The 142,998-nt window shown below is 50.0% G+C and overlaps 2 protein-coding genes and 1 pseudogene across 2 annotated transcripts; all 3 read right to left on the bottom strand.

Moving 5' to 3' along the window:
* Nucleotides 1-21,172: 21,172 nt before the first annotated feature.
* On the bottom strand, nucleotides 21,173-21,910 carry LOC135460720 (olfactory receptor 14J1-like; the record flags this gene model as incomplete). The annotated part of the gene is made up of 1 exon (XM_064737637.1): nucleotides 21,173-21,910. A coding segment is annotated over exon 1 (738 nt), but the record flags the coding sequence as incomplete, so codon positions are not given.
* Nucleotides 21,911-78,009: 56,099 nt separating this feature from the next.
* On the bottom strand, nucleotides 78,010-134,578 carry LOC135460719 (zinc finger protein ZFP2-like; annotated as a pseudogene).
* LOC135460717 (olfactory receptor 14A16-like) lies at nucleotides 100,196-101,128 on the bottom strand. The gene has a single exon (XM_064737635.1). It carries the CDS (start codon nucleotides 101,126-101,128, stop codon nucleotides 100,196-100,198), a length of 933 nt encoding a protein of 310 aa, XP_064593705.1.
* Nucleotides 134,579-142,998: the final 8,420 nt, after the last annotated feature.

Genomic DNA, 142,998 nt, shown 5'->3' with positions numbered 1-142,998 from the left:
AGGGGCATACTTTAGCCCATTTGACAGAAGAACAGCTTTCGCTGGGACCCTTCACAGACTCCCCCAATAAAGCCATCTCTGTGGAACCGCCAGCACCTCTCCGTCTCTCTCACCGTCTGCTGCAGCCTCAGCCAAAGGTAACCTACCTAGCAAGCAAGAGCTGGAATCCTAAGAGAGCCTGCAATCACTATAAAAGCTGATAATGACCAAGCTTGCTATGGGGGTTGGCCTGCGGCATCGGCCTCAAGCTAGCCTAGCTTTGGGCACCCTGTCTCCCTGAGGGATTGAGCTCCCGGGCTAACTTGCACTGCTTGATAATAAGGCCAGATAAGAGGCTTAGCCAAGGCCAAAGGAGGCTCCCTGGCTGCCCTGCTTCCTTCTGCCTGAGGTGCTGAGAGCTCTGCAGCCCCTGCTGCCATCCCATCTGCCCAGGGCAGCACAAGAGCCGCGGCCTTGGGGCCCTCAAGAGCTGCTCCGGCTCCAGGCCCAGGGCCCATGCCAAAGCTGGGGCAGCCACAAAGCTGTGTCCATTTCTGTTCATTGCTGCTCTGATGGGGATGAATCCTCAGTCACTTGGAGATTGCTGATGAATTTAAATCCTCAAGAGGCCTCTTCTTTCTTGAGCTCTTCAGTTAAGGAATTCAGTGAGAAAAGCTCGTAAAAATTTTTTCAAAACACCTGAACAAAAAAAGACCCAGGGAGTAATCTAAGTTTTCAGTTCTTCTGTGGTTAATCAGACATATTTCAGAAGTGCCTTCATAGTGAATCTGCTATATTGAAAAAAAAAAAGCAGAGAGAACTGTTTTGTCCAGTACCCATCTCCTCTTTATATTTGGTATCAGCAATATCCAATTGTTACTGACCCTCAGCACCTTCTAATGCAGTCTGAACAGATGGGAAAAAAAAGACCCTTCACCACTGACAATCAGTAACACTTTGTCCCTCATCTAGCCCCTGGCACTCCTGTGGATCAGGAATGGTGTTGCCAGCAGGAGCAGGGCAGTGATTCCTCCCCTGTGCACTGGTTGGGCAGCACCTCGAGTGCTGTTTGCAGTTATGGATCCCCAATTTAGGAAGGACATGGAGGGGCTGGAGTGTGTCCAGAGAAGGGCAACAAGGCTGGGGAGAGGTCTGGAGCACAAGTCCTGTGAGGAGTGGCTGAGGGAGCTGGGGTTGTTTATTTTGGGGAAGAGGAGGTCCAGGGAGACAAGGCAGTGTCAGGGCACAGGTTGGACTTGATGATCTCCATGGCCTGTTCCATCCTTGCTGATTCTGGGATTCTCTGAAACCACCCTTGGAGCAGTTACACAATGAGCCCTGGGCCTCCTCTTGAGAAGCTCCAGCAGCCCAGGTCCCTCAGCTTCTCCTGCCAGCCCCAAAGCCCATCCTGTCAGTCCTGCAGAGCCTCTGCAGCCCCTCCTCACTGCCCAGAACAGGGAGCCCCAGAGCCAGACACAGCAGCCCAGATGTGCCCCCCTGGCCTGGGGTGCCTCTGGCAAGGGAGCAGCACAGGGCACTGCAGGAGCCTGAAGACAATTCCTACAGCACTTGTAGGATGATCCTGCTGCCCAAGGGACGTTCCCATGGTGCCAAGTCAGGAACTGCAATGGGGAGTGGGGCCAGAGAGGAAAGGGCAAACAGGAATGGGCTGTTTGCAGGGGAGGGGATAGAGGTGGGCAATGGGAAGAAGTTTGTAGCAGAAAGAGGAAAGAAAGCAAAGGAGAAGCTAAGGAAATGCTCAGGGCAGATTGGGGGTGGCTGCCAGGCAGGCCTGGCTCTGAGCAACAGCATCTGCAGTGGGCCAGGAAACTCCCAGCTGATGGGAACAAACTTTCTGGCTGACTGCAGAGGCCAGGACAAAGCTGAGTGGTTTCCCTGGTGTCCCCCAGCCCTTGCTGGCCCCAGGGGCTGATGGCATTTTTGCTCCCTCAGGTTCATGTCCCCACACCAACAGCATGGGGGTGCTCCCCCTGCTGTGTGCAATGCAAACAGGGGCTGCTGAGGCAGTGCTGCCGTGTCTGTGCCTGCAAGGATGGGGCACCTGTGTGAGCTGGGGCAGAGGTCAGGGCTGCAGAGGGGGGATGTTGTTGGCAGCTCCATGAGGACGCTTTGGGACGCTGCCCTGGGCTGTCCAGCACACTGGGGATGGATCAGCCCCTGCTCTGCTGCTCTTTCCCGTCTGCCCCAGGGCCCTTGCAGAGCACCAGCCATGCTGTTTGCCCCCAGCCTGCCCATGGCCAGCCTGGGGCTGCTCACGGGGCTTTTCTGTGCTGAGCATTGGCCTGGGTGTGTTCTTGAGAGAGCCTGGGCAAGGAGTCTGGAGCCTCCAGGCCCTGAGCTGAGGCGTCAGCGCTGCCCCAGCAGTGCCCATGGCCTGACCCTGCTGCAGCCCTGGCACTGCCACCCCCAGGGCTGTGCCCGGCCCCGAGAGCACTCAGGCCCTGCAGCAACACCAGGGCCACCAGGGCAGCGGGGCTGGGCCACGGCAGCAGCACTGGCAACACCAAGTGCTGCTGCTGCTGGGCACAGCTGCTGTGCCAGCACTGATCTGCCCCAGCTCTGCACACAGACATTGCTGCTGCAGCTCCAGAGAAAGCAACAAAAGGGCATCTCTGCAGAAAACTTTGCTGGGAGATCCTTTAGTTCCTTTAAAGCCATCAAGAGCGCAGCCCCTCATTGACGCAGTCTGTGGCCACATGGAAGGCAGAGAGAAACAAAATGAGAAATGGTACAAACAGCTGCTGTTTTTCTGGACAATAAGAGGAACTAATACAAAGGAAAAAATTCCACTACAACCAAACCATAAAGAAAAATCAAAGATAACTTTTTTTATAAGTTATTTGCAGAAACTGACCAGCATTTTAATGTCCCTGAAAGCATCCCGTCATCAGTCTCCTAACTGCAGCCTTGAGCTCCTTGTTCCTCAGGCTGTAGATGAGGGGGTTCAGGGCTGGAGGCACCACCGAGTACAGCACTGACAGGGCCAGATCCAGGGATGGGGAGGACATGGAAGGGGGCTTCAATTGAGCAAATATACCAGGGCTGACAAACAGGGAGACCACGGCCAGGTGAGGGAGGCTGGTGGAAAAGGCTTTGTGCCGTCCCTGCTCAGAGGGGATTCTCAGCACAGCCCTGAAGATCTGCACATAGGAGAAAACAATGAACACAAAACAACCAAATACCAACGAGGCACTAACTGTGATGAGTCCAACTTCCCTGAGAGTGTTTGAGTGTGAGCAGGAGAGCTTGAGGATCTGTGGAACCTCACAGAAGAACTGGCCAAGGGCATTGCCATGGCACAGGGTCAGGGAAAATGTATTGGCTGTGTGCAGCAGAGCATTGAGACGGGCACTGGCCCAGGCAGCTGCTGCCATGTGGGCACAAGCTCTGCTGCCCAGGAGGGTCCCGTAGTGCAGGGGTTTGCAGATGGACACGTAGCGGTCGTAGCACATGACGGTCAAGAGTGAATACCCTGCTGTGATAAAGAACAGAAAGAAAAAGACCTGTGCAGCACATCCTGTGTAGGAGATGTTCCTGGTGTCCCAGAGGGAATTGTGCATGGCTTTGGGGACAGTGGTGCAGATCATGCCCAGGTCGCTGAGGGCCAGGTTGAGCAGGAAGAAGAACATGGGCGTGTGCAGGTGGTGGCCGCAGGCTACGGCGCTGATGATGAGGCCGTTGCCCAGGAGGGCAGCCAGGGAGATGCCCAGCAAGAGGCAGAAGTGCAGGAGCTGCAGCTGCCGCGTGTCTGCCAATGCCAGGAGGAGGAAATGCCTGATGGAGCTGCTGTTGGACATTTGCTGTGGTGCCTTGGCATGGGGATCTGAAAAAAAGTAATCATGGAATAGTTGTGTTTGGAGAGGACTTGAGGTATCCCAGCACAGCCTGGGGTCACTTTTCCCCCACTGCCTGCCCAGGGCTCTGCTGCCTGGAGCTGTCCCTGCCAGCAGCTGCTTCCCTGTGCCCAGGGCTGGCCCTGCCAGTGCTGCCAGAGCCCAGACCAGCCTTGGGGGCTCAGCTCTGCCCTGCAGACCCCTCCCAGCTCTGGCACTGCCCAGGGGCAGCTCAGGCTCTGCAGCGTCTGATGGCAACAGAGCAACTCTGAGGAGGCTGGAAAAGCAAAACTGATGCAGCTTCTAGAGGGCCCTGTGCTGATTTCTGTCACTTCCTGGTTTATTAATACCTGAGAGAAATTTCTTTTTAATTTTCTCGACCTGAATTGAGAGATAAATATGTATGTGCAATTTCTTATCCAGGCAACCCAGATCAATAGATTAAAAAGACAGAATTTTCCAGGAATTTCCCTTTTATGCAGCCCCTGCCTTCCTGTGCTCCCTGTATAATCAACCTGGAAATGATGTGGATTTAAATGTCCTGCTGGGACCAGTCCTGAACAATGCAGCATCCTCACCACAGAAGGAGAACACTTCCAAGCCTTACCAGCTGTCTCCTCCCACCCAGACCTTGTCCCCCAGTGCTGGGAGCAGCTGCCAGGGCTGGCTGAGAGCTGTCCCTGGCAGGCAGCAGAGTCCCTGCCCCAGCACAGCGCCCTGGGCTGCAGGACCCTGCTCTGCACGACAGCCCTGGGCACCCCTGGCTGCTCTGCACAAGAGACAATCAGAGAATGTACTCACAGGGTCTGTAGGCATTGGGATGTTCCAGCTTGAGGAGATGGCTCCAGGAGCTGCAGCTGCATTGTCCTGCAGCCAGAGGTTCCTGTGCCAAGGGCTGGCAGTGATTCTGCCCCAGGCACTTCTCAGCACCTTCCCAGCCCTGACTGATTGAAGCTCTCTGTGCCTCTGTGCTGTGCCCGGGGTGGCTGCAGGCAGTGCCCCAGCCCTGCTGGGCTGGCAGAAGAGCTGCTCATCAAGAGAAATGTGCTTTTGAAGCTCTTCTTGGTTACCAGGAGCTTCCTCTGTGCCAGGAGCCCAGCCCAGCCCAGCAGCACAGACGCAGCACAAGGACTTTAATGAGCCTCTGGGGCTTTGTGCTCAGGCTCTGACCACACTCCTTGAGAGGGAACTGAACAAACCTCTCCAGAACTCCAAGTCAGAATCCAACTCCAGAGTTTCTTGAAGTTTTAATGGGTCCCAGAGAGGGACACGACTGAGAAAGTTTCCCCACACCCCAGGCAGAGCACAGAACTGGAGGCAGTGATGACAGGTGGGGACAAAGAGAAGCCAAGTCTTGGTGCCCTGGGGCACAGCAGGGTCTGTGCCACCAAAGGCTGTGAGGAGACACCTTGTCCTGAGGCACTGGGGCCTCCTGTCACAGCCCCAGCCAGGCTGGGCACTGTCAGCCCCTTGTCCTGCCCTCAGCATTCCCCCTAGCCCACATCCCAGTGTCCTCAAGAATCTGCTGGAAGGAGTCCCTGGGGAGTCTTTGTCAGGAATGGCCCTGGAGGCTCCATAATGCCCCCAAGGGACTGCAGGTTTTTCAAAGGACTTTGGGTTTGGCTTTTGCCTTGGAGTCTCTGAGAGGTTTGTGCAATCATGGCCTCCAATTATCTGCTTTAATTAGTCCCTGGAGAGGCTTTCTCTCCCTTTGAGAGCTCAGTGGGCTCATTAATACTTCAGGGTACTTCAGTTATTTTAGGGTACCCTGTGTTTCCCTTTTGATACAGATTCTGTGAGAAGTTTGTGCAATCATGGCCCCAATTATCTGCTTTAATGAATCCCTTGAGAGCTTTGCGCTGACACTCGGTAGGGCTCATTAACGCCTTGAGAGACTCAAGGTTTTTAAGGTACTTTTTAGATTTCAGAATACTTTTAGGTACTTTTAAAGTTTTTCCTTCCCACACTTAGTCTCTGAGAGGTTTTCATGCCATCCTGGCCTCTAGTTCTCTTGTCCAAGGAGTCCATGAGGAGTCTGTGTTGGTTATCTTCCACGTTTCTGTTTTACAACAAAGATGGAACTGAAAGAATTTTAAAAGACTTTCTAAAAGCATCCAAACAAACATGGAACAATGAACAATTGAACAACAACAACCACTAAGAGAAATAATAGTCCTGTTTTAGCTAGACATCATCCAACCCTTTAGTCCTCAGGATTGGAAGAGTTTATTGATCCAGTCTTTGTTTTCCACTTGAAGCTTCTTGAACCCTTCCTTCAGTACCTGAGTGCTCTTGTGGATTGACTCACTGTGGCTGGAAAGGTTCATGCAACACATGCCCTCAGAGTCTACACAGCCATGCCCATGTGCCCAGAGTAAAACCTCTATTGCTGTTCTGCAAGGTGGGCTGTGTGATGGTCTCTATGTCTGAGAGCAAGCCACTCAATATGTGGGAGGTAGCATTGGTTTGCTTACTTAACAGGCACCCAAGATAGTCTAATTGTCCTAAAGCTTTAGCTGCAGCCACCCAAGGTTGTCCAAATTGGGGGTGCTACCATTCGATACCTGGATTAAAGTTTTCAAAGCCATCTCTTTGATATCATCCAATACTTCTCTGGGGATATCTGCTGCTTGAGCATCTGGCAGGCTGTGTTGTCCTTCTCCAGCTAGATGGTTGATTGTCAATTCTGCCCTTGCCTCATTAGTAGCATAGTCTGCTATTAATTGATTTAGTAAACACTTGCATCCCCCTTCCCACAGGGTGTATTCTGTAGGTGACAACAACATGGTCATAATATATTTTAAATCCTAGCAGGTTAGGACATATGCTGTAAACATGGGCCTCATTAGGCCATTAAAACAAGGTAAGTCCTTCCTATGGTCTTTAGGTCCTTGTTGGAGAATTTAGCTCAGACAAGGCTTGAAGGAAAGAGGCCGTGAAAATATACAGCTGATGGAAAAGTAAAAGGCAGCTGTAAGCAGTAATTCTCAAGACTGTTTCCCAGACATGTTTCTGTAAACAGCAAGAGTTCTCAAGCCTGTCTTCAATAACAAGTAAATACCTTGTCCTTGGATAAAGTATGGGAAAGCAAAGTGACAAACATAGAGGCCTTGAGAATCTTTCATATCAGGGTGAGAACACAAATCTTGGTTTCAATAACAAACCACAGGTATTGAAAACAAAAGGAGGGGTTAATGTTTAATCTGTGACCTATGATGAGCTCGGATTTTGCAATATTTATGAGCCTAATTAACACTATTATAAAAGGTGCCTGGTGAATCAATAAATTGGAGTTCAATGCTGATTAAAGGATGAGTCGTCTCCCTTCACTTCTATAGGTGCTCTACAGAGCTCCTTGATGTCCTCGTACACCAATGGCTGATACCTGGGATTCTGCCCTCTTCTTTCATAACGTACCCAGGGCCATGAGGAGTTTCAAGGCTATTTGTAGTCTCCTTCCTTAACTGTAGGCATGGTCCAGGGTGGAGAGGATGATTGACAGTGGGGGCATGTCCCAGTCGTGGGCGTGGAGTCTGGAGGTTCATTCAGGGCAAAAGAGAAGGTTGTGGTAGCAGGAAGTGGAGGACCCAAGATAGAGGGAGGATGTTTGGGCTCCCAAGCCACATTCGGACTCCTTCTATCTTGAGTCTCCAGAGCATGATGCTCCAAGACCATGTGGCCATTGCCATCTTGGACCATCATGGAAGGTCTGAGAAAGGCAGGTTTGGGTTGAGGTCCTAAGCTGGGAGTGACCAACGGATTGAGTTTTCAACACGCTGCTTGCTGGTCAAAGGTCGTGTGGAAGATGGGGAGCATGTGGGGTCCCTTTTGATCAAAAGTTGTACAGATTAAAAGTCACTGAGTCCTAAAATTAAGTGGTATGGATTTCATCAGCAAAGGCCTCTGGAAAGCTTGTAATGATCCACCTCATGATTGATTTTAATTCATCCTTTGAAAATATTATATCTTGGTCAGTGAGAATTAAAGCATCCATATATGTTCCTTTCTACTTTGGACATCTGGCTGCCCATTTTTCTCTTTCTCTTCCTTACAGAGAAGAGCCACCGGAACACCCCAAATCAATTATGGGATGTGCATGCATATTGTGAAAAAAACACAGTGGCAAAATGGGCAATAAACGTCTTGCATTTCCCCAAACCCACCTGCAATCCTGTGCAGTTGAAACCATCATCATCCCTGCCGATCCTGGGCAAGAACCCTTGAAGCAACAATGAATCTGCCAGGCCCGGACCAGTCCAAAATCCCAGGGAGTACTGGCCTATCCAACAGCTAACTCCAGCTGACGTGACTGACACAGGCAGCCCTGAATGTCATGGTCCCTCTTTGGGCACCAGAAGTCACAATGAAGGTGGCTGTGACAAACCTCTCTGGTTCTCTGACTTCAAGGCGAGGGTGGCGAAAATGAAAAGGAGCAGGATCAATGGAGTTGCTTAAAAGGAACTTTAATAACAGGGTGAGAAACAATAAACATGGAGAAGCTGAGCACAGTATGAGGGGCAGGATCCAAATACCCATGACAAAGGGGAAGCAACAACATGTACACTTGGGGGTAGAACACTCTAGAACAATACCCATATAGGGTAAACAAGTAACCAATAGGGTAGTAGAACTTGGACAAGTCAGTATAGCAACACTAAAGGCTTATGGGGGAACTCTCAAGCTCACCCTATGTTAAATGAATGATTCCTAGGACTTGAAATTCACACTCAGTTCTTTTGGGATAAAATCTGACTGACTGAGTTACAGCTGGACTAAATACCGCACCACTGCCTTTGCACTGGCCCCTTGGGACCATGTGGACCAACAGAGCCACAATGATGTCCTTGGTTCCATGAGGCTCCACAGTGTCACAATGGTCCCTTCATTTCACAAGGCTCCCAAATGTCACATTGCTCTCCATAGGAATGAAACCATGGAGCCCCCATGTTTCAGGAGCTGATGAAGGGCAGCCACTAGAGGTCAAGGAAAGTCTGACCTGTCTGTCCTGCCAGGTTTGCTTGAAGCAACCCTTGGATATTCAAAATTATGGAAGTGGAGTCCTAATTTCAGACATTTGTGCCTGGAGAAGGATGATTTTTTTCTATATGAAGCAAAGCAGAGTCCTTTCCAGTGTTTGGTAAACAGGTGAGTTCTTGCACTCAGAAGTCACAGACCTGCCAGACCTGTCTGTCCTGGCAGCTTTTGTCTGAAATCAATCCTTGGATACACAGAAATTTGGAGGTGGAATCCTAATTTTGGCCATGCATACCTGGAAAAGACAGACAGTTCTTTTTTATACAAAGGAAAACCCAGAGCCCCAGTGTTTCAGGGGCAGATGGGAGTGGCCTTCCAAATCCCAAGGTCAGCCAGACCTGTCACGTGACCCTGGGAGACCAAGGCAGCCACACCTATTTTGTGTTCCCTTGGTTCCACAGGGCCCTGCAGTGTCGCAATGGTTCTCTTACTTCCATGATTGTCACAGACTTCTTTTCATAAAAATGTTTTCTTTAGGATTTTCCCTTCTGGGAAGCTGAGGCCCCAGAAAAAGAATGTAAACAATGGTTATCTGCTGCTGTGGAATGCAACAGGTGCACCTGTGATTGGCCCATATTGGATGTGTATAATTAATGGCTAACCAATGGACCGATCTCTCTCTGGGACAGAGTCGGAGAGAGCTCTTTTGTTATTAATTCTTTTCTATTCTTAGCTTAGCTAGCCTTCTGAGAACTTTTCCTTCTATTTCTTTTAGTATACTTATAATGTAGTATATATCTCATAAAATAATAAATCAAGCCTTCTGAACATGAGGTAGACATTCTCGTCTTCTCTCTTCACCTGCAGCCCTTGTGACCACCGTCACACATGATGCCCTAAGGTGTCATAATGGCCCCTTGGTTACACAAGTCCTTAAGGATCTTAATGGTCTCCACAGTTCCACAAGGCGCCACAGTGTCCTAATGATCAATGGGTTCCAGGAAGCCCCTCTGTGTCACCATGGCCTCTTGGTTCCATGGGCTCCAGTAGCGCAACAGTGACCCCCTTGTGTGGGAACTCAGCACATCACTTTGGATATTCAGAGTTACCAAGAGAACCCTTGGTGGGCTCGGAGGTCCTGGAATGTTGCCAAAAGCACCTGGTGGCTTGACTTTGACCCTTCTAGGGATGTGCCACCTGTGTGTGGGGACATGGGAATCGCTCGGGTTTGAATGATGCAGAAATGACATATTTACAGGGTGAAATGTAAATTTTAGGGTTTTGGTACAGGGGGTAATGGAGACAAGATGGAGGAATCAGGGCCTGCCTCATGGTTCTTCTTTCTTCTTCTTGTCATCCATCTTCTGTGGCGATGTTGGCACTTGTGGATTGGTTCATGGTGAAGATGCACTTACTAACAAGGGTGAAAGGTATTGGGGATAAAAGGTAAATATGCTGTACGTAGGTTTTACTATAAAAAGACACTACCTCCCCGTGGGTGGGCAGAGTGCCTTTGGCTGCCTTGCTGGTCAGATCCCAGCTGGGCAGAGAGAAAAACTCTGTAGATAAGAAATCATAAAAAATTCCGAAGACCGAATAACTGAAGAGTCCACTCTCGTCCTTGAAGCACGGGCTGCCCCAGAACCATCCTACACGTGTCTGGCAGAGACAGAAAGCCGACCAGCCACACCCTTGTTTCTACAACTTCCCACAGTGTCACAATGACCCCTTCCTTCCATGAGGCCCTGCAGGGTCACAATGTTCCTTTGGTTGCATGAGGCCCCACAGTGTCGCAATACTCTCCATGATTCCATGGGGCCTTGAAATGCCACAATACTCTCCATGGATCCATGGTGCTCTTCAGGATCACAACGGCCCTTTGGCTCCATGAGGCACTGAAATGCAACAATGACCTCTTGGTTCCACAAAGCCCTGCTGCTTCACACTGGCCCCTTGGAACCATGCAGCCCAACAGAGCCACAAAGCCCCACAGTGTTACAGTGGCCCCTTGGATCCATGGTACCCTGAAGGGTCACAATGTTCTCCTTGGTTCCACAAGTTCCTACAGTGTAACAGGTTCCACAAGGGCCTGCATGGTCACCATGGCCCTTTGGGTCCACAACGCCCTGCAGTGTCACAATGGTCTCCATAGGAAGGAAACAAGTGAGCCCCAGTGGTGCAGGGGCAGATGAGAGGCAGTCACCAGAGGCCAAGTCTAGCCAGACTTGACTGTACGGGCAGATTTTGTCTGGGAGTAATCCTTGGATATAGAGAATTTTAGACGCAGAAGCCCAATTTTGGCCATGGGTGCCTAGACAAGAAAGACAGTTCTTTCTCATAGGAATAAAAGCACGGAGCCCCAGTGCATCACCATCAGATGGGAAGTGGCCCTTGACATGTCAAATTCAGTGGGACATGTCAGACAGCCCCCAGGAGGCCAAACCAGGCAGACCTGTTCCATGTTCCATTGACTTCATGGGTCCTAAGACTGTCACAATGCTCTCGTTGATTCCATGAGGTCTGGCAATGTCACAATGGCTTCTTGGTTTCATGAGCCCCAACAGAGTCACAAGGGTCCATTGGCCCTACGCAGCCCTGCTGTGAAAAAATTGCTCCTTGTTTCTATTTTAAATCAATTACAATCAAACCACAGTTTGATTGTTGATCCTTGCTTCCATAGGGCCCATGATTTGCACAATGGTCTCCTTGATTCCATGATTCCTGTATTCCACAGTCTCACCATTGTTTCCTTGGATCTCCATTGCCACAACTGACCCATGGTTCCATGAGATTCTGTAGTGTGAGACAAAGTGGAAATTTTCCAGCGTAGAAATTCATTTTGATTTAGGTGAAATTACATCTTTGAGTTGAGTCTGTAGTTTGAAACAAAGCTATGTAGCCTGACTGCAGAACCTAGGCTCAGTGAAGTTGCTAAGTGAAGGACCGAGATAAGGGGGGGCAACAGGGGATGATAGAGAGAGATAGAGACTGCTGTGAGAGCCAGTCAACCTGACCTAGCAATTCTTTCTGATAAAGAAGAACTAGCAGCAAATGTCACGTGAAATTTGTAAAAATGAATATGTATGAACCTATTGCAAAATTGTGTGCATATGTATCTGAGAGGGGGATAAAAAGGGACCTGAAGTTCCCAGAGGTACACATGGCTTTTAAGGAGAGTTATCTCCGTATGCGTCTGGCGCTGTAATAAAACATACCGGCTTTACAATTTTCACAAAGTTATGGAGTTCTTTTTCTCTTTCTCCGCAAAACATTATGGCAAGCCAGCCAGTAGGGACTTCTCGGTCTCTGCACGGGCAGAGGGGATAGACGGACCTCCAAGGCGGGCCCAGGATTTTCCTGGAGGAGCTCTGCTTGTCTCAGCTTGCCTCCTGCGAGGACAGACAAGGACCTGCTGGCCTGCTGAGGATACGGTATGTACTGAGGGCCCCCTGGGGAAAAAGAGAGATAGAACAGCTGAGTAAGTCACTCAGAGATGTCTGAGTGCTCGGCCTGTGGATGCAGCTGATAAAGTACCTGGACTAGAGGCAGGGGTTCACTGTCTGGTAGAGCAGACCACTAGTGACCCTGGGGGTGGGTCGAGTGAACCTGTGTGTGCGTGTGTGTGTGTGGTGTCCAGACACTGTATCATTGTATGGATAATGCATTGTGCGGTTAATGTGTTTGTAATCGTGCAAGTGTGTGGTGCAAGTGTGTGGCATATGACAGAGAAAGTGAACAAGTGAGTTCACCTGTGGTGCAGGGGTGTGAGTTCTACCCGTGTTTGAAGTGGCTGGGTGAGGCTTGAGGCGCCAGCTGAGGCAGGCTGTGGAGGCAAGGAGTGCTCTGCAGAGAAGTGGAACAAGTGGAGAAACATCAGTGACAGTATTTATTGTGTAGATTTGGTACATTTTAACCGTGAGTACGAGCTCAGAGAGTTCCTTTGCCCTGGATGTTTGGACTTGATTTTTGGAATTTTACTGTGTGCTGTTATTTTGATTGTGTCCAGGAAAAACTGATGTGAGTAAATGCTGAATTATGGTATGCTGTATTGTGTTGGGAAAAGTGAGCACTTTGAGAGTTATGCCCTTTCCCAGTGATTTTGTGTGGTGATTTTCTTCCACTGCATTGTGGTAATTTGATTCTCAGAGTGTATAGTAGTGTTTGTGGAGATTTTAGGATTTTGTTTGCAACAAGAGCAGCATTTTACACAGAAGAACTATGGTATGGTGATTTATGTTTAACTGTGGTAAAACAAATTAAAGGAATTCCAAGAATTCCCCCCCACAGCAACTCAAGCCCTGGCTCTAATGAATTTGAGATAAGGGGGGAGTGTGTAAGTGTCTGTGTTTTTAGGCATATCAGAGTTTTGCTGTAACAAGCACAGTCTTTTGCAAGGCAGTGAAGTGGGTGTCAGTAGAAACAATATTTTAATTAGATTGTGCAAGAAGAGAACTAGAGAAGACTGACATTTTGTAAAACAGAGTTTAGATAGAAGAGATGAATGAGTTTATGAGACTTCAGCTGGTACTATAGTAAGTCTAGACTGAGAAACACCTGCCGTAGAGGATTAAGAGCTCCCTGTAATAAACAGAATAGCCTGCCATTGTGGGCAATTCCTGAGAGACTTTGGTGCATCAAGAGGCTGGCATGGTGCGTGGGTATTATTGCGATGTGGAGTTTCTGAGAGACGCTGGTATTGCTATTCTAATAAGCGTCAGGGCACAGGCCCTGAGTGTAATTAAAGTTTTCTGATCAAGCTGATTCAGAACCTCAATCTTAAAGACTGTGTGCGAGAAATCACATCTGATACCTGCCACCTAGAGCTGTGTGTGGGAGAAAGACTGGGAAACTACTGTGAAGCTCTGTGAAGAGAAGTTTGGGTAGAAACAAGATAGCATAAGGGGAAGGAGATAATGAGAACTAACCAGAGCAAAAAGGTTCCTGAACTAGCCCCTTTTGGGAGGGGCTCACTGGAACAAGGATGCCAGTAAGGGCAGCTCAGAAAATAAAAAGATTTATAATACCTCATTGCAGTTAATGCTGTTTTAAAATGGGAAAGTAAATGAGATGAGGTTTTGTATGCTGATATGTTTTTTTTTTAAGAAATCACCAAGAATAGCAAAGGGACTGTGGGACCAGACCGCTCTCAGACCCACTGGTCTTGGCCCTTGAAAAAGAAAACAATGCAAAGAGAAGGCAAATCAAGCATGTTGTTCAGCATGCGGCATAAGATAACACTGTATGAAGTCAAACAAGGATTATCATGCTGAAATATAAAGCGATTATAGTTTGCAAAATGAGTACATATGATTTGTTAAAAGTAAGGGAAGAAAGATAAGGATGACCTCCCCAAAAGGGAAGAAGACTCAGGCTCCAGAAGTATACCCACTCGAACCCATCCCCCTCCTGGCAGTCCAATTTCATCCAGAACTAGGATGTAACAGACCCCTCTGCGAGAGGCAGTGAGATCAGAACAAAGAAAAGGGTGGAATTTTAGATGATACAGGGGCTATATATTCAGTTTTAAATAAAGCTTTAGTATTTGTGAAGAATGCTTATATTGTAGTGTGGGGAACAACTGGCCAGTCTGAGAAGGCATACTTTTGCAAACCTCTAAAGTAACATGTGTACTTAAAAGCTTTTGTACAATTGGCTCAATTTGCTAAACATTCTCAAATGAGAAAGGTTACTCTGGAGGCAAATGATATAAAGATGTTAGGCTTAACATTAACAGCCATTGAAATTAAGAAAGACATTAGTAAAGAGATATTAGAATAAGTAAATAAGTGTTTTCAAGAGTATGGGCCTCTGCTGTACCAGGGAGAGTAAAAAATGCCCTCCCCATGGTAATCAAGCTTAAGGAAAGAGCACAACCAGTGAGAACTGAGCAGTACCCTCAAAAGCAAGATAGAGAAGGAATCAGCCCAATAATTGATAGTACTAGATTGAGGGCTGTCAATAAGATAACACAGAATTTATACTCTGTGGTAGCAAATCCATATACTTTACTAACTTGTTTCACACCTGAGCTAACCTGGTTTACTGTTTTAGGCCTAAGAGATGCCTTCTTTTACCTCCCCATCCACGAAGCCAGCCAGAAAATTTTTGCATTCAAACACAAGCACACATAGTCCATGTGCCTGAAGGCTTCAAAAATTCCCCACTCCGATTGGAGAACAGCTTACAAAGACCCAGAGCCCCGGGAAGCTCCACAAGAGGAAAGGAGGCTGTTGCAGTACATAGATGATCTTCTAGTAGCCGCTCGGATGAGGGAAGCCTGGATGGTAAGCCTTTTGAATTTCCTAAGACTCCAAGGATACAGAGTAATACAGAGTCTCAAAGAAAAAGGCACAGGTAGTGAAACAGAAGGTAATCTACCTGGGGTAAGAAGTGAGTGCTGAGCAGCAGACTTTAGGGCAGGGAAGCCCTATGCCAAACCACGAAACCCCAGACAACGAAGGAACTCAGAACCCTTTTAGGCATGGCAGGGTAGTGCCAGCTGTGGGTTTATAATTATGGACTGTTCGCCAGACCCCTCTATGCTCTTATTGCCAATGGAAACAGAGATCTCCAGTGGACAAAAGACACCACACGGGCCTTTCACCACCTAAAGAGTGCTCTCATGTCAGCAGCAGCTTTGAGACTTCCAGATGTAAGTAAACCATTCTTTCTATTTTTCCATGCAATGAATTGCCCTCGGAATATTGGCTCAAGACTTGGGTCCATACCGGAGGGCAGTTGCTTACTTCTCTAAGCAACTAGATGCAACAGCCAAAGGATGGCCAGGTTGCCTCAGAGCTGTAGCAGCAGTTGTGCTGAACATTCAAGAGGCACACAAGTTTACCCTGGGACATAAATGACTGTGCTAGTGCCCCACACAGTGTCTGCAGTACTGGAAGTAAAGGGTGGCCACTGGCTTTTCACCGGAGAAGTTTCCGAAATACCAGCCCATCATGGTAGAGCAAGATGATGTAGAGATAGTGGTGACTAATATTGTCAATCCAGCTTCATTTCTCAGTGGAATCAAGGAGAAGCAGTACACCATAGTTGCTTAGAGACCATTGAAGCTACCTACTCCAGCCGCCCAGACTTAAAGGACACTCCTCCGGACGATGCAGAGACCTGGTTCACTGACAAGAAAGCGACATTGCAACGTTCACAGTGACTACCTGCAGAGAGGTAATAGAGTCTGGACCCTTACCAACAGGTACCTCTGCACAGGATGCTGAGATAAATGCATGGACCCATGCCTTAGAAACAGCAAAAGGCATTCAGAGTTGTGCATGGAGCCATCTGGAAGGAGAGGGGACTGCTGACCTCACAGGGAAAGAAGAGACAATCCGGCTGCTGGAAGCAGTTCAGCTACCTGAAAAGGCATAATAAGGCACACCAGAGAGTGAGCTTAAAATTGGAAGAAAGAAATGAGCTGGCGGATGGAGAGGCAAAGAAAGCAGCAAAGGGTGAGGTACAGATTTTCCTCGAAGGTAAGCCATAATACAATAATACTAATCAAAAGAGACGTGCAACTGCAAGAGGTGGGCTACCATTGAAAGAGAGCTAGTAATCCCTTCCCATTTTCGTGGTTACTAGTGAAGGAAGGGCACTAGAAAACACACTAGGGCCTAACTGCTTAAAAGCCTTTTATAGAGTGTGGCTCCTTTCTCGAAATGACCAAGGCTGCGAGTGATACAGACTGCATTGGAATGAAGTGTTGACTTTGAAGTAGTAATTCCCACAGGCTTTCTAGAACACACATCTGATTGAAACAATCATTGTATTGTTATCAGGAATTTATATACCACTATCACTCAGGTGAGCTGATAATGTGATCCTTGCCTCCAGACTAACCTCAAAATAACCCCCGGGCCAAAACTCAGTCGGACTGGGAGAGGCCATGAGCCTGTACAGCAGTGGCAAATCAACTTTTCAGAACTCCCAAGGAAAGGGGGGTATCAGTATTTACTGGTATTAATAAATACCTTTTCAGAGTGGCCAGAAACATTCCCCACCAGAACCGTCAAAGCTCAAGAGATGACCAGATCATTTTTACAAGAGATAATACCATGCTTCAGAGTTCCAGCCACAATATCCTCAGATAAAGAATCACCTTTCATTTCCAAAATAGTGCAACAGATTAGTAGCCATCTGGGCATAGATTAGGAACTTCACACCCCATACCGCCCCCAATCAAGTGGCCAGGTGGAGAGAATGAATCATTTGATTAAGCAGCAAATCATAAGACTGGGGCAAGAAGTTAATCTACCCTAGCCCAAGCTCTTCCACTAACACTATTGCAAATTCAAACTAAACCTTTTGAGCTAAAGGAATGCTGAATCCTTTTGGAATGCCTTATAGAAGACCATATAGAATACAAGGGGAATGTCCAGAATGTCCACCTACATGGTGGCATTAAGCAAACAGCTCAGAGTAATTGAGAAACGTGTGGCTGGAACTCGGAGCAGGGAGTTGGATAGCCTGGGGATCATGTATATGTTAAGTCTCTTACAGAGAAGACTTCGGAACCATAGTGGGAGAGACCACTGCAAGTACCTCTCACCACCTTCACTGCAATCAAAATCAAGGAGCAGAATGCCTGGATCCATCACTCTCGGGTGAAGAAGGCCCAGAAGCCCCTTCAGGAGTGACACCAGGAGACAATGAACTGAGACTAAAACTTACTCGGGCAAAATGAGTATATTGCGGTCGGGAGTAGTTCATACTTTAGTTTACAGGATTGTTTTGTATGGAATTATAACTGAAGTTTTAGAACTAGAGAGTACCTCTACCCAAAGCAATGCTGAATGGCCTTGGTCCCTGGCATTTAATCAATATACTGGATCCATGGGAAAACCTTCTGAGATAAAAGATTTAAACATATCTACTGTAGTAATCCACGAGAATCAGGTATGTGAGGAGCAAAAATAGCAGGAACAGGAACTGTGAACACTTCAAGGAATCTGAGGAGAAGAAATCAAAGTAAAGTGCTGGGTCATCAATAGGATGGCTTATGAGAGACCAGATGTAATTAGTGTCTGAACCTCCCCTGGTGTATATGAACACCAGGAAGTCTGTGATAGCCTAAGTGAATCAGACTGTTGGTGTAATTTCACCCTGATACAGCCTGTAGAAGTGACCTGCCTTTGAGATCGAGTTACTATCAGACTTTCCTTTGAATTCAAAGTGGACACTGCACTTTTTACCACAGCAGGGCCTTATACACCCCATACTAGTTCAGACTCTACCCAAACTCCAAACTTGAATGTGACTGAACAACAACTATTATTCAATCCAGAATGGTCTCTCAAACGTGTGGAGTTGATAATGCAAATTAACATCTCAAAAATCCAACTAGCCTGCTCCTCCTTCCTAAAAACTTCCTTTGAGGGCTGGACAACATGGTCACAAAAACAGGCATATCTCAGGAGCAGAACAAGAAAGGAAGGAGCCAGCTCTCCTGGTGCCTAAAACCAGGAACACCAAGAAATCAGTTTCCTTAGGTCATTTTCCAAGCTGGTTGGCTGAACCCCCAGGCAATGGCTGGAAGAGGGTGCTGAACTGCAGGTGGTAAATTAACCCAAGCAAGGAAGGTGATTTTCCTTATTTATAGCTATCCCTTTTCCTACTGAGATTTGGATAAGTGATTGTCCCAGTCTGAGGCAGTTGGATTCTGCTTAAAAGAAGTAGAGAGAGAGACCCTCTCAGAGCTCAGCAGCAGGCTGTAGGATTTTGAGCATCACTTTTGTGCTGAGTGTTTCAAGTAGCAGAAACCTGATCCCAGTTTCTTCTGAGGCACTGCAATGAATTTAGGCTTTTCTCTCAAGATTTCCCCTCCATTATCTTCTGCCCTGAACACAGTCCACAGCTTGATCTTAGCTAGGGGCAAGGTGGGTGAGGTTTTGTAGACCAGGAGAGACATTCCTGCTTGCCACACATCTGAGAAATCAGGTGCTTTGGAGGGAGAGGGAGAGATTAGATTCCCTGAGGTCTCTACATTTCAGAACAAACATCTGCCTCAAGTATGACCTAAACCTCTGTCAGATACACTTGTGAAGTGTGTCTGAATTTGTAGTATGAGCCCAGCACATCCCTTTGGCAGGGAGGGATGATCATGGACAGAAAGCAGTTCCTGTTCCCCATAACAAACATCTAACTGGCATATTAGGGACAAGATTAGGAGTTTTAAATGGAATTGATTCAGAAATACTGATGAATAAACTGGCCACTGCAGCAGGTAGCCTAACAAAATTGAAGCAGCCTTTATAGTAATCTCTATTGGCATTAGGAACTAGTCAGTGACAGATTTCAAAAGTACTGCCAAAGTAGGGAAGTATGAAGAGGCCGGGGACCAAGACCACAAATTGACAGTAGAAGCACTTAGTATAGTTCAAGATAATGTGTCTTTAGCTTTCAGTTGTATACAAGCACAGTTATGGATACAAGCAACAGCAGCTCTGATCATATAGGAAAGGGGTGAAGGTAATTTTCCAGCTGAAATTTGGAAAATTGAGTGAGATAATGCAATTGATTTCGAAAGGAAGTTTCAATCCTGGTGGACTATGGTGAATTTCACCCATGATCCTGTTTCTAATGTGGCCACTGCCTTTGTGCTTACCATATGTAATGCCACTGTTTATGGTATCCATCCCATCATTGCCCTAAGATTAAACCATGAAGAAACAACACTCTATCCTTCAGAACATAGAGTGTGGGCACGAAAAGATGAATGAAAAGTGGCAGACAGTAAACTTAGAATCCTGCATTACTAGAGAACAAATGAGATTCATTTGTGAAAGCAATACTGCTAATGCCCAGGATGTGTTTGGACACTGAACAGGGTATTTGCCACTTTGAAATTCATCCAGTCACTGACCAGAAAACTGTGCTCGTATATACTGGAAAAGGGTGTATGTTTGAGAACTGCTTGTGCTGCTGTACAAATTGATAGCAATGATGTTATTCTGTTTAGTAGAAACCATTCTAATCTCTGTATTTGTAATTTTGTTAAGATTATTGGGTGCGATTTTTCGTATTTGGTACCAGTAACATCCCACCAGCTGATTACAGCCAATTACACAGTGTATCACAGACTACCACCTACCCCTATTGGGGCGAACCTTACATTGGTAAAGCAATTAATTAAGCACCAAGACCTATTAGAAGTCTTGAAAGGAATCCAAGAAAGTGGAAAGAAAACCTTAATTACTGTCCAACATGATACAAAGGAGATAACCAGAGTTCTACAAAGAATAAAATAAAATATAGATCATCACTGGTGAGATTTGATCTTTGGGTGGTCCCCAACTGCAAATGGAATCTTTAATAAGTTGTGCCACCCTATTGTAGTTTTACTAATATTAGTTGGGATAAGCTTAGGATTATCTATTACATTGTTAATTTGGAACTGGAGAATACTACAACGAATGGCTGTACTAACCTCTTTATCAAACGTACATAATGAAGCATTAAAAGACACTTATTGTCGTGAGAGTTTTCATTAAGTAAAAGAATTTACTTATTTCCTAGGAAAGGGGGGAATGAGACAGAGTAGGGATCTGTCCTGAATTAGGTGAAGTGTCTGACAACGGTGAAAAGTCAAAAGGCCAAAGCTGAAGGAAAAACTCGCATGCCGAGACAGCAAGGAGACAGAGAAAGAAAAACAGAAAAGACCACGAGGTCAATTTGCCCCGACCTAGAAATTCCTTTGATAAAGAAGAACTGGTGCTAAGTGTCATGCAAGATGAATATGTATGAACTTATTTTGAAAATGTATGCATATGCATTTGGAAGAGGGATAAAAGGAGGTCTGAAGTCTTCAGGGGTACGCATGCCTTTTGAAGAGAATTTTTCTCTGTGTGCGTCCGGCACTGTAAATAAACATACCGAGCTTTACAACTTTTATAAAGTTGTGAGGTTTCTTCTTTTCCCGCAAAACAGTTTTCTATAGCAAAAGGGGAAGTTCTTACATGCACCAGCAATGAGGAAAAACCCCAATAATTTTAATCTCTTCTTCTGTCAGCAAGTGATGTTCAGCCACTTCCTAGGAAGCAGAACTTCAGCAGTTGGCGTGGTTTATCAAAAAGACAAACACTGTAAAGAGGAAATGCCCCCTATTCTTCCTCCTTCCTTAGCTTTTATACCAGAACTGGGGCCATACAGTCTGGAATATCCCTTTGGTTAATTTGGGTCTCTGGCCTGCTGTCCCTTCCCAGGACCTGACCCACTGGCAGCCCCTTGACAGAGGGAGAATGCTGAGAGACAGCAGGAGCCAAAGCAGGGGTGTGTTTCCAGCTCCTTTGTGGCTCCCAATGCAAAGCGCTGTGAGGGCTCTTATAGGACAATGAAAAGGCTAAAAAGCATCCAGTCACAGCTTTCCTGAGAGATTCCTTGAGCTGCTGGTTCCTCAGGCTGTAGATGAGGGGGTTCAGGGCTGGAGACACCACCGAATACAGAACTGACAGGGCCAGATCTAGGGATGGGGAGGAGATGGAGGAGGGCTTCAGGTGAGCAAATGTGTCAGTGCAGAGAAACAGGGAGAGCACGGCCAGGTGAGGGAGGCAGGTAGAAAAGGCTTTGTGCCGTCCCTGCTCAGAGGGGATCCTCAGCACAGCCCTAAAGATCTGCACATAGGAGAAAACAATGAACACAAAACAGCCAAAAGCTAAACAGAAAGTGACCGCAAGAAGCCAAACTTCCCTGAGTTTGGAGTGTGAGCAGGAGAGCTTGAGGATCTTGGGAATTTCACAGAAGAACTGGCCCAGGGCATTGCCATGGCACAGGGGCAGGGAAAATGTATTGGCTGTGTGCAGCAAAGCATTGAGAAAGCCACTGGTCCAGGCAGCTGCTGCCATGTGGGCACAAGCTTTGCTGCCCAGGAGGGTCCCGTAGTGCAGGGGTTTGCAGATGGACACGTAGCGGTCGTAGCACATGACGGTGAGAAATGCAAATTCTGATGCAATGAAAAAGGCAAAGAAAAATACCTGTGCAGCACATCCTGAGTAGGAGATGTTCCTGGTGTCCCAGAGGGAATTGTGCATGGCTTTGGGGACAGTGGTGCAGATCATGCCCATGTCGCTGAGGGCCAGGTTGAGCAGGAAGAAGAACATGGGCGTGTGCAGGTGGTGGCCGCAGGCTACGGCGCTGATGATGAGGCCATTGCCCAGGAGGGCAGCCAGGGAGATGCCCAGCAAGAGGCAGAAGTGCAGGAGCTGCAGCTGCCGCGTGTCTGCCAATGCCAGCAGGAGGAAGTGCCTGGTGGAGCTGCTGTTGAACATTCCTTCACTCTGGGCATCATGGACTGTTGAAAGAAGACATTGAAAAGCTGAGACCAAGCTCTTGGAATCAACCCTATAGGGTTGTTTTAGGAATTCCCTCAAAACTACTTCTCTACCTGTGTGGAAACTTCACTCAATATGTTTATTCTTGAGCTTGGGTTTATGCTCCTGAGTTACTGATTCATCTTCAGCACTGCTCTCAGCCTGCACCCTGGGGAAGCCCACAGGGAAAACAGGGCTCCCTCTGCCCCATTGCAGTCAGACCTGCTGGTCTCCACACAGGTGCCCTTTGCCCATTCCACCTCCCTCTAGTTCAGGGTGATCCAACATAAACTGAGCTTGAAAAATTAAGTCGAGTTTTTTAAAAACTCCAGTTTAAAAGTCAATTTCTCGAAGCCCTTCTCTCTCTCCCTCCCTGTGCAGCTGGACCGGATGAGATACTAAGGGTTGTTCTGTCTCTCTGCTTCCTCAAGTTGTGCCTACTGGGAGCTGTTTCTCTCTATCCAAGTGCTGTCCCTGCCAGTGCTGCCCCAGCCCAGCCCAGCCTGGGGGACTCAGCTCTGCCCTGCAGACCCCTCCCAGCACAGGGCACTGCCCAGGGACATCTCCCTGGCACCAGAGCCTTAAGGGCAGGCCAGACAAACAGAGATGCTGCAAGCCAAGGTGCTGCTGCTGCTGTCTGTAGGGAGAGGAGGCTGAGGAGGCACTTTCTGAGGGAGAGCTGAGGCCCATCTGCTGATGCTTAGGCTGACAGTGCAGGAGTCACAGTGACACAGCCAAAGCTGACAGCCCCTTTCCCTTCCCTTGAGGAGAAAGCTGAGAGCACCCCTGGCCATGCAGCACCATCTCCACAACAGGAGGAATATGCCCTGGTGGGGGTGGCTCCTTCCATCTCCAACTTCTTTCCTGCAGCGTCCATGGGGAGCTGCCAGGCAGGCTGAGAGCTGCCCCTGACAGGTGGGACATGCCCTGGGCTGGCCAAGAGCCCTGAGGGCTGCAGGAGCTGCTCTGCAGGACAGCCCTGGGCAGCCCCTGCTGCAGCCCAGGCTTCAGCCCCTGCAGCCGTCCCTGGCAGCAGGAGCCATCCTGCCCTGTGCCTCTGATGGTGCCCAGGGCAGCCCCGCTCTGCAGCACATCCTCATCCTCCTGCTGCTCCTGTGTCACAGAGAACCTGGGAGAGTCCTCCTGACACATCCCCCAGGCTGTGAGTTGTGCTGGCTTCAGGAGATCCCTCCAGGAGCACAGGGGACATTGCCCTGCACCCACACACTCACCATGCACAGGGCTGTGAAGAGGTTTCCCCAAGTGAAGTCTCAGCTCAATGTCTTCCCAATCCTGATTGCCTTCAGCCTGTCTCTGCCTGGCTCCTGTCCCCTCAGTGCCTGCAGGCAGAGCCCTCAGCCCTGCTGGGCCGGGAGAGGAGCTGGGCCGGGGAAGAGCTGTTCCTTTAAAGCTCAGCAGCACAGACACAGCAGAACGATTTTAATGAGCCTCTTGGGGCATTGATGTTGTTTACATCAAATTCAGTCCCTGAGAGAGTGATCAAAGAACTTTTCAAGAACTCAAAGTTTAATTTAAATTTTGAAGTTTCTTAAAGTTTTAATTTAACCTCTTAAGTTTCTTAAAGTTTTAATGTGTGCCACAGAGAGACACGACTCACAAAGTGTCCCAAAGTTCCAGTTAGAACAGAACACTGGAGGCAGTGATGACAGCTGGGGACAAACAAGGCAAATGTGTCTCTGGTGCTGAGCAAAGTTGGTTGTGTTTGAGGAATGCAAAGGGCCAAGGCCTGAGCCCAAGCCCCTGGCCAGGCAGATGCTGTCCCTCCCTCCTTGCTCAGGGCTTTTGCCGGGATGGGCACTGGCATGTGGGGATGTGCAATGGCAAGGGCAGGAGCATGGGGCGGCCCCTGCCAGGCTGCTGAGCAGGGACAAGGAGGCAATGAGGCCCCAGGCCTGCAAGGGTCACTTGTCTCCTGCTCCTGCCTCAGGCCCAGGCCCAGCAGCCATGGCCAAAGTGCTGCCCAGGTTGGCTCTGGCAGGGCTGTCTTGCAGCTGCTGCACATGCCTGTGCCCTGTGCAGCCCAGGCTGTCTCACGGTGTCCCTGCCCTGCGCCTCTGTCCCTGCAGGCTCTGGGAACAGGTCCCCCTGTACCTTTTTGACACATACCTTGGCATATTGGAATGTTGTCCACATGGATGGCTGCAGAGCACCAAAACATAAATTCTCATCCCTTTTTTCTGAAAATAAAGGATCATAAGTCCCTATACTATCCTTTGGTGGTTTTCATTATAATAAAACTGACTGTTTTGAATAGAAGGGTGTTCATCTTTGTGTGTACTAGCCTATACCCTGGTTAAAATAATTAGGAATCATTTTAGGCATTGGCATTCATGACCATAGCACCCCAGGTAGGGGCAAGTTAGAATCCATGTATTTTTCAATACAACTGTTTTTTCTGGAAGCTTGAAACATAACTGAAGAGGACAAGTGAGAAGTGACTATTTTCTTCAGCCTTATGGTGCTTCTTTTTTAAGAAATTCATGTGTAAAATATAACTAACCTGATGTCACTTTTTTTTTAGCAGAAAAAAACGGGTGATTAAGGGTAACTAAAGTCTATCCATAAGACATTCTATAAATCTTTAAATTACTGAGCCCCAAAGGGTAAGTTATCATGGTATACCGTAAAAAGGGTACCTTTATCAACACCATATGGACTACACTGTATCTGGCCTTTGGACACTCAACTTTTCAGCTACCTCATACAGACATGTTCATACACACAGACAAGTGTGCAAAAAGGTTCCTCATCTGACTTCACCATATCCCAGTGGCTTTGCAGAGCAGTCAGAAAATACACATTGATTCAAATGAGGAAACAGGGGGCTGTGGAACAATGCAGGGACCAGATGCAAGGCAGGGTCTTACAAGCACACTGATCAGCATTTGTCAGCATCTGTCAGCATGACTGACCTCACTTATGGTATTATTCCTTTATTTTCCGATGTCTATTTCTCTCCAAACCACCTCGATCCCTCCCTTTTCCTTCTTTGGTTCTTCCTCTAACATTACATATTAAGTCTAGTGAAATTCAAAAATGCTGCTTCCTTGCACCCCAATATTAACCCTGTAACACTAGGCAGTAATACCAGTCATTTTGAAAGCCATCTGGAGAGCCTGGCTGGCCCTTTCCTTTACTGGCAGCTTTGCCTCCTGCCTGCCTCTATCTGCCCACACAAAGCCTTGGGCTGATCTAGACTCCTTCTGGTGTTGGACCAGAGCCCTGCCCTGCGAGGGAAATTTCGTTCTCCTGCTGTCCAGTCTGGACTTCCCAGCTGCCATTTTTATTAATTCTTTCTTTTTCTATCTATTTTCTATTATGTCAAAAGGCTCCACCATCTCTGAAACCACCGTTCAGTCCCTCCCAGGGCTCTCCTCTGCTCTCCCCAGTCGCCACCCCACTAAACACAGAGCTCCTCTGTCCCTGTACAGTGCTCATGTGCTTGAGGCCATGGGTGCCTGGATGGGAAGGACAGTTCTTTTCTACAGGAAGGAACCCACAGAGCCCCAGGGTTTTGAAGGCAGATCAGAGGCAGTCGCCAGAGGGCAAGGCCAGCCAGACCTGTCTGTCCTTGCAGCTTTTGTCTGAAAGCACCCCTTGGTTATTTGAGGAGTTTTGGAGGTGGAATTCCATTTCAGCCACACGTGCCTGCACCAGAATGACAGTTCTTCTCCACAGGAAGGAAAAGGTAGAGCCCCAGTGTTTCAAAGGCTGATTAGAGGCACCCCCAAGGAGGCTAAGGCCAGCCAGACCTGTTTCCCTTGGGAATATTTGTCTGAGAGCAATCCTTGGGTAGACAGAATTTGAGAGGCCAAATCCCAGTTTTGTCAATGGGCATCTGGGCAAAAGGAGGACAGTTCTTTTCCATAGGAAGGAAAGTACAGAGCCCCTGTGTTTCACAGGCAGATGAGAGCTGGCCCTCAGGAAGCTAAGGGAACCTAGACAGTCCTGGCAGCTTTTGTCTGGGAGCTGTCCTTGGATAGAAGGAATTTTGAAGGCAGATTCCCAATTTTGGCTATGGACATCTGGACATGAAAGATGTTTTTTGCATGGAAAGAAGAGCTTGGCTGCTCAGTGTTTTGAAGGCAGATGAGAGGTGGCCCCCAAGATGTCAAGGCCATCCAGAGCTGTCTGTTTTGGCAGGTTTCCTGTGGGAAAATCTTTGAATATAATCAAATATGGAGATAGAATCCCAATTTCAGTCATGAACCCCTGGAGGAGGAGAGTTCTTTCCCACAGGAGAGAAAGCACAGAACTTCAGGGCTAGATGAGAAACAACTCTCAATATTCCAAGGTCAGCTGGACCAGTCAGGCCAAACCAACCAGAACTTTTCCATGTTCTTGGATCTCTGGGGCCCTGCAGCATCACAATTGCCCTTTAGAGGCCCCGTAGTATCACAACAGATCTTTGTTTCCATAACACACAGCAATACCACAATGGTCACCTTGGCTCTGCAGTGGCACAATGGCCCCTTTCTTCCATGAGGCCTTGCAGTGTCAAAATCGTTTATTTCGTTCCATGGAATAGTGCAATGGTACAATGGTTCCTTGGTTTTATTTGGCTCCCCAGGATCACAATGGACCCTTGGTTCCTCAGGGCATGGCTGTGGCACACAGGCCCCTTGGTGCCATGAGGCTCTGCAGTATCACAAAGAGCTCCCTGGTTCCACAAGGCCCTGCAGAGCCCATGCACTCAACAAGGCCTCAAAGTGCCATAATGGTCTCCAGGATTCCAAGAGGCCCTGCATTGTTACAAGGGCACTTTGGCTCCACGAAGTCCTGAAGTACCGAATGGCCTCTTGATTCCACTGGGGTCCTCACTGTTACATCAGTTCTTAGTTCCACCAAGCCCTGCAGTGTCACAATGGTCTCCTTGGTTCCCCAGAGTCAGAATGTCCCCGTGGTCTCATGGACTGTTGCGGTGTGTTGTAATGTCCTGTTTTAGATTTCCAGGTCACCTCCCAGGTGTGGCAATACCCGTCTCCCTTTCCCCCTCGCCCCCTTGCTGAGTGTGCCCTGTCAATCAGGCTTACCATTCCAACAAGGCGTCGTGTGGTTAGTCGAGTTCAAAGGATGCCCCTCAGGCCTGGGGGTCATTGGCCTGTCCAGGTGTCCCTCGTCCCTTGAGACCCCGCCCCCCCCACCTGGTTGGTGGCTCACCTGTCCCCTCCCCTTCCCCTGTCCCTGAGCTTAAAAGGTTAATCAGACCATGCGGTCGGGATTCTGTTGGAGCAGTTGCCCCGGTTCAGACCTCTGTAACTATGGAATAAACATCTGGAAACCCTCCAGCGGAATCCTCTCCTTTCTCTCTTCACCATCACCAGAAGCTCTCTCTCCTGAGGTAAACGGAGTCCCTGACAAGCCTGGACTTGTTCAGAGCCCTGCTGCAATCTCCAGCAGCCAAGGTATCTCTGGGGTGATTTACACCACAGTGCCGCCTTTGGCCCAGCAGCGAGGGTTAGAGTGGCCCAGGCACCATCTAACTGGTAATATTGGGATTCACATTCCAATATATTGGCATCCCTGAGGTGGGCAGAGCGACTCCGCAGCCCGAGAACAGACTTGCAGTACCTCGGAGAAGCTTTTGGCAGCCGTGCATCCAGCTTGAAGGGCTTTGGTTGCATCGCCCTCAGCTAGAGACTTCGGGAATATTCCCAGAAAAAGTTTCGTGGACTGTTCGGCGCCTCTGGAAAGCCCAGCTCCCTTGTGGTGAGCAGACTTTCCAGAGGGAGAGGAGGACAGCCTCTCTTGCACACAGAGAGGTCCTTTTCCGGTGAAGAGACCTACCTGCCTGCCTGTACCCAGCCACCTACAGCTTCCATTTCACGTGAGTATCTCTGCTTTCGGTAGAGCAGAAGCTCACAAACAGACTCTGCCGTGAGTTCTGTTCCTTTTTACCTTTGCATTTTTGGCTGCGCAGCCCCACAGACGGGAGCGTTCGAGCTTTAGCTTTCTGCCGCGTGTTTCACTGTCTTTTGGAATTCACGCCGGAGCGGGATCGCTCTCTGCCCTTCCCCCCCGGCTCGGCAGCATGCTCGGCTCTCTACACGTGGTCAGGAGACTCTCTCTCTTCCACGGCGGGGGAGGGGGAGCTCTCGGCTCTCTGCTCCGCGGAGGACTCTCTCTCTTTCTCTGTGCGGGGGAGGGGGGGCTCTCTTTCCACGTGGCCGGGGGATCTCTCTCGGTGCGGGGTGGTGAGTGCTCTTTGCACACGCGGCGCGGGGGCCCGGTTTTGGCTTGCCACGTGGAGTGGCTGCTCTCTCTGCTCCGCGGGAGGGCTGCACTCCACGGCGGCGGAGGCTTTGTTTCTGCCTCGGTTCGGCAGGGCGTGCCCTGGTGCTGCTGCCCGGGAATTTTAAAAGCGGTATATACAGCTGCATTGTGAAGCTTTTGTCTGCTCGTTATCGCTTTCTATCTGTGGTTTTTTTTAGAAATTGGTAGCTGATTTTAGCTTTGCTTTTGGTCAGGCGGGATTAAGTACTTTGCTTTTTACATCTAACATGGGTTCCAAACATAGCATTGTACAAAAAGGAGTGTATTTTAATATTGTTAGCATTTTAGTCAATGGTAATGTGAAATTCTCTAAAGGAAAATTGAAACAGTTTATAAGATGGCTTTTTCTGCAGTTCCCAAACATTTCCCCTGAAGAAATCCACAATATTCAATTCTGGGATAAAGTTGGGAATGAATTGATTACCTTAGGACAATCTGGCAAATCACCCTCAGCTAAATTTGTGTTCTGGAGTTTACAAATTCGAACAGCATTGCTCAAACAAAAGGAAATGGAGAAAAAGCCAAATGTAAAGCCATGTACCTCTGCTCTCCCTGTTTCTCCCTCTCCTAGCTCTAAAACCCCGAAACCTCTTTCCCCAAAACTTGGCATTTTAAAGAGTGCACACTCATTGGGAAGTCGGCTCCCAGAGTGTGCAAGAATAACTGAGTTGTTTTGTTCACAAAGCTATGGCCAGGCTGCGTGGAAAAATTCCCAACCCCCTGTATCCCCTCCTCTAAAACCCAGAGCAAGTGTCAGCTTTCCAGAGAGCAGTGATGCCCAAAATGGCCCCCAGTCCCTAAGGGGTCCACAAGATGGTGGATGCCATGTGGCATCTTCCCAAACCTGGTCTTCTTCTTCCCAAAATCCTCTTAAGCATTCCAAAATTCCATCCCCATCCCCCTCTCCTCCTGTTCCTTGTGACATCTTCCCCCCTCCCCCCGCCTTTCCTGCAGTACCCTCGGCTCTGCCCCTCTACTCCTCCCAGGGGGCGTCTGCTGACGTGATGTCACCAGGCGTCCCCGCCCCCTGCCAGCCCCTTGACCCCGCCCCTTGTTCCCACAGTTTCCCTGCCCCTTGCTGGCTCCCTGTCCCTGCCCCCTCCCCGGGTTCCCGCAGTGGGGACACACCCACTGCCTGCCCCCAAACCTGTAGCTGTGATCCCAATGCTTCTGATTCCAGGGATACAGAGCAGGGGACAGCAGACCCAATGCATAGTCCCATGTTGTCACTAGCTCCTGTTACGTTTCAGCCTGCAGCTCAAGCCAGGGCAGCTCCAACTGCTAATTGGAGTTCTTTTGGACGACAATTGATTAAAGAGATCTGTAAATCTCATAAGGAATATGGTCCACACAGTCCGTATTTCCGTGGCCTTTTAAATTCTGAATTGATTAGGACTGTGGTAATCCCACATCATTTAAAACAGCTTTTTTCCTGCCTCATGACCTCCACGGAATTCAAATTATGGGAATCAGCATTGAAACAACTGCTAAAAGATGCTCTCCCAGGCTTACAGGCTGATCCAAACACAGCGAAAGACAACAGTGGTAACCCTATCACCATTGAGCACCTCTGTGGTGAGGGTCAATGGTCTTCACCCTCTATCCAAGATACTGCAATTCCTGCAGAAACACTCGAGAAAGTAAAAGAAGCAGCTGAAAAAGCATTCTTTTCCCTCCAACCTGAGGGGCCTTTGGAGCCCTATAGTAAAATTAAACAGCTACCATCAGAGCCTTTTTTGAAATTTGTAGAAAGGTTAACTAGAGCCATTGAAATACAAGTTAAAAAAGTGAATCCTAGAGATGAGATTTTAGAGGAAATAGCGTTTACAAATGCAAATGAACAGTGTCAAGCGGCAATCCTGAGCCTTCCTATGGAACCTCCCCCTACACTAAAAGATATGCTTTTAGTCTGTAACAGGAAAGTGCCTCTGATGACTGTGGCTGAAGACACCAGACCAAGGCTGCTGCCAAGACCACCTCAGCGTGTCGCTGTTGCCAGCCCTGCACCTTTTCCCTCAGCTCAGCAGTACCCTGGGCAGCAGCGGAGACCAGCAATGCTTGAGCCCACTAAACCATGCCTGCTTTGTAATAACCTAGGACACTGGAGTAACCAGTGCCCCCTGAAAAGGGAATTTGATGAATTTAGAAATGGCAGGGGAGGAGAACTACAAGCCCTCCCTGGGGGTCAACAACAAAAAAACGAAAAATAAAGCGCCAGCCTGCCAGGCGTGCAGACATAAAAAGAGCAGGCCAAGAGAATAAGGCTAGCAAAACAAATCAAGCGTGCGATAATATTAACATTTGTGTAAGTGAAGCAGGTGCTTCAAAGACCAAGTCTGCTAGCCCACTGCTGAAGGTGAAACAAAATAACCTTTGTTATGATTTAAGTGATCCTGTATTAACCACATCTTCTGTCAATGAGCCTTACAGGTTGCAGTTGACAGAGCCACTCCACCTGAAGGACACTGACTGGCATTTTGTCTCTGTAAATCCTGAACAGAAGGGTACTTGGAACCAAATTCGTTGTAAGTACATCGTCATTGGGGACACAAAACACACACCACAAGAGATCGAAATTGCTCCGGGAATGACAACATCAGATCCCAAGCAATTTGTTCTCAGCCTGCACTGTTTCCACCCACCCCTGTTTCTTCCCAAGGGACAAATTGTTGCTCAAGCTATCCCTGTGCCATCTTTACCTGAAAATATCGAAAAACAAGGGCCCACAGTCACCCGGGTCCAAGTTATTGGGAAAGATAAACCCAAATTGTGGTGCAATGTCAGTGGGGGTGGGGAGTCTAAACGCATTGAGATGCTTGTAGACACAGGTGCAGATTGCACAGTGATTCCAGTACAAGACTGGCCAGCACATTGGCCTTTGCAAAATGTTGCTGGTCACCTTCGAGGTGTAGGAGGTCTGCAATTGGCAAGACAATCCAAAAGCATTATTCAATTCGAGGGTCCAAACGGACAATTGGCAAATATCCGTCCATTTGTGTTAGATTATTCAGAACCTTTGTTAGGGAGAGATTTAATGGCCCAGTGGGGTGTCACAATTGATATTCCAGACTCTCCACAGCATTTTTGTGCAGCAGTCATTGAACAACAGCGCCCTACCCAAAAACTGAAGTGGAAAACAGACAAACCAGTTGATGTGAAACAGTGGCCACTCAGTAAACAAAAAATAAAGGTGCTTGAGGAACTAGTAGAAGAGCAACTAAAAAAGGGCCACATTGTGGAGACCATGTCCCCATGGAACTCTCCAGTGTTTGTCATCTAGTGCCTTCTGATACAAGGCAGGCGGCCTGGTTTCAGGAGACAGCACGGCGACCCCCTTCCCCAGGGTCGCTCCGGCCTAAGAAACACGCGGACACCAATATGGTGGAGGATCAAAGGCCTTTATTCTCTCTTCTCGTGGGGTTTTATAGTCTAGGGGGCTTCTACGTCAGGTGAGGGTCTGTCTTTACCATCTATGGTTAGTAGGGAAGTAAAGTTACCGGGCAAGTGCAAAGTTACTGGCATCTGGTTCAGGGGGCTACATTCCTATGTTAATTTTTTTATCTAAGGGGGCAGGGGCCCTGTCTTCCCGTAACACCACGAGATCTTCCAAACGCCAGGCCCTACCTGCTACATCTCCCCCCCTTTTTCACAAATGAATGAGGTAGTCATATACTGAAATGAGGTATAAGGTTGCAGTTCGATAGGGAAAAGGGGGTTTGGTAAATCTGAATAAGTTTTCGCCAGTCAAGGTTAGGACTTGTGGCTGGCAGTGTTCCCTGGTTGGATTCGCTGGCCGATGAACAGGATGTTGGCCCGTTCCAGGCGGGCCTGAACGAATGAGACCAACTTGTTCAGCAGGCAAGGTCTGAAGGTAACCGCTAGAAGCAGCAATGCCAATGGACCTATTAGGGTAGAAATCAGAGTGGTTAGCCATGGTGATTGATTGAACCAGGACTCGAACCAGCCCTGCTGGGCTTCCCTGTCCTTCTGCCTCTGAGCCAGTCTGTTTCTGAGTTCTGCCATGGAGTCTCTTACGACTCCTGTGTGGTCTGCATAGAAGCAGCACTCCTCTCTCAAGGCGGCACACAGGCCTCCTTGCTGCATGAACAGGAGGTCCAGACCTCGCCTGTTCTGCAAGACCACTTCCGAGAGAGAGGAGACTGACTTCTCTAGGAAGGAGATGGATTTCTCGATCCTTTGCAGGTCCTCATCGATGGTCATTTGCAGCTGGGACAGTCCTTGGTGCTGTGTCGCTAGGGCTGAGACACCTGTTGCCGTTCCTGCTGCTCCTAAACCGAGCAACATTGCGATAGTTACACCTGTTAGTATTTCTCTTTTGTGGAGCCGGCTGGGTTCCTCAAAAAGGTGGTACACTTCTTCGTCTGAGTGGTACAGGACCCTAGGAACAATCAGAACTCTGACACAAAAGTCGTTAGAGTCATCAAATTTGGCAAGGGACACACAGGGACTCACTCCAGATCGCTGGCAAACCCACATCCCAGGTGCGGATGGGACTACCCACTTATTGTTTTTCCTGTTAGGCTTGACAGCTTTGGTGCAGACGTTGCCTCTCCGCCTAGCTAGGGTTGCATTGCCAAAGCATCTGCCCTGGCCTGTGACTTGACTCAGGGTGATTCCTTTGTGAGGGGTTTCCCATCTGCACTGGTGAGGGGCATCGGCTGTGGAGTAACTGAAGGGAGTGTTTAAAGCAATTCCTTCATAAAAGGGAGGTTTGACATCGTAGCAAAGCCAGCAGGATTCGGTTAGGTTAGGGTTGGATTCATTCAGGGATATAAAGGTAGCTTCTAACATACGAAGGATTGGCTCTGAGTCCGACCTGGCCGCGCGGTCTGTCTGAAAGAATTCCGCATGGCCGGTTGGGACTTTGCTAACTCTAGTGGGTAGGGTTTTAGGGTAGGTTGCGTTTTTCCTTTCGACACGCTTTTAATCACTTTGTTTGGTCCGACCGCTCGGCCACTGCACCGTAAGCGGGGATGCAAAATTGACTGCTCCCTGTGAGGGCACAGGGCACGACGGTCTCCTGCCCCCCTGGGGGTCACCGTGGCTGGGCCGCTGCATCAGGGTGTCTTCCCGCAGCTCCTACAGATCCCTCTAGGGCATGCTCGGAGCAAGGATGCTGCCAGGGAAAGTTGTGCCGGCTGGGGACAGCTCGCTGAGTTGGTGCCTTTCCCCAGAAGCCTGGGCTAACGCGGTCGTCCCGCCACCCCTGTTTAAATAGAATCCGCCCCGCCCCATCAAAAAGCATGCGGCTTTTTTGCGTAATATCAAAAGTGAACAGATCATTATTATTAGAAAGGTCGTCCACGAGAGTGGGTACTACGGCTGAATTGACCCCTCTTTCTGAAATCGCTTTGACTTCCCTTAGGTTAACTGGGGTATATGCCCCCCGCTGGTTTCCCTGTGCTCCGGCAACCCCCACCGGGAAAGCGTTCATGGAGGCTGCCGGTGCTCGGTCCCTACAAGCTGTCTTTGTTTTTCCCCAATCGGTGAGTTTGTGTTGCGACCGTTTCCCGATATTGTTTAAAGCTTTATTCGGTTTCGCTTGAAACCGTATTAATTCTGCTCTCTCGGTTTCCGAGTCCCAGCCGGGCTCGGTCAGCTCTCCCGAGCTGTCTGAGCAGCTGTTACTTGACTCTGAGGCGGAAGCTGAATGCCGGCACATTTCCGGCGCTCCGTGCCGTTTTGTGCGGCTCCGACCCTGCTCCTCCCTTCGGGGGTGGTGCCGTTCCCTCCCCCTGGGCTCCCCCCGCCTGCTGCAGGGGGAGGTCCTTGCCCTATAAGGACCTAATTTGAATAGAGCGCTCTGATTGGTCTCCCGCTCCACTGCGGGGGCTGCCCCTTCTCCCCCCTCGCCCGTGCATGCGTTGTCAAGCAGACTGACTGCATCTCCGCCCCCCGCCTCTTCCCTTCCACCCTTGCCATGCGGTTCGGCGCTATTTTCAAACGCAAACGGCGGCGGTGAGTCCCCGCCGGTCCCGGCGGGGTCCGACAATTTGGCCGCACTCCGCGCCCCCTCTGCCTGTCCCCGGCAGAAGAATTGCGCGTGCCGCTCTGCCTGCCGCGCTGGGCTGGCGGCCGGCGGGGAAGGGACGGATAGAGAAACCGCGGATTTTTTGGAAGGTTCCGCGGGGGGGCTGGGACTCGGCGGGCTCCGCGAGAGGGTCGGGGGGTCCCATGGGGGCTCCGGGGGGTCTCCTGGGGGCTCCGGGGGGTCTGGGCTCGGGCTCGGGAAGGGGTGGAACGCTCCCGGCCCTGGCATATTCCCGCATTCAATCCGATCGCTCTCAGACACTGTGTGCGTCGCGGCCCCTGCCCCCCGCTTTACTGCAACAAATAAACGTATATGCGCGACTTTCCATGTCTCCTGTTCTTCTAATGCCTTGCGTAGGGCCTCTTCTACTTTCCCCCACACTTTCAGGCTTTTACCACTGCCTGAGGACTTAGTATCCTCTGCTAAGGCGGCAGTGCGCTTCTCCCACACCTCCCAATATAAAATATTTACTGGACGTTCGATCGTCCCCAGCTCTAGGAGCCTTGCAATAGCAAGATTAGAATTCCTGAGCTCACATTTAATTCCCCATTGCTCATGAGCCTGACTTACGACCTTCGCTGCGGATCCCATGGTCCGTGCTGGTCCAGGGGCGTCCCCCTCGCTGTGGTCGGACCGGACAGGCCGCCACAGTCGCTGCTTCCTGTCCAGGTGAATCCCCATTCCCAGGCGCTGATCGGCTTCCCGGGTTTTCGGCACCAGATGTTGCCTTCTGATAGAAGGCAGGCGACCTGGTTTCAGGAGACAGCACGGCGACCCCCTTTCCCAGGGTCGCTCGGGCCTAAGAAACACGCTAACACCAACATGGTGGACGGTCAAAGGCCTTTATTCTCTCTTCTCGTGGGGTTTTATAGTCTAAGGGGCTTCTACGTCAGGCAAGGGTCTGTCTTTACCATCTATGGTTAGTAGGGATGGAAAGTTACTGGGCAAGTGGAAAGTTACTGGCATCTGGTTCAGGGGGCTAAATTCCTACGTTAATTTTCTTATCTAAGGGGGCAGGGGCCCTGTCTTCCCGTAACATCACGAGATCTTCCGAATGCCAGGCCCTGCCTGCTACATCAGACACACAAACCTACAGCACTGCATCCTAAGCTTCTTGTTTACCATTGTAACTACTTTTATTTTTTCTAGATCTTCAGCCCTAAAACTCTAAACTTTCCTCCGCTTCAACCTTCCTCCCCGTCTCTCTGCTATAATAAACTAGAAATCCACATTCTCCCTTCCAGCACCTAAGTTTGGAAGCCCTGTCCAAGGTCTCCGATCAAATCCTGTGTTTAATTCTAAGCTTTGCTGACAAGACCAAAGGTCTGAGATTTCCCTGCATTTCGGTTTCCAACAACACTGATGCTGTTAGTTCCACAGTGCCCGGGATCCCTCTTGTAAGTCTACTCTGGCAGGAACAGGGCGGCTGCCGCGGGGCTGCTTGTGGCCTCTGACAGCCCATTGCTCAGGGCTTGCCAGCGCCCCAGCCCCTCAGGCTCTGCCCCAGCCCGGCCAAGCTGCCCGGCAGCAGCGCCGCAGCCCCACAGCAGCTCCAGAGCAGCCCCATCCAGAGGCACCTGGGAGCCCTCAGCAATCCAGCCAGCAGCACACGGGCAGGAGGATACAGAGGGTGGTTCCTTCCTGGCACAGGGCTTGTGGCCATCTCCAGCACCGCTCTCACAGGGATCCCTGCAGCCCCGGCCCCTGCCCACCCGCTCTGTCACCAGCACAAAGGCTTCAGCAGTACCACCACAGGACAAGGGGCTTCTGGCCCTTTTCCCTTGCCCACTGCATGCCTGGGCAGCTTGCTGAGCCAGGGTACACTTCTCATCCTCTTCCCCTATCACCTGCAGACCCTAGGTAGCAAAAGAAAGCTCTTGGGAGTCTGTGTATTATAACACACACTATATTCATATACTAAAGGAAAAAAAAAAAAAAAAGAAGAAAAGGACAATCTTAAAGAAATGGAAAGTTCCAGCTGGCTCAGGTGGCCCCAGCAGAAAGAGCCTCTGACATCAGGTCTCTGCAGAGCTGCAGCAGCGCAGCCAGCCGAGCCCCAACAGACGAGGTCGTGTCCTCCATGCCCTGCGGAGCTGATCTTGCAGCCTCTGGAAGAGGGAATATCGCTCACTCTGCAGTGCCTGGAGGACATACAGTGTTTCTAGTGCCACATCCGACACTGCACTGCTGATGTCCTCTGTCAGGGGTTCAAGGGCTGCAAGAGAGGGACAGAGCCATGGTCAGATCCCAGATCTGCGGGGAGCCCAGGAGAGCCCCCTGCCAGGGCCATCCCAGCCGGCTCTAGCCACGGCCAGGAGGGAGCAGGGACCAAGGGCACCGGCCTGAAGCTGCTGGCCACGAATCCCCAAGGTGCCCCTGAAATCTCTGTGTGCTCTGCCCACGCCGCCCCTGGTCCGCACAAGGAGCAGAGCCCTCTGCTACCGGGGCAGGGCTTGCAACTCCCCCAGCAGCCCCCACTGTCAGCCCGCTGCCCTCACTCACCAGTGCAGATCAGCCGGAGCTCTTCCTTCTTCCCCCTCAGGTGCCGCCCGGCCATGCCTGTGAACACAGAGCCTGTCACGGCCCCAGCGGCACAGCTCCCTGCCAGCGGCGCTGCCGGCGCTGTGGCCGCACGGGCTGCTGGCCCGGCAGGGCTCAGCCCGGCCCTTGCCGCACACTGCCGCCCCAGGGCACGGCTGCCAGAGGGCGGCAGCAGCAATGCCCGGGCCAGGCAGGGCTCCAAGGCGCCCCAGGGCCCGGCTGGCGGGGCCGGGGCAGCAGGCGGGGCCGGGGCCGAGCTGCGGCGGGCCGGGCAGGAGAAGGGCAGCCCGGGCTCGTGGCTCACCCATGAACCTGAAGGCCGCCTCTCGCAGTGATTCCTGTGGGCTCCGCAGGTAGGGCAGGGCCCGGCGCAGGTGCTCGGCCGCTTGGCTCCTGTCCTGTGCCAGCTGCAGAGAGCGGAAGGAGGGAAGGGTTGGCGCGGCCTCAGCCCCTGGGCCGGGCGCTGCCTGCGCTCAGCCCCGGCCTCCCCTGCCCGTACAGCCCTGAGGTGCGGCCAGCAGCCGCTGGCCAGGAGCTCCCGATGGGAGGGGGCAGAGGGCCGGCTGCTGCCTAGGGAGCCGCGGAGCTGCCCCGCAGCCCTGCCAGGCCGGGGCTCCATGGGCACCCGGCTCGGGCCCACGGGAGCCTGGAGAAGAGCCCACGCGGCCTCTGCGTGCAGCACCGGGCAGGGCCATAGCGGCCAGGCCTGCACACTGAGCACCGCGCTCAGGGGGCTTCTCCGGGCTGAGGCTGGGGCCGGCAGGCTGTCCTTACCAGGCACTCGCTAAACATCCACAGATTCTGCCTCTTCTCCAGTCTTTCAAGATCCCTTCTCTTCAGGAACTCGGCCACACCAAGCAGCGTTTCCTGAGAAGCCTGGAGAGCAGCAGAGACGTGGAGATGGCCCCACAGCGCAGGGCGCAGCACCCGCGTCCCTGTGCCAAGGCCTGGAGGAGGCTGCAGTACAGCAGGCACCAGGGCACGAGACAGCCCAGCCCCCTGCCAGGGGGACAGCAGCCGCCCACGAGTCCTCACCTGTGCCACAAGCCGCTTCTCATCATGGCAGTGGAAGAAGAGGGGCAGCAGGCTCTGGCGCAGGGGTGTCTTCAGGGCCTTTTTTTCCTTTTCCTGTGGAAGAGTCAGCAATGTTCGGAAGAGCAGTATGGAGATCAGCTGAATCTGCCAATTGTTCTGTATGGAAGGAAGAACAAAAGACCTCAGCATTGGCTGCACGGGGCTCAGCCTGGCACAGGCCTGCAAATCCACAGGGCACAAAGTGTCCGGACAGCACCCAGTGGCCGTGGCTGGGAGCAGTGAGCCTTACGTGGTCAAAGAGTGGCAGGAGCGCCTCAAGAAGCTGCAGTGTGATGGGGCCAGGCATCAGCATGTCATTGTCCAAGATGATAAAGCTGAGGAGCATGACTGTCATGAAAACTATCTCTCCATCTGCATCCCACAGGAATTCCACAAGGCTTTCAGTCAGGCTCCACATTTTTTTGGTCTGTGAGGAGCACAAGTTTGTGAAATTCCATCCTGCTGCCTCAAGGCCCAGAGGCCAAAGGCCTGTCCCAAAGCACTCGGGCAGCTGAACTGGGAGGCAGAAGAGCTGAGAGCAGCTGCCCCAGCACCCAAAGCCCTGTCAAGCCCAAGTGACTGCATTGCCCAGCTCAGCCTCAGCCGCTGCCACCTTCTCACCATTGAGGGCTCCTCAATGAGCTCTAGAAGGGCCCTGAGCGCCAGGCGACGCCTCTCCCTGCACTCGCTCTGCAGCTGCCTTGACAAGATTTTCAGGACTCTGTTAGCAGCACGTTCACTCAAGTGCAGGCACTCGAGGACCTGAAAGGCACAGGGCAGTGACAGGGACCCGGCCAGCAGGAGCCCGGGGCCGCACGGGGCCGGGCCCAGGCAGCAGCACAGGGCGCGGGCACCGTGCCAGGCAGCTGCGGCTCCGAGAGGGCAGAGAGTTGGGAGGCAGCTCAGCCAGGCAGCGCTGGCCATCAGGCTCACCTCCACAAGGAACGCCAGGGTGGGCAGCTCCCAGCGTGGCTCCTGTGTGGTGAGCAGCCGCAGCAGGTAGCGAGCGATCCGGGAACACAAGGGGATGGAGACACAGCACATCTCCCTGGCAGGAGGAAAAGGAAGCAAGACTGTGGGCCAGGGGGACAAACCTCTGCCAGGAGTGACACACAGAGGTCTGGTCTTTCCCCTGCATCCTGCAAGCGGCCCTGGGCTATTTGGGAGGCAGCTCCTCGTGGGCACCCTCCTCTCCCAGCCTTTTCCAGTCTGCTTGGCCATCCCTCGGTGACAAGGCCTTCTGGGCCATGACCTCGGGGACAGTGTGGAGCTCCCTAGGCACAGAGCACAACTGTCAGAGGTAGTGGGGAGAAGGGGGTCTCACCTGGCCAGCAGACCCACGGCACAGTGGTGGGTGTCAGCACACAGCAGCGTGTCCCAGCCACACCTGCGTTCCATTGCCACCACCACATCCTCGTGCTGCATTCGGCAGAGCAGGGACTTCAGGGTCTGCACTGCAAACCTGCATGCACAGCAAAGCCCAGGTCACGCTGTGAACACTGGCTCCTGCCCGGGGACGTGGCAGGGGCAGGAGGAGTGGGGTGGAGCACCTGTTGGGGCTGGTGGCAAGGCCGTATTCTTCCTGGCATCCCTTCCAGAATGCATCGACCTCCTCTGGCGTATCCAGAGTGCTGAAGAGCACTTGGGAGAGCAGATGCAGAAAGAGGCGGGGCAAATACACCGTCACCATATGTGGGACGCAGGGCATCTGGAGGATCTTCCAGATCACCAGAGTTGCCTGCAAAGGACAGAGCCCCCCGAGACAGGGCTCAGTGCCGAGGTGTGCGTGTGGCAGGGCCCGAGCAGGGGAGGGAGAGACTCAGAGAGACGCAGGGGGAGCACGGGGCCTGGTGGGGCTGAAGCTGCCCCTGGGCCGGGTTTCAACCCAGCGCCTGAGGCAGGGAGATGCAGTGGGGGAAGGAGGATGGAGAGCTGCTGGAGAGGCAGCCTTGGGACAGCAAAGGCCAGTTACAGAAACTCACAGCCAGGACAAAGACACCCGTTTTGTCCCCATCCGAGGTGCACATGCTGTGCTCTGGCCAGCTCCCCAGCACATCCAGGAGTATCAGCAGCGCTGGCTCTGCAGTCCTGGGCGAGCACATGATGCTCTTCCACATGGTCAAAGCAGCTCTGTCGGGTTAGAGCTCTGTCTCAGGAGGGTCTCAGACACAGCACCGTGGCCTGGGCAGCAGTGGGGACCTGAGCTGGCTGCCAGCTCTGCCTGCGCCCATTGCCACTCGCCAGCAGCACACAGGCAGCCCAGGTCGCTGGGGACAGGCCCCTGAGGGGCAGCGAGGGAGCACCGCAGCAGGCTCGGGGGCTGACGTGCCAGGGCTGGCCAAGGGAGCAGCCAGAGGGCCCTGGAACTCTCTGTTGGTCACACACCTGGGCCAGGCTCTACAGGCTGATGGGCTGGCAAGCCCTGAGCCCTCTGGGCAGGTGGGGCCCATACCTGTCACAGGACGGGGCCACACGCAGGAGCGTCATGACTACGTCAGCGGGCTGTGCTTCGCTGAGATCCAGCAGGGTCCTGTTCAGCCTGTGCTCAGCAAACTGATTGGCCAGGAGCCACTGGTGGCTGTACCTGACCAGGGCAGGAACCTGGAGAAGGAACTGGGAGACTTGGAAAGCTGCCGGAGGGAGGAATGTCCCCAGCTTCCCCACAGAAGTGCTTCCCTTCCCAGCACACTGCCATGGCCTCAAAGTGTTATAGTGATCAGCAGGCGTGGCTTGGGAGACCAAGCAATTCCTGGGAGGATCAAAGCCTGGCCACAGGCTGCTTACTTGCTTAGGATTGGAAAAGCCCTCCTCTACGAGCATATCCAGCAGGGCAGCACTGGTCTTGGTTTTGAAGATGTGCGAATATGCTCTGAGCCCAATGCCCATGGTGCTGGTCTCTTCCGCCCGAATTTTCTTGATGAATTTGCAAACCAGCTGTAGGAGAAGGGCAAGAAGCCAGGGATGTTGCAGGGAATGCTCCAAGCGCGGTGCCAGCAGGCCCAACCCAGGTGGGGATGGCTGCAGGTACCTGGGCTGTGCTGCGGAAGAGGCCACGGGCGGGGTCCTGCTCCTGCATGCGCTGCAGGGCTGCACCTGGCAAAGAGCGAGCTCAGCCAGAGCTGAGGGGCTGCGAGAGAGGCCAGAGAACACAGCCCAGCCCTGCGCTGCCCAGGCAGGGAGAGCCCCAGGATGCCCCAGGGGATGGAGCACGGCCCCTGTGGGGTGTCTGCCCGGCCTCTCTTCCGTCCTGTCCGTGGGAATGGGATGGGATTGGGTGGGACGGGATAAAATGGGATAGGATGGGATGGAATGGCGCCAAGTTGGCTGCGGGCACCGGCCCTGTGGCCCAGCTCTGCCACTCACCCTCCTGCGGCAGCTCAAACGGCACCACCGCTTTGGTTTCATGTGCTGGGGCAGCTCCAGGGCCTTCTTCCTCCTCTTTCCTCCAGGCCACCTTGGGCGCTTTCAGAGGTCTCTGCTTCATGACAATGACTGGATTTGTGAGGACACCTGCAGAGGGGAAGCCTTGCAAGGCCACAGGTCACCAAGTCCTGTGGTCTGGCCTCGAGCTCAGCTGCAGGAAGAACGCCTTGGAAAGGCTCCGGGTCAGAGAGGAACGAGTGCGCTGTGCGGGGGCTCCTCACGGCACCACTCTGTCCCGTTCTGCCCCGTTGTGCGTTCCCAGCAGCCGGGCAAGCTTCTATTTCCCACGTGTCACAAAGGGCCCTTGGTCACCGGGTTCCGTTCCATGTCACAGAGACCGTGCTGCAGCGTGCCACCCAGGGCCCTTGCACACACTGCCTTCTGCCCTGGGACTGCCCCCAGCCCAGCCCAAGTGGCCCAGCTTGGAAGGAATGCCTGGCCCCAGGTGTCTAAGGCAGCCCGACAGGATCTTTAGGAAGGGCTCAGAGCATCAGCAAACGCTGCCCGGCTCTGCGGGCTCAGTCCTGTCCCCATATCTTTCCCTGAGAGCATTTGAATTTCTAAATGAGAAGCATTTGAAGGGAGGGGATTTACATTTTCCATTTCAGAGCAGCCTTCTGCCTTCATTAGCAGACACGTCTCTCTTCAAACCAAGACAATTGTTTATCATCTTGCAGATGTGCAGTTGCTGGGGAGCCCCGTTTTACACCTGGGAATGGAGAACCATTCCCAGCAATTGGGAAAATCCTAGGTGGTCCGTCCACCACAGATGAGGTCTCCAAACGTGCCCCGAAATTGGGTCCAGGTCTTAGAGGCCTAAAAGAGCAAGTCCAAGTGACTTGATGATATTTTTAGCCCAGAAAGCCCTGCAGCTGATGGCACACTTCACAATCAGCAGGGGACACAGCTAGGCCGAAGCCCAGACCTCTGCTGGGAGCCTTTCCCCTCAAATACCCTTCAAACAAACCTCCATGCAAGTCAGTTGGGAAAGTTTCTTCAAATGATCCATTTCTGGCACATGACTACACAGGCTTATGTGAAAGATTCTAAAGCAGCTGCTGTGGAGTCAAAGAGCCAGCACTAAGAGTCCTTGTCATCTCTTGGTAGCTAAATCCCACTTTGGGGGATTTGAGGGAGTTTGGAATGAGCTAGAGAGCAGACCTCTGAGTTTTTTAGATGATGCCATTGCTTTTTCTTCTCTTCTACATAGACAGGAAGGGTGAGTTTGGCTCACATCTGGACTGCATGGCTCACGAGGCCCGCAAGACTTGTAGTTACAAGAGCTTTGAAGGATTTCTTGGCCAAGAAGACACTGCCAACAAGAATATTTATGGTTGGCAGCCAATCCTTCAATATTTCGTCTTAGGGACTCATGCTACAGTGTAAACTTCCTTAGCCAATCATGTTATGACACACAAACTCACAGCACTGCATCCTAAGCTTCTTGTTTACCATTGTAACTACTTCTATTTTTTCTAGATCTTCAGCACTAAAACTCTAAACTTTCCTCCACTTCAACATTGCTCCCCGTGTCTCTGCTATAATAAACTAGAAATTCACATTCTCGCTTCTAGCACCTAACTTTGCAAGCCCTTTGTGGCGTCTCCGATCAAATCCTGTGTTTAATTCTAAGCTTTGCTGACAAGACCAAAGGTCTTAGATTTCCCTGCATTTGGGTTTCCAACAACACCGATGCTGTTAGTTCCACAGTGCCCAGGGTCCCTCTGGCAAGTCAGCTCTGGCAGAAACAAGGCGGGCAGCTGCCGGGGGGTGGCTTGTGGCCTCTGACAGCCCATTGCTCAGGGCTTGCCAGCGCCCCAGCCCCTCAGGCTCTGCCCCAGCCCGGCCAAGCTGCCCGGCAGCAGTGCCGCAGACCCACAGCAGCCCCGTCCAGGGGCACCTGGGAGCCCTCAGCAAGGCAGCCAGCAGCACACAGGCAGGAGGACACGGATGGCGCTTCCTGCCTGGCACAGGGCTTGTGACCGTCTTTGGGCACCGCTCTCACAGGGGTCCCCGCAGCTCCGGCCCCTGCCCACCCGCTCTGTCACCAGCACAAAGGCTTCTGCAGAACCACCACAGGCCAAGGGGCTTCTGGCCATTTCCCCTGCAACACTGCACACCTGGGCAGGTTGCTGAGCCAGGGTACCCTTTTCCCCCTCTTCCCCTATGCCCTGCGCAGCAAAAGAAAGCTCCTGGGAGTCTGTGTATTATAACACACTCTATATTCATATACTAATGAAGAAACAAAAAAAGAAAAGAACAATCTGAAAGAAAAGGAAAATTCCCGGTGACTCGAGTGGCCTCAGCAGAAAGAGGCATCAGCTCTCTGCAGAGCTCCAGCAGCGCAGCCAGCCAAGCGGCGACAGACGAGGCCATGTCCTCCATGCACAGCAGAGATGTTCTTGCACCCTCTGGAAGACAGAATATCGCTCCCTCTGCAGGGCCTGGAGGACATACATTGTTTGACGTGCCAGGTCCAACACGGCACTGCTGATGTCTTCTGTCAGGTGTTCAAGGGCTGAAAGTGAAAGGAACAGAGCCACGGTCAAATCCTGGATCTGCGGGTAGCCGAGGAGAGCCCCCGGCCAGGGCCATCCCAGCCAGCTCTAGCCATGGCCAGGAGGGAGCAGGGACCAACGGGAGCAGCCCGAAGCTGCTGGCCATGAATTACCCAGGTTGCCCTGAAATCTCTGTGTGCTCTGCCCACGCTGGCCCTTGTCTGCACAGGGAGCAGAGCCCTCCACAGCCAGGCCAGGGCTTGCAGCTGCCCCGGCAGCCCCCGCTGCCAGCCCGCTGCCCTCACTCACCGTTGCAGATGAGCCAGAGCTCTTCCTTCTTCCCCCTCAGGTGCCGCGCGGCCATGCCTGTGAACACAGAGCCTGTCAGGGCCCCAGCGGCACAGCTCCCTGCCAGCGGCGCTGCCGGCGCTGTGGCCACAGGGGCTGCTGGCCCGGCAGGGCTCAGCCCGGCCCTTGCCGCACGCTGCCGCTCCAGGGCACGGCTGCCAGAGGGCGGCAGCAGCAATGCCCGGGCCAGGCAGGGCTCCACGGCACCGGGCCCGTCTGGCGCTGCCGGGGCAGCGGGCCGGGCTGGGGCCGAGCTGCGGCGGGCCGGGGAGGGAGCGCGGGCTCATGGCTCACCCATGAACCTGATGGCCGCCGCTCGCAGGGGCTCCTGTGGGCTCTGCACGTAGGGAAGGGCCCGGCGCAGGTGCTCGGCCGCTCGGCTCCTGTCCTCTGCCAGCTGGAGAGAGCGGCAGGAGGGAAGGGTTGGCGTGGGCTCAGCCCCGGCCTCCCCTGCCCGCACAGCCCTGAGGCGCGGCCGGCAGCCGCCGGCGCCGGGCTCCTGAGGGGAGTTGGCAGAGGGCCGGCTGCTGCCTGGGGAGCCGCCGTGTCGCCCCTTCAGCCCCGCCGGGCCGGGGCTCCCCCGGCAGCCTGGAGAAGAGCCCGCGCAGCCTCTGGGTGCAGCAGCGGGCAGGGCCACAGCTGCCCGCCCCGCACACTGAGCGCCAGGCTCAGGGAGCTTCTCCGGGCTGAGGCTAGGGCTTGCAGGCTGTCCTTACCAGGCACTTGCTGAACTTCCACAGATTCTGGTTCTTCACCAGTCTTTCAAGATCTGTCCTCTTCAGGAACTCGGCCACACCAAGCAGCGTTTCCTGAGAAGCCTGGAGAGCAGCAGACACGGAGATGGCCCCACAGCCCAGGGCGCAGCACCCGCGTCCCTGTGCCAAGGCCTGGAGGAGGCTGCAGCCCAGCAGGTGCCAGGGCAGGAGGCAGCCGAGCCCCCTGCCAGGGGGACAGCAGCAGCCCACGAGTCCTCACCTGTGCCACAAGCCGCTTCTCATCATGGCAGTGGAGGACAAGGGGCAGCAGGCTCTTGTGCAGGGGTGTCTTCAGGGCCTTGTTTTCCTTTTCCTGTGGAAGAGTCACCAACGTTCGGAAGAGCAGTATGGAGATGAGCTGAACCTGCCAATTGTTCTGTATGGAAGGAAGAAAAAAAAGACCTCAGCATCGGCTGCACGGGGCTCAGCCTGGCACAGGCCTGCAAATTCACAGCGCACAAAGTGTCCGGACTGTTATTAACAAAAATTCGGTTAACATTTTTTTGTGAGCAAAAGGTATAAAAAGGCAGCCAGATCTCTGTCCCTGCCAGCGTTCTGCATGCTTTGTTATTGTAATCATGGGTCATTGTAGCTTATCACCCCTTTTGTATTAGTAAAGGCCCTGGCTGGGGTGGGGTGATGGCCCTTCCTGGAGGCTAAGGTGTTCTTTTTTCCTACCATAGTGAAGACAGCTGAGAGGGTGGGAGGGGATATGCAAAGTGACTCCAGGACCAGCATGCTTTTTTGGGACCCCGACTCCAAATGCAATGAGAAAACCCTGAAAACAAGGAGCCACCTAAGAGTTGAGAGACTAAAGTGATGTCCGGACGTGAGGAGCCAAGTGCTGAGCCTGCAGAGATGTGGAGTCCCTCTCGCCCTGACCATGAGAGTCGTCCCTGGTGGAGAGACCAAGCCGAATAAGCGAGGAGGGGCAAGATCTGACAGGGACACCATGCCCTAAAGGCTCCCATGAGGACGGGATCCCCCGGCTCTGCCCCCATTGGACAGAGCTGCGCATATCCTCCTACTCTGGGTCACCCTGACAGACACGATGGGGACTGCAGCCCTGCCGAACCGCCCAATCCTGAGCTGATCACTTTTAATAAAGGCATTAAAAAGGAGAAGAAGTCTCCTGGCCCTGTTTATTTCAGCTGGGGCCTCGTCCGGGATAGCGATAGCCACGTCTCAAGAAGATTCTAGACTGGCCATCTTGGAACTTCAGGACAGCTGGCTACCAGGACCAGAGGGATCGGCTCAGGACCAGCAACACAGAGGATCACCGGAGCACCGGAGTGGTGAGAAAGGTGGTGGCGGGAGCGGGAGACGTGCACATATGTGAGTGAATGAGACGAAGGCCGGTAGCCAGACCTTCGAAGTGAGAGTGGACCCCTCAGTACCGCGTTTCCGGACTCCTGTGAAGGGGCCGGCCGGAAACAGGGGAAAGCAATTGGAATTAGCATGACTGAGCCATCTCTCAAGGGGGAATAAAGGGCCCCCCCCCTCCAGGCGTGCGGAGGGAATATTTCTTTGAGTGGCACGCACCCAAAATAGGTCCTAAAAGAGGGAAATCAGGCAGATTTGTCAGTTCCGAGAAGGATTCGGGTAGCATTTGTAAGTCTCGAGAAGGATTCGCGTAAGATTTTTCAGTCCCGAGAAGGATTCGGGTAGCTCACAATCCCTGCAGGCAAAAATAAGTCCTGGCACAGGAGCCAGGCACAAACCCCAGCGAAGGAGGCTGTGGTTTGCTTTTAAGTCCTGATACAATGAAGCCTAAAAATTGGCGGGTTAGGCAAACTAAAAATCAGGCAGTTGTTTTTCCTGACTGAGGGAGTCAGGCACGACCCGGATTCTTAAGCTGAGGCTTCGTGTGTTCAAGTCCCGATAGATGTAAGACCTGACGTGGGGAAAGTTGGGCAATCAAGAGATCGGGCAGTTGTTTCATTATAAAGTCCTGAGCATCAGGCAGAAATTTGAAGTTTCAGTGGAGGAGGCTGAAGCTCCTCAAAGTAGGTTCTTTTTGAAATTACCAGTCAGTAAAGGCACCTTTGGGATTTTTTACTGTTGAGACCTGTAAAATGGGAGGGTGTAATAGTAAAAAGACCGGTAAGAGACTGAGGTATATACATCCCAATAGTCCCTTAGGAGAACTGTTAGTAAAATGGGATTCTATAGAGGCCACGGAGGGATTAGATAAAGTGAAAATGTTCCATTATTGTTTGGAAGTTTGGCCAGAATTAGAGTTGCAAGGAGGATGGCCTTGGTGTGGGACAAAGGATAAGTGGATGTGCCAACAATTAAATAATTATCTGACAGCTCGAGGGGATACTGATCCTGAGCATTTATTCTGTGTAGCCTGCTGGTTAAAGAGCGCTGTTGGGGATGAAGGGGTGCAAATTTGTAAGTTACAGAGGAAGAAAGAGGGGAATGAAGGAGGGGATGATAGGACTAGTAAAAGATGGGATTCCCTGGATTATTTGCCTCCTTCTGCCCCTCCACCTTATAATCCTCTTCTTCAAGCACCTCAAATGGCAGGTCCGGTTCTTCCCCTGGCTGCCAGCTCACTACCACCTGTTCAAACTCCTCCTTCTACCTCTTCAGCTTCCGCTATGATAAACCCAGTATCCCCTCCAGCTCCTTCTGCACCACCACAAGTGCCTACTCCACCTGCTGCATTCCCAACCCCTTCTCCAGCTGCACTTAATATCCACTCAGGCTCTTCTCCCCCTCCTATTGCTGTCCCTTTACCTCCTCCTAGTTGTGGCACAAATGCCTCCTTGCCCGATAAACAGCTATCAGCAAATACACCTGCTGATAGGCAGAAAGTTCAGGGTAACCCAGATATCCCTCAAAGTAGTTTGGCATCTGAAGATGGGCCGTACTGTATCACCAGATCCAAGACCTCCAAGGCAGAGAGACTCTTTCCCATAAGAGAGGTTCCTATGGGAGGAGTAGCGGGAGGTGTTGGCTTTGTGAATGCTCCCCTAACTGCTTCTGAGGTGAGAGGATTCAAGAAAGAGTTGGGACATTTAGTTGAGCAACCAGTGGGCATAGCCAACCAAGTGGATCAATTTCTAGGTCCAAATAACTACACTTGGGGGGAGATGAATTCCATCCTGAGAATATTATTTTCCCCAGAAGAGGTTCAGATGATTAGGGTGGCTGGCATAAGAATTTGGGAGAAAGATAACCATCCAGGACCCCAGGTGCCATCAGGTGAACAGAAATTGCCACTAACTGATCCCAGCTGGAACCCTAACCAGGAGGAGGGGAGGAAGCCCATGATGGAATATAGGTCTTTGATAATACGGGGGATCAAAGAGTCAGTTCCCAAAGGAACCAACACCCAATTGGCATTTGAGAGTACACAGGAGAAAGATGAAGCTCCTGCTGCCTGGCTTAACCGCCTAAAGCGGAACTTCCAGTTGTACTCTAGAATAGACCCAGACACCCCAGAAGGTCAAATGCTACTAAAAGTCCAATTTGTTGCCAAATCTTGGCCTGATATTGGAGAAAACTGGAAAAGATGGAAGATTGGCAAGAGAAGAACATTAATGAGTTATTAAGAGAGGCATTGAAGGTGTATTTAAGGAGGGAAGAAGAAAAAGCAAAGGCCAAGGCTAAGATCATGGTTGCTGTAGCTAGAGAAAGTGCAGGGTGGGCGGGTCCACCACCAGGAGGAGGCAAGGATAGGCCTCTTGTACTGTCAGATGCACAAAGGATAGAGACACCTCAAGTCCCTTTGAGAGAACGACATTGCTATTACTGTGGAGAGCCAGGACACACCAGGAGGTTTTGTAGAAAGCTCAGTCTCGATGCGGCAATAGCCAGGGAACAAGATAATTTAGGGAAGATCCTTAGAAGTGACGATTAGAGGGTCAGGGGCTTTAAACTTTAGGGGACCTGATGCAACATCTAGAAGAGCCCTTGGCAAACTTTGAAGTGGGACCCCTAAATGAGGAATTTGAATTTTTGGTTGATACAGGAGCAGATAAGTCCTGTCTCAACAAAGTAACATCTGAAGTCAGACAAAAACAGCTAGGTAGAAAGGATATCCAATACCACCAAAACTGGCCAGTAATACTTAACTTGTAATAGGTAGTGTGAAAGTAAAAGGTACCTTATTTTTGTCTTGTTGTGTGTGTGAGAGTGAGTCACAAGCAAAGTCAGCCTCAACTTCCCGGGCAGGTGGGAAGGGGGCAGTGGAAGTGTGTGTGTGACCTGCAAACCAGGCTTGTGGCCCCCGGGTGGATGGGGGCTGTGACCAAAGTGTGTGTGTGTGACCTGCAAACCAGACTAGTGCTCCCCAGATGTGTGAGGGAGCTGTAGCTGTAAGAGCGTGAGTGACACGCAGGCAGCCTCACAGGTGAATGTGCACCAGAGGCAACCAGTCTGGGCCCTTCCAAGAGGCCCAGAGATACTGAGACCTGTGGGCCAACCCCAAGGTGAGGGGGGCTATAGGGACCCGTGATTTTCTAGCAATAAGTTTGTGTCTAAAAGGTGTGGAGGAGTGTGTGAAAGTGAATGAGAAATGAGAGAGTGAATATAGATGAGTTAGAATAGAGGTAATGTAGATTGTGCATTACAAGTTTTACCACATCTCCTTAGAAGGAAGTGTATTGTGTAAAAGAATGGTGTAAGAAAAAAAAAAAGGGAAAAAAAGAGATAAAGTGTAAGGGGTTGAAAGAAGTATTTAAACTGTAAGTAAAAGTAAGAAACAGAAGCAAGAGATAAATAAATAAGATCTTGAAAATAGAACAGAAAACCAGTGAATTAAATACACAGAAAAAATAGGAGAATAAAAGTACTTTGAGAGTTGAGCTAGCTGAGAAATACAACTCCTTGCAAAATACAGAGTATGTAGAAGTTGATGAGAGAAACATACAAGCTATGGAAAAAGAGAAATTACTGATAACATTAAACAGAGAAGCTGAGTTTTGATAAAATCATTAACAGTAGACCATTATTGCCTGTGTTTGAAAGCCCGTTTCAGGTGTTCTTCATTACTAAGACGGTTGGACTCACATCACTCTCACCCCTGGTATTGGACCAGGATTCAACACCAAGTTTTACCCTCTGGCATTCTGGTATTGGACCGGACTGCACCCCTTTCTCCCTGGTATTGGACCAGACTCCACCCCTGTCTCCGTCTGGCATTGGGCCAGACTCCCAGTTTCTCCTTGTGGCATTGGACCGGACTACACCCCTGTCTACTTCTGGCATTGGGCCAGACTCCCAGTTTTCCCCTCTGGCATTGAGCCAGAGTCCACATCACTCACCTCCGGGCACTGGACAAGGATTCATCCACATCACAAGTTAATTCACCTGGGTATACTGTGATTTGGAGTTGACTCTCAGGAGAGAGAGTCAAAAAGACTGAACTGTATGGGAAAAATTGGTATCAGAGTTCTAATATTGCTTAAAATGTTTCAAAACTGTTTTGTGTAAATTATGTTGGTAAAAAGTTTAAGGCTGTAAATAAGTAATTCTAGTTTAAGTTCCCCAATATACTTCTAAAGATTCCAGGTTAACCCTCTACAGAACACTCCCCTGGGGGGGGAACTAAAATTTGTAGGGAACAGACCAAGAGAGGCTTAGCCAGAGAAGCGTGCAGAAGGGACTCTAAAGAGCTTGGAAGCTTCTCCTCAGAAAAAATTCCCCAAGAGGCAAGGCCGGGTGGGCAGGCTGTGCAAGATGACCCATACCGGACTCTTGGGAAGGGTGGTACTGATGGCTCTAATTGCTGGTGGTGCTCAGGGGAGCCCAGCTGAGCTGTGCAGAGAGTGCTACCAACCCCGCTATGAAGAGGAAGTGAGCTCCTTGTCGAGAGTCCACATCAGTTCTAACCCTGATGGTGTTAACCTCTCCCAATTGGTCCTTTATCAGAAAAATAAGAGAATGTATTGGATAGCCCAGAATACTGCCACTTTTAGGCAGCCACTCCTAGGAGAGTGCCCTATAGAGGAAGCCTGGCTGTGCTTTGAATGTGATGCTGCTGGAACAAGCTCAGCAGATCTAGTAAAAAGCAAAGAAATGGTGAAAATAGTATGAAAAATTGTTTGTTACAAGTATTTAGATGAGTGTACTGGAAAAGAGATAAATCCCTTTTGGAACACATTTCAGGGGAACTCTAAACCCCTAAGTTTGATCTCATCTGGCAACTGCATTGCTAGGGTGATAACACTAATTTTCTTATTACCCAGAGAAACTGGATCAAGTTTAGGAGTTCCTATATATAATGATTTGGGAGAAATTAAACAAAACCGGGAAAGTGAAATAGAAATTGAGAAAATCCAAAATGGTAAAAGCCAAGTTCGGACCCCAATATCTGTGTTGAACAAAGTCATCCGGCTCCAGGCAGTATTAAAAATAAAGAATTCAATTATTAGAGACATTTCAAACAAAATAAAAAGATTGGCATGTGTAAATAATCAAGATCCAACTCCTACACTTGATCCCAGTGGGTGGGAGAACTTAGAGATTTTCAGAAAATATGTATGGGAAAGAGTGGTTTTTCTTGCTGTGTGTGTACTTGGAGGATTGTTTTTTATTTACTATGCTTATTTATCTGTTTTCGTAAAACAGTATTAGCTGTACAAACCAACCTGGAGAAACCAAGAAAAGTAATGAGGTTAAGTAACCATGATTACCAAAGTGCACAAGAAGTTTATAGTAGATTCAAAAAAAAAAATTGTGAGTTGATGCGAGCTTAAGAATTTAAGCTCGATCAAAGAAAAAGAGGGGGGACTGTTATGAACAAAAATTCAGTTAATATTTTTTTTTGAGAAAGAGTCGCAGGGACGCAGCCAGGTCTCAGGCTCTGCCAGGATTCTTAGTGCTTTGTTATTGTAATACCGGGTCGTTAAGGCTTATCTCCTCTTTTGTATTAGTAAAAAACCTGGCTGGGTGCGGTGGACCCTTCCCCCGAGGCTGTGCTCTCTTACAGCATAGGGAAGACACCTGAGAGGGTGGGGGGGGTTATGCAAAGTGACTCCAAAGTCCAGAATGCTTTGTGGGACCCCGACTCGAAATGCAACGAGGAAACCCCAAAAACAACGAGACAAATAAGAATTGAGAGACTAAAGTGATGTCTGGACATGAGGAGCCAAGTGCTGAGCCTGCAGAGATGCTGAACACCTTCGAAGCCCCTCTCGCCCTGAGCAGGGAGTGGTCCCAACGCGGGGACCAGACGAGACCAAGCCAGGGAAAGTAACACCTGACGGGGACATCACGCCCTAAGGCTCCCATGAGGACTGGATCCCCGGCCCTGCCCCTACTGGACGGAGCTGTGCATATCCTCCTCCTCTGAAAAGCCCTGGGAGATGCGATGGGGACTGCAGCCCTGCCGAGCCGCCCAATCCTGAGCTGATCACTTTTAATAAAGGCATTAAAAAGGAGAAGAAGTCTCCTGGGCCTGTTTATTTCAGTTTTTGTTTGTGTAAATATAAAATATCTTACAATACACGGAGTCCCAGGACCTTTCTTTTCCTGCGCAAGGTCTGTACGGCATAAGAGAAGAGGGGGAAAAGGTTGCTTGTACTCAGACTGCTGCCCACGTGTGCAGTGTTGCAGGGAAAATGACCAGAAGCCTTTTGGCCTTTGTTGGTTCTGCTGAAGCCTTTGTGCTGCCCACAGAGCGGCTGGGCAAGTGTCGGAGCTGCGGGGATTCCTGCCAGAGCGGTGCCTGGAGGTGACCACAAGCCCTGTGCCGGACAGGAAGGGCCATCCGTGTCCTCCTGCCCGTCTGCTGCTGGCTGCAGTGCTGAGGGCTCCCAGGTGCCTCTGGATGGGGCTCCTCTGGAGCTGCTGTGGGGCTGCGGTGCTGCTGCCGGCAAGCTTGGCCAGGCTGGGGGAGACCCTGAGGGGCTGAGGCACTGCTAAGCCCTGAGCAATTGGCTGGCAGAGGCCATAAGCAGCCCCCTGGCAGCCGCCTCGATCCCGACAGCCGGCTGCTCTGGCGCTTCCAGGTCGGTGGCCGGTTGGAGGGACGCCCTGGAATCAGGCGTGGAACCCTGGTCCTGGCCTTTCAGGGCTGTGAGGCCAGCTGTTGTGGGCCTGGGGGGGTGCCCTCCCAGTGCTCCAGACTGGAGCCCCCCACCCCTCAGCCTTAGGCATTGAGCTCCACTGCCTGATATCCAAGTCTTGTTCCTCTTGCTGTGGGGGAGGCCGAGCTCTGTGGCTTTAGGCCCCATGGAGCCAGAAGACCAGCAGCTTTGAGCCCACAGGGGCCACAGAAAGGCCCTCTTGGACCACGGACATTCCTGTCCTTCCCAAGGCAGGGACACATGAGAGTGCAGCGGGCACCTTCAGGGTGCCACGCTGCCTTTGCACTGGGCCACCTCCCTGTGCTGTGCACGGCTGGCTCTTTGCTTTGCTGCTCTTGGCCTTGTGTCATCGTACTCCTCTGGCTGCCTGCAGCCAGGGGCAGCCCTATCAGGAGGGTGAAAGGCCCCGTCTCCAACATCTCAAGGGGGAAATGGAGCTCTCCCAGCCCTCAGCCCACGCTGTAAGCAGAGCAGAGCCTTTTCCCCAGCCCCGTTGGCTTTCTGCCTGCTTCTGGTCCCTGGCCACCATGACCCACTGCACTCGCTCTGAGTCACCTACAACATGCCTGGTTTGCTGACCCTGGCATGTGAGGCTCACTGAGGGAAAGGTGGCTGTCCCAATGCTGAGGGCACACGTGGCTCACTGAGCAGACTTGAGGCTTCCCCAGCAGCTTGCAGGTGCCTTATGTGTCATGTTACTGTGCTTGTGCTCCTGTCTGTTCCTGTCCCTCTTCTCACCCTCACCCAAGCTGCACCCTCTGACCTACCTTCAATAAATCCTGTTGCATCAGACACGGTGTCAAGAGCCCTCCTTCGGCTGCCGGTCGAGCGCACGTTACAACCTCCGGGCCTGGGAGCAAGGTGGGCTGGGGGAGCTGGTCTCTCAGACCAAGAGGGAACGGCTCGTGACAGCACCTGCCCATGGACATTCCCCGCACCAAATAAAATCATCTCCAAGTTTAGCTAGTAAGCTAGTAAGGTATAAACCATTAATTGCCTTGTTGCGGTGTGTTGCAATGTCCTGTTTTAAACTTCCGGGTCCCTTCCCAGGTGTGCCTATACCTCTCCCCTTCCCACTCGCCCCCTTGCTGAGTGAGTCCTGTCAATCAGGCTTAAGATTCCAGCAAGGCCTCGTGTGGTTGGTCCCTCAGTCCTGAGGGACAGTGGATAGGTGTCCCTAGTCCCTTGAGACCCTGCCCCTTTCACCTGGTTGGTAGCTCACCTGTCCCCTCCCCTTCCCCTGTCCCGGAGCTTAAAAGGTTAATGAGACCATGCGGCCGTATTCTGTTGGAGGAGTTGCCCCGGTTCAGACCTCTGTAACCATGGAATAAACATCTAGATATAACCCTCCAGCAGAATCCTCTCCTTCATCTCTTCACCATCGCCAGAAGCTCTCTCTCCTGAGGTAAACGGAGTTCCTGACAAGCCTGGACTTGCACCAGTGCCCCGCTGCAATCTCCAGCAGCCAAGCTATCTCTGGGGTAAAGCGCCACAGAAGCCGCCTTTGGCTCAGCAGCGAGGGTCACACTGACCCAGGCACAATCTAACTGGTTATATTGGGACTCATATTCCAATATATTGGCGTCCCTGAAGGTGGACAAAGTGACTCCGCAGCCCGAGAACGGACTCGCAGTACCTCAGAGAAGCTTTGGCAGCCGTGCATCCAGCTAGAAGGGCTTTGGTTGCATCGCCCTCAGCTAGAGACTTTGGGAATATTCCCAGAAGAAGTTTCGTGGACTGTTCGGCGCCTCTGGAAAGCCCAGCTTCTGTTTGGTGTGCAGATTTTCCAGAGGAAGATGAGGGTAGCCTCTCTTGCACCCAGAGAGAGGTCCTTTTCCGGTGAAGAGACAAACCTGCCTGTACCCAGCCTGCAGCTTCCATTTCACGTGAGTATCTCTGCTTTTGGTAGAGCAGAAGCTCAAAAACAGACTCTGCCGTGAGTTCTGTTCGTTTTTGCCTTTGCATTTTTCGCTGCGCAGCCCCACAGACGGGAATTCATAGCGTTTTAGCTTTAGCTTTCTGCCGCGTGTTTTACTGTCTTTTGGAATTCGCGCCGGAGTGGGATCGCTCTCTGCCCTTCCCCCCCGGCTCGGCAGTGTGCTCGGCTCCCTACATGTGTTACGAGACTCTCTTTCTTTCTTTGTGCGGGGGAGGGGGGGGGGGGCTCTCTTTCCACGTGGCCGGGGGATCTGCGGGGTCGGGAGTGTTCTCTGCACACGCGGCGGGGGGGGGCCCAGTTTCGGCTGCCACGTGGAGTGGCTGCTGTCTCTGCTCCGCGGGGGGGCTGCATTCCACGGCGGGGTAGGCTTTGTGTCTGCCTCGGCTCAGCAGAGCGTGCCCTGCTGCTGCTGCCCGGGAATTTTAAAAGCAGTATATACAGCTGCATTGTGAAGCTTTTGTCTGCTCGTTATCGCTTTCTATCTGTGGTTTTTTTTAGAAATTGGTAGCTGATTTTAGCTTTGTTTTTGGTCAGGCGGGATTAAGTACTTTGCTTTTTACATCTAACATGGGTTCCAAACTCAGCATTGTACAAAGGGGAGTGTATTATAATATTGTTAGCATTTTAGTCAAGGATAATGTGAAATTCTCTAAAGGAAAATTGAAACAGTTTATAAGATGGCTTTTTCTGCAGTTCCCAAACATTTCCCCTGAAGAAATCCACAATATTCAATTCTGGGATAAAGTTGGGAATGAATTGATAACCTTAGGACAATCTGGCAAATCACCCTCAGCTAAATTTGTGTTCTGGAGTTTACAAATTCGAACAGCATTGCTCAAACAAAAGGAAATGGAGAAAAAGCCAAATGTAAAGCCATGTACCTCTGCTCTCCCTGTTCCTCCCTCTCCTAGCCCTAAAACCCCTAAACCTCTTTCCCCAAAACTTGGTATTTTAAAGAGAGCAAACTCATTGGGAAGTCGGCTCCCAGAGTGTGCAAGAATACCTGAGTTGTTTTGTTCACAAAGCCCTGGCCAGGCTGCGTGGCTTTCCCAACCCCCTGTATCCCCTCCTCTAAAACCCAGAGCACGTGTTAGCTTTCCGCAGAGCAGTGATGTCCAAAATGGCCCCCAGTCCCTAGGGAGCAAAATGGTGGATGCCACGTGGCATCTTCCCAAACCTGGTCTTCTTCTTCCCAAAATCCTCTTAAGCATCCCAAAATTCCTGCCCCATCCCCCTCTCCTCCTGTTCCTCGTGACACCTTCCCCCCTCCCCCTCCCTTTCCTGCAGTATCCTCGGCTCCGCCCCTCTTCTCCTCCCAGGGGCTGTCTGCTGATGTGATGTCACCAGGTGTCCCCGCCCCCTGCCAGCCCCTTAACCCCGCCCCTTGTTCCCACGGTTTCCCCGCCCCTTGCCGGCTCCCTGTCCCTGCCCCCTCCCCGGGTTCCCACGGTGGGGACACACCCACTGCCTGTCCCCAAACCTGTAGCTGTGATCCCAATGCTTCTGATTCCAGGGATACAGAGCAGGGGACGGCAGACCCAATGCATAGTCCCATGTTGTCACTAGCTCCTGTTACGTTTCAGCCTGCAGCTCAAGCCGGAGCAGCTCCAACTGCTAATTGGAGCTCCTTTGGACGACAATTGATTAAAGAGATCTGTAAATCTCAGAAGGAATATGGTCCACACAGTCCATATTTCCTTGGCCTTTTAAATTCTGAATTAAGTAGGACTGTTGTGATTCCACATGATTTAAAACAGCTTTTTTCATGTCTCATGACATCCACGGAATTCAAATTATGGGAATCAGCATTGAAACAACTGCTAAAAGATGCTCTCCCAGGCTTACAGGCTGATCCAAACACAGCGAAAGACAACAGTGGTAACCCTATCACCATGGAGCACCTCTGTGGTGAAGGCCAGTGGTCTTCTCCCTCAGTCCAAGCTGCTGCAATTCCTGCAGAAACACTTGAGAAAGTAAAAGAAGCAGCTGAAAAAGCATTCCTTCTCCCCCAGGCCTGAGGAGCATCCTTTGAAATCGACGAACCACACGACGCCTTGCTGGTATGTTAGCCTGATTGACAGGGCTCACTCAGCAAGGGGCGAGGGGGAAGGGAGAAGGGATTATTGGCACACCTGAGAAAGGGACCTGGAAGTTTAAAACATACATTGCAACACACCGCAACACATTGTCAGTGCAGGCTGCCTGTGGTCAGCGGATGGAGCGGCCCAAAGATGCAGTTGACAGCCTTGCAGGGGACCTGGGAGACACTGGCCCCTGGAAGGGACCTGCCCTCTCCATGGACTAATTAGCTTCAGGCTGTGCTTCACTTCCAGCCACTCAGAGCAGAGTTTGGAGCGGAGAATCCTTGGCAGCCCTACATTGTAAAGGGCAGGTGGGTCTGGGCAGGGCTGGAAGGCATCTCCGAAGGGCCACTCCCTAAAGGCTGCCATGGAGAGGGGAAATCCGTGAAACACATCAGAGAAGGGACATGCTGCGGGCTTCTGAGCAGGCCATTGCATGCCAGCTCCGGGCTGATTTCATTGGCCAGGGAAAGACAGGGGGAGGAAAGCATCGAGGCTCTGGGGCCCTGCTCTGATCTCTTTCTGGATCTTGGCAGCTCCATGGCTACCTTGTTGCCAGTGTCTTGCAGAAAAGCTGCAAACATGAAGGAGGTGGCCTTGAGGAGCTGGATCCAAGCAGCCTTTGGGCTTTTCCCAGAGTTGCCTTTGAGAAGGGCACACGGGAAACGCCCCAGCTGGAGAGGCCTGGTGGTGGCTGACAGCACCTTGCCAAGGCCTTGCTTTTGCCGTGCGCTTCGCTGGGCATGTGTGCCAGCCACCCTTCTGACAGGCAATCCTTCCTTGTCCCAGCTCAACACAGGCTCTGCAATTCAACCTGGTGCCGCTGGAGCAGTGTGGCCTGCAGCAGCCAGCTCTCCCCCTGCTGCTGGCGCTGCCTGCAGCAGGGCAGCCCAGCAGCCCGAGATGAGGCAGGAGCAGGGCCTGAAGGCACTGAGTAAGTCGGGTGCATTTCTTGTCTGCCAGAGCAGTGTGTTGTGTGCGTGTCTGGCTGTAGGCTGCGCCAGAAGCTGCCCCTCGGTCTCAGAGGAATTTAGGCCTCTCTGCAGAACCTGTTGTTGTGCTTTGAGGCAGCACGGCAGCGCTCAGGAAGTTCCTGCTGCCTGTGAGGGCAGCTGGGCCTGGCTTGGCTCTGCATGGGCTGCCTTCTCTGCCAAAGACAAAAGCAGAGATTGTTTCTGCTTGAACAGAAGGCTGGCACCTAGCAAGTGACTAGGCCCCAGGGAGCTCTCTGGCCCCAGCTGTTTTTGGGCTCCTGTTCTTACTCCTCCTCTGGCTCAGACACTTTGTGCCCCTGGCAGCGGACCTGCCAGTGATGGTGGGTGTGACTGCAGAGGCTGCAAAGGCCCTTGGTTACCTCTTAGGGCCCCCTTCTTAAGGGCTCCTCATTTTGGCTTATGGCATGGGATGCAGCGCTTGAAAGAAATCAAGGCCTTCTTGGGAAGGCCACCTGATGAAAGGTGGGGAAGATGGCCCTCCCACTTGCTGGTCTCAGCAGCTGTAAGCCAAGGGACCACAAAGGGCCAAGAGCTGCTGGCAGTGGGGCTGCCTTTGGGAGGCTCTGGGCAGCAGCGTCTCTCTGTGCGAGTGAGCGCCCTGCACTGCTTCTGTCTTTCAGGGAGCATTGTGAGTGTGGGCCAGCCCATGAGCAAATACACGGCATTTGAAGAACTGGGACGAGGGTATGTGTGGCGTCGGCTCCTTTTTCAAAAGTGTGGGCCAGGTCTTTGGCTGGTGCAATATCAAGCGTGAAGTCAGGCAAGCTCCAAACATGGTCAGGCTCTGGCTTGACCTCCTGTCGTTTGCCTGGACTGCTCGGTCAGAGCAATCTGAAGGCCTGATCAAAGACAAGTTGATGCTGGCATTGTCTTGCTTGCAGCAATGAGGAGCAGGAGCTGGGAAACCCCCTGCCCCTGTAGCTTTCTGGCCTCAAAGAGCACCTTGCCATTCTGTCCGGTTTATCTCGGCTGTTTGAGGGGCCTGGAAAGGCCCGAGGTGGCCTTGGGGCAGCCCGCGTATCGAAGGACGAGAAGAGGCTTCAGTTCTTCTTTCTGGTTTTATGTTTATTAATTGTTTATCTAAAAGATGTTCTTTCAGCCGAACAAAGATCTGCTCAGCAGTCAGCCATGGGCACACTGTGCCGTCCCCCTGACCGCCACGTATCTTTATACCCCTTGCTACGTATACAATATTTATCATTTTTCCCCAATACCATCTATTGTTATAACTCGGTGTACTCTTAGTAATAACCAATCCAAAGGTGCCACCGTGGCCAAAGAAGATGGAGGAGAGGAGGAAGAAGAAGGAGGGTAGGACACACCCCAATTCCTCCATCTTACTCCTCTAAACCCCCCTGTACATAAATCCTAAACCCTGTTTCTCACCCTCTAATTAGCTAATCTTTCCACCCTTCACCCCGGTGAGGCCCTCTTATCTTCATAAAGGTGTCATCTCCCGTGTAGGGTCAAAGTCCTGCCACCAGACACTTCTGGCAACATTCCAGGACTCCCGGGCCCCCCAAGGGTGGTCTCGGGGGCCCTGCATCCCAGGACTCAAATCCTGAGATCCCACATCTCCCCCTTCTGTTTGCACCAAGAAGACCTCTTTTATCACCCGATTCATGGCGCGCTTCAGACATACAAAAATGCACGGGACGACAATCATGAGGACTAGTAGGACTATTAAAACATAAAACTCTACTCTTAAAATTCTTCTCTAAATAGGAGAAATGTCAAAGAAATCTGCTAGCTGATCAATCCATGATCTCGTGATCTCGCTAAGCTTATTTACGCTGTCTTTTATGTTTCTAATACTTTCATGAATCGATTTTGAGTGATCTGAGAGATTCATGCAGCACATCCCTTCAAACTCTTCACACCCATGTCCATGGGCGAGCAATAGATAATCGATTGCAGCTCTGTTTTGAAGAGTCGCCTGTCTTATACCACTAACGTCTTTTAACATGTCATCCAATGCGACAGACACAGATCGTGCATGTTTGCTCAACCAGCAAGCCATGTGGTCGATCTGAGTTAAAGCCACCCCTGATGCTGTTTGAGGTGAGAAAATTGCCGTAGCAATGCTTGTTTTCTTATCCCAAGAAAATACTTCGTCATTGCAATCTGTCGCATAATTTTGGATTGATCTTTTTCCTCTGCGCCTTTTCTCTCTTAACATGTTCAAATCAGGCGACAGCATTGAAATTTCCCCAATGCCGCATGGACCTCCCGTGGCATTAGCAGGAATGCCGTGCCAAATTCTGTCCCCACAAATTAAAAACAAACCCCGTGGCAATTGCACTGGGACTTGGATTGATCCTTTGGCAGTTCTCTTTGTATATTTGCACCAAGCCGATGCATTCTATAAAACTCATGATTGGGAGTCAAATCGATAGTTTTTGCCTTCGTGGCCTCCGGAACCTCAAACTGCATGCAGAATCCCATTGTCATGGACCCAAAAATCTCCAATTCCTGAGGTTCTGTAGAAGCCACAGGAAGTAGATGTGTCCAAGCACACCACTCTTTCACAGGATTTTCAATGACCTGGGAAATGTTAACTGCGGAATGCCCTGGAACTGGCCATTCGTCTGTGGAAGGGGCTAGCAGCGGGCCTGTTAGCTAAAGGAGCAAGAAGTAAGAAGAAGAAGAAGCTGATAAGGAGCTTTCTCCAAGGCCGTAACCAAGGAGATCGAGAGAAGGAAGATAAGAGCATTCTGCAGCTGGACGAAGCGATTTTAGAAAGTTAGGTGGAGTCAGAGTAACTTTTCACCAATGGCATGATATTGAATTATTGTGGCCAATAGCTAAGGTAGAAGAAGGGTAAACAACTGGAAAGTGTATAAAAGATCAGCCATTTTCATTAACAAACTGTTGCCAAGTGTTACCAACTGAGACTACTTGTGGTCTCTGCTTTATGTCATGACCGCCTCGACTGCGACATTTTGGTGACGCCGACGTGATAAGAACATAGTCGGTGGGGGCCCATACGGGTCCTAGCAATTGGCAACCGTGACCCACTGGGACGTAGTGGGGGAGGCGGCGTTGGTGCAGCTGAGAGTGGCAGGTGGAAGCCACAGGGAGGTCCGGACCTGATTCCCTCCAATCAAGACACCTGGAAGTAGGTGAGCCACCAACTAGTAATAATGGGACAAAATTTATCTAAAGAGGAAGAAAGTGTTTTGTCTACATGGAAAGTTTTGTTAAGAAATAAGGGAATTAATACGTCAGACTATGCGCTTCGTAATATATTGCTGTGGGCTAAATCACAGAATTTTGGCACTGATCCCGACACAGCATTTTGTGTTAAGGCATGGAAGAAAGTCGGGACAGACTTTGGCAAGTTATTCGAGCGGGAGATAAAACAGCTGTTGATTTAGCAGTAACCTGGAACTCGCTCTTTGAGGCTTTAAAAGAATGGAAAGTAGAGAGAGAAACGGAGCAAGATGCGGACGAAGAGTCGGGGCTGATAACAGAACCTGACGGGGGGGCTGAGGCAGAGGGGGCCTCTGAGGTAGAAGGGGGCTCTGATGGGGAACTTGGTGAAGAAAGTTCAGATGCCATGGGAGTTACCTGGCACGCTGCCAGAGCTTCTGGGAAAGCTGCCAGAGCTTCTGGGAAGGCTGCCAAAGCTTCGGGGAAAGCTGCCAAGGCTTCTGGGAAAGCTGCCAAAACTTCTGGGCAACCTGCCCTAGCCTCTTCTTATCAGACCCCTAAGCCTCCTTATCTCACACCTGCGCAGCAGCTCGCGATGGTGCCTGTATATACTACACCGCTACGCCAGTTAGCTGAAATGTCTCTAGCAGAGAGAAAAACCCAGCCATCTGCCCCCCGCTTCCCTCCTCTCTGGTCCAGCCGTCCGCCCCCCCGCTCCCCTCTGAGATGCTTGGACAACCTGCAAGGATGTATCCTCCTTTACCTGACAGTGACAGCAACAGCGAGTCAAGTGATGAGTCTCCCGCAGTAACACCTGTGTTGGGGCAAGGAGCTCTGGTCCCTTCATCTTCTAAGAGCTCTAGCCTTACTGCCCCATGGACTTTGCCTCCATGCCAAGTCACTGTGCTTCCTTGACATCCTCAGGAGTTTTGGGAATTTGTTAGGAGGAAAGCAGTTGAAGAAAAGAATTGGGACATCATAGAAAGGTTAGGTGCTCCAAGAGTACCTCAGGAGAACAGTGCCAATGCAAATGTTGCTTGTGATAACCCTATGGCTTTTCCAGTTTTCAAAGCAGCTCCTGGAGCAGGACAGAATGACAGTCATCACATCTTCGCCTGGAGGGTTGTGCAAGACCTCCAATCAAAAGTAGCTCAGTATGGTATTAATTCCTCAGAGGTAATGCAGTTAATACGTGTGATTAATGCAGATTTGCTTGCACCTTATGATATCACTCATCTTGCTACAATTCTATTCCAGCCAGTACAATATGGTGTATTTCAAGAAACTTGGAGGCGAGTGGCTGAGCGCACGGCTTTAACAAATATGCAGTTGCCTCAACATGACCCTCGTCATGCTGTGGGTGTTGATGCCCTACTGGGCTCTGGGCCTTTTGCTAATCCAGATTTACAGGCAAGGTGGGATCCTTCGATTTTGGCACAAGCTCAGCAAATTGGCATGACTGCCTTAACTAAAACAATGGAAATGGCAGCTCCAAAGCAGAAATATGTTACTATACAACAAGGGATGAGAGAACCATTTTTGCAGTTTGCAGAAAAACTTGCTGCCGCCATTGAGAAACAGGTAGATGATGAAACTTTGCGAGAGAAATTGTGTGTACAATTGGCTAAAGAAAATGCAAACCCAGACTGCAGAAAGATTATTGACACTTTGCCGGGGGAACCCACCTTGTCTGAAATGGTTACTGCTTGCTCGAAAGTTGGTTCAGTTGAACATAAAATGGCAGCTCTTGCTGCAGTGTTAAGACCTTCAGCAAAGTGTTATAATTGTGGACAACAAGGGCACGTAAAGTCACAGTGTACTGTCCGGAAAACAACATTTAGGCCAAGTGCAAGCAGTGATGTTGTATGCAACCGTTGTGCTAAATCTGGGCACTATGCTAAGCAATGCAGGAGCAAATATCATGCAAATGGTCAGCTATTGCCGGGAAACCCAAAGAGGAGCGCGAAGGGCGCGTGGGGAAACAAATACCCCAACAACCACAACAGCAAGTGCGGGTCTTCCCAGCCCTGCAAAGCTACCCATTTGCGAACAATTTCTCAGGGCAACAAGCGGGTCCGCAGGGATTGATATACCCACCGCTGACACAGTAACCATTTTAACAAAAGAAATATGTAAAGTGCCTCTTGATGCCTATGGTCCGATAGGACGGGGATTGAGTGCGTTTTGATAGGAGAATCAAGTACTACACTTAGAGGTATTCATGTGCATCTAGGGCTTATTGATGCTGATTATTTAGGGCAGATTCATGCTATGGTATCCATTGATGACCCTCCTGTTACTATTCAGAAAGGAACTTGTATTGCTCAACTTGTACCTTTTGTGAGTTCTGTTCCAAATACAGTGGACCGAAGTCGCGGCACAGGAAGCTTTGGATCGACAGGAGAACCTCAAGTGTTTTGGACTGAGAAAGTAACAGAGAGCCGTCCAGAAAAGACATGCACTCTCACCGCCAGTGGATGTCATCCAGGAACTATATCAGTAACAGGTTTGATTGACACTGGAGCAGATGTCACAATACTCTCACGACTTTGCTGGCCTCAATCCTGGCCTCTTACTCGTGCAAGTTTTGGACTCCTGGGATTGGGTGGTGCTACAACAGGTGGCCTGTCAGCCATTGTAATTAATGTAAAACATCCTGATGGCCAACAAGCTAACATCAGACCCTATGTTGCCGATGCTCCTCAAAGTTTGTGGGGACGAGATTGTTTATCTCAATGGGGTGTCAAAATTACTAGGGATTTTTAATGGGGGCCACTGTGTTGCAGGGCAATGAACGTCCAGTTGTACCCTGACATGGTTGACAGATAAGCCTGTCCGGGTTCGCCAGTGGCCCCTGACTACTGAAAAGCTTACTGCCCTGCAAGAATTAGTTACAGAACAATTGCAAGCAGGACACATTGAGGAATCATTCAGTCCCTGGAACACCCCTGTTTTTGTAATAAAAAAGAAATCGGGAAAATGGAGACTTTTACATGATTTACGGCAGATAAATGCTGTAATGGCAACAATGGGAGCTTTGCAACCAGGCCTTCCTACACCCACGATGATTCCACAGGAATGGCAAATAGTTGTCATTGATCTAAAAGATTGTTTCTTCACTATTCCATTGGCTGAGCAGGACAAAGAAAAATTCGCTTTTACGGTGCCTTCTATAAATCATGCGGAACCTGATAAAAGATATCAATGGAAGGTACTCCCACAAGGCATGAAAAATTCGCCAACTATTTGTCAATGGTTTGTGGCACAGGCCTTGTCAAAAGTGCGGGAGCAATTTAAAAACTGCTACTGCTATCATTACATGGATGATATCTTGTTGGCATCTGACAACAAGCAACAGTTGTCAGCTCTTAGACAATGTGCTGTGACAAATTTGAAAGCCTTTGGTTTGATCATTGCTCCAGAGAAAGTGCAGGAACACATGCCTTGGAAATACCTAGGTATGTTGCTGACCAACACTCAAGTTATGCCTCAACCTGTAAAGTTAGACATTGATGTTAAAACTGCTACTGATGTACAGAAATTGGTTGGTTTAATAGGTTGGATTCGATCATATTTAGGCATAACTAATCATCAGATGCAGCCATTGTTTGATTTGCTTTCAGGCATCACTTCCTCCACTGATGAGAGGCAATTGACCTCAGCAGCAAAAAAGACCCTAGAAGAAGTTGAATTAGCCCTAGCACACAAATTTGTTAACAGGATAGATCCCTCTGTTGATGTTCAATTTTTTATTTTGAAGGACCATGAAATACCATGTGGAATACTGTGTCAATGGAATGATAATTGGGAAGATCAGTTGTTCTTCTGAAGGATTTTTTGCGTTTCAGCTCGCAAAGCTGCTCTCCAGAGGACTTTAGCTTGAGCCTGTTTGCTGTCTTTACAGCACGGCAGCGCTAGGAATTCCTGCTGCTGTGAGGGCAGTGGCCTGGCTTGGGTTGATTGCCTTGTAAACAAACAGTGTTTTCTGAAGAAGGTGGCATCCAAATAACAGGAGGGCAGCTTCGGGCCCTATTTTGTTTTAGGCAATCTGTATCTTATTCCTCTCTCATACCTTTTGACCCTGCAAGAGACCCATTGTGAGGTGCAAGGTCAAATTGTTCCTTTCCTCTTAAGGGTCTCAGTTTTTACGATGGGTCAGCGGAAAAGAAATCAGCTTCTTGGGAAAGGCATGATCACTGGGAAATCCTCCACTTGTGATTCAGCAGGGAACCACCCAAAGGGAAGCTTCTGGCAGTGGTGCCTTTTGGCTACTTTGTTTCACCGTTCTGTTCATAGTCCCTGATGTTCTGTCTTTAGTCCCATTTGGTTAGCCCATGAAAAATAAGCATTTGAAGAACTAGGACATTTGTGTTACCATTTTAAAGTGTGGACCAGTTATTGGTGTCGAAAATATCTTACGTGAATCAGCACATCCAAACATAGCATCTGTTACCCAGATTTTTGACTGTGCAGGCAATGACCTGATCAAGACGTTAGTCGCTGCTTGCTTGCAGAATGAAAAGCTGGTAAACCCCCATGTGTTTCTGCCTGAAAAGCACTTCCACTTCAATTTTTCCTTTGAGGGCCTGAAGCCCAGTGGCCTTGCAAGCTACGCATGAAGCAAAGCTTCTTTCTTCTTTCATGTTTTATGTTTCATTAATTGGTATCTAAAAGATGTTTTTCAGCCGAAAAAGATCTGTCAAACCATGGGCAACTGATGTTACCGCACATCTATAACCTTGCTACGCTTAATATATTATCATTTTACAGTTTGATAACTTTTACTCTATTCCATGCAAGGTTGCTTGCCAAGAATAGAAGGAGAAAAAAAGGAGAATCATTCTCCATTTTTATCATGACCTTTTCTATCTAAGTAGTTTCCACCTTCATGACAAAAAGATTAACTCCCTAGGCAAAGCTGCACAAACTGCAAGCATTCCTCGGCCATGTTGGGGCCATTGCACCCCAATCAAACCTAGATCCCACATCTCCCCTTCGGGCCAAGAATTTTTACAGATCAGGCCTTCTAAGCATCAAAAACATCAAGGGAGCAATCAGAGACTAAGTAGATTAGTTTAAAGCATATAAACTTCTTAAATTCTTGCTCCAATACATGAATGTCAAAGAATCTCCATATCATTGTCCCGATTTTCATCTTTATTTAGACCTATTTCTAGAACTTTCAGGAATCGATTTGATGATCTGGAGATTCATGCGCCATTTCGAACTGTTCACACCAGGGCCATGGGGATGCAATAGTTTTTGCAGATTGTTTCGAAGGTTCGCCTGTTTAAACCACTAGTCTTTGAAAGAGTCATCCAATGCTGAAGCACAGCGTGCATGATTGCTCAAACCAAACCGACTTGTGTGATGAGGTAAGCAACCCAATCTGTTTAGAGTGGAAATCGCGTTGGAATGTGTTTTTGTGTCCCCAAGTCTTGTCTTGAATTTTGCAAATTTTGGCCTGTCATTTTCCTCTGCGCCTGTATTTACAGTTCAAAAACAGAAGCATTGGAATTTCCAATGCCGCATGGCCTCCTGGTTAGCTAAGCGTGCAAATCTGTGAAATAAAAAAACCGTAGGCAATTCAGGGAACTTGGAGACCCTTGGGCAGTTAACTTTGTATATTGCCCCAAGCGATGCATTTTAAAGAAATTATTGGAGTCAAGATAACTTTTCCCATGGCTGATATATGCAAATATTGTCTGGCCCAAAATCTCAATTCTGAAGGTACGGGTAAACAACAGGAATAGTGTGATCAAGACACCATCATTTAACTGGATTTTCAATGAACCTAATGTGTTACTGCAGTAATGCCCTGGAAACTGCGACATTCGTCCACTGGCAATCCAACCATGCATGCAGAAAATGGTTTTCCTGGCCTCGAATGTGTCAGGCAAATACTATCTAGATTTGCTGCTTGAGCCAAAGTCTCCCATAGATTTTGCCTTGGCTGATTTACAGGTAAATCTTCTCCCTTACTTGCTGCAATGAATGAAAGAATGATGCACATAAGCATCATGATACTCATTATTACGCTTTTATACAGAAATCCCCAAAGTCCTTAGTTTCTTTTTATTTTTCTTCGGGATCGCTCTTTCCGGCCTGAGTCTCGACTTCTGTCTGAGTACTCGTCTCTTTGTTTCTCGGATCAGCGTTCTCGGGTTCTCGCGTCCGGAATGGCTTCACGTGCCGCGCCGACACCCACTTTAGACCTCGATCTGTGGAGATACAAGCAAAACCCTTGCCCCAAGTGATTAGTCTGAAAGGACCCTCTATTTGTCCTGTTTCTGGGTTCCTGATCAAAACCAAAGGGTTTTCCCTTAGCTTTGCCTGTGTGCTATTTAGAAAGTGTCTCACGATTGGTGGATTAGGTTCCGAGGATGAGCTATTTAGGAAATTCAACACATACAGTGCCTTATTTAATTTCATGTGAGGTGTTGCCTCTGGTTCACCCCTTCTCTGTCTGTCCAGAAGGGATTTCAGGGTGTGATGTGTTCTTTCAATGATCGCTTGACCTGTGGGTGAATGTGGAATACCGAACGTGTGTCTGACACCCCATTTTTTCAGGAATTTGTCAAGCACCCTGCCTGTATACGTTGGACCATTATCTGTTTTTATCTCCTGAGGCACACCTAATGCTGCAAATGCTTGCAGAAAATGTCGGCAAGCATGGTCTGCTGTTTCCCCTGCATGTGCTGAAGCAAAGACTGCACCTGAGAATGTATCTACAGAAACATGAACATTTTTGAGCCTCCCAAAAGATGGATATTTCGTGACATCAGCTTGCCACAACTGAAGACTTTGCAGCCCCCGCGTATTGATAGCTCCGGTGGAAGAAGGTGGCTGCACAAACTGACAGTCTGGGCAAGCACTAATGATCTCCCTCGCCTGACTCTTTGTGAGACGAAAGGACTCCATCAGCGCTTGTGCATTCTGATGAAAGAACGCATGACTTAACCTTGCTTGCTCAAAAATGTCCGGCAGTGTTTGCGAAATGGGCATTGTCAACCTGTCCGCTCGAGCATTTCCCTCCGCTAGAAATCCCGGAAGTGTCGTGTGCGCTCTAATGTGTGTGATAAAATACTCTCTTTTCCTGCCCTCTAGCAATGCCTTCAAGCTCGTCAGATAGGAGTATAAAACCCCATTACTGACTTCTTTCAAGAGCGAACCTTCCAATCTCTTGACCACACCCGCAACATACGCGGAGTCTGTCACCAGATTGAGAGGTTGTTTGAACAACTGAAATGCTCGGACAACAGCTGCCAACTCCACAATTTGTGGAGAGCCCTGAACCTTCCTCACATCAGATTCCCAATCCCCTGTCGTTGAGTCTCTCCACATGATCACCGACTTGTGTGTCTTCCCTGAGCCATCCGTGAACACTGTGATCCCGTCCAAAGGTTCTTCACTTATTCTTGGTTTTGTTTTATAACATATTTGCGATTGCAGTATCTTGTGTTGCGGAAAGTGGATTGTGCAAGTTCCCGGGAACGCCAGCAATGCGATTAACAGGTCTTTCGATTGTTGCATCGCCCACTCGAAATAGTCTTGTTTCAAGGGTAACCTGATGGTTGAAAATTCTCTTCCTGCCATCGTCAGCAACCTTGTTCTCGCTTTTATGATGATCTGTGCTGCCATCTCCAAGTCTGTAAGAATTGTTTTTGCGGGCCTGTGTGGTAGGAAAATCCACTCTATGATTATCAAAGAGTCCTTTTGCGACTCGTCCCATTGGAAGATCAAACCATGGAACTGTGTTTTCTTCCCCAGCTCTGCCAACTGAAAAGGCAACGTTGGAACAAATCGATGTGCCTGCCTTTTCTGTATCGCGTCTGCAACTTTCTCCAATTCCTTCTTTGCTTCTTGCGTGAGTGTCCTGGGAGACCGAATGTCTGTGTCTCCTCTCAAAAGATCGAGCAACGCTGGGATGTCGCTGTTTGTGATTCCCAAAACCGGCCTCATCCAGTTGATTTCTCCCAGAAGCTGTTGCAAATCGTGCAGATTGGTGATCTTGGTGCTGATCTCCACTTTTTGAGGCTTTATTGGTCTTTCTGAAATTTTCCACCCTAGATATTTCCAAGGTGCAACCTCTTGAATCTTCGAAATGCTGATTTCTAGACCTGCCTTTTGCACCTCTGCGATCACACAGTCACGAGCTTCTTGCAGCTCCTGTTGTGTTGATGCTGCAATGAGCAAATCATCCATGTAATGAATGATCTTTACCTTTGGAAATTTCTTCCGTGCTGGTGCCAAAGCTCGTGCCACGTACCATTGGCAGATCGTCGGAGAATTTTTTAGACCCTGTGGAAGAACGACCCAATGGTACCGCTGCAGAGTCGTTTCCTTGTTGATACTCGGAACTGAAAAGGCGAATCTCGGAGCGTCATCTGGATGAAGTGGGATACTGAAAAAACAATCCTTGAGGTCAATGACCACAAGCTGCCAATCTCTGGGAATCATTGAGACAGATGGAAGTCCCAATTGAAGCGGTCCCATGTCTTCTATGACGTCGTTGATCTTCCTGAGATCGTGTAGCAATCTCCATTTGCCTGATAGTTTTTTCTTGATGACAAACACTGGAGAATTCCAAGGGCTGTCTGTTGGCTTGATGTGTCCCGCCTGCAATTGTTCTCGGACCAGGTTTCTCAAAGCACTCAACTTTTTCCGCTCAAGGGGCCACTGATCCACCCAAACTGGTTTATTGGTTTTCCATGTCAGTTTCAGTGTGGGGAGTGCTGCAGTGACCCCTACTAAAAATCCACTTCGATCTTCGCACCCCATTGTGCCAAAAGGTCTCGACCCCAGACTGTGATCGGCTTTTGGACAATAAAAGGACGAATGACCGCCGTCTTGTCTCCTGGTCCTGTGACAACGACAGAATTCTCACTTTGCAGACACAGAGATGCTCCCCCTATGCCTGAGAGAGAACCCAGTGGCGCGACCAAGCTCCAGCTGCGTGGCCAGAAAATGTATGATATCACTGTTACATCCGCCCCTGTATCGAGCATGCCTGTAATCGCTATTGTTCCGTTCCCGCATGTCAGTTGGCATGTGAGCGTGGGTCTGTCTCGACCTATGTGCTTCACCCATGTTGTATGTACTTCAACATGTTCCTTCATAGGGAAACCTTCTTCGTCGAAGATTGACATGACCTCTCCAACTGCGTGTGGCGGCAGTGCAAAGGCTCTCGCAACCACAGTGTTTTCTGGTACAGTCAATGGTGGACAAAGTGCTCTTGCCAACACTGTCAATTCTGTATTTTTGTCTGCTGAGATAACTGTCGGATAGACAATGAGTCCAAGAATACTGCATTTATCTTGTCCGATTATCAGGAAATCTTGCTTCTTATATGAGTCCCCGCGGACACCTGTTGGTATCTCCGCATGACTTTCGTCTAGAAAGCATACTAATTTTGAAGCTGCCAATGTGCACTGTGCCCCTGGTGGGAGGAGGTCTGGGTCGCTGTGGAATCGGCTAAGGGTTTTGCTGAGGGCGTCTGCTTGTTGCTCACTGATGATTGCCCCGTCTGCTCTTGCGACACCGCCAGTACTTGTGTCTGAGCGCACTGGTCCGCGCTGCGCCTCGCGTTTCCCGGATACGGTAACGGATTTCCATCCACGTCTGTTCGGGAATAACATTCTTTCGCAGGATGTCTTCCTCTCCCGCACCGTGCGCAAACTGGCCTTTCTGCCTTCTGTACCGGCGCTGGCGTATGTGTTTGTGCACAGTTCCTTTTCAAGTGCCCAAGCTCCCCACATCTATAGCACTGTCCTCTTGGGGGATTGTTCTTTTTCTGCATCGTCGCAAGAACTTTGTTGATGTTCTCATTCTGTTGATGCAGTATTTTTTCCAGCATCTTCTCCAGGGTCTTGTCCTCTGTTTGCTTTTCTGAATGTCCCTTTAATTGATTCTCCCATTCCTCTCTCAATTCATTCTTCACAATCGCTGCGACATGCTGAGGTGTTCCCACCTTGCTGCATGCCTCCACCATCTCTGCCAAGGATGGCCGTCCTGGCATGGCGCTAATCACCCGTTGACAATCTGGGTTGGCATTGCCGAAGGCTAAGCTTTCCAAGAGAGGCCTCTTCGCTTCTTCTATCGTCACCTGTCGATCCACGGCTTGCGTGAGTCGATCGATGAACGACATGAATGGCTCTGTGGGACCTTGCTTGATGCAAGAGAACGGGACTTCTGGAGCTCCTGTTGGTGCGATTTGCATAATTGCCATCCTCGCTGCCTCCTTGATGTCACTTAATACTCTTCGTGGCAGCCTAGCTGCTTGTTCTCCTGGGTTGTCATCTGGAGGATCTCCTGCTAACTGCCCCTCTGTGAGGTTTGCATTTGGTCCACCTTGGTATCTGTTCCGTAATTCAGCGAGATATTTTCTCCATCTTTTTTCCCAGACAAGGCTTTGGGTGTCAGTGAGAATCATTGCCACAATACTTCGAATGTCATATGGTGTGAGATCATATGTAGCGAATGTCCCTCTTAATAACTGTTTGAAGTATTGTGAATTCAGCTCAAAAGTTTGAGCCGCCTTCCCTAAATCCTTGAGTATTTCATGACCCATCCTTTCCCACCTCGGGTTCTGTCCCTGGGCATCATATGTCACTGGCATTGTCAGATCCCCAGATCCCGGGAATAAATGCTTTTCTTTTGCCAACGCTTTTCTGATTCGCTTCCAATCCATCGTCTTCACTGGCCCCTGAAATTCTTCTTCTTCTTCAGGTTCCGTTGGAATTTGTATAAATAATGGTGCTGTGGATGTTGTTGGTTCATCACGTCTCATTCTTCGCCTTGAAGTTTTTGGCCTCGCTCCCAAATCCGAAAAGGAAGCTCGAGGATCCTGTCGATGTTTCTTTTTTGTGGTGTCCACTGAATGCAAGAAGCTCTTTGTTGCTTCTGCTGCTGACAGCATCCATATAGGAACCCCTTCTGATGCTGTGATCCTTATAATATTTCCTTCTTGTAGCTGTTCTTCATCTGAGCTTTCATCATCTTCATGAAGCCTTGAAGTCGATGGATAATCCCTTTGTTGTGCTGGCATTGTTTTCTTTAAAATGCTTTTCTTTTTATATAATGTTGGGAAAAATTGTTGCATTGTTGCGGTCTCGCCACGAGATGGCGCTGTGGCTCCGCCGATCCAATCCGGCATGGCGTGCACTTCTGTCTTCCAGCCACCAGATGGCGCTGTCACCGGCTTCCCTGGCTCTGGTGACGTAGCGTACTCTGTTGCTTCACTTCCTGCCGGTGGCCATGTTGGTCGCCTCCCTATCTCGGCCCGCGTGTTTTCGGCTTTTAATTCAACTGAAATTGGGGTTTGAACACCAGAACGTCTCTCCTGAGGGGGTGAGTCTTGGACTCCAAGGGTTTTGATCAAGGGCACCAAGTCTGGAGAAGGCGGGGGGCCCCGGGATATGAACTCCCTAACGCGGCCCCTCCCCGCCCGGGATGTTACAGGGGGTGTGTCCCGCTCCCGCCCGGGCTGCGCTGTCTGCGTCTGCGGGCTCTCCGAGCCGCTCCCTGTGTCTCCCGAACTACTTTCACTGTCTCCATCTTGTTCCACCCCTGAGATATCTCCCCTTTGGTCTGCTTCTGACTCTGTCTCCTCCTCCTCCGTTCCCGTGTCTATTTCCCCTTTTGCCGGTACAAGCAGCCTCCCTCCCGCCGGCGGCCGCGTGCGTTCCGCAATCCTGGCGGATCTGCGCATGGGCTCTGATATGACAACCGCACGCCTCCTACGTCCCCGCATGGCAGCTTTTTGGGGCAGCACAAATTCCCCCTTTTCGCTGCCTGGGTCAGACGCCCCGGCCCCGGTCCGTGGCTTTCCCGAGCCCTCGCGAACTCCGCCTGCCGCACACGCCCCCGCATCCCCGCCGGTCGGGGCTGCCGCTGCCCCCGGCCCCGAGTCAAGCAAAGCCGCGCAAAAACACGTATTCTCTGTTTTTTCTTCACCCGTGCTCCCCTCCTGCTCCGCTGCAGCCTGGCTTCCCTGCTCCGTTGCCGCGGCATCGCGAGAAAGCGCGCCCCCCGGTCCCCTCTCCCCCCCCTCTGCCCCTGAGTCCTCCATGCTCTCTGGGGTTTTTGGACGTTTTGGGGGTTTCCCGGGGTTTCTGGGTTTTGGGACCGGGTATTTTAATAATATTTCTTGCTCTTTTTCTCCAAGAGCATTTTCCTCTCGGCCTTTTAAGGCCAGAGCTAATTTTTTCTTTCCTGGGGCCTTGCCCCCCCCCTCTTTCAGAGAGGCCTCCCCCCCCCGGACGTCTGCTGCGTCTGGGGGTCCTGGAATTTCGTTTGCATAGAAATCCCTTCCAGCATTATTCTTGCAGGAGACAGCAGCTTCAACGCTGTCTCATCTTTTTTAGTAGCTAAGAAATATAAGTGTCTATTTATTTCCTGCCAGAACCCCACTTCAAATAGCAGGCACGTTTCTGCCTGTGGGTAGTTTAGCCTTGCCCATAGTAATAATTGTTTTAATTCTTTCTTTGGAATTCCCTCTGTATACGTTTCTGTCACACCCTGTAGGGCGGACAAAATTTCCCGTTGTTCCTGGGAAAGTGTGCCTCCCATGTTCTTATTTTTCAGGCTTTCTTACCGAATCTGTCGTTCAGAGCAGTCTGGACGTCTCGATCTGTCCAGCAGATCACGAGAAGTGGTCCCAGGGCGCCTTCTGGTTCCACTCCGGGCTGCTCTGCTACGAATTGTCTTCGGCAGAAACTGAGAGATGGAATTCTCAGTGACTGCTGTTTTTTTGCAGTCTCTGTTGGCTTTTTTTTTTTTCTTCTTCTCTCTGGTCTTCAGGGCTTTGAAGGTGGTGGTGGTGCCCCCCCCCGAAAGGTTGTGGTGGTCAGAGCTCACCCAGTGGAAGCCAAATGTCCGGTTTATCTCGGCTGTTTGAGGGGCCTGGAAAGGCCCGAGGTGGCCTTGGGGCAGCCCACGTATCGAAGGACGAGAAGAGGCTTCAGTTCTTCTTTCTGGTTTTATGTTTATTAATTGTTTATCTAAAAGATGTTCTTTCAGCCGAACAAAGATCTGCTCAGCAGTCAGCCATGGGCACACTGTGCCGTCCTCCGGACAGCCACGTATCTTTATACCCCTTGCTACGTATACAATATTTATCATTTTTCCCCAATACCATCTATTGTTATAACTCGGTGTACTCTTAGTAATAACCAATCCAAAGGTGCCACCGTGGCCAAAGAAGATGGAGGAGAGGAGGAAGAAGAAGGAGGGTAGGACACACCCCAATTCCTCCATCTTACTCCTCTAAACCCCCCTGTACATAAATCCTAAACCCTGTTTCTCACCCTCTAATTAGCTAATCTTTCCACCCTTCACCCCGGTGAGGCCCTCTTATCTTCATAAAGGTGTCGTCTCCCGTGTAGGGTCAAAGTCCTGCCACCAGACACTTCTGGGACATTCCAGGACTCCCGGGCCCCCCAAGGGTGGTCTCGGGGGCCCTGCATCCCAGGACTCAAATCCTGAGATCCCACACCATTCAAGAAATGTCAGATTCTCAAGGACAGTCTTCTGATTCTAATTGTTCTCACTTTTTTGACACACACGTGCATGCACACCCACACAAGGAGGAGAGTTCCCCTTAGGTTTGGAAATGACCTGGCTGGGCATGTGCCTTGGAGGTTTCCAGCGGCCCTTGGTCTTCATGCTGCATCTTAGTGTTCCCTTGGACAGGCTGCCCCGCACGGCAGAGGGCTCGTGGGCTGATGTGCTGTTGGCCGAAGAGATGCCGCAGCCAGGCATTTTCTAAGGAAGGCATGGAGGCAGCCTGGGGAGATCTGCTGCCTAGGCTTGATTCCAGTGCCAAGGGCTAAAGGGCTCTTTCTGCTGCTTTTGTCTTTCCAGGGGGTTTGGAGCTGTTTATAAAGCCCTTGACACCAGCAGTGGACAACAGGTAAAGTGCCAACACCCCTGAGCCCAGAGCCTGCAGACTCTCCCTGCTGGTTTTGTGATGAGGCCTCCAAACCCCATCCTGGGATATTTTTGGGTCCCCTCCAAGGTCTGTGAAAATCGAAAAATAGTGATCAAAGTTATTTTCTCCTAAATCTTGCAGTGACAGAAAAAGGGTCAGTATCTCTAAATTGAATGAGGGTGGATTTACATTTGTTAGAAGGAGGAAATATTTTACCATTATAAGAGTGGCACAAAACGGCAGCTGTTTCTCCAGAGAAGTGGATTCCCCATCCCAGGAATTGTCCAAGATCAGGAAAATTTGTGCAGCCTGACCCAGTGAAACCCTCTCATCCACAAAGACAGAATTCCTGTAGTGTGGGTTCTCTGATGTGCTGGGTGCCCTCACAAGGCTTGTGGCCCGAATGTCTGCTGAGGGCAGCCAGGCTGCTGCAGGGGCAGTGGCCTCACAGCCATCACCATGGCAGCCCTGTCCCCTGGTCCTGGCTCTGCCCTTTCCTCTGCCCCTGCCTTGGCTCTGCTGCCATGAAGAGTTTTGTCATTAATATCTTGTCCCCAAGGTGCTGAGGCCAATGGCTTCCCAGTCAGGCTTCTGGAGCAGAAGTGGCTTTTCAGAGCCCAGGCAGGAATGAGCCCTGAGGCAGCAGCTCTGCAGGGGTGGCCACCAGGCCAGGCTGCCAAGGGAGGCTTCTGGCCATGGCCTGCAAGCAGCTGCTGCTGCCAAGGTGCCTTTGGTGCCTCAGGCTCTCCCTGGCACAGCTCCCAGCACGGCACTCTGCCCTTGTGCCCGAGCCCTTCCCTGTGCTGGGGCTGGCCTGGGGCTTTTCCTGCAGTGGGACCTGCCCTGCTGATGGCACAGGAAAGGCAGTTCCTGCTGGAGCAGGAGGCTCTGCCTGCAATGGCCTCCAACAACTCCAGCGAGGCCCTGCTGACTTCAAAATTGCTGGCTAGAGCACTATATTCTAATAATTGTTATAGCTCCTGAACTGTGGAGGAAATAACTCTGGTTAAGTTCTTTCTTCTAATCATGATTAGAATCAATCAGAGTAATATTTATATAAATCTATCGGGTATTCAGTCATTAATTCTGTGGGACAAATCGGGTTAAAGGTTCAATTCCATCTGTTCAATCCTTTACACCTTTGACAAAGTCTGGGGCTGGGATTGGATCCAGCCACTCCCAGTCTCCTCTCTTTGAAAAAATTTGAGAAGTCTAGGGGTCCTGCAGGAGTTTGAGGATCCATGGTGGCTGTTTCATGTAATATCTGCACCTGATGTATCAGGAGGAGTTTCTCCAATAAAGAAATAAAGCTTTTGCCTGAAGCTCCCTTTGTGCCCATGACAGGATCCCCTTTGAGTGTCTGGGACATCCCAGCTCTTTGGCAGCCTGGGGACTCCTGGGATGTCACCGTGGAGCCCCCGTGAGTGCCTGTGACAGATCGGTGCCTTTGCAGCTCAAGGTGCCCTGGGATGTCACCATGGAATGGCTGTGACTGCCTCTGACCATAGGGCTCTTTACCATCCCCAGAAAGCCCTGGGATGTCTCCATGGGGCCCCTGTCTCTGCCTGTGGCATTCCAGCTCTGGAGCAGCCTGGAGACTCTTGGAAAGTCCCCATGGAACCTCTCTGAGGGCCTGTGACAAATCTGATCCTTAGCAGGCAACCATCACCAGCCTCCTGTTGTTCTGTTCAGTTTCCACAGCAACCATTACCAGGACCCTGTTGCTATGGTCAGTTTCCATGGCAGCCATCAGCAGCCCACTGTTGCTATGGTTGCTTCCCATAGCAACCATCCCCCCCCTGTTACTATGCTCAGTCCCTCAGCAGCTCCATGGAGACCCCATGCCAGGGGTGGTTGCCAGGGAAACCAGCTCAGGCCTGAAGCCAGATCCCGTTGCCATGGCAACCATTGGCAGCCCCATCCCCAGGCTCATGGGATCCCAGAACCACAGAATTGGCTGAGCTGGGAGGGACCCATCAGGATCCTCCAGTCCAACTGCTGGCCCTGCACAGGACACCCCAACAATGCCAGCCTGGGCCTGGCAGCGCTGTCCAAACGCTGCTGCAGCTCAGAGAGCCCTGGAGCTGGGACCCTTCCCTGGGGAGCCTGGGCAGGGCCCCAGCAGCCTCTGGGCAAAAACCTTTTCCTGACATCCAACCTGAGCCTGCCCCGACTCAGCTGCAGCCGTTCCCTCCACTCCTGTCCCTGGGCACCAGAGGGCAGAGGTTCCCACAGCCCCAGCCAGGGACCCGTTCCCAAGGCTGTTGCCATGGCCACCAGGGCTGGGACCAGCTGGGATGCTCGGTTTCCACAGGCTGGGTTTCAGGAATGGGATTCCCCATATTCCTGCCCCCGCTAAAACTGCACTGCCCTCACTGCCCTCTCGCCTCCCATGGAAAGCACAAAAGGCAAAGATCCCAGGCTGGGATAAGAAAAATTTATTGGGAACAGCAATGAGATAAGGAACAAACAGAAATAATATTGATAACAAAAGGGGATAAGAACAACTATTTACAGGGAAAACTAATATATCAACAACAGTCTCTTCTTGGCCATGCATTTCCCCTGCCTGGAAAGGACACCCTTCTCCTCAGAGGGAGAGATACAGAGTCCCTTTCCTGCCCCTGGCAATGACCTGAGGTGGGAGTAAATTTAATGACACGCCCATGGCCAGACCCTCATGTTCTTCCATCCCACATCATGTCTTTGGCAAGGGCAGGAAAAGGGACAGGTGTCTTCCCAGATGGATCACAGGGAAAATGGATCACCAGGGCTGTTCCAAATGTGGGCCCTCCAATGGGGGATGGAGCTGGAGTGGTGCTGGGATGAAGCTGTTCCTGCGTTTGTGGCATTTGCAGGGCTTCCCTTAGTGGCGCCTCCATTGGTGTCTGGTCAAGGCAGAGCTGGTGGTGAAGCTCTTCCCACACTGGGGACACTCGTAGGGCCTCTCCCCAGTGTGGATGCGCCGGTGGGTGATGAGGTGGGACTTTTGCTTGAAGCTTTTCCCACAGTCAGGGCAGGGGAAGGGCCTCTCATCTGTGTGAATCCGCTCATGCAGACGGAGATTTGAGCTGGAATGACACCTCTTCCCACACGTGGGGCACTGGTAGGGCCTCTCCCCAGTGTGGATGCGTCGGTGGGTGACGAGGGCGGAGCTGCAGCTGAAGCCCTTCCCACATTCCCCACATTCGTAGGGCCTCTCCCCAGTGTGGATGCGTTGGTGGGTGACGAGGTGGGAGCTGCAGCTGAAGCCCTTCCCACATTCCCCACATTTGTAGGGCCATTTCCCAGTGTGGGTCATCTGGTGGCTGATCAGGGTGCTGCTCTGTCTGAAGCTCTTCCCACACTCCAAGCACTTGTGGGGCTTCTCCTTATCATGAAGCTGCTCCTGGGCCATCAGCTCCAAGAACTGGCTGAAGCTCTGTCCACCTTCCTGGCTCTGGGTAAGTCTTTCCTTCTCAGAGCACCCTGGGCTGGGTTTGGAGCCCCTCTTCCTGCAGGATCTCTGGGGATTTTCCTCCCCATTAGAATTCTGCACTGTGGAGTCAATCAAAACAGCCTCTTCCATGAGGTTCTGCCAAGGAGATTTTTCCTCCCTGGTCTCCATCATCAACTTTTTGTCTGGGGAAGGAAGGAGAAGGAGAAGATGGGATTTGCCTCCATTCCAAAAGGAAGGGGAAGGAGATCTCACCATTGCATCCCCGGCAGGACGGTCTTGGCAGCAGGGTTGTCCTGCAGCTGGGGTCTGTGCTGGGCTGGGAGATGGATCAGGAGAGAGGGGGAAAGGGGCACTGACTTCCTCCTCACCTGCCCGGGTGTCCTGAGGTTCCTTCCTCTTCCTCGCAGCCTCCTCCTCCATCCAATCAAGGTTTGGGAATTGGAAATCCTGTTCTGGGAAGAAAACAACGGGTGCGCACATTGTCTTTTGTTCCGGGATCTGTGCTGGGCTGGGAGATGGAGCATGAGAGAGGGGCAAATAGGAACTGACTTCCTCCTCACCTGCCCGGGTGTCCCGGGGCTCCTTCCTCTTCCTCGCAGCCTCCTCCTCCATCCAGTCAAGGTTTGGGAATGGGAAATCCTGTTCTGGGAAGAAAACAAAGGGTGCGCACATTGTCTTTTGTTCTGGTTTGAAGGCAAACCTGGGGGAGAGTCTAAGTCAGAATTACAATTTAATAAGAAAATTAAGGTCAAGGCAATGATACAGAAACACTGCCTTAAACTGACAGAGTCAGGAAATAACCTGACACCCTGTTGGTCAGGGTGGTGGCTGCAGTCCCATTAAACGGTGGCTGCAGTCCGGTTGGAGTGATGAAGGTGATTCTGTCAGAGCAGTGATCCCGTAGAAGGGTCTGGTCTTCCTCTGAAGGTCCAGTGGTGGTTATGGAGCTCTTGTCCTCTGGGAATCCAGTAGGCAAGCTGCTCCTGGTTGTAGCAAGGCTCAGCTTATATCCTGGTAGGAATGCTTGGATCCTCCCCCTGGGCGGAGCATCCCACAATGGGATGATGGAATTTTATCAGTCCTGCAGTGACACTCAATGGCCCATTCACAGAAGATATCTCCCCTGGAGGGCGTTATCAGGGCTGAGTCATGGAAGAGATAAAGAACCCTGCCCCACCTGTTTATAGCAGTTGATGAAGATGGGGATTGAAAACCTGCATTTGGTTACATCTTGCATTGCAACCTGAAACAGTGGGGTAATCCCTGCTCAGGGGGTGAACACCACCCCCCTTACCCAAACTGGCTCAGGTGTAAAACCTCCACCCTGGGAAGGGCACACACACAGGGGACAATGTCACACTTGCTCTGCTCCAGGGGAGGTCTCTGTCCCTTGTCACTCATCTTTTCTCTTTCTTTCCATCTCTCTACCTCAGATTTACTGTTCAATAAAATCTATTTTGAATTTGGTCGCGTTAGCACCTTAACTGGGGCAGAGGCATCTCTCTGACAATTTTCCTAACCATATTGCCATATTATTTTGGCGCAGTGAGTTCAGGGCACTGTTCTCTGACCCCAAGTGCCTTTGACAACAGCATGGTTCCTTCCACTGAGGAGGTTATGGTTCTTTCTGGAAGAACTCTTGGAAACTTGGACACAGTCGCTCCTTCCTCCTGGGGAACTTATGGGAGAAATGATGAGGAAAATGGCTTTTATGGGTGGCCAGTGTAAAGAAAATAATTTGTTGTGTTTCCTTATAAAATTGTTAAAATCACTGGAGGAGAGGGAGCAAATGTTACCAGCGAGACTGACAAGGTTCATTCACCCCACAGTGAGGAACACAAGGCGGCTAAAAGTCCCACAAGAAGCCCAGCTCAAGTAGATAAATTTCCGAATAACTCCTGAATTCCCAAGCTTGGGGGCTTCACCAAATGTGACAACCATTTTTCTCTTTATCCCTGTCACCTTTGTGACTGCTACACAGAGCTTTCCATTCCTTTTAATAATCTGTATTGGGCCAAATTTCCACTTTCCTGTTATTGGAACTGGTTAGCAGCTGAGCTGGAGCTGTGCATGAAGCAATGAATATTGGAATTGCCACATCACTGCTTGAATTGTCAGTTTATTCATATTTGGGATTTGTTTGCGCTTTCATCCCAAGTTACTTGTGGGAAGAGCATATATTCTTCAAAGTGATTTTGCAGAGTCAAGTTTGATTTCTATCAAGTTTATTTTGTCCAGTGCACAGAGGATGCTTAAGGGGTCCCTGTGCCTCTCACACTGGGGGATGCTTGGGAGGGGTTTGGGGGGAGTTTTCCTGTCCCTGTCACCCCAGGCCATTCCCCAGGGGTTGTCCCTGTCACCCCAGGCATTTCCTAGGGGTGTCCCTGTCCCTCTCACATCAGGCCATTCCCCAGGGAGTGTCCCTGCCCCTGTCACCCCAGGCCTTTCCCCAGGGGGTCTCCATCATTTTCACCCAGGGAATGCCTGGGGGTTCTCCCTCCCTCTCACCCCTGTGCCAGGGGGTGCTCAGGGCAGTCTCTGTCCCTCTCAGCCCTGCTGTGACCCCACCCAAACATCATCGGGGTCAGAGGGACAGAGACACCCGCAAACCCCCAGAAGGGCTGAACCTGGGAATTGGTTTGGGGCTGAGGATTTAGGAAGGGGCTGGAATTGGGGCTGGGATTGGAGTTGGGGCTGAGATTTGGATTAGAGCTAGGATTGAGGTTAAGGCGAGACATGGGATTGGTTTTAGGGCTGGGGTTGGGATTGGGTCTGGGGCTAGACGAGTCAGGCACTGGGATGAGATTAAATACAGAACTGTGAGTGTGTCTAAACATGGAGTGAGACCGAGACCAGGGTCAGGGTCAGGTTTGGGACTGAGCTCACCCAGAGCGGGACAGAGGGGATGTTACTGCAGGATGTCCCTGGCATCATCCCAGCCCTCCTCAGGCACCTCCAAACATGAGGGGCAGCTGGGTACCCCAAGATCCAGGTGCTCCCACACTGCCCCTCCATACCAGGCGAGCATTCCCTGAGGGCAGCCCTGACTGTGACCCTTGGGGCTCTGGGATCAGCCCTCACATCCCTGTGGGAGCAGCTGCAGACAGTACGAGAGATTTCCCCCCCTCTTTCCAGAGGAAGGGTGAAGCCTGGCTGCCCTTTTCTTCTGGTGCCTCCTCCTCTTCTTAGCTCAGGATGTCAAACTCCCCAGGAGCAGGAAAATCCCCATTCCCTCTTTCCTTGTGGCTGCAGCCTGGAACATCCACCCAGAATGATGGACTTTCTGACAGCCCTGCTGAATGACACTGGCAAGAGGTTTGTGAGAAAGGGAAGAAATTGTATTTTGATAGTAACTAAAAGATGCAAAATTATTCCTTTCTGTTATATTGCTTTTCAGTCAGTTCTGGTCTGTTTTCAGAGTGCCACCTTCTCAGCTGACTGTGTTTGTGCCCTCCTTTCTCTCCTGCCTCTCTTCCCCTGCTCTGTTTCTCTCTCAGGGTCTCCCTTGACCCAGGGCAGCTCACACCAAAGACCGTGCCTGGATTTAATTCCCAATACAGGAGCTACAGCAGCCATGGGTGAAGTTAGGAAGGCTGGCAGTGAAATGCCACTGTAGGATCTTGCTCCACTTGGCTTTTGGCTCCTTCTTGACAGCTTTGCCCTCAAGGGCAGGAACATCTTTTCATAGCTGAGAACTGGAATTCCAGACCCTGGCACTGTCTGCCGTGGATCCCAGAGGGGCATTCCCGAGGCTCCCAGGGTGCTGCTCCTGCCGTGCCTCCCAAGGAGCTTCTCTCCCAAGGGGAGAAGATCCAGCACAGAGCACACAGCAAAGGTGGCTTTGATGGACATTTTCCAGCACCTTCCCCTCTGGAAGCAGAGGGAGGGAGGAAATAGAAGCGAGTCCTGGAAGGACTGGAATGGGAAGGGACCCTTCCATGGATTACGACCCAGCGAGGGAGAGACGCCTCTGCCCCAGTGAAGGAGCGAATGAGAGCGTGGGAATGCAACCGACGATTATTGAACGTGGACTGAACAGAACAAGACATGAGGAGGATAAAGGGAGAGAAAGAAATCGGGAAGAGGTGTCAGAGAACAGAAAGAAACAGGAAAAGGCTCCCGCCTGGACTCCGCAGCTCCCAGGGACACCGGCAGGGCGCAGCGCCCTTCACAATTCCAGCCAATCAGAAGACGTGGTAAACAATTTCCAGCCAACCAGAGCTTTTCTCGCCGATGACTCACCGGTTGCCAGGCGGGCCCGCAGAGCCCAGCGGTCCCGGAGCGGAATTTGGGGCTCGGGCCGGGGGAACGGATCCTCCCCGGGGGGGTCCCCGAGCCCCCTGCCCAGCCCTGGGGCCGATCGGGGGCTCCCCCACCCAGCAGCCGGTGCTGCGGGGCCGCGGGGCAGAGCGGTGGGAAAGGGGGGTCCGGCCTGGGAGCGGAGGAAATGCGGGAGGAAGAGGAGGGAGAGGAGGAGCAGCAGCGGGAGCGGGAGAATCGCGGCGCTCGCAGCGCCCGCACGCCGAGCCTGCAGCACCCCCTGCCCCGGGAGCATCGCCCCCAGCCCCGAGCCGCAGGGGAGGGCGGAGGCCGAGCTCGCCCTGGCTCCAGCCAGGGGTCTCCGGGAGGATTTTTTGGAGAGTGTTCGGAGCCGGCAGATCCCAGACTCGAGCCCCGGATATCTCCGGGCTCCCCAAGAGGAGCTTTTTCGGGGGCAGAGGAGCCGCGATCGCCCCTCGGGAGGGTCCCGGGGGGTCCACGTGGGGATGGCCCGGTACCGACGGGGCGGGACATTGGTTTTGGGGATCCCCGTGAGAGCTGGGACTGTGGAACAGGGGACCCCCGGGACGGGGAGAGGGGAAGGGGTGATACCGGAGCTGGGGGACCCCCGGCAGCCCGGAGATGAGGCGGGGACCGGACCCCCTGACCCTGACAGGGGTGTCCTGGGGTGACTTCATGATGCCCGTACCCCCATCGGTCTGTTTAGCCCAGAAATGAGTTCTGCACCTTTAAGGCTGATTCTGGGTGCGAAGAGGAGGAGGAAGAAGCCGCAGTTTGTTTTCAGAAACTGCACTCACTCCTCTACATTCCAGCTCCTGGATAGACACACAGCAGGACAGAGCTCTCCTTTGCTTTTAGTTAGTTTTTAGCTCGCTGAGGCAGAGAAATTCCCTGGACTGTGGTTTTTCTTTTTCTTTGGAGCTGTTTAAACCTGCTCTGGACTGAACAACCAGCACACCACTGGCAGCTCCTCCCTGAAGCCCACTGGGACGGGCCTGGGCTGAGGCATTTCCAGCGCTGGATGGACTGATAAGAGACTGATAAGGCACTGATAAGACACTGAGTGCACGGAGCTACAACCCAAGGAGGGACTTTCAGAGTTTGTCATCTATTTTGGAGCAGCAAGAGGTTTTATTGCTTAATATTGTTCAGGTTTTGTGCTGGTAAATGCTTTGCCTGTAAAATAACAGGATTTTTCAACTTTTCTCTAAGGAAATATTTTCCGAAACTGGCTGAGGGTGGGGCTGCTGAATCGGCATTCTAGAGGAGACTCCTTTTGGAGATTTTCAACCAAATTTGCCCTAAACCAGAACAGGGTGGTGGAAAGAAGGGGGAACCCCAAGTGGCTGGATTGAGGGGAGGCTGGAGAGGGGGACCTTGGGAGCCCAGAACCTCCCAGAATCCAAAAGCAGGACCCTGGAGAGGAGGGATCCCCAGGACACATGGGATCCCCACCAGCCCGGAGATGGGGGACCAACCATAACCCAAGAGGGATGAGACTGGAAATGGGAAACTCCTGGTGGCTTTTTTTGATTCACTCTTGATTTTTGGACATCAGGTGACTTCTAGAAATGGACGTGGATGGGAGGAGTCCCCAACCCAAGGCATTCCCATTTTGTTTTTTCCCAAACCAGGACTTTCCCCAAACCTTCCCACTGTGACATCCCCCCTGTCCCGCTCTGGGTGAGCTCAATCCCAAACCTGACCCCAATCCTGGTCTCAATCTCACTCCATGTTTAAACACACTCACAGTTCTGTATTATTCTCATCCCAATCCCAAACTCATCTATCCCAACCCCAGCCCTAAAGTTAATCCCATGTCTAGCCTTAACCCCAATCCCAGGCCAAATCCAATCTCAGCCCCAACTCCAACCCCATCCCCAATTCCAGCCCCTTCCTAAATCCTCAGCCCCAAACCAAATCCTAGGTTCAGCCCTTCTGGGGGTTTGGGGGTGTCTCTGTCCCTCTGACCCCGATGATGTTTGGGTGGGGTCACAGCAGGGCTGAGAGGGACAGAGACCCCCCCGGCCTCCCCAGGTGTGAGAAGGTGGGAGAGCCCCCCCAGCCCCGAGCAGCCTCAGCGGTGAGAGGGACACAGAGCCCCTGGTCCCCAGCCCTGCACAGGCATTGCCTGAGGCCAGAGGGATGGAGACCCCCCGAGCATCCCCCAGGGTGAGGGGACAGAGACCCCCGAGCATCCCCTGGGCTGAGAGGGACAGAGACTGCCCCGAGCACCCCCTGGCACAGGGGTGAGAGGGAGGGAACCCCCCCAGGCATTTCCTGGGGTGAGAATGATGGAGACCCCCTGGGGAATGGGCTGGGGTGACAGGGACAGGGACACCCCTGGGGAACGGCCTGGCGTGACAGGGACAGGAAAACTCCCCCCAAACCCCTCCCAAGCATCCCCCAGTGTGAGAGGCACAGGGACCCCTTAAGCATCCTCTGTGCACTGGACAAAATAAACTTGATAGAAATCAAACTTGACTCTGCAAAATCACTTTGAAGAATATTTGCTCTTCCCACAAGTAACTTGGGATGAAAGTGCAAACAAATCCCAAATATGAATAAACCAACATTCCAAGCAGTGATGTGGCAATTCCAATATTCATTGCTTCCTGCACAGCTCCAGCTCAGCCGCTGGCCAGTTCCAATAACAGGAAAGTGGAAATTTGGCCCAATACAGATTATTAAAAGGAATGGAAAGCTCTGTGTAGCAGTCACAAAGATGACAGGGATAAAGAGAAAAATGATTGTCACATTTGGTAAAGCCCCCAAGCCTGGGAATTCAGGAGTTATTCGGAAATTTATCTACTTGAGCTGGGCTTCTTGTGGGACTTTTAGCCGCCTTTTGTTCCTCACCGTGGGGTGAATGAACCTTGTCAGTCTCGCTGGTAACATTTGCTCCCTTTCCTCCAGTGATTTTAACAATTTTATAAAGAAACACAACAAATTATTTTCTTTATACTGGCCACCCATAAAAGCCCTTTTCCTCATCATTTCTCCCATAAAGAAATAAAATTTCTATAAGCTCCATAAGCTCCCCAGGAGGAAGGAGGGATGGTGTCCAAGTTTCCAAGAGTTCTTGCAGAAAGAACCACAACCTAGTCAGTGGAATGAGCCATGCTGTTGTCAAAGGCACTTGGGGTCAGAGAACAGCACCTAAACACACTGTGCAAAAATAATGTCACAGTCTGGTTATGCAAATTGTTAGAGAGATTCCTCTGCCCCAATTAAGGTGCTAACGATACCATATGCAAAATGGATTTTATTGAACAGTAAATGTGAGGTATGGTGATGGAAAGAAAGAGAAAAGACGAGTGACAAGGGACCTCCCCTGGAGCAGGGCAAGTGTGATATTGTCCTCTGTGTGTGGGGGTTTTACACCTGAGCCAGTTTGGGTAAGGGGGGTGGTGTTCACCCCCTGAGAAGGGATTACCCCACTGTTTCAGGTTGCCATGCAAGATGTAACCAAATGCATGTTTTCAATCCCCATCTTCATCAACTGCTATAAACAGGTGGGGCAGGGTTCTTTATCTCTTCCCTGACTCAGCCCTGATAACACTCTCCAGGGGAGATATCTTCTGCAAATGGGCCATTGAGTGTCACTGCAGGACTGATAAAATTCCATCATCCCATTGTGGGATGCTCCGCCCAGGGGGAGGATCTAAACATTCCTACCTGGATATAAGCTGAGCCTTGCTCCAACCAGGAGCAGCTTGCCTACTGGATTCCCAGAGAACAAGAGCTCCATAACCTCCACTGGACATTCAGAGGAAGACAAGACCTTTCTGCAGGATCACTGCTCTGACAGAACCACGTTCACCTCTCCCACAGGACTGCAGCCACAATTTAATAGAACTGCAGCCACCACCCTGACCAACAGGGTGTCAGGTTATATCCTGACTCTGTCAGTTTAAGGCAGTGTTTCTGTATCATTGCCTTGATCTTCACTTTGGTTTAGAATTGCAATTTTGGTTTAGACCCTTTCCCAGGTTTTCCTTCAAACCTGTACAAAACTCAATGTGGTCATCCCTTGTTATTGGCCCAAAAGAGGATTTCCCATTTCCAAACCTTTGCCAGATGGAAAAGGAGGCTGTGAGGAACAGGAAGGATCCCAGGACACCCGGGCAGGTGAGGAGGAAGTCAGTGCCCCTTTCCCCCTCTCTCCTCCTCCATCTCCCAGCTCAGCAGGGCCCCTGGCTGCAGAACAACCCTGCTGCCAACACCATCCTACCGGAGATGCACTGGGGGGATCTCGTTCCCCTTCCCTCTGGCACGGAGGCAAATCCCGACCTCTCCTAGTCTTTCCTCCCCCACACAATAAGCTGAGGATTGGGACCAGGGAGGACAAATCCCCACAGCAGAACGTCAAGGAAGAGGCCATGATGAGTCACTCCAGGGCACAGGAATCCAACGGGGAGGAAAATCCCCACAGATTCCATAGAAAGAGAGGCTGCAAACCCAGTCCGGGGTGCTCTGAGGAGGAAAGACCCTCGTTTAGCCAGGAAGGTGGACAGAGCTTCAGCCAGAGCTCAGAGCTGGTGGTCCATGAGCAGCTTCATGATGGGGAGAAGCCCCACAAGTGCTTGGAGTGTGGGAAGAGCTTCAGGCAGAGCAGCACCCTGATCAGCCACCAACGCATCCACAAGGGGGAATGGCCCTACGAGTGTGGGGAGTGTGGGAAGGGCTTCAGCTACAGGTCAGAACTCATCAGGCACCAACGCATCCATACTGGGGAGAGGCCCTACGAGTGTCCCCAGTGTCAGAAGAGGTTTCGGACCAGCTCCAATCTCCTCCTGCATGAGCGGATTCACACGGATGAGAGGCCCTTCCGCTGCCCTGAGTGTGGGAAGGGCTTCAAGCAAAACTCCCACCTCATCACCCACCAACGCATCCACACCGGGGAGAGGCCCTACGAGTGTCCCCAGTGTGGGAAGAGCTTCACCGATAGCTCTAACATGAGAAAACACCAACGGAGGCACCACTAAGGGAAGCCCTGCGAGTGCTCCAGCTGCAGGAGGAGCTTTGTGAACTGCTCCAGCTTCATCCCCAATGGAGGTCTAACGTTGGGAAGAGCGCGGGTGATCCATGTTCCCTATGATCCATGCTGGGAAGACAACTGCCCCAATACCTTACCCTGTCAATGACATGGTGTAGACCTGAAGAACATGAGGGTCTTTCCATGGCCCTGTAATTACATTCACTCTCACCTCAGGTCATTGCCAGGGGCAGGAAAGGGACTTTCTCTTTCCCTGAGGAGAAGGCTGAAATTTCCAGGAAGGGGATATATGTTGTTGGAAAGAGCCAGGAAGTTGTTTTGTAGTTTTTCCTGTAAACAGTTTTATTTATCCCTTCTGTTATCAATATTGTTAATGTCCCATTTGTTCCTTATCTCGTTGCTGTTCCCAATAAATTGTTCTTATCCCAGCCCAGAATCTTTGCCTTTTGTGCTTTCCATGGGAGGCAGGAGAGCAGCAAGGGCAACGTGCTTTTAGCAGGAGCAGGAAATTGGGGAATCCCATTCCTGAACCCCAGCCCGTGGAAATCGAGCATCCCAGCTGGTCCCAGCCCTGGTGGCCATGGCAACAGCCTTGGGAGCGGGTTCCTGGCTGGGGCTGTGGGAACCTCTTCCCTCTGGTGCCCAGGGACAGGAGTGGAGGGAACGGCTGCAGCTGAGTCGGGGCAGGCTCAGGTTGGATGTCAGGAAAAGGTTTTTACTCAGAGGCTGCTGGGGCCCTGCCCAGGCTCCCCAGGGAAGGGTCTCAGCTCCAGGGCTCTCTGAGCTGCAGCAGCGTTTGGACAGCACTGCCAGGCCCAGGCTGGCATTGTTGGGGTGTCCTGTGCAGGGCCAGCAGTTGGACTGGAGGATGCTGATGGGTCCCTCCCAGCTCAGCCAATTCTGTGGTTCTGGGATCCCATGAGCCTGGGGATGGGGCTGCCAGTGATTGCCATGGCAATGGGCTCTGGCTGCAGGCCTGAGCTGGTGTCCATGGCAACCACCCCTGGCATGGGTTACCATGGAGCTGCCATGGAAACTGACCATAGCAACAGGAGGCTCGTGATGGTTGCCATGGAAACTGACCATAGCAACAGGAGGCTGGTTGTGGTTGCCATGGAAACTGACCATAGCAACAGGGTCCTGGTGACGGTTGCCTGCTTGTGATCGAATTTGTCACAGGCCCTCAGAGAGGTTCCATGGGGACTTTCCAAGAGTCTCCAGGCTGTTCCAGAGCTGGAATGCCACAGGCAGAGACAGGGGCTCCATGGAGACCTCCCAGGGCTTTCTGGGGATGGTAAAGAGCCCTGTGGTCAGAGGCAGTCACAGCCATTCCATGGTGACATCCCAGGGCACCTTGGTCTGCAAAGGCACCGATCTGTCACAGGCACTCACAGGGGCTCCACGGTGACATCTCAGGAGTTCCCAGGCTGCCAAAGAGCCAGGATGTCCTAGACTGTCACAGGGGTTTCTGTCATGGGCACAGTGGGTGCTTCAGGCAAAAGCTTTATTTCTTTATTGGAGAAACTCCTGCTGGGACCTGAGGTGCAGACAGTACACCAAACAGCCGCCATGGATCCTCAAACCCTTGCAGGGCTCCTAGACTGCTAAAATTTCTTCTAAGAGAGGAGACAGCTGGGATTCCCTTCTAAGGAGGGAACAGCTGGATCCAATCCCAGCCCAAGAATTTGTCAAAGGTTTATGTGTAAAAGATTGGACAGGTGGAATTGAACTTTAACCCAATTTGTCCCACAGGATTAACGATGGAATACCAGATATATTTATATAAATACAGCTCTGATTGATTCTGATCATGATCGGACAGAAAGATTTTAACCCGAGTTATTTACTCCACAGTTCAGGAGCTTTATCAATTATTAGAATATAGTGCTCTAGCAAGCAATTTTGAAGTCAACAGATTGGTCTATGACATCAGAGAGTTTGTTGTGGAAGTCACTGAGCAGCTACAGCATCATAGAGGGGATTCTGTGACATCACAGAGCAGGCTGTGGCACCATGACATGGCTGGATGACATCATAGAGCTGGCTGTGAGGTTCAAAGTATGTGCTGTGACAATAAAGAGTGCCAGTATGATGTTGGAGATTTTTTCAGAAATGGCTTGGAAGGCAGCTGTGCGGGACAGGTTCTCACAGCCTGTTTCTGTAAACAGCAGAAGTTCTCAGGTTGTTTTTAATTACAAGTAAAAGTGACAAACATGAAGACCTTGAGAACCTTGCATACCAGAGTTCTCAGGCAGTTTTCTCATGACAAATAGATATTCTATCTTTGGCTGTTTTGGGAAAGCAAAAATAATTTTGAGAACCCAGATCTTGGTATTGGAAACATAAGGAGGGGTTGGTGTGTTATCTCTGACCTGTTGTGAGCTCGGGTTTACAATATGCATGAACTTAATTAACACGGTTATAAAAAGTGACTGATGGAGTGAATAAACGGAGTCAGATGCTGATCAATAAGGGTGGATCTCTCCCTCCGACTTCAATAGTATGACATCACAGAAAAGGTCTCGTGGCATCACTGAGGGGTTTGTGACATCACAAAGCTGTCTGACATCATAGTGTGAGGCAATAGAGCAGACTCTGCCATCATCGAGGGTGGCTCTGTGACATCAGAGAGTGGGTTGTGACATCACTGTGTGGCTGTGTAACATCATAGAGCAGGTTGTGACATCACAGAGACTTCTGTGACATCACAAAGCAGATGTAGCACATCATAGGGTGACATCTCATAGTTAGCTGTGTGAGATCTCAGGGGCTTTGTGACAACCCAGAGTGGGCTGTGACATCACTGGTGGCGGTGTGACATTGCAAAAGAGCTGTGTGACATCACATGGGCAGTGTGAGATCACATGGGCAGTGTGACATCACAGGGGCTGTGTGAGGTCACTGGGGAGGTCACTCTGCCCCGGCCCCCCTCACAGTTCCCCCCAGAGCAGTCCAACCCTGCTCGTGCACAGCGGGGTCCCCTGTCCCACCGGGTCCCCCCGGCCCCGGCCCCGCAGCCTCCCCCAGAGGATGTTCCACGAGATCGACCCCAGAGCCTGACACGGGGACGGGGGGCCGGGGCCCTGGGGGTGGCACAGGGGGACAGGGACCCCCCCAGCAGCGTCCCTGTGTCCCCCAGGCCAGAGCCTGGGCCAGGGCTCCTTCACTCTGCTACCAACGAGGCCTTGAGAGCGCTGAAAAAATCCCCAGCAAGGGATCAGCAAAAACCAGATTTAATATTAAGGGACAGCAGCACAAAGTTCCTTGGCAAGAGTCACTCTGCTCCTGACTGGACACTTCAGGCACACCAGGGAAACAAAGGAACGACAAAACCAAACAAAATACAGGCAATCAAACCAGAAATGAGCTGAGAACTGTCCCAGTGTGTGTGAGACACAAGGAAAGTGAGGGCAAGGATAAAATGAATAAAGAAATAAAAACTAGACAGAGGTCAAACTTAACAGGACTTCAGTGATACCTTAACCTTAACTGATACCTTCAACTTCACAATTTGGCAAAAGAACAGCACTTAACAGTATCTAACCTAACTTATAACCAATGACTTAAGGATTTAATAGTGGAATAACATTAAACAATATTCAACTTAGCTTATAACATAGTAAACTTTGCAAAAAAAAACCCCTCTTAATACCATTTAACTTAACTTATTTGCCATGATGTAACCTTACTTACAGGCCTGACAGACTCAGCTATCCCAGGCACTCAAACCCCTCAGAGAGCAGCATTTCTGCCACATTTCCCCAGCACAGGCACTCCTGTGAGCACAAAGACACAAAGTGTCAGTGCAAGGCCCCTGTGAGCAATTCCCCTGATGGCAGGGAATGCTCACTGTGGATCCTTTGGCATCTCCCCAGCAAAGGGCAAAGGGTTGAGCCTGGAGGAGTGGGGGGATCGGCCCAGGCTCTGTGGTTGTTCAGGATCCCCGAGTGCAGCAAACGGGAGAGTTCCCGGCTGGGAGAGGCCCCACTCAGAGGGAGTCGCTGGCCCAGGAGAGCTCCAAGGGCTCCTTTTGGAGCGCTGTTGGCAGGGCCCCAAGAGAGGGCCTTCAGTCCCAGCAATGACTCATCCTGGCCGCACTTGGCACCAACAGCTTTCTTTGGCAGTGTGAGAACAGGGATGTTGTGCCATGGAGGGAACAGAAACAGTTCCCAGGGCTGCTACTAAAGGAACCAGGAGCTGGTTGGGCAGCAGCAGTGCCTGGAGCAGACAGTGTTTGTGATGAGCGGCAGAGGAGCTCAGCCCAGGGGCTGTTGGCCAAGGCCGAGGCCCAAGGAGCATTTCTCAGCTGGCAGGGTGGCCTGAGAAGTGGAGAGGGGGAAAGGCAGCAGCACAGGGCCATGGAACCCGTGGGACCATTGTCACACTGTGGAGCTCTGTGAGACCAAGGGACCATTGTGATACTATGGAGCCTCATGGAATCATGGAGAGCGCTGTGACATTGCTGGGCCTCATGGAACCAAGGGGATCGTGCTGATACTGTGGCTCCATGGAATGTAGGGATCATTGTGATACAGCAAGACCCCATGGAGCCAAAGGTCCATTGTGACATTGCAAATCCTTATGTAGTCATGGAGAGGCCATTGTGACACTTCACAGCCTCATGGAACCAAGGAGCCGTTGTGACACTGTGGGGCACCATGGAGCCAAGAAGCTCATTGTTATACTGAGGGGACTCATGGAATCATGGACATCATTGTGACACTATGAGGATCCATGGAATAAGCAAAGCATTGTGACACTGTGAGGCCTCATGGGGCCAGTGAGGCCATTGTGAACGTGGGGGTCACCACAGAACCAAGAGCACTATTTTGATACTATGGGGCCTGGTGAAAACAAGAGGCCTTTGTGACACTGCACAACTGCATGGAGCCAAAGGTCCATTGTGACATTGCAGGGCCTCCTGTCATCAATGGACCATTGTGAGACTGTGGAGCCAAAATGAGACCATTGTGACACTGCAAACCTCCAGGGTCTAAAGATCCATTGTGACATTGCAGGGCTCATGGAACAGAGGAGTCCTGTGACATTGTGGGGCCTGGGGAACCATGGAGACCATTGTGACACTGCAAGGCCTCAAGGAATTAGTGGGACCATTGTGAAACCTGGGAGCCACTGTGACACTGTGGGATCCCATCGAACAAGGGGTCCATTGTGACATTTCAGGTCTTCTTGTAATCAAGGAGCCATTGTGGCAGTGTGGAGCCCCACAGAACCAAGGCACCATTGTGACACCTCAGGGCCCCATAAAAACAAAGGAATACAGTACAGGTCTGGCTGGTTTGACCTCCCAAGAGGTCAGGCTGACCTTGGCATGTTGAGGGTCTCATCCACTATTCAAACAGTGGTGCTCCGTGCTTTCCTTCCTATGGAAAAGATCTGACATTCTGCTCCAGGCACGTATGGCCAGAATTGGAGTTTCACCTCCAAATTTCCTTATATCCAGGGATTGTTCCCATAGGAATATTGCCAGGACAAGTCTGGCTGGCAGTGGTTTCATGAGGGTCACCTGTCATCTGTTCCCAAAACACTTGGCAAGATTCTGTGCTTTCCTTCCTATGGAAAAGAGCTGTCCTCCTCAGCCAGGTGCCCATGGGCAGAATTGGGATTTCACATCCAACATTGTCTTACTGTGGCAGACTGGAGAAGATTTTTGGCTTGAAACTTTTAGTGTGGGGGGGAGGAAGGGGCAGGTCCAGCCCTGCCCCGCCTGGGACTCCAATCCCCCCAGAGCCTCCATCCCAGCCCAGCAGTGTCTGCCAGTCCCTGGCACAGCACAGGCAATGCCCCACAGCCACCTCTGCAGCCCCCAGGCCAGATCCTGAGGGACCAAATGAGCCCAAGGCCCAGCTGGGGGAAGGGCCCAGGTATATCAAGGGGTATTGAAGGCTGATCACAAGGCAAGCACACATCTGGATCCTGAATCCGCTTGGAATTTCCATCTGAACACTGCTGGAATCCAGGAGGTGGTAGCTGTCTGTGTGCTTCTTGGTATCTTTTTGGTCTTTCTCTTTCTATGTCTTCTTCTTCTGTATCTGTGCTCCTGCAAATTTTGATTAACATTAAGTTAACCAGGCTTAGAGTGTGAAGTTGAATGGGCCAAGTCATGGTTTTTGAGAAGTGTTTTTGTTGATCAAATATCTGCCATATTTTGACATAGAAGAGTTTTAAAAAGTAATAAAAGTAAATCCATAAATAATTAACTGAAACGAAAACCCACCACGCTCATCAATACATTAATTAAGAAATCTCAAGATTAGAAAAATCTTAAATTAACAAACCAAAAACCACTACAGTGTCATAATAAATCTTTTGGCAAAGCTTGTCTGATTTTCTAAAATTGCCAGTAAAGGCTGATTTGTTGTTTTGAGCTCCTGAGAATCTCTTGTTGGTTCCTTAAGAGAGTCCATCTCATAGTACACAAACAATTGTAATTTCTTTTAAATATCTCATTGAGAGAGTTGTTTTTTAGTGGATGGGAGCAGGGCTTGTCCGTCCTGCTTGGTCCAGCCCAGGCAGGGCTTTCCCAGCCACATTCCACACTCCATTTCCCAGCTGGAGCCGCTGGTGCCTCTGAGTTGTGCTGCCCCAGCCCCAGGGACGCTCTCCTTGTCTGCCCATTCCCCCACGGTCTCTGGGCAGGGATGGCCTCAGTGGGGGCTGCTGACATCCTCAGCACCTTGGAGGCTGCTGCTGAATTTTCCTGCTCCAGAGGCTTGTTCAGCCTTCAGCTCTTCAGTGCAGGAATTCAGTGTCCCAGGGCTCATTAACATCCAGAACACCTTAACAAGCCAAGCCTCTGGGAATATTTTGATTAAAGTTACAAAATGTTTTGTAGTTAAGTAGCTCTCAGTAGTGTATTCAAAGTGAATACATGATATTTGAAAAGACAGCCAGAAAATATTTTTTTAGGTCAAGTTTAGTTTAGTTTCCTGTTAATTTATTGATATGTGCAGTCTCCTATTGACACTGAATCCATGTACCTCCTCATGCAGTATGAATAGATATGAAAATCAAGGCCCTTCATGGCTGACAATCAATCAGACTCTGTCCCTACCCCCACCCCACCATTTCCCCCATCCAAGCCCTGGCACTCAGAGCAGCCTTGTGCAAATCTGAGCTCCCTCCAGCCCAGGCTGCACCTGCAGCTTTCAGCTCCTTGGCTCCAACTCCCACCTACTTTCCTTGGAGAAGGAGCTGCCTGAGACACAGAGAGATGTTCATTTCTTGTCAGCCAACAAAGCCAAGGGAAGGCACAGCTCCATCAAATGCAAAAGTCACTCCTCTGCTGGATATTAAATCCACTTTCCACAGCAGACAGCCTGAGAGCAATGGAAAACACCTTCTGTGCCCAGTACAGATCCCAAGGTCCCCCCAAACCCTCCCTGCCCCAATTCTGCCCAGATTTGCTCTCGGCACGCACGAGTCACAGGCTGAAATCAGGAGCTCCCTCCATGCCCAGAGGGAGGAAAAGAGAGAAAGGGGATGAAGAGCTCTCCTGCGCAGAGCCAAGGTCCAAGTGCAGCCCCTGCAGTGGGAACCACAAATCATCAGGTTTGTGTCCTTTGCGGTCACGGATTTTTGACACTCAGAGGCACAGGAAGGTTTCTTGCCAACAAAAACAAGTTGAACATTTGAACAGTTTAATAACCATCAGCTCTTCTCTCAGCTCACTGGGATCTCCCAGCAGCATGTGACATGTCCCATATCCCCCAGGGATTTCCATACAGGAACAGTTTTAGATAAGGACAAAAGAATAAACAATTCTGTGGTAAATGTAAACATAATTGAGGTGATGATTATTTATATGTTTATCTGAACTTCAGAAATATTGGTCAACTTCTTGCACCTCAAAGCATTAAACCAGTCAAATGAGAGGTTGTCATGGTTTGACACTGGCACAATGCCAGTGCCCCCATGAAAATACCCTCTCCCTGGTTTCTGCTGTGAGATGTGACCAGGAATAAGCCAAGCAGGCTCCAACTTTGAAATAAAGAAAACTTTATTAACTAAACTACAAGTAAAAAGAAACACACAGGGAAAATGAAAACCTTACAAATACATTTCCTCCTCCCCCACCAAATTTCCAATATGTTTATCCTTCAAATCACCGACTCTCGGCCCATCACGACCCTGTAGATAATCAATTCTCAATTCATCAAGAGGAGAGGAGTCCCTCTTGTGCCATAGTGACCTCTTCCTTTCATGTCCAGTGCTTTCACCACTGAACATGAACCAGAGATGCTTCTAGGGTCGTCTTTTAAGGATGTTTTGTCTCAATCCAAAAAGAGCGCAGTCTCAACTTAGGGACACCTGTCCCCCCCAAATTTCACCCCCTGGGGCCAAGGGGTACCAACACTGAACCCTCTTGTTTCTGAACCATTGCCTCCCCCTGGATGCAGTCTCTGTGTCACAAGGCACATGGTGCTGTCCATGGCTATACAAGAAGAGTCCAGCAAGCCACTCCATTATCTCTTCACACCTAAGATTCTTCTCTATTCTTCCAACATCTCTCACTGGCCCAGACCTCCATCACACTTGCCCATTTCCTTCTTCATCTTCCACTATATCTCTCTTCTAGAAAAGGTTAATATTCTATGAAGTTTTCATTGTCCAAAAAGGGGTCAAAACTCCCACAAGCGGCCGGATGCCTTCTTGCTGCAAAACCCACCCCCTTCTCCGCAGGTCGGGCTGTGCCACCAACACATGATATCAAATTTCAAGGTAACAGTCCCAAGCAGCAACTCTCTCTCTCTCTGTCTCTCGGGAGGGGGCTGCCCGATACATCCCAGTGCTTCTCTCGCTTCCATCCTTGAGCCAGGCCTACCTCCCATATCTGTCCAAGGCCTGGCCTACTTCACGGCCGCTTGGCTTTCCCCTCCCCCCGCCCAGCCGACAGCTAGGATGGGGGGAGAGATTCGAACTCTTTTCTGCTGGAAACCCAAGAGAGCTTCCCAGTGGAGTGCTCTGCTTTTTGACCCCTGTGTTCTCACAGGCGTATCCAATGTCCTCAGTGGCCACACCAGGTGCCAATATTCAATTCTGGGCCAGCCTCTGTGAGCCCAGCCCAACTCCCTGCAAGCTCTGCCAGCTGCCCTGAGCTCTGGGCAGCACCAAGAGCCTCTCCCCAGCCCAGCCCAGCTGTTTCTGGCCCCACAGCTCTGCTCAGGCCAGGCTGCTCTGGGCACTGCCCCACGGCCTCAGCCCCTGGCAAGGGCACAGCAGCAGCTGCAGCTGCCCAGGACTCAGCCCCAACCATGGGGGAAGGGGCTTGGCCAGGGCCAAAGGAGGCTCCCTGGCTGCCCTGCTCCCCTCGGGCTGAGGTGCTGAGAGCTCTGCAGCCCCTGCTGCCATCCCATCTGCCCAGGGCAGCACAAGAGCCGCGGCCTTGGGGCCCTCAAGAGCTGCTCCTGCTCCAGGCCCAGGGCCCATCCCAAAGCTGGGGCAGCCACAAAGCTGTGCCCATTTCTGTTTATTGCTGCTCTGATGGGGATGGATCCTCAGCCACTTGGAGTTTGCTGTTGAATTTTACTTCTCTAGAGGCCTCTTCTTTCTTGAGCTCTTCAGTTTAGGAATTTAGTGACAAAGGCTCATAAAAAATAGTTCAAAACAGTCAAACAAGAAAAACACTTGGGAATAATTTAAGTTTCAAATTCTTCTGTGGTTAATTAGACAAATTTCAGAAGTGTATTGAAAGTGAATCTGCTATATTGAAAAAAAAAAACCAACAGAGGCAATTGTTTTGACAATTATTCTTTCCTGTTCACAGACTGCTATCAGCAATGTCCACTTGATATTGACCCCCAGTACTTTCTAATGCAGTCTGAACAGATATGAAGATCAAGACCCTTTATGGCTGACAATCAATAACACTTTGTCCCCGCTCCCTCCCCACCATTTCCCTCATCCAACCCCTGGCCCTCCTATGGATCAGGAATGGTGTGGCCAGCGGGAGCAGGGCAGGGATTCTTCCCCTGTGCTCAACACTGGTTGGGCAGCAGCTCAAGTGCTGTGTCCAGTGCTAGGCCCTCGATTTAGGAAGGACATGGAGGGGCTGGAGCGTGTCCAGAGAAGGGCAACAAGGCTGGGGAGGGGTCTGGAGCACAAGTCCTGGAGGAGCAGCTGAGGGAGCTGAGGTTGTTTATCCTGGAGAAGAGGAGGCTCAGGAGAGACCTCATCACTCTCTACAACTCCCTGACAGGAGGGTGCAACAAAGTGGGCGTCAGACTCTTTTCCCAGGGAACAGTGACAGGACAAGAGGACACAACCTTCAGCTGCACAAGGGGACGTTCAGGCTGGACATTAGGAAATATTCTCCTCACGAAGGGTGATTGGGCATTGTAATGGGCTGTCCAGAGAGATGTGTGAGTCACCAACTCTGGAAGTGTTTAAGGAAAGACTGGATGTGGCACTTAGTGCCATGGTCTGGGTGACAAGGTGGTGTTGGGTCCCCGGTTGGACTTGATGCTCTCCAAGGTCTTTTCCAGCCTGGTTGATTCTCTGATGATTGCGACAGTGCAGGGGCCTGGGGAAGCAAGGGACCATTGTGACACTGCAGGGCCTGGTGGCACTAAGAGGACCATGGTGACAATGTGTACAACATGGCAGCCCAGAGCCATGGGGCCATTGTGACACTGTGGGTCTGAATGGAAGCAAGGAGTCCATTGTGACAGTCTGGGTCCTGCTGGAACCACAGAGGCCACTGTGACTCTGCAGGGCCTTGTGGAACCAAGGGGCCACTGAGCCGCTGCAGAACCAAGGAGACCCTTGGGAGAGGCTGAGGATAATGGAATCAAGGGGCCATTGCTCCATTACAAGGACTCTGAGAACTGAGGGAACAACTGTGACACTGTGGTCCCCTGTAGAACCAAGGGTCCCTGGTGACACTGCAGGATCTTGTGTCACCAGGGCTCCATTGTGACACTGCAGCACCAAGAAATTAATTGTGGCACTCTGAGGCCTCAGGGAACCAAGAGGCCACTGGGACCCTGCAGAGCCTTGTGGAAACATGCAGAGCATTGTGACAGAGCAGGACCTGGTGTCATGATGAGGCCATTTTGACACTGCAGGGCCCCATGAAACCAAGGGGCCAGTGCTGCTCCTCAGGGACTCCTGGAATGAAGGAAACATGTTGGACACCGTGGTGGCCCTTGGGACCAAGAGGCCATTGTGACACAGTAGAACAAAGGAGAGCATTGCTGCACTGCCAGACCTCATGGAACCAAGGATGGATTTTGACACTGCAGGGCCTAGGGATCCAAGAGTCTTTGTCAAACTGAGGGTTCCCAAGGAACCAAAGGGACATTGTGACAGTGGGAGGCCTCATGGAATCATGGAGACCATTAGGACACTTTGGGGCCTCATGGAACCCTGCTGACTCCAAGTTGGCTTGGAGTGTTGATCTACTGGATGGTAGGAGAGCCCTGCACAGGGACCTGGACAGGCTGGATCCAGAAGCCAAATCCAAAAAGTGATGTTTAACAAGTCCAAGTGCCAGGTCCCTCACTTTGGGCAGCCCCTTGCTGGGCCAAACAACCCCTGCAGCACTACAGGCTGGGGACAGGGTGGCTGGACAGTCACATGGACAACTTTTGGCTGTTTACGGGGGTTTTCTGTGCTGAGCATTGGCCTGGACGTGTTCTTGAGAGAGCCTGGGCAAGGAGTCTGGAGCCCCCAGGCCCTGGGCTGAGGTGTCAGCGCTGCCCCAGCAGTGCCCATGGCCTGTCCCTACTGCAGCCCCGGCACTGCCACTCCCAGGACTGTGCCCGGCCCCAAGAGCACTCAGGCCCTGCAGCAACACCAGGGCCACCAGGGCAGCGGGGCAGGGCCACGGCAGCAGCACTGGCAACACCAAGTGCTGCTGCTGCTGCTGGGCACAGCTGCTGGGCCAGCACTGATCTGCCCCCAACTCTGCACACAGACATTGCTGCTGCAGCTCCAGAGAAGGCTACAAAATGGCATCTCTGCAGAAAACTTTGCTGGGAGATCCTTTAGTTCCTTTAAAGCCACCAAGAGCACAGCTCCCCATTGAAACAGGCTGTGGGCACAGGGAAGGTGGAGAGAAACACAACGAGAAATGCCACAAACAATGACATTTATTTGTAGATAATAAGAAAAAACTAAAACAAAGAAAAAGAACTTCCAAAATGAAACCAACAAGAAGTATCCAAGATGAATTTTATTACATGTAATTTGCAGAAATTTGCCATCAGTTTATTGTTTCTGAAAGCATCCAGTCATCAGTCTCCAAACTGCAGCCTTGAGCTCCTGGTTCCTCAGGCTGTAGATGAGGGGGTTCAGGGCTGGAAGCACCACCGAGTACAGAACTGACACTGACATATTAAGTGATGGGGAGGAGATGGAGGGGGGCTTCAGGTGAGCAAATGTTCCAGTGCTGATAAACAAGGAGACCACGGCCAGGTGAGGGAGGCAGGTGGAAAAGGCTTTGTGCCGTCCCTGCTCAGAGGGGATCCTCAGCACAGCCCTGAAGATCTGTACATAGGAGAAAACAATGAACACAAAACAGCCAAATGATAAACAAAGGCTAACTACAATGAGCCCAAGTTTCCTGATGTTTGAGTGGGAGCAGGAGAGCTTGAGGATCTGGGGGATTTCACAGAAGAACTGGCCCAGGGTATTGCCATGGCACAGGGGCAGGGAAAATGTATTGGCTGTGTGCATGACACCATTGAGAAAGGCACTGGCCCAGGCAGCTGCTGCCATGTGGGCACAAGCTCTGCTGCCCAGGAGGGTCCCGTAGTGCAGGGGTTTGCAGATGGACACATAGCGGTCGTAGCACATGATAGTAAGGAGGGAAAGCTCTGCTGAGATGAAGAACAGAAAGAAAAAGAGCTGTGCAGCACATCCTGAGTAGGAGATGATCCTGGTGTCCCAGAGGGAATTGTGCATGGCTTTGGGGACAGTGGTGCAAATGGAGCCCAGGTCGCTGAGGGCCAGGTTGAGCAGGAAGAAGAACATGGGCGTGTGCAGGTGGTGGCCGCAGGCTATGGTGCTGATGATGAGGCCGTTGCCCAGGAGGGCAGCCAGGGAGATGCCCAGCAAGAGGCAGAAGTGCAGGAGCTGCAGCTGCCGCGTGTCTGCCAATGGCAGCAGGAGGAAGTGCCTGATGGAGCTGCTGTTGGACATTTGCTGTGCCTTGCCATGGGGACCTGTTCATGGAGAAAGGACAGGGACAAGTCAGCAGACGCTGCTTTGAGCCAAACCTGAGCCATTACCTGCAGACTGTCGCACTTGGACACACCTAGCCTTGTTCTTGCTCTGGTACAACCTTCACCCAGGTCCATACCTGAGCTCCAGTTGTCCGGGCTGAGTGTGCAGGAGCAGCCAGGCCTGTGCCTGGAGGCTCCCGAGGAGCCATCTCTGCCCCATTGCCCTGGGCTTGTGGCCATGGGGCAGAGGGATGAGGATGGATATTCAGGATTTTTCAGGGAATCACTCCTAATGTGGACAGGCTTGGTAGCGTCTGCACTCCCATTTCGAAAGGAAATAGATGGCAGGAGTTGGTTTTAGGAATTGTTTTCCTACCCACACATCATTCCTGGCTCTCTGAGGACAGAAAACCCCAGCATTCTTGCTGCACTCAGAGTTTGCCACTGAGAGATGGGAGAGCCAAAGGATTACCTGTGACTCAGGGAAGTTGAGGGGTTCCATGGGCTTGTTCCCAGCTGCCCTGGCTTTGCACCTTTGGCTGCAATGAGAGCACAATCACACTCCTGGGTCACCCTGGGATAAACCAGACCCTGCCCAGAGCAGAGGAATCCCTGAATGTCTCACCCTCTCTAAAGGTCTCTGGGCAAGGCCTCAGCACCCCCTTGTGCCAAGGACACTCACGGCTCCCTTGGCAAACCCAACAGCATTTCCTCAGCTGTGGCAGCTCTGCCCTTCCCCGTGGGACATTCAGGGAACTCCCAGAGGCTCTGGCACAGATTTGCACTCAGGAGGGCAGCTCAGAGCTGGGAAGGGACAGCAAGGAGATCCCCGGCTGTGCCCAGGATGGGATCTCAGGGAGGGGGCTCAGCTCATTCCCCTTTCCCATGGACTGCTTTGTCCACAGCCCCACAGGTGCCAGGGAAGCTTGGACACCCCATTCCAATGGACAGCCCTTCCTGGCAGGAATGCCAAGGGCAGTGCCTGACTCAGCTGCTGCAGATGCCAGAGCCTCCCTGAGAGCAGCAGATAACAGTGACAATATCAGGGCAGTGCAGAAACAAGAGAAGATGTTGTGGTACTGTGCCTGAGAGGGCAGGGCAGAGACAGCCGGGCACTCAGGACAGTGTTCCTGTGCCCAGCTGTGCCTGGCACCTCCCACAATCCAACCGTGCCCTCATCCTGCCCCCAGCACTGCTCTCTTCAGCCCCCTCTCCTTCCCTGAGCATCTCCCTGGGCCTGGACATTCCCTCCTGAGAGGAGCCTTGTCCCTGCCAGCACTCACAGAGCCCATCCCAGCCTGTGTGCCCTGGCTGGGGCCCTACAGAAACCTGCCTGTGTGCAGGGCCCTGGCTGGGGCAGGCTCTGTGTGCAGCTGGGCAAGGGCAGCTCAGGAGAGCCCTGCTGGGCCCTGCAAAGGTGATGCTGCTGCTGTCCAGGGCTGAGGAGTAGCTGAGGGCCTTTGGGAGGCTCCCAGCAGAGAGACTGACCACCCTAAATTACAGTTCTGGAGTCTCTGTAAATGTTCAAACATTCCTTTGATGATCCTGTGTGTCCCTTTCAACTCAGAATGTCCTGGGATTCTGGGATTACAATTCCTGTTCTTCTTCTCTTATCCCCTTGTTTTTTATAATCAAAAGAGAAAAAAAAACCCCTTGCAACAGTGTTAGAAGAGTAAAGTAAAAACCAGACATTTATTGGATGCTTCCAGGTGTCCCACTGGGGATGGGGCACACCCGGGCCCATATTTACACAATTATTAAGGTTGATTAATAAAGAAAATTTAACAGGAACATCCAATAGGAGATTCACTTACCCCAGTTACACACCCCTGGCTCAATCCATTGGAGTAAGTCCAAGGCTTCTTTGCCTTCAATTTTTGTTATGACTGCTCACATTCTGGTCAAAAAACACAATGTTCTTGTTGGTCCTGTTCCTGATAATAAGACTTTACAGGATACTATATGTATTGCATACTATATGTATTTCAGGAATGCATTTAGACAATCAGCTTATTTTTCTAAAATCAAAGAAAAAACTTAGGGGAAATTATAGAGTTAATAGAGGATTATAGTTATAGAAGTATATAATAGTAATAGAGTTCATTAAGAGTTTAATAGACTTAAATAAGGATTATGGATTTATAACTATGTAATAGTAATTTACAGAGCGACAAATATATGAAAAATGTATAAAATGAAAAAATCTTTTTGTCATCACCCCAACGTTCCCATCCTTCTCCAAGCAGGAAATTGAAAACATTCTCAGAAAAGCTCCTGATCTTTACTTCAATCCCAGGCTTACCTTCTTTGGGAAGTACCCTCTGGAGATGTACCCAGGCTGGTCTGGAGCTGGGAGCAGCCCTGCCCCACCAGCCCCCCTCAGCAGCATCCCCTGCCCTGCTGAGGGTGGCTCCTTCCCCCCCCCACCGAGCTTCTCCCCAGTGCTGGGAGCAGCTGCCAGGGCTGGCTGAGAGCTGTCCCTGGCAGGCAGCAGAGTCCCTGCCCCAGCACAGCGCCCGGGGCTGCAGGACCCTGCTCTGCAGGACAGCCCTGGGCACCCCTGGCTGCTCTGCACAAGAGACAATCAGAGAATGTACTCACAGGGTCTGTAGGCATTAGGATGTTCCAGCTTGAGGAGATGGCTCCAGGAGCTATAGCTACATTGTCCTGCAGCCAGAGGTTCCTGGGGCTGGCAGTGATTCTGCCCCAGGCACTTCTAAGCACCTTCCCAACCCTGACTGATTGAAGCTCTCTGTGCCTCTGTGCTGTGTCTGGGGTGGCTGCAGGCAGTGCCCCAGCCCTGCTGGGCTGACAGAAGAGCTGCTCATCAAGACAAATGTGCTTTTGAAGCTTTGCTTGGTTACCAGGAGCTGCCTCTGTGCCAGGAGCCCAGCCCAGCTCAGCAGCACAGACACAGCACAAGGACTTTAATGAGCCTCTGGAGCTTTGTGCTGAGGCCCTGAACATCAGTCCCTGAGAGGGAGCTGAAGAAACCTCTCAAGAACTCCAAGTCAGAATCCAACTCCAAAGTTTCTTGGACTTTTAATGGGTCCCAGTGAGGGACACAACTGAGAAAGTGTCCCCAGGCCCCAGGCAGAGCAGAGAACTGCAGGCAGTGATGACAGGTGGGGACAAGGAGAAGCCAAGTCTTGGTGCCCTGGGGCACAGCAGCAGGGTCTGTGCCACCAAGGGCTGGGAGGAGACACCTTGTCCTGAAGCACTGGGGCCTCCTGGCACAGCCCCAGCCAGGCTGGGCACTGTCAGCCCCTTGTCTCGCCCTCAGCATCCCCCCCTAGCCCACATCCCAGTGGCCTCAAGGATCTGCTGGAAGGAATCCCTTGGGGAGCCTTGACCAGGAATTGCCCTGGGGGCTCCTTAATGCTCCCAGGGACTGCAGGATTTTCAAAGGACTTTGGGTTTTGCTTTTGCCTTGGAGTCTCTGAGAGGTTTGTGCAATGATGGCCTCCAATTATCTGCTGTAATTAGTCCCTGGAGAGGCTTTGTCAGTAACAACACTCAGTGGGGCGCATTAATGCTTCAGGGTACTCCAGTTATTTTAAGGTACTTGGTGTTTCCCTTTTGATACAGACTCTGTGAGAGGCTTTGCAATCGTGGCCCCAATTATCTGCTTTAATGAGTCCCTTGAGAGCTTTGTACTGACACTCAGTGGGGCTCATTTATGCCTTGAGATACTCAAGGTTTTTAAGGTACTTTATGGACTTAGGAATATTTTGAGGTACTTTTAAAGAGTTTCCTTTCCACACTGAGTCTCTGAGAGGTTTTTGTACCATCCTGGCCTCCAATTATCTCCTCCGAGGAGTCCATGAGGAGCCTATGTTGGGAATCTTCCACCTTTCTGTTTTACAACAAAGATGGAACTGAAAGAATTTTGTGAGACTTTCTAAAAGCATCTAAACAAACATGGGACAATTAACAATACAACAACAACAAGCACTCAGAAAATTAATAGTCCTGTTTTCGCTCGACATCATCCAACCCTTTAGTCCCTTGGATTGGAAGAGTTTATTCACCCAGTTTTTGTTTTCCACTTGAAGCTTCTGGAATCCTTCCTTCAGTACCTGAATGCTCTTGTGGATTGTCTCGCTGTGGCTGGAGATATTCATGCAACACATGCCCTCAGAGTCTACACAGCCATGCCCATGTGCCTAGAGCAAAAACTCTATCGCTGTTCTGCAAGGTGGCATGTCTGATGATCTCTATGTCTGAGAGCAGGCCACTCAATGTGAGGGAGGTAGCATTGGTTTGCTTACTTAACAGGCACCCAAGATGGTCTAATTCTCCTAAAGGTTTACCTGCAGCCACCCAAGGTAGTTCAAATTGGGGGTGCTACCATCCGATAGCTGGATTAAAGCTTTCAAAGCCAACTCTTTGATATCATCCAATACTTCTCTGGAGATACCTGCTGCTTGATCATCTGGTAGGCTGTGTTGTCCTTCTCCAGATGGTTGATTGTCAATTCCGCCCCTGTCTCATTATTAGCATAGTCTGCTATTAATTGATTTAGTAAACACTTCCATCCCCCTTTTCACAGGGTGTATTCTGTAGGTGACAACAACATGGTCATAATATATTTTAAATCATAGGGGATTAAGACCTGAGCAGTAAACATGGCCCTCATTAGGCCATTAAAACAAGGTAAGTCCTTCCTATGGTCTTTAGGTGCCCTACACAGCTCCTTGATTTCCTTGTAAACCAATGGCTGATAGCTGGGATTCTGCCCCCTTTTTTCATATGGGGGCAACGAGGAGTTTGAGACTATTTGCCAGTCTCCTTCCTTAACTGGAGGTACGGCCCAGGGTGAAGAGGATGATTGACACTGGGGGCATGACCTGCTGTTATGGGGGTGGAGTCTGGAGGTTCATTCATGGCAGGAGAGAAGGTTGTGGTAGTAGGAAGTTGATGAGCCAAGATGGAGGGAGGATGGTTGTGCTCCCAAACCACATTAGGGCTCCTTCCATCTTCAGTCTCCAGGGCATGATGCTCCAAGACAGCATTGCCATTGCCATCTTGGACCATCATGGAAGGTCTGAGAAAGGCAGGTTTGAGGGGAGGTCCCGAGTTAGGAGTGACCAATGGATTGAGTTTTCAACACGTTGCTTGCTGGTTAAGGGTCTCAAGGATGGCGTGGAAGATGGGGAGCATGTGGGGTGCTATGGGGTCCCCTGTGATCAAAAGGTTGTACAATTTAACCCTCCGTTAGTGTCAAAATTCAGTGGTATGTATTTTGACAGCAGAGGTGTCTAAAATTTTTAATGATCCACCTCATGATATATTTTAATGCATTTTTTGAAAATATTTTGTCATGATCAGTGACAATTAACTTAAAGCATCCATATACGTTCCTTTCTACTGTGGACATCTGGCTGCCCACTTTTCTTTTACTGCCTTATCGGAGAGAGCCACCGGAACACACCAAATCAGTTTTGGGAGAGGAGTGTGTGTTGTAAAAACAGAGTGGCAAAATGGGCAATAAATGTCTTGCATTTTCCCAAATCCACCTGCAATCCTATACAGGTGAAACCGTTGTTGTCCCTTCCTAACCTGGGCAAGGTCCATTGAAGAAATGATGAATCCGCTGGGCCCGGCACAATCTCAAATCCTAGGGAGCACTGGTCTATCCATCCGCTAACCCCAGCTGATGTGACTGACACAGGAAGCCCTGAATGTCATGGTCTCTATTCGGGCACCAAATGTCACAATGAAGGTGGCTGTGATTAACCTCTCTGGTTCCCTGACTTCAGGGCGAGGGTGGCGAAAATGAAAAGGAGCAGGATCAATGGAGTTTTTAAAATGAACTTTATTAACAGAGTGAAAAACAAAAAACATGGAGAAGTCCTGCACAGTAAAGGGGACAGGATCCTAAAACCTGAGACAAATGTGAAGCAACAACATAGACACTTGGGGCTAGAAAACTAGAACAATAACCATATAGAAGAAACAAGTAACCAATAAACCAATAGGGGAGTAGAATTTGGACAACTTTGCATAACAACACTACAGGCTTATGGGGGAACTCTCAGGCTCACACCAAGTTAAAAGAATGACTCCCAGGACGTGAAACTCACGCCCAGTTCTTCCGAGGTAAAATCTGGCTGATTCTGAGTCACAGCCGGGCTAACTCTCACATTGCTGATTTGCACTGGCCCCTTGGGATCATGCAGCCCAACAGAGCCACAATGATGTCCTTGGTTCCATGAGGCCTCACAGTGTCACAATGGTCCCTTGGATCCATGGTGCTCTGCAGTGTCACCATGGCCCCTTCATTTCACAAGGCTCCCAAATGTCACATTGGTCTCCATAGGAAGGAAACCACAGAGCCCCCGTGTTTCAGGAGCTGATGAGTGGCAACCACCAGAGGCCAAGGCAAGCCTGACCTGTCTGTCCAGGTGGGTTGGCTTGGAGCAACCCTTGGATATTTGAAACTCTGAATGTGGAATCTTAATTTCAGACATTTGTGCCTGGAGAAGATGGATGTTTTTCTTCCATAAAACGAAAAGCAGAGAGCCCTTTCCAGTGTTTGGAAAACAGGTAAGTGCTGGCACTCAGGAATCAAAGTCCAACCATACCTGTCTGTCCTGGCAACTTTTGTCTGGCAGTAATCCTTGGACACACAGAAATTTGGAGGTGGAATCCAAATTTTGGCCATGGATGCCTGGAAAAGACAGACAGTTCTTTTCTATACAAAGGAAAGCCCAGAGCCCCAGTGTTTCAGGAGCAGATGGGAGTGGCCTTCCACATTCCACGGTCAGCCAGACTTGTCAGGTGACCCCTGGGAGACCAAGGCAGCCACACCTATTTCATGTTCCCTTGCTTCCACAGGGCCCTGCAGTGTCACAATGGTTCTCTTGCTTCCATGATGCCCTAAGGTGTCATAATGGCCCCTTGGTTACACAAGTCTTTCAGGATCTTAATGGTCTCCATGGTTCCACAAGGCCTCATGTGTCATAATGATTTATTGGTTCCATGAAGCCCCTCTGTGTCACCATAGCCCCCTGTTTCCATGGGCTCCAGTGGTGCCACAATGATCCCCTTATTTCCACAACTTCCCATAGTGTCACAATGGCCCCCTTCCATACATGAGGCCCTGCAGGGTCACAGTAGCCCTTTGGTTCTGTGTGGCCCCACAGTGTCACACTGGTCTCCATGATTCATGGGGCCTTGCAATGCCACAATGCTCTCCATGGATCCAAGGTGCCCTGCAGGATCACAATGGCCCTTTGGCTCCCCGAGGCCCTGAAATGCATCAATGGCCTCTTGGTTCCACAGAGCCACAGCACTTCACACTGGCACCTTGGGACCATGCAGCCCAACAGAACCGCAAAGATGTCCGTGGTTCCATGAGGCTCCACAGTGTCACAGTGGCCCCTTGGATCCATGGTACTCACAGTGTCACAATGATCCCCTTGGTTCCACAAGTTCCTACAGTGTAACAATGCCCTTTGGCTCCACAAAACCCTGCAGTGTCAAAGTGGTCTCCATAGGAAGGAAAGCACAGAGCCCCGGGGCAGATAAGAGGCAGTCACCAGAGACTGAGGCTAGGCAGACTTGACTGTACTGGCAGATTTTGTTTGGGAGAAACCCATGGATATAGGGAATTACAGAGGCAGAATGCTAATTTCAGCCATGGGAGCCTAGACAAGAAAGAGAGTTCTTTTCTATAGGAAGGAATGCACAGAGCCCCAGTGCTTCACAGTCAGATGAGAAGTGGCCCTTGACATGTCAAATTCAGTGGGAGCTGTCAGACAGCCCCCAGGAGTCCAAACCAGGCAGACCTGTTCCATGTTCCCTTGATTTTATGGGTGCTCACACTGTCGCAGTGTTCTCCTTGATTCCATGAAATCTTGCAATGTCACAATGGCTTCTTGGTTTCATGAGCCCCAACAGAGACACAAGAGTCCATTGGCTCCATGCGGCCCTGCTGTGTCACAATGGCTCCTTGTTTCTATGGGCCCCACTGTTTGATTACTGACCCTTGCATCCATAGGGCCCCTGAGTTGCACAATGGTCTCCTTGATTCCATGAGGTTCCGTAGTGTCACCGTGGTGTCCTTGGACCTGCATTGTCACAACTGACCCATGGTTCCATGAGGTTCTATAGTGTCACCATGGTCGCTTTCAGAGGCTGGATGAGATCGATGTCCCAAGACACCTTGGGATGCTCGGAATGCCCGTGTGAGGCCAGGGCTGGGTCAGGCCTTGGCTTGTGGTGGGACAGAGCCCCACCCCCAGCCCTGGCCTGGCAGAGCTGTCAATCATACAGTGGGGGGGAGGGGGGGTGGGTGGGTGATATTGACCCAGCTCTGATTGGCCGAGCTGTCAATCAATCACACACCAGAAGCTGGTGTCTACCCTGGTTGGACAAGCACCTGGCAGTCCCACCTCAGGGGTGGGCCCATGAAGGCCCAGGGGCTTAAAAGCCAAAGCACGATGCCAGCCCATGATCTGGGTCTTGCCTTTTCCTAGGGTTCCTCTGTTCCTGTTGCTAAAGCTCGGTACTGATGTGTGTATGTTTCTATAGATCTTCTGTCTTTCTGGTGTTCTCTATTTCTTCTCCTTCTACTCTTAAATACCTGGAACATTTTTGGGTAACTTAACATCTTAAGGGCTAAAAGTTTTTAGGATAAATGGCTAAGTTAATGAAGTTAATGCTTTGATAAGAGTTTTCTGTTGACGTGGTTGTTCTATTAAATGCTTTGTTCAAGTTCCTTGATTGTCTATATTTTGCCAGTAAAATTTTGTGTCATTTGGACCTCTTAGCTCACTTGGTTAGAGCATCATGCTGGTATCACTGAGGCTGTGGGTTCAATCCCCGTATGGGCCATTCCCTTAAGAGCTGGACTCGATCATCCTTGTGGGCTCCTTCCTACCAAGAATATTCTTTCCATTGTCCGTGTTGAGAATATCTGGTTGGTGTTTCTCCTGTGCACCAAACTCAAGTCAAGGAACCTTTGGTTATCCCCAGCATTTCAGTGTTCTGGGATGTTCCAGCCCTGCAGGCTCACAATGGTCTCTTGTTTCCATGAGGCCCCACAGTGTCACACTGGCCCCTTGTTTCCATGGGCCCCAACAGTGCCACAATGATCCCCTTGGTTCCACAACTTCCCACTGTGTCCCACTGGCCCATTGGTTCCATGAAGATCTGGAGTGTCACACAGGTTTGTGACATTTGTCCTTGCTGCCCCTCACATCCCACTGCCCCACAAACAGCCCCAAGCCACCCGTGAGGAACAGGCCCTGCTGTCCCAGGCTGGGCTCTGGGCTTGGCCTTTCTGCTTCCCCCAACCAGCCCAGGCCTTGCTCAGCATTGCAGTTCCCTGCCCAGAGCCTTGGGCTCCCTGCAATCCTGGCCTCAAGGATCTGCTCTCAGCAGTCCCTGGGCAGCCTTTGGCACTCCCTGCCCTCACTGGGGCCCAGCCATGCTCCAAGGCACTTGGAGTTTTGCTTCTGACTCCTTGAGCACTTTCTTCAGCCTTCTCTCAGCACCTGAGGGTCCTGGACCCAGCCCCAAATCCCAATCTTCAAGTCTCCAGGGCTTGTGCAGATGATTGGAGTCAGTTTGGACTTCCTTTAAGGATGAAGATATTAAAATGCACCTCATGAAAATTTTTCTTTAATCAAGTGAGTATTTTTTTTTTTTTTCCCAGTTCAGAGAAGAGCTGATAGAAGCATTCCCCAGGTAACCTTGATGCTGAATGTCCCCTTAGGAGGTCTGGGCACAGAGAAGAATGAGCCCCTTGAGGGCTGACCCTGTTTGGACAAGCTGCTCCTCACCCCCTGCCTCACCATGTCTGACATTGGCCCACCTGGCACTGACATCCCTGTGCCCTGCACCAGAACCTTTTCCCCTGAGCTCTGCAGCTCAATGTCCCAGCCCATTGCACCATGTCCCACCTGCTCTCATCAGGGCTCTGCCCACACACAGGCCCAGGAGAAGTTTTCCTGTGGGAAAGGAAAGAATGGAAAAGCCTGAGCAGGTTTTTGAAACAACAAACCCCACTCAGGAACCACCTGCTCAGTCCAGGCTTCCTGGAATGGTGTCACCTTTCTACAAGGGACAGTGTGAGCAGAAATGATCTCTGGAACCAGAATTCTCTGAGTATTCCAGCTGAATTCTCTATCCCTGTCCTTTCCCTGGAACTCTGTTGCAGATGGAAGCTGCTGGTGCCATCCTCACCTTTAACCTCTCTCTTGAATGCAGATGTTCCCAGGTGTGTTCAGCAGGATTTGCTCAATGTTTCTACAAAACTTTTGTCTTCCTCATGGAATGAAGGGACCATTTTGGAACTGAGGGGGTGACGTGGAAGCAAGGAGTCAATTGTGACACTGGGGTCTCATGGAACAAAGGGGCCATGGTGACACAGCAGGGCCACATGGATCCAGTGGTCCATTGTGACACTGTGTATCCAAGGAGACCATGGAGACACCCCCAGAACCTCATGGAACCAAGGAGTCCATGGTGACCCAGCAGGGCTGCATGGAGCCAATGGTCCATGGTGAGACTGCCCATCCAAGGAGGTCATTGTGACATTGTGGAAGCTCATGGAGGGAGGGAGGCCATTGTGACACTGACGAACTTCATGGCACCAAATATCCATGGTGACACAGCAGGGCCTCATGGGAGCCAAGGAACCGCTGTTGGCAGTAGGGAAACTCATGGAACCAGGGGCTGTTGAGGCACTGCAGAACCAACAGAGCTGCTGGACCTTGTCCCCTGGCCCTGCACAGCTCCTTGGGAGGCACGGCAGAAGCAGCTCCCTGGGAACCTTGGGAATGTCCCTCTGGGATCCACAGCACACACTCCCAGGGGCTGGAATTGCACTTCCCAGCTAGGAAAAGATGTTCCTGCTCTGGGATGCAAAGACCTTAAAAGGAGATAAAAGCCAAGTGGAGCAAAATTTTACAGTGACATTTCACTGCCAGCCTTCATAACTTCACCCATGGTTGTTGCAGCTCATGGATTGGGAATTAAATCAGGGCAGGGTCTTTGGTGGGAGCTGCTCTGGTGTCAAGTGAGACACTGAGAGAGAAACAGAGCAGGCAAAGAAAGGCAGGAGAGAAAGGAGGGCACAAACACAATCAGCTGCGAAGGTGGCACTCTGAAAAACAAACTGGAACTGACAGAAAATGAATGGGACAGAAATCAATATTCTGAAAGTTTTATTTACTATCAAAATTCATCCCACCCACCCAGCCCCAGACAATCCCCAAGCCACACCATTAAATTTGGATCCCACTTCTCCCAATCTCCTTCCAATCCCATCTCACCCTGGAGGCTGTGGAACTGAGTAATTTTGGCATTGGACTGAGCTTTTTATATTTTGGGAACAAGCCAATTTGAGGTGGGACTGAGCCCTTTTGAGGTAAGATTGAGTTGTTTTCAGTGGGATTGAGCCCTTTGGAGGTGACAGATCAATCCATTATGACTTTTGGAGTACAAAGAGATGGAGAACACTTCCTGAAATCCTCCAAGAACCCACTAATCCCCCAGAATATGTCTTTAAACCATAAATTCCATCTGAAATACCTGTTATAGGGTGGGACTTCAGACATCTTTAATAAATAACTTTCCTTTAATCCTATTTCAGGTATTTTTAAGCAATAAAGACAAATCAGAAGAAAATTAGGGCCAAACCAAAAGGATAACCAGCCAGGTGTCCTCCCAACATGGATCACAGGTAATGTGGGTCACCAGGGATCTGACCAACATGGATCCTTCTGTGGGGCATGGAGTTGGAGCAGTGGATAAAGCTCCTCCTGCAGTCGGAGCATTTGCAGGGTTTCCCTTACTGATGCCTCCGCTGGTGTCTGGTCAAGTGAGAGATGCTGGTGAAGCTCTTCCCACACTGGGAACACTCGTAGGGCCTCTCCCCAGTGTGGATGCGCTGGTGGGTGATGAGGGTGAAGTTGTGCTTGAATCCCTTCCCGCAGTCAGGGCAGAGGAAGGGCCTCTCATCCATGTGAATCCGTTGGTGCAGGAGTATGGAAGTGAAGGAAGACGACCCATCCTTGTTGATCAGCATCGACTTCAGTTTATTGATCAAATCAGACACCTTTTATAACAGTGTTAATTCACTTCATGCATATTGCAAAATCCGAGCTCACAATAGGCTATAGAGGAAACTTCAACTCCTTCTTTTGTTTACAATACCTGAGGTTTGTTTATTGAAACTAAGATTAGTGTTCTCACCGTGATATGAAAAGTTCTCAAAACCTTCATATCTGTTCCCAGAGCGGCCATCTGTTCCCAGATCAGCCAAGGACAGAATGTTTACCTGTTATTGAGAAGATGGTCTGTGAATCTTGTTGTTTATATAAAAGGTGGCTGAGAACCTAATTATTTACAGAATCAAGCCTGGGAACTGCTGCTTTAAAGCTGCCTTTTATTTTTCCATTAGCTGAATACCTTCATGGCCTCTTTCTTTAAGCTGTGTTTGAACCAGGCTCTCCACACAGGAGGAGATTGGAGCTGATCTGAAACCTCTTCCCACACTGGGGACACTCGTAGGGCTTCTCTCCGGTATGGACACGTTTGTGCGTGATGAGGTGGGTGCTGCAGCTGAAGCCCTTTCCACATTCTCCACACTCGTAAGGCCATTCACCAGTGTGGATCATCTGGTGGCTGATCAGGGTGCTGCTCCGTCTGAAGTTCTTCCCACACTCCAGGCACTTCTGGGGCTTCTCCCCATGATAAAGCTGCTCATGGACCACCAGCTCTGAGCTCTGGCTGAAGCTCTGTCCACCTTCTTGGCTCAGAGTGGGTCTTTCCTCCTCAGAGCTCCCTGGGCTGGGTTTGCAGCCCCTGCTCCTGCAGGATCTCTGGGGATTTTCCTCCCCAGTGGAATTCTGCACTGTGGAGTCACGCAAAACAGCCTCGTCCATGAGGTTCTTCCATGGAGATTTTTCCTCCCAGATCTCCATCTTCAGCTCCTTGTCTGGGGGAGGAAGGACAAGGAGAGGATGGCATTTGCCTCTGTGCCAGAGGGGAGGGGAAGGAGATTCCCTCAGATCATTCCTGGCAGGATGGGATTGGCAGCAGGGTTGTCCTGCAACCAGGGGCTGTGCTGGGCTGGGAGATGGAGCAGGAGAGAAGGGGAAAGCAGCACTGACTTCCTCCTCACCTGCCTGGGTATCCCAGGGATCCTTCCTCTTCCTCACAGCTTCCTTTTCCATCTGGCAATGGTTTGGGGATGGGAAATCCTGTTTTGGGAGAATAACAAGGGATGAGCACATTGAGTTTTGTACTGGTTTGAAGGCAAACCTGGGGTATGTCTAAACCAGAATTGCAATTAAAAAACAAAATGAAGATCAAGGCAATGATACAGAAACACTGCCTTAAACTGACAGACTCAGGATATAACCTGACACCCTGTTGGTCAGCGTGGTGGCAGCAGTCCCAATAAATGGTGGCTGCAATCCTGTTAGAGTGATCAACATGATTCTGTGAGAGCAGTGATCCTGCAGAAGGGTCTGTCCTTCCTCTGAATGTCCAGTGGTGGTTATGGAGCTCTTGTCCTCTGGCAATCCAGTAGGCAAGGTGCTCCTGGTTGTAGCAAGGCTCAGCTTATATCCAGGTAGGAATGCTTGGCTCCTCCCCCTGGGCGGAGCATCCCACAATGGGATGATGGAATCAACGGCCCATTAGCAGAAGATATCTCCCCTGAAGGGCGTTATCAGGGCTGAGTCATGGAAGAGATAAAGAACATTGCCCCACATGTTTATAGCAGTTGATGAAGATGGGGATTGAAAACATGCCTTTGGTTACATCTTGCATTTCAACCTGAAACAGTGGGGTAATCCCTGCTCAGGGGGTGAACACCACCCCCCTTACCCAAACTGGCTCAGGTGTAAAACCCCACCCTGGGAAGGGCACACAGACAGGGGACAATGTCACACTTGCTCTGCTCCCGGGGAGGTCTCTGTCCCTTGTCACTCCCTTGCTCTCTCCCCTTTTCTCTTTCTTTTCATCTCTCTCTCTACCTCACATTTACTCTTCAATAAAGTACACTTTGGATAGGGCCTCATTAGTGCCTTAATTGGGCAGAGGAATCTCTATAACAATTTGAGTAACCAGACTGTGACATTATTTTGGCACAGTGAATTCAGGGCACTGTTCTCTGACCCCAAGTCCCTTTGACAACAGCATGGTTCCCTTCTCTGAGGAGGTTGTGGTTCTTTCTGGAAGAACTCTTGGAAGCTTGGACACAGTCCCTCCTTCCTCCCGGGGAACTTATGGGAGAAATGATGAGGAAAATGGCTGTTGTGAGTGGCCAGTGAAAAAGAAAATATTTTCTTGTCCTTCCTTGAGAAGTTTGTTAAAATCACTGGAGGAAAGGGAGAAAATGTTACTAGCGAGACTGACAAGGTTCATTCACTCCAAGGTGAAGAACATAAGAGGCTGCTGAAAGTCCCACAAGACGCCCAGCTCAAGTAGATAAATTCCCAAATAACTCCGGAATTCACAGGCTTGGGGGCTTTATCAAATGTGAGAATCATTATTCTCTTCATTCCTGTCACCTTTTTGACAGCTACACTGAGTTGCCCCTTCCTTTTAATAATATTTGTATTGGGCCAAATTTGCACTTTGCTTTTATTGGAACCTGCCAGCAGCTGAGCTATAGCTATGCAGGAACCAATGTAACTTGGAATTGCAACAGAATTGCTTCTATTGTCAGTTTATTCATGTTTGGGATTTGTGTTTTCATCACATGTGACTTATGGGAAATAAAATATTCATCAAGGTATTTTATGTAGGATAAAGCTTCATTTCTGCCAAGTTTATTTTGTCCAGTGCCCAGGGGATGCTCAAGGGGTCTCTGTGCCTCTCACCCTGGGGGATGCTTGGGAGGGGTTTGGGGGGTTGTCCTTTTCCCTTTCACCCCAGGCCATTCCCCATGGGCTGTCCCTGTCCCTGTCACCCGAAGGCATTCCCCAGGGGTTGCCACATCCCTCTCATCCCAGGCCATTCCCCAGGGGGTCTCCATAATTCTCACCTCAGGGAATGCCTGTGCAGGGCTGGGGACCAGGGGCTCTGTGTCTCTCTCACCGCTGAGGGTGCTCGAGGCTGGGGGGGCTCTCCCACCTTCTCACACCTGGGGAGGCCGGGGGGGTCTCTGTGCATCTCAACCCTGCAGTGACCCCACCCAAACATCATCGGGTTCAGAAGGACAGAGACACCTGCAAACCCCCAGAACGGCAGAACCTGGGATTTGGTTTGCAGCTGAAGATTTAGGAAGGGGCTGCAATTGGGGCTGGGGTTGGAGCTGGGGCTGAGATTTGGACTAGAGCTGGGATTGGGGTTAAGGCTAGACATGAGATTGGCTTTAGAGCTGGGGTTGGGATTTGGTCTGGGGCTGGATGAGTCTGGGACTGGGATGAGGTTAAATACAGAACTGGGAGTCTGTCTCAACATGGAGTGAGATTGAGACCAGGATCAGAGTCAGGTTTGGGACTGAGCTCACCCAGGGAGGGACAGGGGGATGTCACTGCAGGATGTCCCTGGCAACATCCCAGCCCTCCTCAGGCACCTCCAAACATGGGGGGCAGCTGGGTGCTCCAAGATCCAGGTGCTCCCACGCTGCCCCTCAATACCAGGTGAGAATTCCCTGAGGGCGACCCTGACTGTGACCCTTGGGGCTCTGGGATCAGCCTTCACATCCCTGTGGGAGCATCTAGAGGCAGGGTGAGAGATTTCTGCCCCCCCTCTTCCCTGTGGAAGGATGAAGCCCAGCTGCCCTTTTCTTCTGGTGCATCCTCCTCTCCTTCGGCATGGATATTCAGGGACAGGAGTGGAGGGAACGGCTGCAGCTGAATCAAGGCTGGCTCAGGTTGGATGTCAGGAAAAGATTTTTTTCCCAGAGGCTGCTGGGGCCTGCCCAGACTCCCCAGGGAAGGGTCCCAGCTCCAGGGCTCTCTGAGCTGCAGCAGCGTTTGGACAGCTCTGCCAGGCCAAGGCTGGCATTGTTGGGGTGTCCTGTGCAGGGCCAGCAGTTGGACTGGAGGATCCTGATGGGTCCCTCCCAGCTCAGCCAATTCTGTGGTTCTGAGATCCCATGAGCGTGGGGATGGGGGCTGCCAATGGTTGCCATGGCAACGGGCTCTGGCTGCAGGCCTGAGCTGGTGTCAATGGCAAACACCACTGGCAAGGGGTCTCCATGAAGCTGCCAAGGGACTGATCATAGCAACTGGGGGCTGGTGACGGTTGCCATGGAAAGTGACCATAGCAACAGGGTCCTGGTGATGATTGCCATGGAAAGTGACCTTAGCAACAGGGTCCTGGTGATGGTTGCCTGCTAAGGATCAGATTTGTCACAGGCCCTCAGAGGGGTTCCATGGGGACTTTGCAAGTGTCTCCAGGCTGTTCCAGAGCTGGAATGTCACAGGCACAGACAGGGGCTCCATGGAGACCTCCCAGGCATTTCTGGGGAATGTAAAGGGCCATGTGGTCAGAGGCAGTCATAGCCATTCCATGGTGACATCCCAGGGGATCTTGGGCTTCAAAGGAACCAATCTTTCACAGGCACTCACGGGGGCTCTACGGTGAAATCCCAGGAGTCCCCAGGCTGCCAAAGAGCCGGGATGTCCCAGACACTCACAGGGGTTCATGTCATGGGAACAGTGGGACCTTCAGGCAAAATTTATTAGGGAAACTCCTGTTGGGTCACAACGTGCAGAAAGGATTCCCAACAGTCCCCATAGCTGCCCAAATGTCACTGTTGTATCAGAGATGGCACAGACTCAGATCAGAAGGCTAAGGGCTAAAAGCCACCTGTTTTTTCAATCCTCTTCTTTTATACCTTGGTTTGCTAGAGGTGGACCTCACTGGTCCTTTAATCAACACATTTCACATGACTGGCCAATTAAGACAACACCCTTCAGCAAACAATTTTATGGAAAAAAGCCAACTTATTCCAAACATTGTCAGCCAAGTGTTTCCTCAAAAATCCACTCAGATAACACCATTTATTGATGTTTGTTTTATGTTGGGCCTTTCTTGGGGGTCCCTGGATGGCGGAATCCCTCCTGTAGCAGTTCTATGCCAGGTAAAAAAAGATGCAAGGGACTTTTTTGGTCTTCAGCTTCTTATTGTTGTCTTATCTAAAGTTTTGCATTGCTGTCCACACCAGGCTAAGTGCACTGGAAAAGCACTGCAAAATGGCCCCAAAACGTACAGTTTCAAGCTCTTTTAACATTGTCTCATCCAATAAACACTTGAAAGGTGCATTATTTCTACTTATCTACCAATAACTCATCCCTTGACTGTCCACATAACCTCTGCACTGTGCTTTCCTTGACCAATCACCCTGTGCTACTAACAGTGCAGAAAATAAAGCAGATGAAGAAGACAGGTCCTACACCCCAATTCCTCCATCTTGCTTCCTATCTACACCATACTAATAACCCCAAAACCTAAATTTTTCACCTAAGGAACATAGTATAGTACTCTCTATTACCTATTTCACACTTTGGTAAATTCTGATCTATCTCAAAGTCTTGGAAGTCCTCTCCATGGGTGAAGTGGAAAGGCAGTGTGTCTCTGGGGGTCAGGACACCTCAGGGCAGACAGAGAAATATTCCCTGTGCCTTGGATTTCCACACATTTAACCTAAAATCCTTTAACCCTTAATATGTGAAGTTGCCCAAAAATGTTCCAGGTAAGTAGGATTAGAAGGAGGAGAAAGAGAGAACAACAGAAAGACAGAAGATCCATAGAACAACACACACATAGGTACCAACTGCTGGGGTTCCAGCATCAAGAAGAGAGGAACCACAGGAGAAGGCAGGATCCAGACCCTGGACTGCCCTCATGCCCCGGCTTTTAACCTCCTGGGCCTTCATGGGTCCGCCCCTGGGGTGAGACTGCCAGTTGCATGTCCAATCAGAGCCATGGGAGGCACCAGCGGCTGATGTGTGATTGATTGACAGCTCAGCCAATCAGAACTATGTTAGCACTGCCCGTACTGTGTGATTGACAGCTCTGCAAGGCCAGGGCTGGGAGCAGGGCTCTGCCCCACCACAAACCAAGGCCTGACCCGGCCCTGGTGAGACAGAGTAAGGATCCATCCTGAACTAGGTGAAGTGTCTGGGAGAGGTGAAGGGTCTGTGGAGCTAAAGCTGAAGGAGAGGCCGTGTTCCAGAGACAGCAAGGAGACAGAGAAAGAAAAACAGAAAAGACCACGAGGTCAATCTGCCCCCGACCTAGGAATTCCTCCGATAAAGAAGAATTAGTGCTAAGTGTCATGCAAGATGAATATGTATGAACTTATTGTGAAACTGTATGCATATGCATTTGGAAGGGGGATAAAAGGAGGTCTGAAATCTTCAGGGGTACGCATGCCCTTTTGGGGAGTCTTGCGTCCGGCGCGCGTCGTAATAAAGGCATACCGGGCTTTACAACTTTTACAAGTTGTGAGGTTTCTTCTTTTCTCCGCAAAACATTTTGGCGAGCCAAGCCAGGAGTTCTCTGTCCCCGCGGGGGCAGGGGGGATAGACGGACCTCCATGGCGCGCCCCAGGATTTTTTCCTGGTGGGGCTCCGCTTGTCTCAACTTGCCACCTGCGAGGACAGACAACGACCCGCTGGCCTGCGGAGGAGAATACGGTATGTACTATGGGGCCCCAGGGGGGGAGGAAGGAGAGAAAGGGACTAAATCACCCAGAGACGTCTGGGTTCATGGGTTCAGCTGATAGAGCAGCTGTATTAGAGATGGGATTCAGCTGATAGAGCAGCTGTATTAGAGACGGGGTTCATCGTTCTGATAGAGCAGACCGCTAGCGGCTTTGGGGGTAAGCCGGGTGAACCCGTGTATGTGTGTATTGAGGATTCATAGTTCTGATAGAGCAGAACTGGTGAGCCCGTGTGTGTTTTGTTCATGTGTGTGATGTCTGGACACTGTGTTGCTGTATGGTTAATGTGTGTGGCAAGTGCACTGTGTTTGTGATCGTGCAGGTGATAAGTGTATGGTGTATAAAAGAGAGTAAATCTACAGTGCCCTACAGTGTGGGGGGGGTCAGTACTCCCCGTGTTTGAAGCAGCTGAGTGAGGCCAGAGGCGCCAACTGCAGCAGGCTGTGGGGGCAGGGAGAGAAGTGCCCTGCGGAGAAGCGAATGGAGGAATGTCAGTGATGGTATTTATTGTGTTTGAATGTAGTGATTTGTGTAGATTTGGTACATTTTAACCGTGAGTATGAGCTCAGAGAGTTCCTTTGCCTTGGATGTTTGGACTTGATCTCTAGACTGTGTGCTGTTATTTTGATTGTGTCCAGGAAAAATTGATTTGAGTAAATGCCGAATTATGGTGTGCTGTGTTGTGTTGAGAAAAGTGAGCACTTTGAGAAATATGCCCTTTCCCAGTGATTTTGTGTGGTGATTTTCTTCCGCTGCATTGTGGTAATTTGATTCTCAGATTGTATAGTGGTGTTTGTGGAGATTTTAAGATTTTGTTGCAACAAGAGTAGCATTTTACATAGGAGAACTATAGTACGGTGATTTATGTTTAACTTCGATAAAGTGAGTTAAAGGAATTCCAAGAATTCTCCCCCTCATAGTAATTCAAGCCTTGGCTCTAGTGAATTTGAGATAAAGGCGGGGGGGGGAGAGTGCGTGTGTCTGTGGGCATATTAGAGTTTCGGCTGTGACTAGCACAGCCTTTTTGCAAAGCAGCAAAACAAGTGTAAGTAGACACAGTGCTTAATTAGATTGTGCAAGAAGAGAACTAGAAAAGACTGATATTTTGTAAAACAGAGTTTATATAGAAGGTGTATGAGATGAATTAGTTAATGAGACTTATGAGATTTATGAGACTTCAGTTGGTACTGCAGTAAGTCTTTACTGGAAACAATCTGCTGTAGGGATTTAAAGTTCTCTGTAACAAACAGAATAACCTGCCTTTGTGAGCAATTGTGGGGAGCCTTTGGTACATCAAGAGGCTGGCACACTGTGTGAGGTGACAGTGGCTGTGCCCTGGGCACAGGGACAGCTCTGGCTGCCCTGTCTCCCCAGGGAACACGGGAATGGCCTGTGGGCAAAAGCTGGATGTGCAGGTATTATTGCAGTGCGGTGTTTATGAGAAACACTGGTATTGCTGTTTTGTTGTTCCAATAAGTGTCAGGGTACACGCCCCGAGTGTAAATTAGAGGTTTCTGGTCAAGCAGATTCAGAACCTAAGGTCTTAGAGCTTGTGTGTGAGAATCACATCTGATACCTGCCACCTGGAGCTGTGTGTATAGGAGGAAAACTGAGAAACTACTGTGAAGATCTGTAAAAAGGTTTGAATGGAAGCGAGATAGGGCAAGGAGAAATAAATAAGGAGAACTGGCCAGAGCAAACAGGTTCCTAAATTAGCCCCTTTTGGGAGGAGCTCGCTGGGAGGAGGTTGCCAGTAAGAGCAGCTCAGAAAATAAAAAGATTTATAGTGCTTCATTGTTGTTAGTACTGTTTTATAATAGGAAGATAAATGGGATAGTTTTTGTATGCTGAAATGTCTTTTGTTTTAAGAAATCACCCAGAATGACAAAGAGACCGTGAGATCAGACCGCTCTCTGGTCTTGGCCCTTGAAAAGGAAAACAAGGCAAAGAGAAAGCAAATCAAACATGTTGTTCAGCATGCAGCATAAGATAGCAACATATGAAATCAGGCAAGGATTATCACGCTGAAATGCGAAGCAATCACAGTTCGCAAAATGAGTACATATGATTTGTAAAGGCTTCCTCCCAAGGTAAGGGAGGAGGGGAAAAGGTGACCTTCCCAAAAGGGAAGAATTTTTGTCGGCACAAGGGTCATGTGTTCAGTTTTAAATAAAGCTTTAGTACCTGTGGAGAATGTTTATGTTGTAGTGAGGGGAATGAACAACGGGCCAGTCTGAGAAGGCATACTTTTGCAAACCTTTAAAGTAACATGTGTACTATGTGTACCTAAAAGCTTTTGTACAATTCGCTCAATTTGCTAAACATTCTCAAGTGAGAAAGGTTACTCTGGAGGCAAATAATATAAAGATGTTAGGCTTAATATTAACAGACACTGAAATTAAGAAAGACATTAGTAAGGAGATATTAGAATAAGTAAATAAGTGTTTTCAAGGGTATGGGCCTCTGCTGCACCAGGGAGAGTGAAAGATGCTCCCCCATGGGATGCTCCCCCATCAAGCTTAATGAAAGAACACAACCAGTGAGAACTGAGTAGTACCCTCAAAAGGAAGGTAAGGAAGGAATCAGTCCAATAACTGGTAGTACTGGATTAAGGGCTGTCAATAAGATAACACAGAATTTGTACCCTGTGGTAGCAAATCCATAGACCTTACTAACTTGTTTAACACCTGAGCTAACCTGGTTCACTGTTTTAGGCCTAAGAGATGCCTTCTTTTGCCTCCCTATCCACGAAGCCAGCCAGAACATTTTTGCATTCAAACACAAGCTCACATAGTCCATGTGCCTGGAGGCTTCAAAATTCTCCACTCCGAGTGGAGAACAGCTTGCAAAGACCCAGAGTCCCAGGAAGCTCCACAAGAGGAAAGGAGGCTGTTGCAGTACATAGATGATCTTCTAGTAGCCACTCAGACGAGAGAAGCGAGAGAAGCCTGGACTGTAAGCCTTTTGAATTTCCTAGGACTCCAAGGACACAGAGTCTCAAAGAAAAAGGCACAGGTAGTGAAACAGAAGGTAATCTCCAGACCCCTCTATGCTCTTATTGCCAATGGGAACTGAGATCTCCAGTGGACAAGAGACACCACATGGGCCTTTCGCCAGCTAGAGAGTCCCCTCATGTCGGCTCCAGCTTTGATACTTCCAGATGTAAGTAAAGCATTCTCTCTATTTTTCCATGCAAGGAATTGCTCTGGGAATATTGGCTCAAGACTTGGGTCCATACCGGAGGGACCTGGGACAAAAATGACTGTGCTAGTGTCCCACACAGTGTCTGCAGTACTGGAAGTAAAGGGTGGCCACTGGCTTTTCACCAGAGAGGTTTCTGAAATACCAGGCCATCATGGTAGAGCAAGATGATGGAGAGATAGTGGTGACTTATATTGTCAACCCAGCTTCTTTTCTCAGTGGAATCAAGGAGAAGCAGTACACCATGATTGCCTAGAGACCACTGAAGCTACCTACTCCAGCCGCCCAGATCTAAAGGACACTCCTCCGGACGATGCAGAGACCTGGTTCACTGACAAGAAAGCGACATTGCAAAGTTCACAGTGACTACCTGCAGAGAGGTAATAGAGTCTGGACCCTTACCAACAGGTACCTCTGCACAGGATGCTGAGATAAATGCATGGACCCGTGCCTTAGAAACAGCAAAAGGCATTTAGAGTTGTGCATGCACATGGAGCCATCTGGAAGGAGAGGGGACTGCTGACCTCACAGGGAAAGAAGAGACAATCCGGCTGCTGGAAGCAGTAGAGCTACCTGAAAAAGCATATTAAGGCACACCAGAGAGTGAGCTTAAAATTGGAGGAAAGAAATGAGCTGGCGGATGGAGAGGCAAAGAAAGCAGCAAAGGGTGAGGTACAGATTTTCCTCGAAGGTAAGCCATAATACAATAATACTAATCAAAAGAGACGTACAACTGCAAGGGGTGGGCTACCATTGAAAGAGAGCTAGTAATCCCTTCCCATTTTCGTGGTTACTAGTGAAGGAAGGGCACTAGAAAACACACTAGGGCCTAATTACTTAAAGCCTTTTATAGAGTGTAGCTCCTTTCTCAAAATTACCAAGGCTGCGAGTGATACAGAGTGCACTGGAATGAAGTGTTGACTTTGAAGTAGTAATTCACACAGGCTTTCTAGAACACACATCTGATTGAAAGGACTGTTGTATCATTGTCAGGAATCTATATGCCACTATCACTCAGGTGAGCTGATAATGTGATCCTTGCCTCCAGACTAACCTCAAAATACCCCTGGGCCAAAACTCGGTCAGACTGGGAGAGGCCATGGGCCTGTACAGCAGTGGCAAATCAACTTTTCAGAACTCCCAAGGAAAGGGGGGTATCAGTATTTACTGGTATTAATAGATACATTTTCAGGGTGGCCAGAAACATTCCCCACCAGAACTGTCAAAGCTCAAGAGGTGACCAGATCATTTTTACAAGAAATAATACCACGCTTCAGAGTTCCAGCCACAATATCCTCAGATAAAGAATCACCTTTCATTTCCAAAATAGTGCAACAGATTAGTAGCCATCTGGGCATAGATTAAGAACTTCACACCCCATATCGCCCCCAATCAAGCGGCCAGGGGGAGAGAATGAATCATTTGATTAAGCAGCAAATCATAAGACTGGGGCAAGAAGCTCTTCCACTAGCACTATTGCAAATTCAAACTAAACCTTTTGAGCTAAAGGAATGCTGAATCCTTTTGGAATGCCTTATAGAAGACCATAGAATACAAGGGGAATGTCCAGAATGTCCACTTACATGGTGGCATTAAGCAAACAGCTCAGAGAAATTGAGAAACTTGTGGCTGGAACTCGGAGCAGGGAGTTGGATAGCCTGGGGATGATGTATATGTTAAGTCTCTTACAGAGAAGACTTCGGAACCACAGTGGGAGAGACCACTGCAAGTACCTCTCATCACCTTCACTGCAATCAAAATCAAGGAGCAGAATGCTGGATCCATCACTCTCGGGTGAAGAAGGCCCAGAAGCCCCTTCAGGAGTGACACCAGGAGACAATGAACTGAGACTAAAACTTATTCGGGCAAAATGAGTATATTGCGGTCGGGAGTAGCTCATACTTTAGTGTACAGAATTGTTTTGTATGGAATTATAACGGAAGTTTTAGAACTAGAGAGTACCTCTACCCAAAGCAATGCTGAATGGCCTTGGTCCCTGGCATTTAATCAGTATACTGGATCCATGGGAAAACCTTCTGAGATAAAAGATTAAACATATCTACTGTAGTAATCCACGAGAACCAGGTATGTGAGGAGTAAGAATAGCAAGAACAGGAACTGTGAAGACTTCAAGGAATCTGAGGAGAAGAAATCAAAGTAAAGGGCTTAGTCATCAATAGGATGGCTTATGAGAGACCAGATGTAATTAGTGTCTGAACCTCCCCTGGTGTATATGAACACCAGGAAGTCTGTGATGACCTAAGTGAATCAGACTGTTGGTGTAATTTCACCCTGATACAGCCTGTAGAAGTGACCTGCCTTTGAGCTCGAGTTACTGTCAGACTTTCATTAGAATTCAAAGCGGACACTGCACTTTTTACCACAGTGGGGCCTTATACCCCCCATACTAGTTCAGACTCTACCCAAACTCCAAACTTAGACCTAACGTAGTAAAGAATGTGACTGAACAACAGCTATTATTCAATCCAGAATGGTCTCTCAAACATGTGGAGTTGATAATGCAAATTAACATCTCAAAAATCCAACCAGCCTGCTCCTCCTTCTTAAAAACTTCCTTTGAGGGCTGGAAACATAGTCACAAAAACAGGGATATCTCAGGAGCAGAACAAGAAAGGACGGAGCCAGCTCTCCTGGTGCCTAGAACCAGGAACACCAAGAAATCAGTTTCCTTAAGTCATTTTCCAAGCTGGTTGGCTGAACCCCCCAGGCAATGGCTGGTAAATGGTGCTGAACTGCAGGTGGTAAACTAACCCAAGCAAGGAAGGTGATTTTCCTTATTTATAGCTATCCCTTTTCCTACTGAGATTTGGATCAGTGATTGTCCCAGTCTGAGGCGGTTGGATTCTGCTTAAAAGAGGTAGAGAGAGAGACCCCCTCAGAGCTCAGCAGCAAGCTGTAAGATTTTGAGCATCACTTTTGTGCTGAGTGTTTCAAATAGCAGAAACCTGATCCCAGTTTCTTCTGAGGCACTGCAATAAATTTAGGCTCTTCTCTCAAGATTTCCCCTCCATTATCTTCTGCCCTGAACACAGTCCACAGCTTGATCTTAGCTAAGGGCAAGGTGGGTGACCAGGAGAGACATTGCTGTTTGCCACACATCTGAGAAATCAGGTGCTTTGGAGGGAGAGGGAGAGGTTAGATTCCCTGAAGTCTCTACATTTCAGAACAAACATCTGTCTCAAGTATGACCTAAACCTCTGTCACATACACTTGTGAAGTGTGTCTGAATTTGTAGTATGAGCCCAGCACATCCCTCTGGCAGGGAGGGATGATCACGGACAGAAAGCAGTTCCTGTTCCCCATAACAAACATCTAACTGGCATATTAGGGACAAGATTAGGAGTTTTAAATGGAATTGATTCAGAAATACTGATGAATAGACTGGCTGCTGCAGCAGGTAGCCTAACAAAATTGAAGCAGCCTTTATAGTAATCTCTACTGGCATTAGGAGCTAGCCAGTGACAGATTTCAAAAGTACTGCCAAAGTAAAGAAGTATGAACAGGCCGGGGACCAAGACCACAAATTGATAGTAGAAGCACTTAGTATAGTTCAAGATAATGTGTCTTTAGCTTTCAGTTGTATACAAGCACAGTTATGGATACAAGCAACAGCAGCTCTGATCATATAGGAAAGGGGTGAAGGTAATTTTCCAGCTGAAATTCAGAAAATTGAATGGGATAATGCAATTGATTTTGAAAGGAAGTTTTAATCCTGGTGGACTATAGTGAATTTCACCTATGATCCTATTTCTAATGTGGCCACTGCCTTTGTGCTTACCATATGTAATGCCACTGTTTATGTTATCCATCCCATCATTGCCCTAAGATTAAACCATGAAGAAACAACACTCTATCCTTCAGAACATAGAGTGTGGGCACGAAAAGATGAATGAAAAGTGGCAGATAGTAAACTTAGAATCCTGCATTACTAGAGAACAAATGGGATTCATTTGTGAAAGCAATACTGCTAATGCCCAGGATGTGTTTGGACACTGAACAGAGTATTTGTCACTTTGAAATTCATCCAGTCACTGACCAGAAAACTGTGCTCGTATATACTGGAAAAGGGTGTATGTTTGAGAACTGCTTATGCTGCTGTACAAATTGATAGCAATGATGTTATTCTGTCTAGTAGAAACCATTCTAATCTCTGTATTTGTATTTGTAATTTTGTTAAGATTATTGGGTGTGATTTTTCGTATTTGGTACCAGTAACATCCCACCAGCTGATTACAGCCAATTACACAATGTATCACAGACTACCACCTACCCCTATCGGGGCGAACCTTACATTGGTAAAACAATTAATTAAGCACCAAGACCTATTAGAAGTCTTGAAAGAAATCCGAGAAAGTGGAAAGAAAACATTAATTACTGTCCAACATGATACAAAGGAAATAACCAGAGTTCTACAAAGAATAAAATACAGATAATCACTGGTGAGATGTGATCTTTGGGTGATCACCAACTGCAAATGGAATCTTTGATAAGTTGTGCCACCCTATTCTAGTTTTACTAATATTAGTTGGGATAAGCTTAGGATTATCTATTACATTGTTAATTTGGAACTGGAGAATACTACAACGAATGGCTGTACTAACCTCTTTATCAAACGTACATAGTGAAGCATTAAAAGACACTTATTGTCATGGAAATCTTCCTTAAGTAAAAGAATTTACTTATTTCCTAGGAAAGGGGGGAATGAGACAGAGTAAGGATCCATCCTGAACTAGGTGAAGTGTCTGGGAGAGGTGAAGGGTCTGTGGAGCTAAAGCTGAAGGAGAGGCCGCATTCCAGAGACAGCAAGGAGACAGAGAAAGAAAAACAGAAAAACCACGAGGTCAATCTGCCCCCGACCTAGGAATTCCTCCGATAAAGAAGAATTAGTGCTAAGTGTCATGCAAGATGAATATGTATGAACTTATTGTGAAACTGTATGCATATGCATTTGGAAGGGGGATAAAAGGAGGTCTGAAATCTTCAGGGGTACGCATGCCCTTTGGGGAGTCTTGCGTCCGGCGCGCGTCGTAATAAAGCATACCGGGCTTTACAACTTTTACAAGTTGTGAGGTTTCTTCTTTTCTCTGCAAAACACTGGCCTCACACGGGCATTCCGAGCATCCCAAGGTGTCTCGGGACATCGATGTCATCCAGCCTCTGACAGCAACCACGATGACAGTACAGAACCTGATGGAATCAAGGGTCAGTTGTGACCTCATGGTGCCTCATGGAATCAAGGAGACCATTGTGTAACTCAGGGGCAGTATGGCTGCAAGGGTCAAAAATCAAACACTGGGGTCCATAGAAACAAGGAACCATTGTGACACAGCGAGGCCGCATGGAGCCAAGGGAAACCTGTGACTCTGTTGGGGCTCATGAAACCAAGAAGCCATTGTGACACTGCAAGACTTCATGCAATCAAGGAGAATACTGTGACAGTGTGGGGACCCATGAAATCAAGGAACCATGGAACAGGTCTGCCTGCTTTGACCTCCTGGGGTCTGTTTGACAGGTCCCACTGAATTTGACATGTCAAGGGCCACTTCTCATCTGACTGTGAAGCACTGGGGCTCTGTGCTTTCCTTCCTATGGAAAAGAGCTCTCTTTCTTGTCTAGGCTTCTATGCCTGAAATTAGGATTCCACCTCTAAAATTCCCTATATGCAAGGCTTTCTCCCAACAAAATCTGCCAATACAGTCAAGTGTGGCAAGACTCGGCCTCTGGTGACTGCCTCTCATGTGCCCCAGTGCTCGGTTGTTTCCTTCCTATGGAGACCATTGTGACAATGTGGGGGGCTGTGGAGCCAAAGGGCATTGTTACACTGTAGGAACTTGTTGAACCAAGGGAATCATTGTGACACTGTGAGTACCATGGATGCAAGGGGCCATTATGACACTGTGGAGTCTTGAGGAACTATGGGGGCCATTGTGACACTTTGGGGTCTTCTGTAATGCAGGGAACATTGTGACACTGCAGAGAACCACGGATCCAAGGGACCATTGTGACACTGGAGCCTCGTGGAACCAAGGACATCACTGTGGTTCTGTTGGGCCGCATGGTCCAAAGGGGCCAATGTGAAGCCACGGGGCTTTGTGGAACCAAGAGACAATTGTAGCATTTCAGGGCCTCATGGAGCCAAAGGGTCATTGTGATCCTGCAGGGCACCGTGGATCCATGGAGAAAATTGTGGCATTGCAAGGCCCCATGGAATGATGGTGACCATTGTGACACTGCAGGGCCTCACGGAACCAAAGGGCTATTGTGACCCTGCAGGGCCTCATGGAGGGAAGGGGCCATTGTGACACTATGGGAACTTGTGGAGCCAAGGGGATCATTGTGGTACCACTGGAGCCCATGGAACCAAGGGGCCATGGTGACACAGAGGAGCTTCATGGAACCAATAGACCATTATGATAGCCTGGGCTTTTGGAACAATGGAGACCATTTAGATCCTTAAAGACTTGTGTAACCAAGGAACCATTAGGACACCAGAGGGCATCACGGAAGCAAGAGAACCATTGTTACACTGCAGGGCCCTGTGGAACCAAGGCAACTTGAAATAGGTGTGGCTGCCTTGGACTCCCAGGGTTCACCTGACAGGTCTGGCCGACCTTGGAATGTGGAAGGCCACTCCCATCTGCCCCTGAAACACTGGGGTTCTGGGCTTTCCTTTGTATAGAAAAGAACTGTCCATCTTTTCCAGGTATTCATGGCCAAAACTTGGATTCCACCTCCAAATTTCTGTGTATCCAAGGAATATTGCCCGACAAAAGTTGCCAGGACAGACAGGTGTGGCTGGTCTTTGACTCCTGAGTGCCAGCACTTACCTGTTTTGCAAACACTGGAAAGGTCTCTCTGCTTTTCTTTTTATGGAAGAAAAACATCCGTCTTCTCCAGGCACAAATGTCTGAAATTAAGATTCCACATCCATAATTTCAAATATCCAAGGGTTGGTCCAATCAAACCCGCCAGGACAGACAGGTCAGGCTTGCCTTAGCCTCTGGCGGTTCCCACTCATCAGCTTCTGAAACACTGGGGCTCCGTGGTTTCCTTCCTATGGAGACCAATGTGATATTTGGGAGCCTTGTGAAATGAAGGGGCAATTGTGACACTGCAGAGCACCATGGATCCAAGGGACATTGTGACACTGTGGAGCCTCCTGGAACCAAGGACATCATTGTGGCTCTGTTGGGCTGCATGGTACCAAGGGACCATTGCATATCAGCAATGTGAGAGTTAGCCCAGCTGTAACTCAGAGTCAGACAGATTTTACCCCGGAAGAACTGGACATGAGTTTCAAGTCCTAGGAGTCATTCTTTTAACTTAGGGTGAGCTTGAGAAGTCCCCCATAAGCCTTTAGTGTTGTTATGCTACGTTGTCCAAGTTCTATTCCCCCATTGGTTTATTGGTTACTTATTTCTTCTATATGTTATTGTTCTAGTTTTCTAGCCCCAAGTATCTATGTTGTTGCTTCCCCCTTGACTTAGGTATTAGGATCCTGCACCTTGCACTGTGCTGGAATTCTCCATGTTTATTGTTTTTAACCCTGTTATTAAAGTTCCTTTTAAACAACTCCATTGATCCTGCTCCTTTGCATTTTCACCACCCTCGTCCTGAAGTCAGGGAACCAGAGAGGTTTATTGCAGCCACCCTCATTGGGACATTTGGCGCCCGAACAGGGACTATGTCATTGAGGTCTCCCTGTGTCAGTCATGTCAGCTGGGGTTAGCTGATGGATAGGTCAGTGCTCCCTGGGATTTTGGATTGTGACAGATTCGGCAGATTCATCGTTGCTTCAAGGGACCTTGGCCAGGATCAGCAGGGACAATGACGGTTTCACCTGCATCGGATTGCAGGTGGGTTTGGGGAAATACAAGACATTCATTGCCCATTTAGTAACTGTGTTTTTACAGCATGCACCATGGCCCATAATTAATTTGGAGTGTTCCAGTGGCTCTTCCCCATTAGGCAGAGAAAGAGAAAAATGGGCAGCCAGATGTCCAAAGCAGAAAGGAGCATATATGGATGCTGTCATTCTCACTGATCATGACAAAATATTTTCAAAGAACAAATTAAAATCAATCATGAGGTGGATCATTACAAATTTTCCAGATTCCTCTGCTGATGAAATCCATACCACTGAATTTTAGGACTCAGTGTGATTTGCGGAGAAAGGAAGAAACCTCACAACTTGTAAAAGTTGTAAAGCCCGGTATGCCTTTATTACGACGCGCGTCGGACGCAAGCCTCCCAAAAGGCGTGCGTGCCCCTGGAGACTCCGAGTCCCCTTTTTATCCCCCCTTCCAAATGCATATGCATACAGTTTCAAATTAAGTTCATACATATTCATTCCACGCGACATTTAGCACTAATTCTTCTTTATCGAAGGAATTCCTAGGTCGGGGGCAGATTGACCTCACGGTTTTCTGTTTTTCTTTCTCTGTCTCCTTGCTGTCTCTGGAATGCGGCCTCTCCTTCAGCTTTAGCTCCACAGACCCTTCACCTCTCCTAGACACTTCACCTAGTTCAGGATGGATCCTTACTCTGTCTCATTCCCCCCTTTCCTAGGAAATAAGTAAATTCTTTTACTTAAGGAAAATTTCCACGACAATAAGTGTCTTTTAGCGCTTTACCATGTACATTCGACAAAGAGGTTAGTACAGCTATTCGTTGTAGCATCCTACAGTTCCAAATTAACAATATAATAGACAATCCTAAGCTTATCCCAACTAATATTAGTAAAACTACAATGGGGTGACACAACTTATTAAGGACTCCATTCGCAGTTGGTGACCATCCAAAGATCACATCCCACCAGTGATGAGTCATATCTTGTCTTATTCTTTGTAGAACCCTGGTTATCTCCTTTGTATCATGTTGGACAGTAATTAATGTTTTCTTTCCACTCTCCTGAATTTCTTTCAGGATTTCCAATAGGTCTTGGTGTTTAATTAATTGTTTTACCAATGTAAGGTTCATCCCAATAGGGGTAGGTAGTAGTCTGTGATACATCGTGTAATTAGCCTGAATCAGCTGGTGGGATGTCACTGGGGCCAAGTACGAAAAATCACCCGGTAATCTTAACAAAATTACAAATACAAAAGTTAGAATGATTTCTACTAGACAGAACAACATCATTGCTATCAACTTTTACTGCAGCACAGGCAGTCCTCAGACACACACATCCATTCCCAGTATATACAAGCACAGTTTTCTGGTCGGTGACTGGATGAACTTCAAAGTGACAAATACTCTGTTCAGTGTCCAGGCACACGTCCTGAGCATTAATAGTGTTGCTCTCACAAATGAATCCCATCTGTTCTCTAGTAATGCAGGATTCTACATTTACTGTCTGCCACTTTTCATTCACCTTTCGTGCCCACACTCTATGTTCTGAAGGATAGAGTATTGTTTTTTCATGGTTTAACCCTAGGGCAATGATGGGATGGATAACAAAAACTGTGGCATTACGTATGGTAAGCACAAAGGCAGTTGCTACATTATAAACGGGATCATAGGTGAAATTCACCATAGTCCACCAAGATTGGAACTTCCTTTCAAAATCGATAGCATTATCCCACACAATCTTCCGAATTTCAGCTGGAAAATTACCTTCATTCCCTTCCCGTATGATCAGAGCTGCTGTTGCCTGCACCCATAACTGTGCTTGTATACAACTGAGAGCTAAAGACACATTATCTTGGACTGCACCAAGTGCTTCTGTTATTAACCTGTGGTCTTGGTCCCCGGTCGTTTCCCATTTTGACAGTACTTTTGAAATCTGCCACTGGCTAGTTCCTAATGCCAACAGAGATGATTGTAAGGGTTGCCTCAATTTTGTTAGGCTGCCTGCTGCAGTGATCAGTTTATTCATCAGTATCTCTGAATCAATTCCATTCAAAACTCCTAATCCTGTCCCTAATAGACCAGTTAGATCCCTTCTCATTCTGCTCCTGAGGTATGTCTGTTTTTGCAGCCATGTTGTCCAGCCCTCAAAGGAAGTTTTTAGGAAGGAGGAGCAGACTGGTTGGATTTTTGAGATGTTAATTTGCATTATCAGCTCCACACGTTTGAGAGACCATTCTGGATTGAATAATAGTTGTTGTTCACCCACATTCTTTACTACATAGGGGCCAACTCCGTACAACTCGGGTTCAAGTTTGGGTTGAGTCTGAACTATTTGGGTCTTGGTGTGGGCTGTGTAGGGTCCTGCTGTGGTGAAAGGTGTAGTGTCTATTTTGAATTTAAATGAAAGCCCAATATCTTCCTGTGCCCAAAGGCAAATTATTTCCACAGGCTGTATTAAGGTGAAATTACACCAGCAGTCTGATTCATTTAGGCTATCACAGATTTCCTGGTGTTCATATTCATCAGGAGAGGTTGAGACACTAATTTCATTTGGTTTCTCATGGGCTGTCCCATTTATCATCCGGCACCCTACCTTGATTTCTTCTCCTCTAATCCCTTGAAGTGTCCATAGTTTCTGTTCCTGCCATTCCTGCTTCTCATATACCTGATCTCCATGAATTACCACAATGGACAGGTTTAAATTCTCAGAAAGTTCTCCCATGGATCCAGTATACTGATTAAACGCCCGGGACCAAGGCCATTTAACATTGCTCTGAATAAAGGTACTCTCAAGTTCTAAAACTTCAGTTATGATTATACACAAAATGATCCTACAAACTAAAACATGAGCTACTCCCGACCGCAATTTACTCATTTTGCCCAAGTAAGTTTTAGTCTCAGTTCATTGTCTCCTGGAGTCACTCCTCAAGGGGTCTCTGGGCCTTCTTCACCCGGGAGTGATGAATCCAGGCGTTCTGCTCCTTGATTTTGATTGCAGTGAAGGTGGTGAGAAGCACTTGGAACGGTCCCTCCCACTGCGGTTCCAAAGTTTTTTCTGTAAGAGACTTCAAGGGAGATTTGTCCATCTGGGATAAGGACTCCTTCAGTAGCTACCTCCCCTTTTGCTGCTTCTTTTGCCTCTCTATCCGCCAGCTCATTTCCTTCTTCCAATTCTGAGCTCACTTTTTGGTGTGCCTTAATGTGCATAATTGCTACCTTTTCAGGCAGCTGAACTGCTTCCAGCAGCTGGATTATTTCTTGTGCATGTTTGATGTTCTTTCCCTGTGAGGTCAGCAGCCCCCTCTCCTTCCAGATGGCCCCATGTGCATGTACAACTCCGAATGCATACCTCGAGTCTGTGTAGATGCTTATTCTCCTCCCTTTTGCCCTTTCCAAGGCACGGGTCAGGGCAATTATCTCGGCCTTCTGCGCGGAGGTGCCTGTTGGTAAGGGTCCAGACTCGATTACCTCTCTATAGGTGGTCACTGCATATCCAGCATATCGCTTCCCATCGGCAACGTAGCTGCTCCCATCAGTGAACCAGGTCTCTGCGTCATCCAGGGGGGTATCCTTTAAGTCTGGGCGGCTGGAGTAGGTAGCTTCAATGGTCTCCAGGCAATCGTGGTGTACTGCCTCTCCTTGATTTCCACTGAGAAAAGAAGCTGGGTTGACAATATTAGTCACCACGATCTCTACATCATCTTGCTCCACCATAATGGCCTGGTATTTCAGAAACCTCTGCGGTGAAAGCCAGTGGCCACCCTTTACTTCCAGTACTGCAGACACTGTGTGGGACACTAGCACAGTCAATTTTTGTCCCAGGGTAAACTTGCGTGCCTCTTGGATGTTCAGCACAACTGCTGCTACAGCTCTGAGGCAACCTGGCCATCCTTTGGCTGTTGCATCTAGTTGCTTAGAGAGGTAAGCAACTGCCTTCGGTATGGACCCAAGTCCTGAGCCAGTATTCCCAGGGCAATTCCCTGCTTCTCATGGGAAAATAGGAAGAATGGTTTACTCACATCTGGAAGTCCCAAAGCTGGAGCTGACATGAGGGCATCCTTTAGCTGGTGAAAGGCCCGTGTTGCTTCTTTCGTCCACTGGAGATCTCTGTTTCCATTGGCAATAAGAGCATAGAGGGGTCTGACGAGTAGTCCATAATTATAAACCCACAGCCGGCACCACCCTGCCATGCCTAGGAACGTTCGGAGTTCCTTTATGGTCTGGGGTTTTGGGGTTTGGCATATGGCTTCCTTGCGAGCCTGCCCTAAAGTCCGTTGCCCAGCACTCACCTCGTACCCCAGGTAGACTACTTTCTGTTTCACTATCTGTGCCTTTTTTTTGGATACTCTGTATCCTTGGAGTCCTAGGAAATTCAAAAGGCTTACCGTCCAGGCCACACATGCTTCCCTTGTCTGAGTGGCCAGTAGAAGGTCATCGACATACTGCAAAAGTCTTCCTTCTTTCTGTGGGGCTTCCCAGGATTCCAGATCCTTTGCAAGTTGTTCCCGAACAGGGTGGGGAATTTTTCCAACCTTGTGGTAGTCTGGTCCATGTGAGCTGGGTTTTGCGCCCACTTTTAGGGCTTTCCCATTCGAATGCAAAGAATTTTTGGCTGGCTTCATGGATGGGGAGGCAAAAGAAGGCATCCTTTAAATCTAGAACAGTGAACCAGGTTAGCTCAGGTGTTAGGCAAGTTAATAAAGTGTATGGATTGGCTACAACCGGATACAGATCTTCTGTTATTTTATTGATAGCCCTTAAATCCTGTACTATCCGGTATGTCCCATCAGATTTCCGAACAGGCAGGATGGGAGTATTGAAATCAGATTGGCATTCCTTCAGCAATCCTAGTTGCAGAAAATTTTTGATTATTGAGCTGATTCCCTCCCTGTCCTCTTTCCTTAGGGGGTACTGCTTGATTCTCACTGGCTGCGCTCCCTCCTTGAGTTTGATTACTATGGGAGAGGCATTTTTTGCCCTTCCTGGCACATCAGAGGCCCACACCCCGGGAAATACCTGACTTAATATTTCCTCATCAATTTCTTCCTTAATGCCAGTAGCAGTCAGAGTTAAACTTAGTGCCTCTATGTACTTTTGATCATTCACCTCCAGAGTAATTTCCCCATTTTTGAATATGATGGTGGCTTGTAATTGTTCCAATAAATCTCTCCCCAAGAGTGCTCTTGGTGAATTAGGCATGTATAAGAACTTATGAATACCCCATTGTTTTCCCAATTTGTACTTCAAAGGTTTGCAAAAATATGCCCTTTCAGACTGGCCAGTTGCCCCCTGCACTACAACATAATCATTTTCCACAGGCACTAAAGCTTTATTTAGGACTGAATATGTAGCTCCTGTGTCAACTAAAAATTCTACCCTTTTCCCTTCTTCCCCCAGCCTCATTGTTATAACCAGTGGATCAGCTGGGGCAGGATCCCCCGGTCCTCCTCAGTTGTTTTGTACGTGTGCAGCCATCTGTTGGTCACTCCTTCTTCGTTCTGGGCATTGGTCTTTCCAGTGACCAATTCTTTTGCAGATTGCACACTGGTCCCTGCCCAACCGAGGTGGTCCTTGTCTCAGTGGGCCCTGGTTGTGTTTCCTCTGCCTTTCCTCCTGTACCACTGCCACCAACCTTTTCATTCCTCGTTTATATCCTTCCTCCCGGTTACTAAACACTCTCCAGGCCTCTTCTAACAAGGCTTCAAGATTTCTCGCGTCTGCTCCCCGAATCTTCTGAAGTTTGTGCCTGATATCTCCAGCAGACTGCCCCAAAAATGAATTAACTAGTTGGTTTATCCCTATCTCAGACTCCGGATCTAATGATGTATGATGACGCATGGTATCCCTTAAACGCTCTAGAAATTCAGATGGAGTCTCAGAAGGTCCCTGCTTAAGTGAATATAAGGCAGACCAGTTTATGGTTTTTGGAATAGCTCTTTCCACCCCTGTTGCTATCCACTCTTGATACTCTGCTAATTTCTTTACCTCTGCCGACACATTAGGGTCCCATTCTGGGTCTTGGAGGGGGAAATGTTGTTTTACATCCAGCTGGGTGGCTTTACAGTAATCCTCCGCCAAATTTCCAGCTGTCTTTAAGATCAGCTGCTTCTCTGTCTCAGTGAAAGCATCCAGTAGTAGCTGGATGTCAGCCCAGTCTGGGTTGTGCTGTTTGATAACATACCTTAGGCGTTTGGCAGTGAGTATCGGGTCAACACGGTAATTCCTCGCAATCCTTTCCCATGCTTCTAAATCAAGGGTGGTAAATGGCACTTTAATCATTAATCTGCCCCCTTCTGGTCCCACTGCCTGTCGCAGAGGGGCCTGTAGCACTACTTGCCTCCTAGTCCTAGATGCAATTGGACTCCCACGGGTGGGGTGGGCTCTAGTAGATGTGCCTTCCCCACCTGAGTCCTCCTCCTCCTTTTTAGGGAGGCTTCCTTCCTCCTCATCCTCAGTATCAGCCTCGACTTCCCTAACCCCCCCCCTCGGGGAGGAGCTGGAGGATGTTTCACCCACTCAAATGTGTCCCGTTCTTGCTCCTCAGAACAATAGACCTTATCTGATCTCATACACCGTTGTCCTATATTGCATGCTGAACAGCAGCGTTTGATTTGCCCTCTCTTTGCCTTGTTATCCCTTTCAAGGGCCAAGACCAGTGGGTCTGAGGGTGCTTTAATCCCACAGTCCCTCTGCCACTCTTGGTGGTTTCTTAAAACAAAAAACATATCAGCATACGAGACCTCATTCCATTTACCCTCCCGTCTTAGAAACAACATCAACTGCAGTAAAGTATTATAGTCCAGGGTTCCAGTGGGTGGCCACCTTGCTCCGTCCTCTAGCCTATATAAGGGCCACCAGCGTGTGCAATACCGGATTAGATCCTTTTTATTCTCAGAGCCCCCCCGGCTAGTGACTTCCTTCCAGTGGGCCAAGATGCACCCTAAGGGGCTGGTCTGCGGAACTTCCTTACTCTGGTTAGTTCCCATTATCTCCTTCTTGCTCTGTCCCGCTTCCACCCAAACCTCTTTTCACAGGACTTCACAGTAGCTTCCCAGTCCTCCTCCCACACACCCCAAGTGGCAGGTACCAGATGTGATTTCCCACACACAAGTTTTAAGATCTTAGGCTCTGAATCAGCTTGATCAGGAACCTCTAGTTTACATCTGGGGCACGTGCCCCGTCGCCTGCTAGAACAACAATACCAGCGTTTCCCACAAACTACGCACTGTAATAATACCCACGCAGCGTGCCAGCCTCTTGATGCGCCAAAGGTTACTCGAAATTTCCCGCAAAAGCAAGCTATTCCATTTATTACAGGGAGCTCTAAATCTTCTACGGCAAGCTGTTCCCAGTCCAGACTTACAAGAATGCCAGCTGAAGTCCGGTAGAGTCCCTCTAAGTGAACTCGTTCGTCTCCTCTATTTATCCAAAAATTCACCGGATTCACGAACTCCCAAGGGTCGAGTCCAAACCACTGAGGCAGAGGAACCCCTCGGGTTCGTCTAGCCACGGTGAAAGCACGCACAACCTACACCATAATTTACCACTTTTACTCAATAAACGCCCTCGCGCACGCTTTTCACAGTTCACTCTGTTTTCTCCGTCGGGCGCTCCCCGCCCCCGCACAGCCTGCTTCGATCGGTGTTTACTCAACTTCTCAAGCGGCGGGCAGAACTTTCGCCCCCCCGCACAGCCTGCTTCGGCCGGTGTTTACTCAGCCTCTCAAGCGGCGGGCAGAACTTTCGCCTCCCCGCACAGTAGAGCACTATGCATCTGCTCTCTATATATCATACACTTTATACACTTGCACAACTTACAAATACAGCGCGCTGATCACACAATGCAGCACACAGCAACACAGTGTCCGGACACCACTCACACACGCACAAACAGAAGAAACATACGCGAATTCAGCTCTGCCCTATCAGAATCTGAATTCTAATACACGCATACACGGGTTCACCCGGCTTACCCCCGGAGCCGCTGGCAGTCCTGCTCTATCAGGACGACAAGGCGACGAACCCCGTCTCTAATACAGCCGCTCTATCAGCTGCAGCTAGCTTACCCCGGAGCCGCTGGCAGTCCCGCTCTATCAGGACGATGGAACGAACCCCGTCTCTAATACAGCCGCTCTATCGGCTGATCCCAGACGTCTCTGGGTCGTTAATTCCCTTGTTCTTCCCCCCTGCCCCAGGGGCCCCTAGTACATACCGTGTCCTTCTCCGCGGCCAGCAGGTTCTTGTCTGTCCCGGCAGGAGGCAAGTCGAGGCGAGCGGAACTTCCTCCAGGAAAATCCTGGGGTGCGCCTAGGAGTCCGTCGGTCCCCCCCTGCCCCTGCGGGGACAGAGATGGAGACGGAAAGTATCTCCTGAATCTCCTACCTGGCTCGCCAGAATGATTTGCGGAGAAAGGAAGAAACCTCACAACTTGTAAAAGTTGTAAAGCCCGGTATGCCTTTATTACGACGCGCGTCGGACGCAAGCCTCCCAAAAGGCGTGCGTGCCCCTGGAGACTCCGAGTCCCCTTTTTATCCCCCCTTCCAAATGCATATGCATACAGTTTCAAATTAAGTTCATACATATTCATTCCACGCGACATTTAGCACTAATTCTTCTTTATCGAAAGAATTCCTAGGTCGGGGGCAGATTGACCTCGCGGTTTTCTGTTTTTCTTTCTCTGTCTCCTTGCTGTCTCTGGAATGCGGCCTCTCCTTCAGCTTTAGCTCCACAGACCCTTCACCTCTCCTAGACACTTCACCTAGTTCAGGATGGATACTCTGTCTCAGGAGAAAACTGGAAAAGATGGAAGATTGGCAAGAGAGGGACATAAATGAGTTATTAAGAGAGGCATTGAAGGTGTATTTAAGGAGGGAGGAAGAAAAGGCAAAGGCCAAGGCTAAGATCATGGTTGCTGTAGCTAGAGAAAGTGCAGGGTGGGCGGGACCACCACCAGGAGGAGGCAAGGATAGGCCTCTTGTACTGTCAGGTGCAAGAGGGATAGAGACACCTCAAGTCCCTTTGAGAGGACGACATTGCTATTACTGTGGAGAGCCAGGACACGTCAGGAGGTTTTGTAGAAAGCTCAGTCTCAATGCGGCAATAGCCAGGGAACAAGATGATGTCTGGAAAGATCCTTAGAGGTGATGAGTAGAGAGTCAGGGGCTTTACACTTTAGGGGACCCGATGCAACATCTAGAAGAGCCCTTGGTAAACTTTGAAGTGGGACCCCTAAATGAGGAATTTGAATTTTTGGTTGATACAGGAGCAGATAAGTCCTGTCTCAACAAAGTAACATCTGAAGTTAGACAAAAAACAGCTAGGTAGAAAGGATATCCAATAGCACCAAAACTGGCCAGTAAAACTAAACTTGTAATAAGTGGTGTGAAAGTAAAAGGTACCTTATTGTTGTCTTGTTGTATGTGTGAGAGTGAGTCACAAGCGAAGTCAGCCTCAACTTCCCGGGCAGGTGGGAAGGGGGCATTGGGAGTGTGTGTGTGTGTGTGTGTGTGTGACCTGCAAACCAAGCTTGTGTCCCCCGGGCGGGTGGGGGCTGTGACCAAAGTGTGTGTGTGTGACCTGCAAACCATACTAGTGCTCCCCAGATGTGTGAGGGAGCCGTAGCTGTAAGAGCGTGAGTGACACGCAGACAGCCTCACAAGTGAATGTGCGCCAGAGGCAACCAGAGTCAGGGCCCTTCCAAGAGGCCCAGAGATACTGAGACCTGTGGGCCAACCCCAAGGTGAGGGGGGGCTATAGGGACCTGTGATTTTCTAGTAATAAGTTTGTGTCTTAAAGGTGTGGAAGAGTGTGTGAAAGTGAATGAGAAATGAGAGAGTGAATATAGATGAGTTAGAATAGAGGTAATGTAGATTGTGCATTACAAGTTTTACCACATCTCCTTAGAAGGAAGTGTATTGTGTAAAAGAATGGTGTAAGAAAAAAAAAAAGGGAAAAAGAGATAAAGTGTAAGGGGTTGAAAGAAGTATTTAAGCTGTAAGTAAAAGTAAGAAACAGAAGCAAGAGATAAATAAATAAGATCTTGAAAATAGAACAGAAAACCAGTGAATTAAATACACAGAAAAAATAGGAGAATAAAAGTACTTTGAGAGTTAAGCTAGCTGAGAAATACAACTCCTTGCAAAATACAGAGTATGAAGAAGTTGATGAGAGAAACATACAAGCTATGGAAAAAGAGAAATTACTGATAACATTAAACAGAGAAGCTGAGTTTTGATAAAATCATTAACAGTAGACCATTAATGCCTGTGTTTGAAAGCCGTTTCAGGTATTCTTCATTACTAAGACGGTTGGACTCACATCACTCTCACCCCTGGTATTGGACCAGGATTCAACACCAAGTTTTTCCCTCTGGCATTTGGTATTGGACCGAGACTTTTGGACAGACCCCCTGTCTCCGTCTGGCATTGGGCCAGACTCCCAGTTTCTACGTCTGGCATTGGGCCAGACTCCCAGTTTCTCCTTGTGGCATTGGACCGGACTACACCCCTGTCTACTTCTGGCATTGGGCCAGACTCCCAGTTATTCCCCTCTGGCATTGGGCCAGAGTCCACACCACTCACCTCCAGGCACTGGATAAGGATTCATCCACATCACAAGTTAATTCACCTGGGTATACTGTGATTTGGAGTTGACTCTCAGGAAGAGGAATCAAAAAGACTGAACTGTATGGGAAAAATTGGTATCAGAGTTCTAATATTGCTTAAAATGTTTCAAAACTGTTTTGTGTAAATTATGTTGGTAAAAAGTTTAAGGCTGTAAATAAGTAATTCTAGTTTAAGTTCCCCAATTCTAAAGACTCCAGGTTAATCCTCTACAGAACACTCCTCTGGGGGAAACTAAAATTTGTAGGGAACAGACCAAGAGAGGCTTAACCAGAGAAGCGGGTAGAAGGGACTCTAAAGAGCTTAGAAGCTTGTCCTCAGAAAAAAAATTCCCCAAGAGGCAAGGCAGGGGGGCAGGCTGTGCAAGATGACCCATACCGACTCTTGGGAAGGGTAGTACTGATGGCTCTGATTGCTGGTGGTGCTCAGGGGAGCCCAGCTGAGCTGTGCAGTGAATGCTACCAACCCTCTATGAGGAGGAAGTGAGCTCCTTGTCGAGAGTCCACATCAGTTCTAATCCTGATTGTGTTAACCTCTCCCAATTGGTCCTTTATCAGAAAAATAAGAGCATGTATTGGATAGCCCAGAATACTGCCACTTTTAGGCAGCCACTCCTAGGAGAGTGCCCTATAGAGGAAGCCTGGTTTTGCTTTGAATGTGATGCTGCTGAAACAAGCTCAGCAGATCTAGTAAAAAGCAAAGAAATGGTGAAAATGGTAAGAAAAACTGTTTGTTACAAGTATTTATATGAGTGTACTGGAAAAGAGATAAACCCCTTTTGGAACACATTTCAGGGGAACTCTGAACTCCTAAGTTTGATCTCATCTGGCAACTGCATTGCTAAGGTGATAACACCAATTTTCTTATTACGCAAAGAAACTGGATCAAGTTTGGGAGTTCCTATATATAATGATTTGGAAGAAATTGAACAAAACCGGGAAAGTGAAATAGAAATTGAGAAAATCCAAAATTGTAAAAGCCAAGTTCAGATCCCAAAATCTGTGTTGAACAAAGTCATCCGGCTCCAGGCAGTATTAAAAATAAACAATTCAATTATTAGGGACATTTCAAACGAAATAAAAAGATTGGCATGTGTAAATAATCAAGATCAAACTCCTACACTTGATCCGAGTGGGTGGGAGAATTTAGAGATTTTCAGAAAATATGTATGGGAAAAAGTGGTTTTTTCTCGCTGTGTGTGTACTTGGAGGATTGCTCTTTTTACTATGCTTATTTATCTGTTTTAGTAAAACAGTATTGGCTGTACAAACCAATCTGGAAAAACCAAGCAAAGTAACAAGGTTAAGTAAGCATGATTACCAAAGTGCACAAGAGATTTATAGTAGATTCAAAACAAAAAATTGTGAGTTGATGCGAGCTTAAGAATTTAAGCTCGATCAAAGAAAAAGAGGGGGGACTGTTATGAACAAAAATGCAGTTAATGTTTTTTTTGTGGGAGGGAGTTGCAGGGACGCGATCGGGTCGGTCTCTGCCAGGATACTTAGTGCTTTGT

The sequence above is a fragment of the Zonotrichia leucophrys genome, unplaced genomic scaffold (assembly GCF_028769735.1).
Source record: "Zonotrichia leucophrys gambelii isolate GWCS_2022_RI unplaced genomic scaffold, RI_Zleu_2.0 Scaffold_95_171211, whole genome shotgun sequence".
NCBI classification, from domain to species: Eukaryota; Metazoa; Chordata; class Aves; order Passeriformes; family Passerellidae; genus Zonotrichia; species Zonotrichia leucophrys.
This window is presented reverse-complemented; position numbering and strand designations above follow the sequence as displayed.

Bases quoted from the DNA above. Each gene is read 5' to 3' on its own strand.
- LOC135460717 (XM_064737635.1), bottom strand. From the start codon at position 101,128: ATGTCCAACAGCAGCTCCATCAGGCACTTCCTCCTGCTGCCATTGGCA.